The sequence below is a fragment of the Tetrao urogallus genome (genome assembly GCF_951394365.1).
Source record: "Tetrao urogallus genome assembly, chromosome: 1".
In the NCBI taxonomy this organism is placed as follows: Eukaryota; Metazoa; Chordata; class Aves; order Galliformes; family Phasianidae; genus Tetrao; species Tetrao urogallus.
In genome coordinates, this window is record NC_136813.1 from 85,576,172 (window position 1) to 85,702,547 (window position 126,376).

The 126,376-nt window shown below is 45.0% G+C and overlaps 2 protein-coding genes across 4 annotated transcripts; one reads left to right on the forward strand and one right to left on the reverse strand.

Annotated features, from left to right (window-relative positions):
• Positions 1-80,919: 80,919 nt before the first annotated feature.
• Positions 80,920-83,065, reverse strand: CRYAA (crystallin alpha A; the record flags this gene model as incomplete). Its single annotated transcript, XM_079534276.1, has 3 exons — positions 80,920-81,129; positions 81,809-81,931; positions 82,877-83,065. 3 exons carry the CDS (start codon positions 83,063-83,065, stop codon positions 80,920-80,922), a joined length of 522 nt encoding a protein of 173 aa, XP_079390402.1.
• Positions 83,066-100,920: 17,855 nt separating this feature from the next.
• On the forward strand, positions 100,921-113,979 carry U2AF1 (U2 small nuclear RNA auxiliary factor 1; the record flags this gene model as incomplete). Of its 3 annotated transcripts, XM_079535376.1 has the most annotated exons (9): positions 102,458-102,537; positions 102,754-102,810; positions 104,590-104,620; positions 105,221-105,287; positions 109,454-109,503; positions 110,110-110,208; positions 111,372-111,505; positions 111,833-111,925; positions 113,841-113,979. In XM_079535376.1, the coding sequence occupies 9 exons, from the start codon at positions 102,491-102,493 to the stop codon at positions 113,977-113,979; spliced, it is 717 nt and encodes a 238-aa protein (XP_079391502.1). The 3 variants fall into 3 exon arrangements, with proteins under 3 accessions (XP_079391501.1, XP_079391500.1, XP_079391502.1); XM_079535375.1 differs by lacking the exons at positions 102,754-102,810; positions 104,590-104,620 and adding an exon at positions 100,921-100,964 and having other exon boundaries at positions 102,450-102,537; XM_079535374.1 differs by lacking the exons at positions 102,754-102,810; positions 104,590-104,620; positions 105,221-105,287 and adding exons at positions 100,921-100,964; positions 106,083-106,149 and having other exon boundaries at positions 102,450-102,537.
• Between the last annotated feature and the right edge of the window lie 12,397 nt (positions 113,980-126,376).

The window sequence follows — 126,376 nt, forward strand, 5'->3', positions numbered from 1 at the left end:
AATGTCAGCACATGAAGGACCGAGGAGGGCAAAGGATGTTTAGAGGGTCTGAGGGTGGCTGTGTGCTTTCAGTATGATACTGCTCCAGGTGAGATCAAGGCTTTGTCATACCAGGCTATGTGCACATCCAATGTAAGGGGCAGATTTAAGTCCATGGGCATCCATCAAGAGGAGCTTCCCCATCTACAGTCACACTGGTGACACAATCTGCCAACCAGCTCTGTCTCAGCACCCATTGCTTTAGCTGCAAAGCCATCCCCTTCTTTGTCTTCTCCTTATTTTATGAATCAGTTCTCTCTGAACCAATCAGCATGGCTCAGCACATTTCTTCATCAGAAATGAGTTCTTCATCTGCTAGTCTTCTGAGACTACCTTTGCAGAGCATAGAGAAAATGTTAGAAACTCCTGTGAATGGCTGAGCCCCTTGGTGAAATGGGTTATTACTCTTTTTTTGTTGCTAGCAAGATTTGGGCTTGAAAGACAGAAAGATACTGCTTGACACCAGCAAGAAACTCATCCTGCTGGCTTCATTGTCTGCATTCAGGCACCTTGCATGAAACAGGAATTATCAAGGGGAAGGCAACCCTTCCTTCAGTTCCTACAGGACTGCTGAGCCAACAGCTGTGGCTTCCTACCAAGCGTTTTACCTACGTGGCTTTAGATTTCAACTGTCTCTCTCTTCTGACATTTCAAAAATGTCCAGCCTGGTTAAAATTTGTGCTGTGGTTTTAAAATGGCTGCCTTCACAATCCAGATTTCTTTCTCAAGGATACAAGCTGACCAGAAATAAATCTTTCTTAAATCTGTTCCATGCAGATATATACTTTTCACTTGCAAATGCAGATTTGGGTAGTTTCATGCACAAAGGGCACTGTGTTATTGGTATCTTTTGTCTGCTGGTATGAATGACACTGTTCACTACTGGTATACATAAGATGGCAAGTACTTGAGCTTGAGCTTTGGACCCATGTCAGAAGAGAAATCATAGAATCTTCAAATCATTAAGGCTGGAAGAGACCTCTAAGATCCCCTAGTTCAAGCATCAGCTCATCCCCACCATCCCCACTGACCTCAGAGTCACATCCCCACCTTGCCAAATCCCACCTTACCTCAACCTCCTTTCAGGTGGTTGTAGAGAGTGATGAGGTCTCATCTAAGCCTCCTCTTCTCCAGACTGGACAATCCCAGTTCCCTTAGCGCTCCCCATACAACTTGTGCTCCAGACACTTCACCAGCTATTTGTGTCTATTTGCATCAATAAAAGCAGGCCTTGTACTACTGAATATGGAGCTTAACAGTTTGTTGTTGCTGCAGCCTAAGTCAGATCTGTGCACAAAACTCATGCAGGTGGATACATGGGAAAGCTGAGGAGCAGAGCACCTATCCATCAGGCTTCACAGCACTATGACCTTCAGCGCTGCTGTGCCTGTGAGCTTGCCACCTCCTCTGTGAGCACATCATCTCCCTCCCCATAACAATCAGGTTGCAGCCTCTGGTGTTCCCTGGGTTTCTGTCACAGATTCCATCTCAGTTGCATCATGACTTTACCTCAAGTAAATGGTTTTTACTGAAATTGTCCATGCTGGACACAAAAAGTAAACCTTCAGGGTTTGAGTAAAAAAATATCTCCAGAGTTTTCAAGTTTGAGATGAAGAGGAAAAGCATCCATTTTCTCCAGCCTCTCCTGGCTTACAGTGCTCTCTCTGTGTTTGGCAGAGCTGAGCTTCTTCATGGAGCTAGAGCCTGGAATTTGGAAGTGTCCTCAGCGCCAGGAATGTACCTCTTACTTTCTGCTTAAAAGCACATCCCCGGCCAACATCTTAAGAGTCCTGCGGTCCACATGCACCCCATCTACATGCCAGCTGGGTCTCTGGTATCTCTCTGTTTCTGCATTTGCTAAACATGCTCCACTACACCGCTCCCTAAGGTTCCCCAAAACAACTCACGTGGGCTTTCCCACCCATCTGAGCTTGCCCCAGTCCAAGTTTGACTAGGATTTTCCTAACCAAATCTTGGGCAAGAATAGTGCCCAGACACTGAGAAGGAATGTGAAGGCATGGAGGGAAAGAAGGTTGCAAGAAGCAAGGGAGGCACAAGTGCTATGACAAAAGACAAAATTTATGGGGCACAGCACTATAAACTCATCACACAATAATCTAAGTAGACAGGATGTGAAAGAGGGGCAAGAAGAGAAAGGAAATAGTAAAATATAAGTATGGCTTGCACACAGCCAAGATGTCTTATCCAGGAAGGAGGCTGAAATAAGTGCCTACAGCTTTTTTTCCCTGTAGAGCACAAAGGAAAAGAGGCTAGTACTGTAATTGTAATCCAACTGACCCCAAACAACCAAAATCTGAAAAGAAAAAAAAAAAAAAAGAAGAGAAATTGTGTGTATACAATTTTTTTTTGCTCTTGCCATTTCAAGCAGCTGACAAAAACCTAATGAAAAAGCTGTACATCTATTCTAGGCTGAAATGCCAGTACAGGGGATTGCTATGATAAGCAGTTCCCAACTGAACTGAAAGTGAGGACACAATAGCAAAGACAAAGCAATAAAATGTGCAGGTTTTAGTTAAGCATTTCATTCCTGCAATCCCTCTCACCTGTTCTCTTTCAACTCTCCATTTTATATTTTACCTGGGCAATTGTGCACACACATAAATGGCAAATAGACAAGCCTAACCTAGTTTTGCATCAGAATCTGCTATCCCCAACTTCCCTTGCTGTGTCATCCTCCAATATCACCCCCCATTGTGTGCCACGTAAACCCTTTCTCTTTGCAGACCCCTTGGCACAGTATCATCACAGGGGATCATAAGGCAGGTGTCCCCATTTCCAGCACAGCTGGCTGCACAGGCAGGGAGCAGCACGGCTGCAGAAAGCGATAAGCTGTTCGGCTGCGCAGTGTTTATCTCCCTGCTGGGTGACAACGGTTTCTCCTTGACCTGGGGCATGCCAGGCAGACTGCAGCCAGAGCAGGGGACTGCCATCTCAGGCAGCAGCTCACACAGCAGCTAACTGAGCATCCTCCTCACCTAGAGGATGATGGAGTTTTGAAGTGGTGACAGAAAGGTGGCATCCACCCCTCTGGGTCAGATGGTGGGGTGATGCAACCTTGTGTCCCCTGTGTGAGGCTGGGGGGTTCAGGCTGCCTAAGAAGGGAGGTGATGTAAATGGCAGTGCTGGGCTGCTGGAGCTAGGAGAAAATGGAGGGAGTCATTGCATGAACCCTTCCCTTCCCTTCCCTTCCCTTCCCTTCCCTTCCCTTCCCTTCCCTTCCCTTCCCTTCCCTTCCCTTCCCTTCCCTTCCCTTCCCTTCCCTTCCCTTCCCTTCTCTTCCCTTCCCATATTCATCTGCTTTCTTGAAAAAAATAGAAGAGTTTTAACTGTGTGAGTTACCAGCTATAGGGCAGGCCACTGTGAACAATAGGCTTAGGTTGCAATTATTCTGGGTATGTTTCTTTATGCAGCTCATTTTGAAGCCTTGGTCCTCCCTGGTATGTTCAGCTAAAGGAGCAGAGTTAATTGGAGGAGTCTGTCTCAAATACTAAAGGTTACTTGAAAGCTGCAATTTTAGATTATAGAAATCTATGGAAGAACTCAAATGAACAACAGATCCTAAAGGATTCCTTTGGTGCAACTTCTGTTGGCTTGCAGTATACCATAGCCTGGAAAAATGCTTGCAATGAATATTGGTTGTAGAAAAAGCTAAACTGTCAGGTAAAAGAAGCCTGACTCAATGAGTGGCCCTATTGGCAATGACACAGCCTTGACTTCCTTGCTGAAGCAACTGGGCTCTGCTTTACAACAACTGTGGAAAGAATTTGCAGCAGAAGGAATTACTTGTAACGTCTTCATGATAACCCTTCCCAAGGAACACTCTGTCCCCATGAATTTCACATCTTCTCCCAGCCCTCATTCCAGACATAGAATAGAATCATAGAATCATTAAGGTTGGAAAAGACCTCTAAGATCACCCAGTCAAACCACCAGCCCATCCCCACCATGCACACCAATCATGGCCCTCAGTGCCACATTCACACAGTTCTTGAGCACTTCCAGGGATGGTAACTCCACCACCTCCCTGGGCAGCCTGTGCCACTGCTTCACCTCTCTTTCTGAGAAGAATTATTTCCTCGTATCCAACCTGAACTTCGCCTGGTGCAACTTGGGGCCATTCCCTCTCATCCTATCCCCACTACCTGGAAGAATAGACCAAACCCCACCTAGCTACAATCTCCTTTCAGGTAGTTGTAGAGAGCGATAAAGTTTTGTGCTTCATCCTTCTCCTGCCTCAAGTCCATCTCCTGTAGATCATTGCTTTTATGCATTCCCACAGGCTCCGCCATCAAGTGACACACATGGCTGTGTCAGTTTTCAGGAATCGTTGCAGAATCACCAGTGCATCTCTTTTTGACCCCTTATTGCTGCTGAACCTGCCTATGTTGTACACAGAGGTGAAAGAGTTATATTGCTTGCTTGTTCAACAAGATGAGGGGCATCTGGGAGGGACAAGGAGAAAAAAGGACAAGAAAGGCAATTTGCTTAAAACAAGTTATCATGTTGGGGGGAAAAAGAGGAAACTGGCAAGTTGGTGTGTGATTACTCTTGACCCAACACTTGGTCATGTCCCAGTGTGGGAATGATGCCTTTTCTGTGGGAGAGGACAAGGGCATGCGCCCAGTCTTTGTGGGCTAACAGGCCACAAACTCAAAAGAGACTGTTGTCCTTTTGTCTGGCATCTGTGTTTTGTATACACTACTTTTTGTGGTTAAAGGACCAGAAGAGACCTTGTTAAATACAGGGTCTGCTCGGCATGTTCACCTCATATTCTTGGGATGCTGAGGTGGCCAGGCAGCTCTGAGTTGAAGAAGTGAAGCTGCTCTTGGTTGTAGACTGGAGCTTGTCAGTAAAATAAAGATGAATGTCCTCACAATTAAAAATGATAGCACCCTCAGATATGTTGTGTCCTGTAGTTGCATTCTCCTTATGCTTCACCAGTCTCAGTTTCATTGCTAAGAAAGCTTTCCCCAGGACAGATTTTGCCTCCTGACCCAGAACTGCAAGAACCAACTCAGACCAGACCAGTGGCCCCTTTTAGTCTCTTCTCCTGGATCTGACAACGATTACTGTGTACTTAGAGAAAGGATATGAGGCTAGAAAAATCTCATTGTCATCCACTGCGGCCTACTGTAGGGAACCTGCTGTAGCAGGGAGGTTTTTCAAGGAAAGGAAGGAAGGAAGGAAGGAAGGAAGGAAGGAAGGAAGGAAGGAAGGAAGGAAGGAAGGAAGGAAGGAAGGAAGGAAGGAAGGAAGGAAGGAAGGAAGGAAGGAAGGAAGGAAGGAAGGAAGGAAGGAAGGAAGGAAGGAAGGAAGGAAGGAAGGAAGGAAGGAAGGAAGGGAGAGAGGGAGGGAGGGAGAGAGAGAGGGAGGGAGGGAGGGAGGGAGGGAGGGGGGAAGGGGGGGAGGGGGGGAGGGGGGGGTAAGGGGGGGGGAGGGAGGGAGGAAATATTCACAGCTGTCTCTCCGTAAGACCCTGTAAACTATGATAGTTTTGATCAGAGTTTCTCTGAATTAGGGAAGAAAGTCTCGTTTTTTTTCTGATACTTTTAGTGTATTGCTCTTTAGGAAATTTCAGTCAGCTGTATCGTTTTGCCTTTTATCCCATAACTCTGCTGCTTTGACATTCGGGTTATGGACCAGGAACACACTGGCACCAGTGACAGCCATTGTTTTCATTACAATGCTTGGGTTGCAAGCTAGTCCAGGAAAATTGGCATTCAATTCATGGCAACTGTTGCAAAATCCCAAACATTGAAAAGCAGATGCCCTGTATTCCTTCTGGTTTCTTGTTTCCCAGAGACTGTCTGGTACTTTGAGCTGTTTGCTGCGAGCCAACAAATGACCCAAATTTTATTTTACTTTACTTTTTGAATGAATAGTGGCTTTGTGCAACAATGTCAACATTAAGGTGAAAACTACTGGAGAGGAAAGAGGCATAGTGAGATTATAAAGGAGAAGGAAGAATGGAAGGAATTGAGAGTGGGGGAAAAAGAAGTAGGTTACCAAGAAGAAATGCTAAAGGCAGCAACAGAAGTGGGAGGGAGGAAAGTGCAAGCCAAGAACCTCAGTCCACACCAGGAAGCAATGAGACTGCTCCTTAACTTTGATGATCCCCAGAGGTCCCTTCCAACTCCTACAATTCTATGATTCTGTGAACCCTCACATTGGGGAGAGGAGGGTGTGCAGCCACTTGCAACATGGCTGACTGAATAATCAATGAGATTGATAGCATAAATAGTCTTTACTGTAAATGCAAGCTGGAAACCTTTCCTTGCTCTGAGACCATCCAGCCCTCTGAGACCTTCCAACCCGAAACCCATTTATTTTTCTCTCGAGCACAGTTGTATTAATAGAAGCAGCTCAGGAAGCCCTCAGCACAGTTTCAACACTTTATACAGCAGGGGTTCTTAATAGGATCTCCTCTATCCAGGGTGCCATTAGCTTCCTCTCTGTCTCTCCATTTTCCTTTCTAATAAAATGTTAGTCTAAACACACACTGGGGTGTTAAGAGGAATGATTTCTACACTGGATGTGTGTGTGTGTGTATGTGTGTGTGTGTGAAGGAGTTCTGACTTGTTCAAGCCTCTAGCTTTGAATGTTTTGTACCCATGCAAAATAAAATAAAATAAAATAAAATAAAATAAAATAAAATAAAATAAAAAATAGCACTCTATTGAATATGAGTGATCCAGGTGCAGGTTTTCTCATCTCTGCATCACATGCTTTGTTTCCCTAACTCCATCATGCAGCATAGGCTTCTCCTTATTCAGTGAGCACTTGCCTCCTGCCCTTGGCTTTCTGCCCAGTAGTGCAGGAAGTATTATTCCCATCACAGAGATACTGATGTTTGTAAAGCCACTTTTCTGAGCAGTACTACATTAGTACAAAACATGACAAGGATTTTTCCCTTCTTCCTTGGCCTTCTTGTTGCCTCACTTCTTATACTAGCTGTCGTATCTCACCATTCACAAAAGAATGTGGTACACTGACCTTTTGGACTTTGTGCCAGGTTCCTCCTCTTCTTTCCCAGAAATCACAGACAGTGTTCTGCACAAGTACAGCCAAACATCACACAGGTTCCCCTCAGGAGACCATGCTTTCTGGAAAAAACTTGCAGTCAATTGTGTATTTTCAGACAATTTGGGCATCAGAAGGTTGCACTCTTCAAGTACGTCTTGACATAAAGCACCTCCTTGGTGAGGAGAGAATGATGCACTAGAAGCATTAGGGCAAATGTTTCATAGAATCATAGAATCATAGAATCACCAAGGTTGGAAAAGACCTAAAAGATCATCCAGTCCAACCGTTCACCTATTCCCAATAGCTCCCACTAAACCATGTCCCTCAACACAACATCCAGCCTTTCCTTGAACACCCCCAGGCTCGGTGACTCCACCACCTCCCTGGGCAGTCCATTCCAGTGCCTGACCACCCTTTCTGAAAAGCAATACTTCCTCATGTCCAGCCTGAATCTCCCCTGCCGTAGCTTGAAACCATTCCCTCTGGTCCTAATGGTTTCCCATCCCCTGAGGTCTTTGCACTTCCAGCTATCTAAAACCACTTTTTTTTTTCCCTAGTCAGAGCACTGCAACACGTGAGCAGAGTCCTCCAGCAACTATGGCTGTTGTCAGAGGGTGCCTTGTAGCGCAAGCCTGCTGCTGGGAGAGGAGGTTGATTCAGGCAGAACAGGTGTGAGTGATGCCATCCTATTGACTTCTGTCCTTTCCCTCTCTTTTGTTCCTCCTCATTTGTATTTTGTCAGCAAAGCAAGCAAATGCATAGCTTGCTTGTTACTGTCACACACTTGGGTCACTCCAGGGAGTCACGACGCAGATTTTCCATTAGCGTCAAACATACATGGATTTATGAACTCCCATAACCTGGAGCAGATGAGAGCAGATTAGGGAACAACTGTTTTTAGATAACTTGCATACCTAAGAAATCAGCTATTATAGAGCTGCCTGCTGACAGGTCACTTATTTCCCAAGGAGCGTGAGAGAATATTACAGTGCCCTCCTCTTGGTATATTGTCACTTTATTATACACATGCACATTTACATTGAGGGTTTGGTATTCTTGTCTCTCCTTCCTCACATGGAGCTAATCCTCCATGCCTTATGCAGCACGTCCTGTACTGGGTCTTCTCCTTGGGTTCAAGACCTTTACACTGTGCCTGCACCATGCTGAAACATGAGGCCAGTGACAGACCTGTTTAGTTTCAGTGTTAACAGCTGTGCCACTGCATCACAAACATGCCACATAAATGTGGCCATTTCCTCCAGATGCATTCACTCTGCAAGTGCTGCATGAGTCTTGTACTGAATAATATTGCTATAGGTTACCATGGTAAAGACTGTATCTTGCAGTTTCAACATAGCCCTTTCGCAAGAATGCTGACAACACAAAAAAAAGAGCCAGGACAGAGAAACTTTGCCTTTCTCCAGCATCTTTCATCAATATTCAAGGTGTTGGTGTATCCTGCCCTGCTAGGCAGGAAGGACTGTCCCGTGTTTACATATCCCACAGCAAATCACATCACTCACCATAGGGTCTGAGGCTTTCAGACGAGTGCCTTATCCCTACTCACGCAAGAATTCCCCTTGCAAAAAGAAAATCCCCAAATCGTGTGCTTCTGACACAGGATCATCACCCTGTCCATAGCAAATATAGTTTGTTTGTTTACTTGTTTTTAAGAATAGTTAAGTTTAAAGCTGTGTGTTCTTTCCAGGACTGTGCCTGTTATAAGTTCTGGTTACAAGGACAGGGAGACAATGAATGGCTGCAGGTTGAGCCAGGCACTGGGGTTCAGCCTTGTTGTGGAAGCATTATAAAGAACACACCAAAAGCAAAGTGAGGTGGGAAAACTAACCCAGCCAAATGTTAAAATTTGGAAATAGCCAATTAATTTACCCGAACTATTGTGGTTCTCAGCTTTTAGTTATTGTAGGCTTGCGTCTTCCCTTCCCTTCCCTCCTTTGTAACACTTTGCTTTTGGATTAAGGTCAACTGCTGCATTCACTACTGGAGGAGGGAAGGCTTGAAAGCAGCATTTATCTAGTGAATGAATGGAAATCCCAAGTGGTAGCCTGGTTTTTGGATGGACCCAAATGCTAGGACAAGATGGATAGATAAGAAATTATTGTCATTGGGTACTGGACATCCCTCATCCCAAACACCTGGTCAGCCTTGCTCAGTGTGAGGTGAGATGTGGAATGGTGTAGAGTATCTGGTCTCATGGGCTCTTGCTACCCTTAGTCAAGGCAAGTGGCAAGAGTTCTCCTCAGTCTTGTTGCTTTACCAGACGGAAGGCTTGTAAAGCATTAGATCTGACAGGAATTAGATTGATTTTTCTGCATGAAACACTTCTGTAAGGTTTTTTCTGCTCTAGCAACCTCCCAGCATTCCCCCATGACACTCAAAACATCCCAGCAGTGAAAAGAAGCACACAGCTGCTCACTGCCAAGGTCAGCACTGCTTGGCTGGGAGCAAACCTCCTGAGATTCCACAACAGCCTTGTTCAGCTCAGATGCCCCTGCATGCTTTGCATTTCTCAGTCAAGGCCATAGCCCTTGATCAAATATTTCCTAGTGGAGAAGGCATTCATGTAAAGCCACCAATGTCAGCATCAAGGGTCCAGAGTGTTCAGAGAGAAGAGGGAAAAACCAGGCTGAAATGTTGATGTAGTTCACCATACCCTCAAGCAAAATATTTCAACCCTAAGAAAAACCTTTTGGAAGTACCTAAAGAGCATCATCCATCATCTATAAATATTTAAAGACAATCAAGGTCAGGCTGGACCAGGCTCTGAGCAACCTCAGAGCCTGTGATGCCCCTGTTCATTGAAGGGGAGTTGGACTGTATGACCTTTAAGAATTCCTTCCAACTCAAACAATTCTATAGTTCTATGGTTCTATTATACGGTTCTATGATTCTATGATAAATGCTTCTTCTACCCAGCTGACTAGAAATGGAAAGGAGATGGCAGCCTGCACCTGGCTGAGGTCCTGGACTCACTCTGCTGAATTTCTGAGAACCATCACAAGTAACCTGGAAGGGGAAACTCAATGAGGACATATCTACCACGTGACTCAGTGATCACAGACGTTCTTGTTAGCTCCAGTCTAAAGCAGGGATCCTTGCTGACCACAGCTGTGTGAAATGATGGTGGAGAGCAGCCTTTCTCTCTCTCAGCAGAAAAAACAGGACAGAGGCATGATTCTCCAGCAGATGGCTGCTTCATGGAAACCAATGCTGTCTTAATGAATTGTGATCCACATGCCTCACAAATGGAAGTAGCAGCAAACTAAGGGTTTCAAAACTTACCACTTCAGGCCAGGATCAGAGCTGCTTAGAAAACAAATGATGTTGGAATGGCCAACACAACAAAAGGGCAGTCCAAAATGTCTTTATATTCTCTGCTTTACGTGCTTTGCTCCATTTTAGAGGAAGTAAACTAGAGAAGAAGAGGAAGCACAGTCATGTAGCTGATATAGCACCACGAAGGTCCCCCAAACAGTGACCAGCACAGTCCACCAGGGTGAAACAGGGCTTGGATTTGGGAGATGTTGGTGTTCCTTGTTTCCTGACAGCCGTGGGATGCCATGTACTCCTGTCCCTTTGGTTGCCCTGCACATCTCAGACTTAGAAATTCATTCTGACCTGGAGAGAAAGGGTCAAGCCTTATAAAATCCTGGTAGCATTACTCTTTCTTTCCTCAGTTTTCACCTCTTTTTTTTTTTTTTAACCCTGAAGTTTGGAAAAGGCAGTTGCAATTGTGGCTTGAGCAGCATGAATCAATAAACCATTAGTCTTTTCCTGCTCTAGTTAAAGGCTTCTCAATCTTAGTCTAGATGAATGATTTTTTGTTTTGGTTTTGGGTGGGTTTTTTTTTGTTTTTTTTTTTTGAGGTTTTTGATGTTTAGCTTGGCTTTTGTGTGCATGAAATGTAGTGGAATGGATTACGGATGTGTGCAAGGATCTGTAAATAGCTGCTCTTGCTTACAGCTGTGACAGTGTATGGTTTATCATGCTGGATGCATTTGTTATTTCATACAGATTATTTTAAAAATGAGAAAAAAATCAAGCACGGTAGTGGTTGATGTTTTCTTTTTAAGACCTATTACTAAATAGTCAGGCATAAGCCAAGGCCCATGGACAGTCTTTCATCCCCTAGAAACAGTACGATACGCCTGGTTACAAAAAAAACAAACCATGTAAAGAACTTACTTTTAAGAGCATGCTCTCTATCTATTTTATACTACCGAACCATTTTTACCTTTCATGTGCCCCATCTCTATTGAACACATAGAAATCCTAGGAAATTGTTTTCACCCAGAAGAAAATAGTAATGAACCACCCAACACAGAATCATAGAATATCCCAAGTTGGAAGGAATCCATAAGGATCATTGAGTCTAACTCCTAACATATGGGTTACTCCTTGAAAAATGAAGCATTTTGAGGAAAACGAGCAGTGAGTAGATGAAACAAGTTGATTCCTCTTTAAGAAGAAGAAGAAAAATGCTTGCTATTGTGGGGGAGTTGCTTTTGTTGAATTGATATATTTGACTTCAGTTGTTTGTTTTAAACTTTAATTGTTTCTGTAAGATATTAATGACAGGAGTTTGGAATCGCTTGTCCTGGTATGTCATGCCTCCTTACTCACCACAGAACAAATGCAATTTTAAAATGACCTAGAATGAAATCCAATTTTTAAATGACAATTTTAAAAATGGCTTGTGTTTTACCTTTAGATGTAGCACAAATGCTGCGTAAAATATTCTAGAGGTGCTAGATCTTCTTTGGGCTTACATCCTTAAGGTTGGCAATCATGTTCCCCAGTGCCTGTGCTGTACCTCTTCCTCTTGAAGCAGGGCACTTGGAGGAAGGCCCACCCATTGCTGCCAGCCTTGTTCCAGTGCTGAGGATCAGCAACAATTGCCCTTTGCTGTCTGCAGTTTCAGCACAAGGCACTCGCCTACCATGCCCATCTAGGCAGGAATCCAGTTGCTAACAAACTTCAGGGTCCAGCACGCATATATGGAGTCCATACAGCAATCTGTGGGTTCACTACAAGTCTGTAGCATCTCTCACACCAGGTTTGCACTCAGCAAGTCCAACAGAGCCTTAAGAAAGAGGTGGCAGCTTTATCAACCTCCAGCCAAGCTTTGTCAGTGCTTTGCTTGTAGAAGCCTTATCTAGACTATCCCAACTGCATGCAAATGTTTATGCTTCTCTACACCCAGTGTGCAAAAAGCCAAGTGGTGAGATCCTCAGGGCCATCTTTTGGGCACTGACTTTGATTGCTGAGGCTGGTAAAACACACAGCACCCATTTGTCTCAATGCCAGACTCAGGGCTCCATACCACTGCCAATGGCACAAATGTCCCCACGAGTGACCTCAGCATCAGGAAATCAGATCCGTGCTTCAGGGCATCCCGTGCTTCAGACTTCCAGCAGAGCGGAGCATGCCTGGCTGAACGCAGATGAGATGTACTCATCTGCATGCAAAAATGGTGATGGTTTTGCATAGGAATGAATACAGATGACACCTTGTGCTGGACATCAGCAGCTGCAGCCAGATCTCAGATGCTATGGAGCCAGGTGCTCATCAAACGCATCCCTTCTGCATTCTGGCTGAGTTTTGCAGGCATTGTGTTCTTTGGATGCGAGAACTCCTGTTGCCAACACCAATTATCCTTCTGCATATGTACCTTCTACTGCCACTATATGAAGCTGCCCTACTACAACTCCCTATTGGAAGAGCCATTGCTATCTTTTGGCAACTGTGGGACAGCCGCTGGCATGGGGGGATGACCTGTCACTGTCGATGTGGGTCCAAATGAGCTGCATGTTTGGGATGTGCTCACAGGTGCCCAGTGAGGCAGCACACAGGTGTGCTTGGGTGCGCCCTTTCACAGGTATTTCATAAACACAGCGTGCCACCACATTTGCAGTAAACATGTATTATGAAGCAGATAATTATGTGTACCAAACAGAGATCTGCAGTATTCAGATGGCAAGGGAAGGCTTTTCTCAGCACATCTAACAGAAGACCTTTCCTTTTTCCCGGTGTGGAGAATAATCACAGAATCCTGTTGGATTTTTTTTTCCAACCAAATTAAGGTTGGAAAGTCTACTGACATCACCTAGTCCAACCATCAGTCCATCCCCACCATGCCCACCGACCATGGCCCTCAGTGCCACATCCACACAGTTCTTGAACACCTCCAGGGATGGTGACTCCACCAGTGCTTGCACCTAGATCTGTTCTGAAGAGCTGCCTGCTCTGTGTAGCTTTGCAAGAAAGAACCAAGGGATGGAACTCCCTGCTCTTCAATTATTTACAAGGAGACTAATGGTCATTGTGCCCTGCACAGTGGGGGCTTGTTGCTGGTAAGAATTCTGTTGTGTATCTGGACAGTCCGTGTGGGAAGAAATGAAAGACATGTGAATGTGTCTGGTGAAAATGGAGATGACCGGCATCAAAACACGTGAGCAAAGAAGAATGTAGTCTATTTAACAAGTGTCTGCCTTCCTATGGTTGTGGTTTCCAAAGAGTTTAATTAGCAGTAGGTTGAGTCGTAACTCAGTGACTACACTGCGGTTTTCGTTCTGCAATAAAATCACTGTGAAAGTGTCTCCATGCTGCTAATGAAAAGTCATGCTTCTCTTTCTCTACCTCTTCTTCCTCCTTCCTCTTTTTTTAAATTATTTTTTAATTTTTTTTTTTTTTTTTTTTTTTTTGGAATTGTGAGTAGGGATGTCTGGGAATCTGAAACTGGGCTGTTTTTGTGCTATCAGGACGTGTTCACAAAGGCATCTCTGATGTATGCGAAGCATTTCATAGCCACGCTGAGCTTCAGTTGAAGGGACTTGAAAACAACTTCACAGAGATCATGAACCAAGATTTAGTGCTGAGAGGGGCCAGCTCCCAGGCAGCATGGTTGTGCTGCCAGGTTTGACATGTCGTTGCGTCAGAGACAAATCTGCATGCAGAACGTTCTCTCTCTCCACGCAGGCATGACTCACGGGAGACCCTTCAGTCTTGTCTTGGCACACAGGCTGCATATCAGCTCAGGACACAAAGTTATCAAGCTGCTGCCACCTTTTTCTGCTTGAGAACTGCCCTATCAATGTACTGTATACTGACAGAACGTAGCTGAATTCAGATGCGGTTGCTCTGGGCTGCCCACTTTCACTAATAACTGCACTGCAAATCCCTTGTTGTGGAAGAAGAGGTTGATTTTAAGATTACTGAAGTGTGCGTGGTATCAGCTAAAGGTGTACTGCAGCAGGGTGCCCTTGCTATGAGCAGGCTGAAATGGCACTGCAGAGCCAGAGTGAGCATTGGGGTTGACCTGGTCAGCTTTAGCATCCACGAAGAAAACAGATGCTTCAGAAGAGACAGAAGGTATGCTAAAATGCCCTCTGGAGGTGCCTTCTTCCATTGCTGATGTTAGAGCAAGGGCATCTTGCCCCCAGTTACCCTCTCAGCCTCCTCCTCTTGCGTTAACTCTAGCACTGACCCGATCCCTTGCAAAGCCTGTTCCCGGCTCACTAAACCAGGAGCACATGTTCTCTTCTGGGTTCATTTCCAGCCATTTTCATGAACTGGGGAAAGGACACAGCAGGGAGCTGGCCCATCCGTCTCTCTGCAGTGAGTCACTGTCTTGGCCTTGGCCCTATCAGAAACCTTCACACTTTGGATTCATTAAATGGGCATCTCTGCCCACTGACCTAGCTTCGCTAGGAGCTTGAGCCAGGTCCTGACCATATAGAAAGGGTTGGCATGAATGAAAGGTCATGTCTTTTGCCTCTATTTACAGTAGAGGACAGAGCTCAGATATGACTCATATATAAGAACTACAGGTGACATTTAATAACTGGCTATTCTTTGCTCTTTTGAATGCACTTAATGATTTATTTTCCATCATTTTCTACTTTCCATGATTTTTTTTTTTTTAATTATATGGGATGTGTCCTCCTCTCTATCCCCTTTCTTCTCCTGGCAAGCTACCTCACATTCTTGTGCCTGATTGATTGTGAAATCGGAGTAACAATGCTGCGTACGTAAGAGAAACACTGAACGTATTAACCTTTAGAATAGATGAACTTATTGTCCCAGCTAAAACATACTGAACGGGAAGAACTTTCAGCAGGGAAAGAGGAGAACGAGGCCACAGCCATGGACACTGAACTCTCCAGCTGTGTAAGGGATTAAAATAATAGGCATAAATGCTGCTGTAGTCACTTGTTTTTTATCTGAAAAACGTAGCATGAAACCTCCCAAATATGTCTTTGAGCACACTGAGATTTCTACCAACATTAATGATCAGAAATTTGGTTTGTTCTTGCAATTAATAAAATAATTAACACCAGCCATGTAAAACAAGAGATTAATATGCTAATTCATTCTGACTAACAAAAGAAGATCAGAAAAAACCTAACCCATGAAGCTGGATCATGAAGGCTATGTAGCTCCCTCCCCTACCCACTTTACTAAGGGGCAGTGGAAGAGCATCCAAATCTCCTGCTGCTGACCCGCCTGCCTTCACAGCCAATGCAGCCATCCAGTCTGTACGATTATTATCTGGAAGTGAGAAACCTAACAAAACAGAGTGTTAAAAAAAACAATCCAGAGAGCATTTGCACACAGATCAGGCGCCTATGGAGACTTGGAAAAAAAGCAGTGCTGAAGCTTTCTTCTTGGCAGCAGAAGTGGGCCTTATGATCCCTATTAGCAGGCTGTAGCTGGGGGACAGAACATTTAAATGCTCATCAGTGGGGAAGAATATAGCATTCTGTTGGTTTCGTAACTGGAACAGAAGAGCCTCCAGATATCCATTCATTCGTTTATTTATTTCTAATGACTTAACTGGGAAGTTGGAGAAATAAGCACAGAATGCACAAAGACTGATCTTCCCTCCAACCTGTGTTTCTCTCCTGGGGAGAGGGCTGTGATGTCCCATTGTATGGGGATATTCTGGAGTCTGCAGACCAAGGCCAGATCCTCTGCCCATGATTGCAACTTGCCATTGAGGCCAGCAGCCTTAAGCCTGTCCATGCAGCATCCCCATTTCCATTGCTGGACTAAAGAGCAGCTCTGTCCCCTTTTCTGACAACTAGTTCCTTGCCTTTCCCACTCATAAGTCTTTGGCAAGCCTAAGATGAAAACCAGCCTAGCAACCTGCTTTGGACAAACAGCACAGAAAGCATTGGTCTTCCATGGGATCAGAGGCCTGAAAACAAGGCAGTGTTTTTCAACATTTCAAATTTAAATCAACTCACCTGGGTCTTGAAACTATACCTTTTATCTTTTCTTTCTTTTCTCTCTCTGTGTTTCAGAGATGGTAGAACTCTCCTCCCTTCTTCCAAAAATCTCATTAAGGCCATAAGGAGGAGAGGTGATAGCACGAAGGCAGGTACCAGGCAGGACCTCATAGAATCACAGAATGACAGAATCATTAAGGTTGGAAAAACCAGTAAGATAATCTAGTCCAACTAGCCCATGCCTGTGACTGCTCTAAACCACATCCCTCAGTGCCATATCTACACTTTTCTCATACACCTCCAGGCACAGTGACTCCACCACTCCCTGGGAAGCCTGTGCCACTGCCTCACTGCTCTTTCAGAGAAAAAATGTTTGCTAATATCCAACCTGAACCTCTCCAGCACAACTTAAGGCCATGGGGTGCAGCATCATGGTGCCCTTGTACATTATTTGGGCATGTCATATCCCACATTCTTAAAAGGTTTTTCAGCACAAATCTGACCCAATATTGTAAAAGTCATAAGGTATGAGAACTGTGAGTCACTGACAAGTTACGCTCTTCTAAAAGTGCATATTTCTGAGTTGATTTCATTTGCCTTTAGATGTTACAACACTGGCATTGTCGGGACTTTCTCTGCCATCAGAAGGCCTCGAAACATTATTTCCTTCCAAAACCTTTATTGTTATTATTTCTTTTATATATATAATTTGACCAGCGAAAGTTGAGATTCATATATAACAAAACAACCAGCAGAGTCTGTAGGAGGTCAGCAGACACATGGCCGAGTGGTTGCACTGCTCTGTGCTGCACGCAGGATGGATGGGGAGGAGCTGGCAGGAGGGAGCTGGGCAGGCAACTCACAGTCCTTTTTGTAGGCACATGGAGGATCACTCGCCTCTTGTACTGGCAAGGAAAGGTGCTTAAAACTTGGAAGCTTGTGTGTTTGTGCCAGAAGTGTTAGGTTTTATAGGAGATTAGACGCTGCTTGACACAGCAGGTCCTCTTGCCAGATCCCTGGCGCAAAGACAATTAAATGAGCCAAATAACCACATCCATCTCAGCATGTCCATGCATGCACAAACAATTACTCTGTGGGACTGTTATTAAAGAAAATTAAATTTTAGGTCTGCACCCGGCCAGGAAATCTTAAGGGAGCCTAATTTTCTAGGAACCATCAAGTGGGCTCAGCTTGGGTAGCCCAGGAAAGGTTTGTAAATCTGCTTCAGGAATCTGTAATCCTGCTTATTTGCTACTGTACTTCTTTTAAAAACCCAACACTTCTGAGAAATTGAAGAATTCAAGGCCCCAGGAAGTCCTGCAAGTCCTCTGGACTTGTAAGAGCTGTGGCATCAGTTTCCAGTCAGAGGCATTTTTGGTTGCTTAGGACTGTGTCAGTAGTTTCCTTGTCATATGAAGTCAGATAAGTTTCTTGCACTCCCTCAGCAGCAAACTCAGTTTTTGCCTTTCTACCTTGTCTCAGGAGATGAAGACTGGCAAAACCTCATAAAGACACATATTCTTTCACTTCCAAAACAAACTGGCGGGATTTTGGTAAAGGTGATGGGACTATGAATGAACATTTATGGGTGGGAGATGTAGAAGTAGTGGCAGCCTTAGAGCATTTGGGAGAGCAAAAACAACAGCAGCTCTTGTGACAGGGATGCTGCACGTGTGGATGTCTCTGTGGGGAACAGTGCATGAGGAGAAAGAACAGGGACAGATGGCTGAGGAGAGAGTCACAGAATCATAGAATCATTTGAGTTGGAAAGGACATTTAAAGGTCATCTGGTCCAAACCCTGCAGTGAACAGGGACACCTACAGCTACATCAGGTTGCTCAGAGCCCTGTCCAGCCTGACCTTGAATGTTTTCAGGGATGGGGCATCCACCAACTCTCTGGGTAACCTGTGCCAGTGCCTCACCACCCTTATTGTAAAAAATGTCTTCCTTATGTCCAATCTGAATCTCCCCTCTTTTAGTTTGAAACTATTTCCCCTGGTCCTGTCACAACAGACCTTCAAGGAGTCTGTCCACTTATTTTTTGTATCCCTCCCCCTTAGATACTGCAAGGTTGCTCTCAGGCCTTCCCAGAGCCTTCTCTTCTACAGGCTGAATAGCCTGATCTCCATATCTCTGGATGCTGGAGAGGTCTTTGCAGCCCTGGTAGTCCAACAGATTCATCTAAAGGACACTAGCTTTCCAGCCTGCACAGTCTCCACTTGAACATCCTTGAGAAAAAATGCCATGGAATGGGAGAAATAAATGCAAATATGCTTATGTCTTTATATAGGTATTGTGACTCAACAGACGCCTTGGGGTGATGGAGGATGTTGTCGGGCAGAAGAGGGGGCTGGAGTGTCTGAATCCCAACTCCTCCAGTCGGACCACAAGCGACTTCCAGCAAGCCTCAGCAAGCCCCTTCTGAGCTTGCTATCTCCACTTCTCCGTGCAGAACAATAAAACTCACCTCCTTGCTGCAGGCCTTTTGAGATCTGCTACTGCAATGAGCCACACAAGTGCAGGGTACCTTTTTATCTGTATGTGATGAATGTTCCTTTAAAGTCTCCTCGGGCTGCTCAGATGATTCTCACTCCTAATGGGGACAGCTGGCTCATTGATGTAAGAGGCCATCCATCAGGCTGACCCACTGAAAGGCTTCTACTGTGGCTCTGGTTGTAGCTGCCAAAAGAAGCACTCCAGAATTGCCTTTGAAATATTGTATTTTAAAGTGGATAAGGAGGGATTGGAATGTCCTCATCCAGCCTTTGTTATTTGGCTGCTTTTGAATGATCCTTTTCAAGAAGAGGTCGAGCATATATGAGTAAAAAAAGGAAAGAGAATAACAAGGCTTAATGCTCCTTTATACATTTTATAAATTTGATGTAAAAATAGTTATAACAAAAACACAAATCCCACGGTCTGCCTTCCTATTTGCAAAGGCTGTAATGAGCTGACATTTGAATGAGTCTGGAAAATTGTCTTTAATAACTCCTCAGAGGCCTCAGAGTGGGAAAACCTATTATCGCTGCCTGATTTGGAAGTTACTGTTTTAAGAACCTTTTTGGAGATGCAAACCTCTTTCAGGTTGCAATTTTGCATCTTCTGAGCAAGCAAGTCTCACGATGCGCTGTCTCACATTGTGAAGCTTCTGCAGGTTGTAAAGGATGGGGAACTGCTCCAAGAAGTTTGCTTCATGTTTGTCTCCAGAAAAAGGGGGAGGGGTGAAATCCATTGACCTCTAATTCCTGCTCACTTCATAAACTGCTGTCTTATGCGATGGGCCAGGATACACTTATACCAAACCTTAAGTAGGGAAATTGTTAGGAGAGTTCCTCCTGTTCTGAACAGCACATCCATGTTTACCTGCTTGCCATTTTCTTATTAAAAATGAGTCTATAGTCCTTCTCAAGGTCTCAGGGGATGGTTATGGGAGCTCTCAGAGTGGTTTTGCTGATGTTGGTGTCATTTGGTGCCCAAACCAGACCACTCCTTGCACATGTTGCTCACAGGTGGTACCAGCAGTAGGAGAGCAAGATACACTGAGGAAAGGGCAGAAGTTGAGATAGGGGACAGTGCTAAAGATGAACTGTGATTATTTTGGTAGGATGCACGAGACTGTGTAACAAAATGCACAAGAAGCCAGCCTTCATTAACTTCATTGCCTAAATAAATTATCTGAATTTGGAGGTACATCCAACAGCTTCAATATAAGTTCTCCAAGACTGAAATATGGTCAAAAACAGATTATTTATTTTAAGATAGAATCATAGAATTGTTAAGGTTGGAAAACACCACTAAGATCACCTAGCCTAATTGTCAACCCATCCGTACCTTGCCCACTGCCCGTGTCCCTCAGTGCCACATCCGCACGGCTCTTGAATATCTCCAGGAATGGTGACTTCACCCTGGGCAGCCTGTGCCACTGCCTCATTGCTCTTCCTGAGAGTTTTTTCATGATGTCCAACCTGAACATATCCCGGTGCAACTTGAGGACCTCTCATTCCCTCTCATCCTATCACTGGTACCTGGGAGAAGAGGTCAACCCCCACCTTAAAAACCTCCATTCAGGTGGTTGTAGAGAACAATAAAATCTCCCCTGAGCAGCTTCTTCTCCAGACTGAACAATCCCAGTTCCCTCAGCTGCTCCCCATCAGACTTGTGCTCCAGATCCCTCAGTGCTTCATTGCCCTTCTCTGGACACACTGCAGGGCCTCTACGTCATTCTTGTAGTGAGGGGCTCAAAACTGAACGCAGTATTTGAGGTGCAGCCTCACCAGTGCTGAGCAAAAGATGTTCCCAGATCTGGTTTTAATGTCCAAGTTTTAAGTATCTACACATGAAAAAAAATGTTTTCAAGGATGAAAGTAGAAGAAGCAATCAATTCATATAAAAAAATCAGAACTTACGCAAAATAAGAAACACCTATAGAGCTGGTTCTTTATTAACAGAGAGCACCTACACATATATGGCTTTTGGTGAGAAGCCTCACAGAGAGCTAGGGAGCCCTGTTGCTGTGTGATGCAGCGCTGACTTGTTTCATTCCCTGGGTCTGCCAGTCACATCTGGAGTGTGGACACCCCATGATGGCCCAAAGCGACAACTCACAGTGCTGACTAACACATATGTGTGCGTATTTGTGGTGAGTGTCAGTGCTCACGGATGACAAAGAGGTGGAATGTATCTGCGAACATTCATTACGTACATATGCGCTGAGTACCGAGGGATTAAAATTTCATTAGCTGTTGCAGAGTTCCTGGGTGATAATTCTAGGATAACAAGCACAGAGTTCTGCAAATAAGGTCCTGTAAAGGGATTTGTTTGTTCAAAGTGGAGACTAGTTTGTGTGATAAAGAAAATGTCAAGGAGCTAACGCACTCATTAAAAACTTTCATCTACGAATAAAATCACAATGTCATTAAGCCTGGAAAACCGCTAAGATCACCAAGTCCAACCATCAGCCCACCCTCACTATGCCTACCAGCCGTGTCTCTGAGTGCCACATCCACAGGGATCTTGAACGTCTCCCAACAAACTTCCTCCCAAATGTCCACATAGGAAACTATTTTGAAAAACATATTTTGTAGTAAATGTCTGAATAAGCTATCTCCTCTTCATGCATTTGCAGAAGTTCTGGGAGAAGCCCAGCATTGCTCTCAAACATCCAGATCCTTCCATTCCTGAGATGCAGCTCTTAACCTATCCAGCAGCCCCAGTGAGCTGTGAGAGCCAAAGTTTTTAAGTAAGGCATGGAAACTGGATAAATGTGTTAGGGGAAAGCTTGGTCGTGCCTCAGCCCTTCTAGCACAGAGCAAGGATAAGGATGGGCACTGAAGCTGCACTGTGGAGGAGCAAAGGAAGGTGCTACGAAGCTCTGTGGTGGCTTTGTGCTGCTTTGTAGAGCCTCAGGCTAGGGAGGTAAACGTTCTCTTTTATAAGACTTAATATGGAGCCAGACTTGCTCCACCCTTGAAAACACATTTGTAGATGCTGATGTGAGACAAATTTATGAAATCGAGATGGTCTGTTCTTTCCATCCTCCCTGAAATCTCCTAAATGCCTCTCTTTTTGCAGGGGTTGTGCATTATATATAATTATTTCTTTTCCTGTATACTGATCCCTGTCTCCTACTTCAGAATGCACTGTAATTGTATTTTCTCTTCACGAGTGTGATGCACTATCTGTTGCTATCACACAATGGGCTTTGCTCTGTCAAAATGGGAGAGAAAAGCCTCTGTTTGCAGGGTGGCTTCAGATGAGGCTCTGACAATTGCAGGTTCTGATTCAGACCTGTGCAACTGCTACTCTGTAATCAGACGACGATTAGTCACCGCCAGCCAATTAGCCCTCCCAGCTTCCTAAAGCAATTTGTCTACCTGCAACTTTATAAATTCTGATTAACTCACTGTGACAAAGCTTGCAAACCAGAGCCTCCTCCTCCTTCACACAGTTCAGGTCCCCAAAATTCAAGGAGGAGATGGACAAAACAGCAAGGATCTGAAGGTGGCCAGCAGGAGAAGATCCAAAGGAGGGCTACAAAGATGACCAAATGGCTGGATAATCATGGAGTCATACAATCATTAAGGCTAGAAAACAACTCTAAGATCAACTAGACCAACCACTGACCCATCCCCACTGTGCCCACTGCCCACGTCCCTCCATGCCACATCCACACGGCTCTTGAACACCTCCAGAGGTGGTGACTCCATCAGCTCCCTGGGCAGCCTGTACCACTGCCTCACCACTCTTTCTAAGAAATTTCTCCTAACGTCCAATCTGAACCTCCCCTGGTGCAACTTGAGGCCAAGGAGATGGACCTTCACATCCTGGAGGAGAGAAGGCTCAGGGGGAAACTCATAGCAGTAGCCCAGTGCTTACCAGCTGGCTACAAAGAAGAGGCTCTCTCTTTGCTAGAAGCCATGTGTAGAAAACAAGGGGTAACTGGTACAAGACACACTGGAAGAGGTTTCATTTTGTTTAAAAAAAAAGAAATTTTTTACAATGAGAAAATCAGGGACTGGATCAGCTTCCCCACGGATGCAGTAGAGTCTATATTTGTTGAGATTTTCAAAATGGCATTGGACAAGGTGCTAGATGATCTCATGTGCTCTCTCTTTTCCCACAGAAATTTTTGGACAGTGTGATCATTTAAGCTCCTTCCAGACTGATCTGTTCCAAGATTCTGTGTTTCCATATCCACAACCATAGTTTTATCAAATTTTAGGGCTTTGTTTCACCAGGGCAATGCTGAAGGCTTGTTGTGAGGGCAGGAGCTTGTGGTGCCATCACCACCACAGAAATGTGGGCACTCAAGTTGAAATGAGCTGCAGCTGATCTCAGGAGGTCTGAGCTGTGCAAGGTACTGCAACACTAGGAAGTGTTGCAAAGAGATCTGTGTTGAATTCATACAAGTCCTCCACTGCCTCTGTTTGCCCTAGGCCACCTCCTCCTGTTCCTCCCTGCCATCACTCCCACCAGTGAGCATCGCTGCCTGGAGAGCACAGGTGTATGAACAGGCAAGGACTGTGTGGGGCATTGGGGTGGTCCATGCTCTCCTGAGCTGCTTGGGAGGGATAGAGAAGGGAAAGGGAAAGGGAAAGGGAAAGGGAAAGGGAAAGGGAAAGGGAAAGGGAAAGGGAAAGGGAAAGGGAAAGGGAAAGGGAAGGGGAAGGGGAAGGGGAAGGGGAAGGGGAAGGGGAAGGGGAAGGGGAAGGGGAAGGGGAAGGGGAAGGAAGAAGTCCCAGGGCCACACACAAAGGGAAACCAAAATCCTTGTGCATGGTGCCAGGGTTTCTGGATGGTATATCCAGTTTCATTGCCTTAATCTGCCCCATCAGTATTCTCTCCTTACAGCCTTACATGAGTAAGATTTACATGAGTTTCCTCCATAATCATCAACTGTCATGCTTCCCATGCTACTGCCACACACACATCCATCTCTTGCCCATTTTGTTTTTTTTCTTTACTGACTCATTTTAATTACACGTTTTAAATTTAAGGAATTTATTTTCTCTTTGTGACAAGACATCCTGACTTATCTTGGAGAAAGGTTCCCCACACCCTTCTGGTTTCCATCTCGTGCCTGGTGCCAGCTGAATCAGATTGTCATGCTAAAGCAAGTTAGGAAAACAGGAAAGACACTAGGCAGCCTCATCCAAGTTCATTATAGCAAAGATCTGGGGGAAAAAAAAAAAAAGATAAAAGAAAATAGACGTTCTTAGTAAAACTGGGGGTCTTTTGCTTGTCTTCAAGCTTCAAGTCACAGTTCCTCTCCCTGGAGGGACAGAGCAGAGTTCCAGGCTTGCAGCTCACATGATCTTCTCACAGATGAGCAGCTCCCAGCACAGAGACACTTTAAACCAGCATGCCTGCAGGCACTGCTAAATCACTTCTTTGCTGCTGCGCTGCAGGTTGGCATCGAAGCCATCAAGGAACTCCCAGGTTCAATTTGTCCCGATGAAGCTGTTTGTCAGGATTTCCATTCTACTTCCATTTTTGCGGATGTGTTTTCATTTCTCTTCATCTATTTGCCTAGGGTCCATTGTGATTTGGAAATTGAACAAAAGAGCCCATTACATTAAGGTGGGTAGTGGCCATGACAGAGAAGGAAATGCATATGCTGGATGCTTCCTACCCCAGCAGAGCATAGATGCTATTGCTGGTGCCCTTGCTGTTCAGAGGCTGTGGCACAATTCTTGCACACGTACTGCACACTCCTCTCCCATACTGGAGGTCTAGAGGAAAACCTCCATCAGAGGGGCTGCCTGACCACCCAGCAGGGAGATGCCCACGGTTAACATATTGATGATTTTCCCTATTTCAACCTGTTATTTTCTTTCCCTTTGAAACAGCAAACAAGAATAGTAGCAGCTTATTTTCTCATGCCTTACATATTTTAACTGCCTCAGTCCCTGAGGTCCCCAGCCCCGAGGTATTTGCTGTTTCACTGCATTATTTGTTGCTGCATACTAATCCAATAAACCTGAACTGCCATAAATTACCATACCACATGGGGAAGGCTAAGTTTAGCACTTGCGTATTTTAGACATCTGTCAAGATAAACTTGGACTGGAAGGAGTCATTGGCAGGCTTGTCTACACTGCAAGTGGACAGTGGTAGAGGCATTTCCTCCCCTTACTCTGTTTCTAATGTTAAATCATTTTAATATTATTAAGTTCAAGTAAAGTCTCTTGGTGGAAGCTCCAGGGACCTGCTGGAGCCCATTGCCTGGTTGTAAATAAGCCTCGTGACCACAGTGATCCAAAGCAAGACCTACTGCGCCTTCTTTTCCTCTGCTAGCGTGGGCACTGGTTGTTTCACAGTAGGTGTTAGGGCCAAATTGTGTCAAATATGCACATCGTAACATCTACACCCTCCTCCCCAGGCCTTTGCTGAGCAGAACTGGGAATTATTTTGGGGCGTGAATGTAACGCACATGCTGGCAAATACCATTTGAGGGAATTTCTGTGTATCTCTTTCTGACGGAAAATACATGAGATGTCTTTCAAAGAGTTAAAAAGGTGACATCATTTCAAAAAAATGAAATGTCATATTTTGGATGCAGGGAGACATTTTGCAACAAGTCCAAATGAAATGGTTCTTTTTTTTTTCTTTTTTTTTTTTTTACATGTGACTGGAAAAGCAAATCCACTTTGACCTTGATCTTTCTCCTTTTCCTTTTCTTTATCTTAGTAAGCAGACTTAAAAAGTAACTAAACATTTCTTACTCCTCCCACAGCCATCCTTGGTCATCTTTTACCTTTCTTTATGTGCACTATTTCTTCCTTGGATTTCTTCATCATCTCTGCCAGTTTGAAATCTCTGTAAATATCAGCCTCTCTTTCTTCCCCCTCCCTGCTACGTTTTCTCCTAAAGCTGCCATTGCACAATTTTAACAAACACAGTCCATTACAAGAGGGGGCATACGCACCAGTAACAGAGAAGAAAAATCCCTGCTAAATGCCATAGAAGCGACGTCCTCAGACAGCTCCTGCATGATAGCACTTCTTCCCCTGTGTCAGTCTTCTCTGCCCTGCTGTGCTCTGCTCTGCTCTGTGGGGCACCATTGTGTGACTCCAACCGCTCCAGCTCCCTTCCCATTGTTACCAGGTCTTTCTTTCTGCTGGTGAATAATTTTTGAGAAGTTCTATGCCTCCTGGCTCGCTCCTTTTCAAAATGAAAATTATAGTATCTACCTGACTGAGGAAGACAGATTGTCGTGATTGATTAATATTTCAAAAGGCCTTCATAAATCTATAATCTCTCTACAGTATTACAATTCCCTCCTATTGCTCTGTTCCTCTGGTTGGTCTTCGGGTCCCCCATAGGCAGCTACCGGTCTCAGTTTACAATAGAGGTATATTGAAACGTACAATAGAAGAAACAGAAAAAGAACATCAAATGGCAGGGCTGTGGAGCTGAAATTTTGGTAGCCATTTCCTATTCCATCAATAAGCTTTTTATTTTCTTACAGGTCAAGCTTAGTCTCATGTATGTGGGATGCATTTGATACAGGTTTCTGGTTTAATGAGGCTGTGGCCAGGGGTTGCCAGGATCGCTACGACCAGGACAACAATTCCCACTGGGGCAGGCTGATGGAGAAGACGGAGCCGGGCTCTTTCTGAATGTTTGCAGCAGAGGGGGGCAACAGGCACAAGGTATAAGAGGTAGACTCCGGTTAGCTTTACATGAGTGGCTCAGCATTGGAAGAGACTGAGGTGGCTGGGGGAAACTCTTATCTTGAAGATCATCACAAGGCCCTTAGTGACATGACTTAAGCATGGAGATGACCCTGCTCTGAGCCAGATGAAGGACAGACAACCTTCAGAAATCCCTTCCAATTTAAATTATTCCTTGGTTCTTTGCTCAAAATAAACGAATTTTGACATTAATTATTCTGCCTTAGCTTTTTCCTATAACCAGCCTCTGATGTAATTTATTGCTCCATAGGTTTTGGGCAGTTTGGAAAAGCTCTCACTTCTGGAGCAGAAAATGGGGAGTAAACCAATGGGGACTTGGCAGGATGCTTGCACTTACACGACTTAAACACATGAAAGGAGAATTTTATCTGCCTTGACCCTTATTTAAACCCTCCCTAAACTCACACAATCTGAAGTTCACAACCTCTCTTTTTACTGCCACTGTGGAGTTACACCTCTTTCAGAACCAGAGCTGGCGTGACTCATCGTGGAGGGCAATGCTGTACACAGTCCTTTGCCTAAGCTACTGCTCTGCTACAAGAAATTTGCAGTAGGAGAAAACCAGGCACAAAGTGAATGTTAGTTTGGGTTGCCTGCTGCCATCTGGGAGCAGTAAGAATTAGGAATCTGCTTTCATTTATGTACTTTAAAGTGAAATGTACTGCCTGCCCAAGGAAGCGTAGGGTGCAACGGAGGAAGACTTTGCTTTTCAGCAAAAAATGTCATGGTGCAAAGTGCATCTTGGTGCAATGCGTGTGGATGACTTGGGAGATGCTTACTTCAAGTGCGAGCTCTTCAAAGTGGTGCCTGCCTTTTTTGGAGTGCCTTGCACAGACCTCTATTTCCTTTAAAGACCACAAAGCTGCAATGAAGTGCTGAACAGCTCTGATGTGTGAGTTAAGACTGCCATCCACTGCAAAGCAGGGCATCCTCAGGGTTTCTTCCTGCATTGGGCAGGTAAAATATTGTCTTTCTTGTTAGATATGGACATGGTGCACATGGCCGTGCACCCTGGAGATCAATTGCTCTCACCAACCCTGTCCTGGTGCTGCCTGCTGGGACAGGAAGTAGAATCTCACCAAAAGAAGAAAAAGGACAACTAGGCCACAGAGGAAAGGTGTTATATCCATTGGAAGGCTTGTCAATCCACCATACTATTACTTTCTCTGGTGTTAAAGAAAATGCCATGCTAAGTATCCCAGGCTGTGCTGGCTGCTCCATCAGTGCTTGCACTAGGGGCCTGAATGGGAAGATCTGCCCTACACCTGTGTTCTGTGCCTGAGTCTATTTCACAAAGAGCAGACTTGGAGCCCTCAGACATGGCATCTGTAATTACTTCTGGCAATTAACCTTGCACCTCTACACCCCAGCCACCCTCCTCTGGGACCATCAGAATGGCACTATCTCTTGCAGTATTACTTCACGAAATGCAGCCCTATCCACGGCTTAAGCCCTGGCCTCTTTAATTAACTGACAACTTTAATCCACGTGTTACACTCTACTTATCTGGAAACTGACTTTTACTCCTGATAAGCCGTGATCTAATTGCCCACCGTCCTGAGCAGAGGCACAGAGCTGAAGCACTGCTCAATGTAATGATAATCCCCAGCACTAAAACATTGTGCTGCATGCAGTGAGGGCAGCAAAGAAGCCCTCCCTTCCCATAAAAGTCACTGACATCAATACGGAAGAAACCAATTTAAGTTTGGCTAGTGTATTCTAAATTTATTTGCCTTTTAGCCTTACAGATTTAAAAAGCATGCAGGCAGCTGGCTGGCTGACTTGTTTGGTGAGCAAGTTTTTCAGGCATTTGCTCCTCTCCATAAATGAAGGTTTTCCAAAACAAACTCCAAATGCATTTTGGCTGCTTTTCTAAGAATTTCTCAAGGAGTTTTGATTGTGAAGTCATACGTAGACTTTATCAATCATCAGGTCCTGCCAGTTTTAGCCTGTCCAGCCAGCTTTCTGCTGCTGTACTGCTAAGGAGATGAGCACACCATTTGGGTTCATATCATGCTTACGTTCCCTTTCACTCCCCCAGTCCCAATGGGGAGGTTTCCCGGGCTTCTCCATTTCTCTAATTCCAGGGTAGTTTTTTTTTTCTCTTCTTTAGTCTTGTTTTAAACCCACGAGTTGAATAAGTAATGGGGAAGTAATTTTAATTAAGAAAATAATACATTAATTGCTGTGAAAGACTTGAAAATAGCCCCATCACACATACAGCCCAAGATTGTTATTGCTCAAGATTTTAGATCAAGTTGTTTTTCTTTGCATACAACTTTATTACTGATCCAAAAAGGAAGAAGTGTAAACTTGAGAGAAAACCTCAGTGATTTGCTAACAAAAAACAGGCAGCCAAGACAGCCCAACGTGGAAGAAAACACATCTCCTTTTATGAAAAGAACATCTCAAAAAAAAAACCCTGTTTTTGAGGCATTTGTGCATGAGACAGCCATTTGGCTCCTGGAGCTGGAGTATGGGCCAGAAGCAATCAGGAAGGGAGGGCAGAGGCAGCATACATAACGAGGGAGCCTGTATGTGGGTTCTTATCATTTGGAAGCTAATAGATGATGAAGGCAGCTTAATCCATGCAAATATAGAATAATGACAACCCTGACTTCGTGCGTCATAAAAATAGGGGGAATAGGGGGAGAAAAAAGTAAAAAGAGAAGTAAAAAGCAACAGCATTTGAATCGATGTGCGTCACTAATGGATGAGGCTGGAGAGGGAGAAATGATCAATCCTAAGGAGCAATGGCTGCTCTTCCATGCCCACAAAAATCCACTGGAAGGGAAAGAGGGGAGTGGACAGCAGAGCAAGCACAGAACCACTGACCGTGCTGGTGCCAGCCCAGTTCTGCTGAAGCCCAGTGTCTGCCTGCCAAGCTCTGTGCATTGCCAGACACCGCAGACATTTTTGGTGGTCTGCATGCCATGCTGGTCCAATGCCAGTGGCACAGCATGTGGTGGGACATCTCTTAGATGAACATAGTCATCTCCCACCAGCCAAAATGCCCGTTGTTGGTTGAGCAAAGGCTGCATTGTGCGGGCATCTGGTGAAAAGGCAGCGAGTGAAGTCCTGTCATGGTAACAGTGGGATTAATTAATAACCGTTGGAAGAACTTAAGAGGGGTTGTTGCAAACTTAGTCATTGCTAGAAAATTTTAATTAGCCATCGGATACTTTCTTCCTGGAGATATGTGCTATCTGCAGAACTGTACATCCAGTGGAGGTGGGACTGGAGGATGCCAGTGTGGCAAACTGGAGGGCACAGGAGACATGAGGGCACTCAGCTGGCCGCAACTGGGGCCACTGACCAGGTGAACTCAGAACATTAGATCTGGCTTACCCCACCCACTGAGATGTTTCTGTAAACACAAAGAAGTGAAGTTTTGAAGCCCAAAGTCACTGCTGCTAACAGAGAGAGCTTCAGTGCAACCTGGAGTCTTGGCCTACTTCTGGAGACCTTACACTTGGACTACTCCTTACCCTCTTAGTTCTTACTAACTCATTCTACTAACTCATTAGGAGAGGGGAGGTGGAAAATGTAGTATGCTTGGAGGCCAAAGAGATGAGATCTATGGCATTATCTTGTCTGGAATCTCAGCTATTTTTATCTTTAAACATTGAGTTAGGTCGGATTTATTTTTGGTAACCTCCCTGTTGCATTTTATACCACTTTCTATTAAACTTCATGTCTTTTATTGTTCCTTCCTTTAAAATTAGTCAAATGCCTGTCATATTTCTGGCGCTAAGCTCTCAGATCAATTATCACCTGGATTAATTCCATTAATTCTTCCCCTGCATAGGCTTACCAGTTACCCAACAGATAACATGAGGTATCCATTTTTCTAGTATTTAGGGGTAGAAATTATTGGCCAGCAGAATACAAGCATTTCACAGAATCATAGAATCATTAAGGATAGAAAAGATCACCAAGATCACCCAGTCCAACAACCAACCACCTCCACCGTGCCCACTGCCCACGTCCCTCAGTGCCACATCCACACAGCTCTTGAGCACCTCCAGGGACAGTGACTCCACCACCTCTCTGGGCAGCCTGTGCCACTGCATCACTGCTCTTTCTGAGAAGAACTATTTCCTAAAATCCAAACTTAACATCTTCTGGCACATCATTAAGGCCATTCCATCTAATTATTTCTCCTCGGTGCCAACTCTTGCAGTCCCATTACATTTCACATCTTTGCCACAAGTGCCACCACACCATCTGCACCTTGTCCATGTCATATATCTATACCTCACACCTTGCCAGTGCCTGGGCCTAACAAAATCTTCCTCCTGAGAACTCAGCCAGGGCATTTTACAGCTCAGCTTGGCACTGTTCCCTCCTTGCCTGCAGCCACTCTTTGTTCCTCTGGTCCAAATGGACTGAAGCTCCTCCAGGTAATGTGTGTTGAGCTGGTACACAGTGTTAATAATCATGTTGTTAATTGCTATCTCACCCAATGCTCCTGAGACTCTGAGAAAGTTCACCAGACTATGCAGTCACAATGGTGTCTTCAGGGCTGCATGCTATATACTTTTTTCCTTTTCAGTTTTCTGATAGAACAGCACACTTAAAAGGGAGATATTTTGTTGATGATGTTTCTGACCCCTTTGAAACACTTAAGGATGTATTTTTTTTTTTACAGGTGCAGTTTATAGAAGCATCATGGTATCCAGACCATGAAGGATACTTTTAAAAGTTTAGGTTCCCATAATTTGATATTCAATGCATTGGTTTGCATTTCTTTTCATACCTCAATACCAGGTGAAGCCTCTGCCTTTTTTATCCTTAAAATCTGGTGTGCAAATACCTATCCAAACATCTTTGCCAACAACCCCAAGAGATCCTTTTCTCTTGGCCTTTTAAATTGCTCTGCCAGCTCATTTGTAGACCAATAGTTCATCATCCTCCTGGCAAGCTTCATGCTTCCCTTCCGCCTGAAATGTTCTCATTTGCCTTAGTACCTTCAGCCTTTGCTTGCTGTGGCCACTTCTCAACATCACCATTTTTACATTGCATATCACTGACCTTGTATGCGTTCTTTTCCAGTGGCAGCAGCCACTGTGTCACTGGTTTCAGATGGCCAGGTTTTGGCTCAGACTTCTTTATGGCTCAACCAGGCTTCAGGAGATGCTGGTTATAAAAAATGGCCCACAATGAAAGCCAAGCCAAAATGAGTCCTGGTGGTATCCAGAGTGCATCTGGAGGCTGCAATGCCAGTCCTTCCCACTGGCCTTTGCTAACACAAAATACTGCATCACCTATCCCATCATGCTACCAGGCAATGGCAATTAAACTGGTGATAAAATCTGCTATACAAACCATCTGCATTTACTGCCTAGACCTTGTGCTATGCACACCTTCCTGTGATACTCCCTGGCATAGTCTCTGGTTTTCCAGCAGCCCGGATGCTCTTCTCAAGGACAGCCTGGATCCTGTGCTGCTGTCTATACTGGGGGGTCGCCCTTGTGATGTGGTAACATTGGTTCTGGATGCTGCTTCAGAGAGGAGAGACCTCTAGTAATCCAGCCATCCTATCTGTCTTGTCATAGGCAGCTCTGAGTGCTTTTGAACTGAGGAGTCCCGTGTGCCATACCAATCCTTGGTGATTCTATGACTCTATGATCCTCTTTTCCAAATACCCAACTAGGGCATGAGATGTAGCAAAAATCTCAGATTGTTTCCACTGAGTACTGTTGTTCAGGAAACTCTGTACCATTCATTTTGAACTCAAAATGCTGTCATCTCCCAAAATAAACACCTGGCTTCATTTCTCTGAATGTGGCTCCAGTATATGTACAATATGAGTTTCATAGAATTGTAGAATAGCTTACATTGAAATGGACCTTAAAGATCAACAAGCTCCAACTCCTGCCATGGGTAGGGTTATGTCCCACCAGATCATGCTGCTTTGATTTGATATGATGCTGAAGGAGAAACAGAACTATCTATCTTCTCTGCTCCCCTGTTTCTCTTACTCCTTTCCCTTCCTCTTCAGGGGATCACCAGGGGCATGGGAAGGCTGCTTTTGGGGTACAGGCAGCAGACTATATCATGGCTTGATCCTTCTGGGGGGAGCCAGAGAAACGGTCATCTCAACAGCAGGCCCCAGCAAATGTCTTTGCTCTTCCCTTCCATCACTGTTTGCAAAATGGGATAATAATTCTCAGACACCTTTATGGGACTCCTTTTCCACTCCCATCTGTGGCAAGCCAGAAGCTTTCCTTTTTTGCCTTGACATGATGATTTCACCCCATCTTCTGGAAAATAAAAATGAATTTCATGGCAAAGCTCTCTGCATCACTTAACTGCTCCTCACTCACATCTGCTTGTGGGATAAGTCCTGACAGCATCCATGAGCAGTGTGAGAGGAGACACATTCCAGGAGCCATCAAGAGGTGCAAGCTGAGCTGTGAAGCTAGCTGCTGGGCTCCCTTTCCACCATGCTGGGTCACACTGACCTTTGGTTTCTCTTCCCTGGCCCTGCAAGTAATATCACTTGTCCAACTTCCCATGCCAGCTTTGTCCTCTAATGTGAGCCCCCCATAAAATGTGGACTCCTCACCAGAAGCCAAACCTTCCAGTCTGGCTCTCCATAACGGAGCCTCTGAATATTCTGTCCAAGTTTTCACATCAGTCGCAGGTCACGCTCAACCCAAGCACTTGGAAATGGAAATTCACTTCACCAGACACGTCCATACAGGCTGAAGCATTCAGGACAACTGCCTGCCTTCATGCTCAGACCCCAGTGATGTCCCTTCCAAGCCTTTTGATGAGCTCAGCTGGGTCTCCTGTTTGCTTGCTCTGGACAACAGGAGTGGTAACACATATGGAGTATTTTTGATCCAAAATCTCATGAACTTGTCCTCGTGGGAGAAGTTTGCACATGGGACCAAATGCACTGTCTGTGCTCCTCTGAGGGAAAAGCTAAAGCCTGATAGAAAGAAAGAGAGAGAAAAAAATATCCTTATTATAGTTTTACAATTCTAATCTCAAAAGCAGAGTACGAACATTTTTAATGTTATAAGCGCCCACTTTTAACCTTATTTGGTGATACTGCCTTCTTCCACAATCAAATATTAAACCGTTTTGAGCTTTACACCTTATTACACAAAGCTTCTTAGAAACAGAAATAAAATAAATAATCCCACACAAGAATGCCGAACCAAAGGAGTTTCTGTGAACACATGCCTAATTCAAAGGCAAAGAGATGTCAAATGCAGGTTATGAAGCTATTACTCACCCTCCTCAGGAAATGTCCTTGGTTAAAATTTTAATCCAGCTGAAGTGGTTGCTCGAGGGGGGTTTCCCTGCAAGGTGAGAGAGAGAATTCTCATCTGGTTTCAGCCAGCCGAGGTTGGCATCCCCTCACTGCAAACAGTGGTGTTATATAATCATATCATAATTTTGTTCTTTGTCATTACGATGAGCATTTACCTTCTATTTTTCCCAGGCTTCTGATAAGAATTTTCTTTTTAGAAAGGCAATTAATCCGAAACAAATAACTGAATCCTCTTGTAAGCTCAAGAACAGATCAGACCACTTCTGCGTGCCACTCCAGAGGGGATAAGAGCTCTGGGAGCTTCTCTGTGAGTTATTTACTGGACATAATGAGACTCTTACCGGGCACCTGCCACCAGAGCTAAGAGTGTCTGCTCTCAAACATCTCTTGAAATCGTGCTTTTTTCCTCTAGTCAGTGGCTGATTACCTCTCGGAGAGATCACTCCTAATGGTTCTCTCTTGGAGACTCCCGCATGGAGATTTGTCTGTGGTTAGGCAGTGACATTTGACTGTGCATCTAGGAGACTTGAGTGGCCCAGGCTTAGCATAGTAGTACTTGTCGCTTTTCGCACTCCAGCAAGGATGACACTGGAAACAAACTCCTGAAGCCCACACTGCACGCCTCAACAGGAGCCAGACATGTGGACCAGCTCCAGGCCTAGGTTGTGCACTGCACAGTCAATGGAGAGTGCACAGGGCTTGTGTGTGAGAGCTCTGAAAAGACAAAGGATGCAGCCATGCAACTGGAAAGAGGCAATGGAGGTGAAGGAGATGCAGAGCACTTAGCAATAGCAGAAAGATGTTGCTGAAAGTTATCCTACATGGGAAAAGTGCAGGGATGCAAACACTGGGTGAATCAGCACTCTCGCCTTTGGAAAGGCACTGATTTCATTTGCCTTTCAGATGACATCTCGGGGTTTATGCACAACAGAAAATACCTTCTAGGCTCCAGGGAATGTCTGTGTGCTTGCCCAGTGCAGCAAAAATCACTAGGCAGCATGGTTATTGATGGATTATATCTATGCTATACACAGCAACTCATTGATGCAAATGAACTAGGACTAAGACAAGCAGCTAAAGAACACTGAGGCAAAAAAGTGCAACAGCAGCCTTTTTCAACTTGCCCGGGACAAATGAAGGGGATGCTGAAGTCAGACACTGATGGCTGCAAAGATGTAGCTGTGGCTTCACAGCACTTTGTTTGTTGTGTGCTGTCTGGGGAGCGCAGGCTGCATGGCAATAGGCAATACTTTTTCTGAGATAATCTTCTCAAACAGACAAATTTCCTTCCCAAAAGCAGGGCTTGGTCTCTGGGTTGATGTCAGGCTGCAGGCAGCATTGTTTCCAGTCCTCCTCCTCATTCTCCACTTTCCATTAAATCAGGACTGTCCATTGGGAATGATGCTACCTCTTCATCTCTTTGAAGAGATAAGAGTTCCCACACAGCCATCTACACCTGTATATTAGAATCATAGAATCATTGTATCATTAAGATTGGCAAAGACCTGTAAGATCACCTAGTCAAACCGTCATCCCCACCATGCTCACTACCCATGGCTCTCAGTGCCACATCCACACAGTTCTTGAACACCTCCAGGGACAGTGACTCCACCACCTCCCTGGGCAGCCTGTACAACTGCCTTACCCCCCTTCCTGAGAGTTTTTTCCTGATGTCCAACCTGAACCTCCCCTGGTGCAACTTGAGGCCATCACCTCTTGTCCTACCTCTGTTACATGGGAGAAGAGCTGACCCCCACCTCACCACAACCTCCATTCAGTTGGCTGTAGAGAGTGATAAATTTTCTCCTGAGCCTCCTCTTCTCCAAACAGACTTGTGCTCCAGACCCCTCACAGCTTTTTGCCCTTCCTTGGACACGCTCAGTTGGCCTACATTTGTATTTAGTAAAGTAGCCGAACAAGCTGCCCAGAAGAGACTCCTTGATGAATCTCCTCGGAGAGTCTCCTTGAAGGTTTAAAGACTCTGGTAACTGTGGCCACGCTGATTTTGTATTGATTGTAGTCCTACTTTCAGGGAGATTGGACTAGATGACCTCCAAGATCCCATCCTGTGACTCATTGTTGTTCCATGGCCTATCATCAGTCTCTGCTGTGTTCTTCATTGGCAGAAATGCTGTAGCCCAAAGGAACTGCTTTTGACAATATTCAAACAGGCAGCAGCTCTGCGTTTTTAAGAAAATAGATGGGGATACTAATATCAGAGACTTCCTTTTGTTGCTTTCTGTAGAGAAGTTGTCTGAAACTGCTGGCACCTCTTACGCAGGTCTGTATTAGGGAGCCACAAATCCCTGTTCTGCCTCCTGTAAAGCTCCTTGCATTACACACCTCCCTGTAATGGCAAATCAGGATGGGGATGCTTGTGAGGAGATAACAGGCGTACCACACACTCAGCTGATTGCAGTAAGATAACGAAGAGCCAGCGCACACGTGCTCTCTGCAAGAATCAGATTTCATCATGGAAACTTCTCAGTTGTTGTTTTTAAATAATCCCTATCTGGACCTGTCCTCCCTTTACTCCCCCATCTGTTTCATATATTTGGCAAAGAAACAAAAAAGTCAGTGGAGGAAGGTTCCTACCCCGTTCCTCATCGACAAGCCCACCAACTCCAAACCCTGGTCTCTGTCTTTGCTTCACCTTAACCATTAGGTGCTTTTCTTTAAATAAAAAAAAAAAACTTCCATGCAAACTCATTAACATCACTTTTCCCATGTGACCCACTTAGGGATCTGCGTCACTGCTGATGTTTCAGCACTGAGCAATCTTTCCTCTTTTTCTCCCCACTGCACTCCTCTGCATCTATCCCGGCCAGGGGGGAGGATGGGGGTGGGGATGATGGTGATGGAGCTCCTGGCTGCACGGTGCTGCCTGTGCGTGTATGGGGATCTATATTTATAGGTCCCACGTCTAAGCAAGAGTTGTCCAGGAAGAGCCGTGCCACATTTGTGTCAGCACCTAATGGAACCCTTTCCACCTCTGGAGCCTGATGTGGTGAGTGGATGCTGCCAGCTCAGCGCCTGCTCTGCACTGTCAAACAATGCTGCTTTTTTTAGACTGACAACCTATAATACCGCTGGTGCTGGAGAGAAGTGATAAAGGTAGCATTTCACATTGCCAGGCAGAAACTGCCTCTCCTAGGAAAACTTGGCAAAAAAAAAAAAAAAAAAAAAAAAAAAAAAAGGAGGGGAAAAAGCACAAAGCAGAGTGCGCAATTGTTAGCAGCGATGACGTCCGTGGTCACATAATCTCTCCTGAGCTATATTTCGAGCAGGATTGGGTGACAGTGTTCAAGGGAAAGTAAGAACCAGCCCCTGAAGGGTTGCTGGGTCCTGTTAACACAGCTCATCGTCCTCCAAGCCAGAATATTACTCTGCAAATTGCACATGAAGAGATAATTATTTCTAAAGCACCAGCTTGCTGTAAATGACCACCAAAAAATGCAGCGTTTGGGAGAAAAACAGTGCTTCCAGCGAGGGGAAAGGGCCCCAAAGCCATATTTCCCCAGCTATGAACCTGATTAGCTTACATGGGGGAGGCAGTGGGCAGAAGTAAGGGCTAAACTCCTGCTGCCAGCTCAGAAAACAACTCTAAGCTCCAATGAGTGACCAAGGATCTTTCGGTTTCCTACATTATCACCTGTAATGGAGGAGCAGCTGGCCATATTAGATCCTCTGGCTGTGGTATTGCAAGGCAAAGCACTGGGCAGTAAGAGTGCCAAGAGTAGGTTGGCTGGTCCTACCTCAATCTGCATCACTCATCCACATTCTGCAATGGGACACCAGCCCTCCATGAGTCAACTCAGAGGGAGTATGATACTTGCATTTCCAACCTTTTGGTTGGTTTCATTGGCTTTTTTAGTTGAATTGACTTCCTGGTGGTCTTTCTGGACCACTTTCTGTAGTCCTGGCATGAGCTGGGGATGGTATTTTGCAATGTGGAGATGCCTCTTGGAAGGGCTTTGCATGAGCATTATTTTTTTTTTTTTTATTTTGGCTGAAAATTTCATGTGACAGCCAGTGCAAGCAGCAGGACATCTTAGCTACAGTCTCACTTGTTCCTGTATCCAGATACAGCTGCAAGGACTCAGCACTTCTTCTCAATTCACGGCCTACCCAAGACTGGTGTGAAACCAGGACTGTGCCTTGAGAAACCTTGGGGTCTTGGCTCCCACATGAACCATAAGTGCTGCAGCCAAAATTATACACTCAGGAAGTCACCGACGTGTTTCAACTCATAGCCAGCTCTTCCTCAGCTATGAGATTCGGAGGTGACCGTCAGGCTTCTGCCTTCCTTCTCCAGGCCTGTAGCAACTCCACTTCTGGACTTCTGGGACTTCCACATGAGGCCATCACTTTCTCCTATAGGATATTTTCTGTAAGCTACACAAGCTGGGGCTCACTTAACATGCAGGTTTCAGGGTACATTTGTGATTTTTCCCATGGCTTACCCCAGCAAGCCACTTAAAATCATAAAATCACAGAGTCATTGAAGTTGAAAAAGGTCTCTAAGATTACCTAGTCCAACTGTCAGCCCAACACACCATGCCGGCTAACCATATCCCTCAGCGACATCCACATGGCTCTCGAATGCCTCCAGGGACAATGACTTAACCACCTCCCTTCACAGCTTGTTTCAATGCATTACCACTCTTCTGAAAAGAAATTTTTCCTAATATCCAACCTGAGCCTCCCCCAGAGCAACTAAACTTTACTCCAGCCCCATCAGATGCCCCTCACTCATGTACCTGGGCTATCCTCACCTGCCAGACCATGCCAGGTTCAACAACCCCTTTCCAAAACAGTGTCATTTTACTTGGAGCTCAAACAACTTTGGTTCAGAAGTTTCCCCCCAGTCACTGAGGGGAGGACTGCCATTCACACAGCACTGCTTTTGTGGGTAGCCCTCTCTCTTTGCCCAGATAGCTTTTATTCACACCAGAAATCTACTTATAGAAGAAAAAGCATTAGAAAAAGTCCATAAACCCATAGTCCTCTACATTATGAAATCAATTTTTGTTGCAACAACATGAACTGTGTATATGCTGCATCCTGCTGGAGAAACTACCTGCCAGAGAACAGCCTGGAGGATCAGAAAGTTCACTGCTCAGGGTGGGGGAAAGGACCCTTTGGTTGCTTTTCACTGGATATTTGGTTGTTGTTTGCTTTCTATTTATTTTGTTATTTGTTTATTTTTGTTAATTAGGTGGTTTCTCGTTGTTTTTAAATTTTTGTTTTTGTTTATTATCCCTGGATGCTGGACATCCTCTTGCCTCCTAGCTGCTATGACCTTCCTTTTCTTCTACTGCCGGACCCTTCAAAGCTTCAAGTCCCAGGAGAAGCACTGATCAGCTTGTTTGGGGCTCAGGTGTAGGAGCAAGGTTGCAGAGGGAGGCTGTAGGCTATTGATCCACTAAGATCTGAATGAACATGATCTTTGAGCTGTAACTATATAGCAGAAGAGCCTCTGCAGGGCAGGCAGAGTCAGCATTTTGAATCGGATGTAATGCACCTTCTTCCTGTTACTGTAAATTATCTGTAAGCGCACCTTCACTTCTCATTTTACAGTGTTCCCTATCAGACATCTCTGCCTTTACTTGAGCAGAAGAGTGGTACTGAGCACAAAGAAACTAAAAACAAGGAGGCAAACGCTGCATCTTCTTTGGTGCCCCTTTGCTGAAGTGGGCAGGTGGTTTAGAGACAACAAAGATGGGTAAGGCTGAGGTACTCATTGCCTTTTTTACTGCAGAATTTGTCATCAAGGTCTCCTAAGCCTCTGTGCTTAAAGACAAGTTGGAAAAGGAAGGAGAATGATCAGAGATGATGAGAATCGAGTCAGGGATAGCTTGAGAGACCTGAATCACACCTGGGATATGGTACACTGCGCCCAAGGGTGCCAAGAAAGATGGATGTTATCCTCGCAAGGCCGCTCTACATCATCTTTTAAAGGTTGTGGAGATTAGAGGAGATCGCCAAGGACTGAAGAAAGGCAAATGCTGTACTCATCATCAGAAAAGATTGAAAGAACCAGGAGACCACAGCCCAGTTAGTCTCACCTCAGCCTCTAGGAAAAGCATGGAACAAGTCCTCTTGGAGGATGTTGCTAGGCACAGGAAGAAGACAGTTGGAAACAGTCAGACCAAGGCTAGATCACACCAGATTGACCTGACTGCTCATGGTGTTAAAAACCCAGAGGGAGCTGTGAGAAAGGAGTTAGCTCCTCCATTACCTGGAGACTGAGCAGAACTGACACCCATGCTCAGCTCAGGTAATTTGAGGCATTATTGTCAGTTCATTCCCTGCAACAGGCCACTTTTTCCTGGAGATGCTGAAGTATGGTAGTGTAAGGTCCAGAGGGTGCTCCAATTTTCTTCATTTTAAGATAGTAGCCAACAAAACTGATATTGCTAAATCTTTGGTCTTCTCATTTGCTGTGGATGCACCTCTGCCTACTGGACGTGTTTCCCATCCTGGAGAACATGATGATTCAGTTGGGATGTGTCCAACTACTTTTGCTCTTCTTTCTTTCTCCTTCAGAGATGGTGGCAGATAAGGGTCCTGGTGAGCCATTTCATAAGAACTGTCCACAACTCGGTCCTGTAAATGTACATTTCCAAATGATTTGAGTTTTGCAGCACCTCAGGAGCAGTGGTGCTGTCAGATTTGGCCAGGAGGCTTAACAGGTGGCTAGCTTGTCAATGAGCAATAGCAACTCCGCCAGAAAATCTAGGGCAGCGTCTCACCTTACCAGGAACAAGTGCTCAGCTGGTCGTGGACACATGAGACTGCAGCTCTTGGACATTGTAGAAGGCCTGGGAGCTGGGATTTCAAAGGAGATATACAGCCCTATTGGTTTTCAGACCAAATTTTCCATGAAAAATAACTGTTCATCTAAAAACAAAAATTTCAGACATGCAAAACCAACAGATAATAATTTCATACGTCAGGGTTGGAAGCTTTGTACTTGCATGCCAGATATGCTCCCTGCAAATATTTCAAAGCTTAGCTTTCTCTTTTTTTTTTTTTTTATTATTTTTAGTAGAAAAAAAAGAAAACTGGGACCATTGCAGCCGGTTTCCCATGATGAGAAATATTTCTGTACAGTTGCAATTCTTTGTGCTGGCCATTATTTGCTATATACAAGTAGACAAAAGAAAGTCTTAATTTTCAAAGTATGAATATTGATGTTGTAAATTCAAACAGGGCTTTTGCATTTATTGCTATACACTATTTGCATAGTGTCTGTGGAGTCTTGTATCCTTGTGGTGAATATATATGTGAATAAATTAGCAAGCACTAATTGCTGAGGCTTAGTCTGTGGGCTCAGGATTACTGATGAAATTGTGAAGGCTGGGTACGGTCCAAGAAGATTTCTGAATTAGGCTGTAGTGAAAGAATGTTGAAACTAGCATAGTTTGGCACTGAAATGGATCATTAAATAGAGTTTTGCAAGGAGTTCTGACAGATTTCAGGGAACTTCCAAGGCTCAAAGCTTCCCTGCGTATCTCCAGTAGCAGGATCAGGGCAAAAAGCTGAAAGCATGGTACAGAAAAGCCAGCCTCTCTTTTCTGATAACATGACATTTAGTGTATCTAGCATTTGGCTGATGTAATTGATATGTTGGACATATTTACAAGAAGGATGCCCTTCGGATTATTTCTCCTGGCTCTGAACTTTGTCAGTAGAATGTCTCAATATCCCATAGGAATCTTGAGCACAAAACAAACAAACAAACAAACAAACAAATAAAATAAAATAAAATAAATTACCTATGCTGTATTATCCATGGATGTGTGAAGTTTTTCTCCTTGAGTAAACCACTGAAACTGCTTCCCTGACAGATTTACCGAAACCTCTACTTCAGGCGAAAATGGATCTCAGCAATCAGCCAGACCATTCCCGGTTATCAGGGTGAGAGATAAGGTCAGTGTGTCTGCATCACCCACTGCTCACAGCCTGAAGGATAGGTAGTGCTGGAGGATGAGTGTGCGCCATGTCCTGTGAACATAGCCAGGTTGGTTGCCTTGAGGAAGTACATTATAATGCGGATAATAAACCCATAAGCCCCTTCCCACTGTAGGGAACCTGCTTTAGCAGAGGGTTGGACTTGACAATCTCCAGAGGGCCCTTCCAATCCTTACAATTCTATGATTCCTGTCATCCCCTGTCTCTTTTGTCTAAGGAACAAGCCCCAGTGGTGGGAGTGGGGCTCTGAAATGCAACCATTGCACCTGCCAGCCCCAGTGCGTCCCCGATTGTTCATCATGTGCCCCAGGAGCAATGCACTACAGCTGGGAGCAAAGCAAACAAAATGCTGCTGTCCTGCTGCACAAACCGATGAGCAATTTGCATAACTGGGGCAATGCTGATGTAATGCTGAGCATCTCCTTTGGGTACGTGGCATGCTGTAGAGGATGTAGAGAGCTCCGTGGTTCTTTGGCAAGCATCTTTTCTACCTCATCTGCAATGATCCCTTTACTGAGGTTTTTCTTTGTGCTACAGTTCTCTCACCACTTGATTCCAAATGTTTGTACTGCATCTCATTACAGCTCGATTTGCTTTTTAGCTGTGGTGCACAAAAGCTGCGGTCTGCTCCTTGCTTTGCTGCAGTGAGTGCTATTGGGGAGGAAGGCAGTCCTAGCCCTAGGACAAAACCCAGATCCATCCAAAAAGACAGGACTACTTCTGAGAGCACGTATCCTCTCTGTAGCCATGTGGTATGCCTACCTCTGATGGCAGCACTGTGGTGGATTGAGTGAGCACGTGGGTTAGACAATACATGTCCTTCTCTTCTCCCATCCTTGAGGAGCTTACCCAGGATCTCTTCACTTTATGAACTGCTCCAGCCCTAATGCTTTACTTTTTATAAACTCGTTTGGAACATTTATGATGGTAGTTGTTCCATTTAAGGACCAGGATGCTTTATGAAGCTCTTAGCCTCTCCTCTGCATTCAGCAGTGACTCATCTGTTCTGCAGGCTGATTGGTAGCCTACTGCTGGCCTGAAGCATAGTCCATCAAGAGCTGCTTGAGAACTGGCATCCACGTATGAAAATGAGGCACAGAGGAGGAGGGAGGCTTCCAGCTCCTGTCATGTTGCATTGCCCCATTGCTTGGCCAGTTGTGACTGAGGACTCAGAAAGGCAGTGCCCAGCTGACTTTCAGCAAGCACTAGAGCACGGATGATGGCTGGAATAATGGTGCTTAGCCTGGTCCTATAGCAGTGTGCTGCCTGAGAGCTGGGCTGAGATAGTGAAAGGGGAACCTTAAGGCTGTGCTACTTGTTTTTCAGCCCTTTCCAGCAGGATTATAGCACGTGGCTACACTTGTTTGGCGTGTGATAGGATTTTCTTCCTGAATTTCATGCCGAGTTTGAGCTCACTAATCTTCCACTCAGAGCATGACAGACGACTTCCCACATCACTGACTCAAAACATTAATCCCACTTCTGGATGCAGCCACGCAGTGCCCACTCATGGTGCTCTTCCCACCATCCAGAGGCTCCCGAGGAACTTGTGCTCTGTCTCACTCACAGCCAGCCCCAGCATCCCCCTCCTCGCCCTCCCCTTGCTGTCCCAAAGCTCCTGACATCAGCAGACGTCGGCACAAAGCGGCTCAGGAGGCGGCGTGAAAGGATGAAGGCGCAAAGCCAAAAATTGAATTAGCGCTTATTAGGTGGGCAGCTGGTGACGCCAGGGAGCGGCCACGTGTGAAGCTCTGGGAGCCGCGTGTGCCACACTGGCTGCCACAGCACGTGTGGGGCAGCATTCCTGCATCCCAAACCTAGCTAGGGGATGAGACCATCCCTGACCTGAAGCCTCAAGGGATGCTCTTGGCATCACAGCGTGCGTCCCCACGCCTCCCCTGCTTGCAAGCAGTTGCTCACAGTGCTGTAAGCAGGTTTATTAGCCTCAGAGAGCGTGTGCTAATTGCATTACTGAGCATGGGCACAGCCAGACGTCGGGCACCAGAGGCGACAAAGCCCCATAGAGGGGTGAGATGAGTTTGCCCCATTCCGTCATTTTTAAATGTCTCCCACAGCCCCAGACAGACTGACATATTCTGTCGTGAGGTGGTTTGCCATCCACGCTTAATGAAAAATACCTGGCTGCTGTTGGTCCTCCTAATAACACTGGATCTACGGCTAGATGTAAGTACTGATTATTAATTCAAGAGGTTTCTTCTTCAAAGGGCATGGAGATCTCCTTTCTTGCTCATTGCCTGCTCATCCTCCTTGCAGGCAGTGTGCATGGTGAGCCAAAAGAGTGCTGTTTCACTGCTTCCCACATTTGTTGAAAATGCTGCTCATCCCAAATATGACATCCTAATATTGAATATTTCACAGTGCTGCATGGAAACGTGCTATCTCAAAGGCAATACAGTGCTAGATGCTTTGGTGTTGGATAATTGAGAGGACTGAAAATATGAGATCATGGCAGAAGGGGAAAACTGCTGGGAGCCAGAGATGGGAGCTGGCCCCAGACACACTTATTTCTGCCTTTCAGTCTCGTGGTGGTGATGGCAGGATCTCAGATGTAAGTTCTCCTGGAGCTCTCTCTCCCACCAAGACCTGCATGGTGTTAGCTGACGTTTGATGGAGCTGATGCAACATGGACCAGCTTGCTGGATTTGAAGGCTAACCATGCTGCAGGGCCTGCAGAATGCTAGCAAGGCTTCATGACTCCTCACTGGCTTGCAGAGTAAGCTGCTCTTATCCCCCATGCAACACCCATGCACCTCTCACTAATCCCTGGCTCTGTGCGCTTGATTTAAACCTCCAGCCTTGTCCTGCTGCTCATGAAAGAGGATCAGAGGCAGCAGCCTGCAAGGGATAGGGATAGGGCCACACAGGCAGGCCATACCTTTTCTGTTTGTGCTCCTGGCTGGGATCCGAGCAACCAGCTGCAAAAATGCTATACGGCTGGCCAGGGTGGATCCTCGGGTCTCCTCAGGCCACCAGTTCCGTTCAGTCATGGACTGTAGGGTTTCAGCACATATAAATTGTTTCTTGCTAGAAAACAAATGTGAAGAGCAACTGAGGGAACTGGGGCAGTTCAGTTTGAAGAAGAGGAGGATGAGAGGAGACCTTATGGCTGTCCACAACTACCTGAAAAGAGGCTGCAGCAAGGCGATGTCAGTCTCAGGGAAGAAAGGATCTTAAGTTCTATCAGGGGAAGTTTAAGACCCAGCGCCTGGAGGTGTGGGGAGACCTGTAGATATGGCACTGTGGGAACATAATTTAGGGGTCACTAAGTCAGGTCAACAATTGGATTTGATGGCCCCAAAGGACTTTTCCAGCCTGATTCGGTAACTCTAAAAGCACTGGCCAGTTTCATCTTTTGGGTTCACTTCCCAACACTTCACTGTGAGCACCACAGCCAGCAAGAGCTGCGAGAACTCAGCTGTATGGATATTAGCATTTGCTCAGCAATGATGCTCACAGCTGGAAGCAATGCAAGAATTTTTACTTTCTTTTATGTATTTATTTTCTTTTTTCTGCACCACCCAGCTTTCTGGCCCCAGTCATCTGAACACAGCTCTGCTACACAGGCAAGGAGCTTCTAGAGTCGCTTACCACCCTAAGTACACCCAGCCAGCCAATTATTTCACATTACAGTCAGATTTAATACCTGTCTCAAACAGTAGGAAGTAGATCAGCATCACACTGCACACAGCTGTTGATTAAGCAGGACTAACACCCCACCGCACTAATATCACGCATATCTGCCTTGTCATCATGCTTACTCCTTGTGAAAGGGAGGTTAAAGAGCAAATCTATGGGCAATTTGGAGGAATGCAGGACATTTATCTCTTGCAAAAACAGGAGACCAGCAAGTGACCCCGCACTCATCAACTGGGGATGAAGGACAGGCTTGGACAGCTGAGATGCTGGAGCTGAATGAAGAAAAATGTTCTCAAATGCTCCTGGTAAAGAAAATTTCTTTCACCTTTCCCTCACCAAAGCCATTTTCCATAAATAAAATAAACATAGCCACTAAAATAAATTTTAAAAAAAAGAAAAGAGAAAGAAAAAATATGTAAGTAAAAGGCTCCCATCTCATAATTCAGAAGCTGCTGCACAACCTGGGATGCCACACAGGGAGCAGGGAACTTAGCCCTGCAGGACCCATGCCTGCAAAGCATTAGGCTGGTAAGCTAAAAGCCTGGATAAAGCTCTGTCCCTTGCTTATGCCCAGACAAGTTGGGGAATCATGCTTTTATTTTCCAGAGGCAGTCCTACTGAAGATTCAGCTACAGCTATAGGCTGCAATTGGCTTCTTTGTTCCTTCTTTCACACAAATATAATCTATTGCCGATGCCACGCTTTCCCCTTTCCAGTACGTTACGGGGCTTTATCAGCTAAGCTTTTATTTCAGAAGCTTTATCAGCTAAGCTTTTATTTCAGCTCCCTGTGCAATGAGCTGGGGAATAAAGGTTAAAAAGACCAACTGCGACCGTATCTGTGAACGGAGCTTGCATAACCCAGGAGCGCTGACGTAATCAGCCGGGCAGAGGAGCACAGTGCCCGCTGAGGGCAACCCGTGGCTCACCCAGCTCCTGCGGGAGCTGCTGCCGAGGCTGCGGGCTGAAACGGACCCTGAGGGAAGTTCATTTGGAACAGCAAAAGCTTTTTTATTGGTTTTTATAAGGAGCGTTCTGCGCAGATCGCCTGTGGGGTCTTTGAGTGCCTCTGTGGAAATTAGGGAAATAAACAAGCCTGGAACTGACTGCTCGTGCTTGAAATCTCTTTGTCAGAATGTATCAGCTCTACGCAGGTCCACATGTGGGTCCTGAGGGCAGAGCAGAAACTGTCCCCTCACAGTGCACAGGAACTTGGGACAGGAGCTGTGGGTTCACTGGGGACACCAGCCATCGCCTGGCTGGAAGCCACCAGCTGGGGTCTTTAGGGAAAGGAAAGCCAGGGCAAAGCCCGGTGAAAGTCTCTTGAGCCCACTCAGGGCTAAAGGATCAGGGCTGTTGATTTAATCCCAAGATAATTCTCATCATGCTGTGGCTAGGTTGGGGTTGGTTCTTGGCCTTGAGTTTCTTACCAGAGGCAATGCACATCCCAGCCCTTTTCCATTGCAAGGCGTCATGCCAAGATATCACAATCACAACATGAATCTCAAGGCCAAATCAAACCCTTTCACTGTATGACTCCTGGGCTACTGATTAGCAGAGATGTTCTCTTGTCCAACGTTTGCGACACAGAGAATCCCTCCAGGCTGAGGTATATAGTAGACTAGACTGCATCTCATCCTCTGCCAAGGTGGAAGCTAGCTGCAGACACAGAGCAGAAGCCACTTGGTTTCCTCTGGAGAGGCACAAAGAGTTGGACATCATGGAGAGCAGAAAATCAGTACTGTCTGAGCTGGTCACTGTCACTGCCCTCTCACTGTTGGGAGAGGGCTGCTGGCTTGTCTGACCACTCCTGCTATTGTTCTTGGGGGCCAGGCTCTTATGATGGCTTTGCTGTCATCTCTCATCTCTGCAGGGTACTGGCTGCAACTAGTATTTGTCAGAGATATTTCTGAACAGAATCATAGAGTCAAAAACCACTAAGGCTGGAAAAGACCACTAAGATCACCTAGTCTAACTGTCAGCCCGCATCTACATGGCTATTGAACACCTCCAGAGATAAGAGGCAATGGACACAAGCTAGAACGCAGGAGGCACTGAACACCAAGCAGCACATCTGTGCCATACAAATGACAGAGCACTGTGACAGGCTGCCTAGAGGCTGCAGTCTCCTCCTTGGAGATCTAAAGCAGTCACCAGGACATGCACCTAGCCATGCTGATTTGAGTGTCCCTGCTGGAGCTGGGGTTGACCCAAAGCATTTTTTTAGCAGCTGATTGGCATTCCAGTTACCCAAACTTTTGCTCTTTACACATGCAGTCAGTACACACACAGCAAACTTCTTCAGGCTAAAGGAATATCGTATCACAGGAAAAATGGTGATTCAGGAGTGGCTTGGCTGGTGTTTTGTGGTAGTGAGCAACACAGCTTGTGCTGTGTTTTGTAGCAGGCTCAGGAAGGTGCAGTTGTCTGAAGGCAGCATGGGAAGTGCACATTGTGGTGCTATTCAGCATTTGAATTATGGTTTAATTGCTGAGAAAACTTTCTCAAGTGAAACTGAGGTAGGCACAACCAAAAACAGAAGCTGAGAGAAGCTGTCTCTCCCCTCTTTATGACTTAGTGCTACATTGCCTGGTGCCAGGAATGAGCAGAAAAGCAGGGAGGTGAAAAGCCTTCACAGAAGGGGACTCCACCCCAAAGGCACCAAATCTACCCAGGGTAAAATGGACAGCAGCTGATGGATTGTTATTACAATGCCCAGGCAAGGCTCAGGGTTGCTGGGGGACATAAGATTGCTGCAGACTTTGTGCCAGTCATGCATCTTCCCCTCTTCTGGAAGAGCAGCACCCAGCTCTCAGATCTGCTGGATACTGGCTCAGTAAAGTCTTTTAGGTGGTTTAAAAAGCTGCCTTGTTTTCATAGAGAGAAATCACTGGTAAAATGATTTCAAATCTCAGCACTCAGGCTGGCTGGAAATGATTGAGGACAAGAAAAATGGAGTGATGTGATGTGGGGCCCTTTAGGGCACAGGAATTGAGCAGGCTCAATGGAGGAGAGATTTGCTCAGTGAGTGAGTGCAGATGTACTTCCCCTGCACTGGAAAGGTCTGCAATTGTCTTCTAAAAACAAGTAGAAAGAGATTGCCATACTTCTACTGTATCTAACACTGTTCCTTACGTACCTCAGGGGTGTTTCCGTGCAAATTCTCATCCATTCTCAGACCATTGTGCATCAACATGATGTATGACCCATTCTGCACAGGAGATAGGGCACATCCTCATAAAAGCAAAAGATGTCACAAATGTGTTTCTTTTTTTGTTCGTTTGTTTTGTTTTCTTTCAATCTGACTCATCTTGAGGGCAAAGCAAAGGCACCCAAAATGATGAGGTTTTTTTAAGGGTTCACACTCCATCCATCCTTCTCTCAAGTAAGTAGCTTGAAAAAGCAGGAGATGAGTTTTCTTCAAGTGTCTGCATGTGTGGGGAATTTTATAGGGGCAGAACAAGCTCGAACACAACCTGTAGGACCTTCACGTACCCACTCCTGCCAGCACGAAGTCTTTTGCTGTGGAGTTGTGCACCATACTTTGCACAGTTTGTTGCTCCCAGGCTGTGAGCTGCCATCCTTTTGGAGACCGGGGGATGTGTCCAGCTTGCAGCTTGCAAAAGTCAATGTCTCTCAGCTTCCCACAGAGGAAAAACAGAGTGTGACTGGCTCTAAATAACTCCAGAATGAGCTCAGGAGGGCCAGAAGATAACTGAAGGGATGAGTTCACTTCCTAGCAATATCAGCCATCTGTTGCTTTTCCTCTGTGTCCCTGGCTTCTTTGAATCAATCTTTGAATCAAATACACAAGTGCACTTCGATGTAAAAAGGTTTTAGGACTCCGAAATCAGGAGAAGGAAGACAGATTTTTTTTCTCACTTTAGTTTTAAAACCACCTCCACTGTGCCAACCAAAGGATCTGCGAATGTGGGAGAAAATAAATGTAATATTGTAAAAACATCTGAACTGTAGGAATATTACGCCCATAAAAATACAGACCAAGCTTATAAAACTTTAACAGCAGCAGTATTAAACATGCAGAGAAGACCAATTGAGAGCAGAAGGGAGAGCAGTAAACAAAAGAAGAATGTGGCTGAAGGAAATATGCAACAAGCATGCGTCTTAGCACAGGTGATCTGGGCATCAACCCAACATGAACTAAATACTGCGAGGCCCCAATGTGAATTCAATCCTTTGTCTCATTTGTCAGTGGCAGCCATTGGGTTGGGCAGGGTGTAATAGGAAATGGACGCAAAGGCTGGAATTTATGACCTGGGAGAGTGCAGACATAAAGAAAGAGCGTGCTGAGTCAAGGAGAGAAGACAACTCCAAAGTGATGTGTTTCCACACACCAGGACCACTATTTGCAATTGTAAGGCTGGCTTCTTGAAGCCATCAGGCTGAAGGCTGTGGGTAGGACAAGAGCCAACATGGCAGCTGGAGTCAGGGAAGGAGCAGGGAGTGGAGACAGCAATGGGTCATCCAAGCACTGCTAAATACATGTGCCAACACATGCTAACTCCAAGGAAGGATGGAACAGGATTACTAGCTATAGTCTGCACCTGAATTGCTCGAGTCAGGGCACAGGGGACATGAAATCTGTCTGGTTCCTTGCTGCCAAGCAGGAATGTGCTCATTAAGATAAGGTGTTGTGGAAGAGATTTGGTCTGGGTCAGGAGCCAGACAGTGGGTAGAAAGCAGGATGTGCTTGGAAGAGGATTTAAGAGCTGGCAGTAGGTTCCCAGTGGAGTTCATCAAGGAGCTGTTTTGGATGCTATCTTAATTCGTGTTTTCTTTAAAAGACCGGAGCAGAGAGAGCAGGGATGACGTGAAGCTGGGAGTCACTGTGAGTACTGATAAGGGCTGGAATATGATGTAGGAGGAGCTGACTGCCCTTAAGGATGAGACTGAGACAAATGGGGTGTAATTTAGCAGGAAAAAATACGCTGCCATGTACTTGGACACTAGCATCAAGAATTTCTGCTAGATGTTGGCAGCTTATCCACAAAGCAGCAGAGATGGATCACTCAGGCATGAGATGGCTCAGAGCCACAAGCATCTTGTGGCTACAAAAAGGCAAATGCAAATGGAGGTGGCGTCAGCTAGGATATTTCCAGAAAGGCCTGGAGAGTCAGGCCAGGGGCTGTGGGCTCACGGAGACCTTGGCCATGCTTGGGTTCATGCCAGTGCTGCTGGGATCTCCTCCTGTGCCAGGCCTGCTCTCTGCCCTCACCTGATGGACTCCAGTATCTGCCCACAATCTCAGAGCTGTGTGGGACCATGCCTGCCCCCACAACTTCTCCATCATCTGATGTGTCCGCTAGGCAAGCAGAAGAGTTATTTAGGCTTGAGGACAAAGTTGGCCATTGAGCAAATGCCTCTAAACTATTCCTTGACTATGTTTAGATGAGAAACGACAGAATTAATGATTGCTGGAAGAATGTAATGCTGAAAAGACCTTCCTGCAGGAATCCTAGGGGCAAAGTGCTGCCCAGTTTTAGGCTGGAGCTTTGTGAAGTTATGAAAGAGATTGTGTACTATGACAGCGTGTGACAGAAGAAGACGTGACAGAGCAGCCCAGAAGATCCTGTCTAATCTTATGATTTTAAACACATTTGCTATAAGCAGAATCATCAAAATCGATAGAGCAGCACGCAAGGGCACACAGATAAGCACTGGTATTAAATGTGGACATAGAATGAATCATAGCCAGGATTTAGAGACAAATTAAAATGGTTTATTTCAGATTTGTCTTTTGAAAGCTCCTCCATGATCTTGAGGAGAATCCAAAATTTGGAATCTCCAGGACGAGTTAAGAAAAGGAAGCCAGAACAGACAAAGCCACTGCTTCAAAATGACTCCTTTGAAGGGCAGCGCAGGTCTCTACTGCACTGCTGCAAAGGCAGTGCTAATGTTAACACAGCTCCTGCCGGTGTCAGCTGTCCCACAGCCTTGAAGGGACCTCTGTTCCTGCCATGACTGCGTGGACTGGAAGGGCTCTTGACCTCTGGATACTCCAGTTCAACTTCTGGCCCCCTTGCGTCACACCATTTTGGAACACAAAGAACAGACCAGCTTCTTCTTCTGGTTCATTAGGCATACAAGTAGGTGACAAATCAAACAATTTCAGGAAGCCACATGAATGCTACCTTCCTCAGTGGTCTGCCCCCAGCACAAATAGAATTTTTATGGTGCTCATTTGGAGTCAACTCCAACTGGCATCAAAGTTCCAATCACACCCTTTTTGAACAAAACAGATGGTCACAACCAAAATGGCAGTTACAAGCTTTACTCCTCACATCCCCTGAGTGAGGCCAACATGTGTTGAGGTGAGCAACCTGAGAATGGTGACGACGGACCCATCTAAGTAGTAGTAGTGTCCCTCGTGAGACATTTTCATTAGTACATCTGCTGTCAGAGTGTGTTTTGAAAGAAGACCCTCTTCCCTCAGTTGCCTCCCACACCCTACTTCCTGAGGGTGCCCTGATGGTCAGCCTAACCTTGCCTTAGGGACAAATGTGAGGCTATGCTGGGGACTTGAGGAGGAGAAATTCTGGGATTAGTGATTGCACTGAAAATAGCAGTTGACTTTTCCTGTGCTGAAGAATGGTTTTCAGAAAGCCTTAGCTGTCCTTTTATAAATGTGTGATTTAGCTTTTTTTATTCCAACAGTGACAGGACTGTCAGAGAAGGAGGGGTAAATGGAGAGTAATTGCTATCTCATGCAGGAGATCACCTTTTGCCTTGGGGCTGCATTTTACTCCCCTCTCTACAGTTTTCTCTGGAGTTAATAGCAGAATGTCTTCGGTCTTAATGCTCCAGGATGCTAAGGCCCCTACTTTCCAGCAGCACCAAAGGTTGTACTTCTCTTTGTCTGCAAAAGTGTAGAAATTTGCCCCTCATCACACCCCCACTGACAAGCTGACAAAGCCACCAGCCCCACATGGCATTGAGGAGCTCAGCAGAGCAGACCTCCAGCTCTCCCAAGGCTGTCTTCCACATGGGAGTGAGATTGGTTAAATACCTACCTCACTGCTGCTTGCCCTCTCCTATCTTGCTGCTTGCCCTGGGGGTGCAGGGCAGTGGGAGTACAGAGTGAGGAATGAGACCTTCTCAGAGCTTCTGTCTAGTACTGACCCTGGTGCGCAGGTAATGAAAGATCAGGGGCTGAGCATCCAAGCTCAGACAGCATTCTGTCCTGTGGCAGCTGGAAATAAACAATGACCTTCAGGGAAAATACACAGACTAATTCCATTCTTTTTTACACTTTTAAAGGAGTTCGCTTTTTTCTCTAATGACTGGAAGGAATGGCTTAAAAGAGAGCATCCAACTCACTCTGGCCTCTAGATTACTTTTAAAGAATTGGTCCTATGAGAATCCTTCACCCACACCTGTCTTCTGCTCTGCCAGTGCAAGGCACAGTCTTCCTCTCCTCTCCCTCCTCCTGTCCTGCAGCAGACCCTGACCCTCCCTTGGGGAGCTGCCAGATCCCCAAAATGTAGTCTTAAGTACTGCATCCAGGCCTATGGGCCCCAGCACAAGAAGGATGCAGAGCTGTTGGAGAGGGTCCAGAGGAGGCCACAAAGGCTATCAGAGGGCTGGAGCACCTCTCCTGTGGAGAAAGGTTGAGGCTGCTGGGCTTGTTCATCCTGGAGAAGAGAGAGCTCTGGAAGACATCACTGCAGTCTTCCAGTATTTGAGGGGAGCTGATGAACAGAGGGGAAGGCAGATAGTGATCAGACAAGAGGAAATGGCTTTAAACTAAAATAAGAGAGATTTAGGTTAGATGTGAGGACAAAATTCTTTCCTTAGAGGGCAGTGAGGCGCTGGCACAGCTGCCCAGAGAAGCTGTGGTGCCCCATCCCTGGAGGCGCTCAAGGCCAGTTTGGATGGGGCCCTAGGCAGCTGAGCTGGTGGGGGGCAGCCCTGCCCACGGCAGCATGGGCTTTGAGGTCCCTTCCAGTGCAAACCATTCTGTGATTCTATGATTCCAAGTGATGGCATAAGGGAGACTAGCTGTTGGATCATGGGTGCTGGCATGCAGGTGACAAGGTAGGCTGCCCGCTCCTCTTCCTTTCCATGCTTGGTATGTATGCCTCCCAGCAACGAGCTGACAGGTAACACAGGAGAAATTCAATTTGCTCCCCTGGCCTGGGGGTGGCATGAAGGTGATAGGGGCTGAGATCCATCCCAGGGAAACAAGCCCTGGGCAGAAAACGTGCAGTGAGGCGTCAAAGTGGGCAGGTTCAGACCAAGAGAGTGTGTGTGCTCATGTTGTAAGGGTCATTAACCACCAAAAGTGCTTCCCGCAGCCCTTAGGTCAGGACAGGCTGCTTTTCCCCAAAATTTACTGGATCTCCAGAGGGAGTTTTGGGCTAGATGCGCAAATCACTGGCTGTGTTCTGCCAGGGGTCACACTAGCATAATGGCTCCTCCCAGCCGCCGAATTTACGGCTGGTGTCAGGGGGACAAATAACGCCTCCAGCAGGCACTGCATTCCAGAGGGGGAGCTCCTGGGGCACGGCACACTTGCCCGGTGCAAATTTCTACTCCCTGCGTGAGTGCTTGTTCCTTTTGTGCAGGGACTTCCAGTTTTCTCCCCGCGAAATGACAGCAGCAAAGGCTGTAAGGGGGAGGAGAGTGTCTTTGTAAAGTGTTAACCCCGGGGGTAAATCTTCAACAGGATGTGCACAGTTTTGGCTGTGCAATTGTCATTGACGTTAATAGGAGTCATGTGGCTAAATAACTGTACTGGAAGCACCCTGGTCTCCAGCTGCCTGAGCTAAAAAATAAAGATAATAAAAAATGCAGAGGGGAAGGAACAAAAAGGTTCTGTTCTCCCACTGCAGGAGGCCAAGAGACCTGTGGCAGAAGCAGAAATGTCACTCATTCCTTACCCATCACTGCACAGGGCAGCAGGGAATAAGCATTAGCGGTGCTGGGGGAAGGCCAGCAGGTCTCTGGGCATATGTTAGTGTAAATTTTAAATTAGAGCCTCCGAGGGGATGCAAAATGACAAACCCAGCCATCTGTGGGGGCGCTGGCTGCCAGCAGAGCAAAGTGTCGATTATTTCCCATCCTCAAAAGGATGTAGCTCTCTGCAGCCAGGCAGATGTGTGCATCTTTGTCCCTGACACACATGGGACCCAGGGCTGGAACAGGGCTGGGAGCACAGCCTCCAAGACCAGAGCACTGGTGGGTGCTGTTTGCAAACCTCCTTCAGTGGGGAACCAAGTCCTGAGCTGCCTCTTTTTTTCCCTCCTAATGGATGCAGCTCAGAAGCACCACACAGTTGAGGAGAAGATGGTATTTTACAGACTGAGCTGTTGGTGCAAGTGTGTATAAATAAAGCAGTTGGTGAGGGTGTTTACATTAGTACTCATGCTGGAAGTGCTCAGACTCTCTTCCTTTTCAGATAAATTAGGGACCAGTGGGGCTGGGAATATCACTTTAACAATTACTGTTCTCACTGCAGTTTGGAGGATTGTTCTCTTCTATGGAAAGCTTTATTCAGCAAAAGTTTCACTTGGCCCAACTGCATTTTCTATATTTGGGGTTCCTGCAAGTCTGGGCACGACATAAGCGCTGGTGGCTGCTTAATCAGAGAGCCCTGATGAGGCTCAGTCATCCTAAGCCCGTCATCAAGGCCATGAGTCATGTCACAGGTGGGCTCCAAAGTGATTCAAGGACAACATGCTCCATCCCAATGCATTCAGTGATCATATTAACAAGAAGAAAACACATTCCAAAGAACAGTTTCTAAGCCTTATATCCCACTCCTCCACTTGAGCCAGGGCAGTCATTTGGTTAGCTGCTTGGAGGAGCGGAAGATGCCTTTTTTTCCCCATGACTTCCACTTGAATTGTAGAATAAAAGAATATCCTAAGTTGGAAGGAACCCTAAAGGATCATCAAGACCAACCCCAGGACCACCCAAAATCCAAACCCCATGCCTGAGAGTGGTGACCAGACACTCCTTGAACACCAGCACTGGTGGCCGTGCCCACAGCCCTGTGCATCCCGTTCCCTGCCCACCGCCCTGTGGTGCAGCCCCTTTCCCTGACCCCCAGCTGCCCTCCCCTGACGCAGCTCCATGCCGTTCCCTCGGGCCCTGTCGCTGTCACACACAGCAGAGCTCAGCGCTGCCCCTCCGCTCCCTGTGAGGAGCTGCAGACGCCATCAGGCCTCCCCTCAGCTCCTCTGCTCTGCGCTGAGCGCAGCGAGGGGCCTCAGCCGCTCCTCACACACCTTGCCCTCAGACCCCTCCCCATTTTGCAGCCCTCCTTTGGATGCTCTCTAATAGTTTTATGTTATTTTTGTACTGTGGCACCCAAAACTTGACACAGTACTCTAGGTGAGGCCGCATCAGTGCAGTGCAGAGCAGGAGAGGTCAATTCCTCAACTGGCTAGCAATGCTGTGCTTGATGGCTGCCTGGGCACACTGTTGGCTCGTGTTCAGCTTGCTGTTGACCAAGACACCCAAATCTCTTTCTGCAGGGCTGCTCTCAGCATCTCATCCCCCAGACTGTACATATATCCAGGGTTGCCCCTTCCCAGGTGCAGAATACAGCATTTGCTCTTCTTAAACTTCATGCAGCTAGCAATTGCCCAGTTCTCTATTTTGTCTAGATGTCTCCGCAAGTCCTCTTTACCCTCAGTAGTTCCTCCCAGTTTACTATCATCAGCAAACTTGCTCAAAACACCTCCTAGTCATATATCCAAGTCATTTGTGAAAGTACTTAAGAGAACTGAACCTAAAAAGCAGCCTGGGGGAACAGCCTGATGGAACTCTGTTTACTATAACCCTTTGAGCCCAGCCCATCAGTCAACTGTTCACCCACTGCCTTATGTTTTTGTCTAGCCAGATGCTGGACATTTGGTTCCGAAGAACATTGTGAGAAGCAGTATCAAAAGCTTTACTGAAACAAAAAAAGGTAACATCAACCGGCTTCCCTTGGCCAACTGGATCTTGTCAATAAAGGAAATTAAGTCAGTTAAACAGGACCTCCCCACTGGCTTGCTATCTACCCAGGCTGGACACAAAAAAAGTCTTTCCCCTGTCTGTCTGGGACAGCCATACCCTCTGGGGAAAAAGGGTTTGGGACAACAACAGTGCTGCTTCTTTGATGGTAAGCCAAAGGAAAGGCACAAAACACATTTAAAACCGGCTGTGGAAGCAAGGATAGCCACATGTGATTGATGCTCAGCTGTTGATGTGGGTGGATCACTGGCTACAAGCAGCTGTTTGAGAACTGTGTGCACCCATTGTGCCCTGTAGCAGTGGCTAAAGGTCAGGAGGAGTTTCCATACTGGTGAATATTCATGTAAGGATGTCTCAGGAGCAGCAGCATTGCTGCTCAGTGACTGCACACCCTGGGTTTCTAAGAGCCACTTCTTGGGAGAATAACATGAAGACATATGTTTGTACATGCTGCAGGGAAGCAAAAATGCCCAGCTGTTCACTTTATGGTCACAGACCTGCTGTTCCTCTCTCCTTCTTTATCAGACTGAGAACAAAGGAAACATTTCCGCCTGCAACCTATTACTTGAAATAGTTGAACTAATTCTGGTGTCAGCATTTCAGTAGTGAGAGGTAAGGAACACCACAGCCCAACAAAACAAGCTGGAAACTGGAAACTGGTTCTCAGCTTGGAGGAAGCCTATTTTGCTACACAATAAACAGGCATGAAAGTAACTCTATTTTATGCTGCATGTATCCATATTAGGGCATGTTCTTATGCATATGCAAAAGGATGAGGCCAACAAGGCAAACAGAAGGGATAAATTAATCTCCTGGGTATAGTCTAGGTCTGCACTAAGATCTGTGCAGATTTTATCACCAGTTTCACTCCATGTGGGTGAAAGTAGAAGCTCTGATCTGAGAGCTTTGCACTGCTGAAAAGGGGAAAATCTCTAAGGATACAGCACTCACCTTTAGCCTCGGGAGGACTGAAGATGTCAGAGGCTGTCACAGAGTGCAATTTATTTTATAGCACTCGTGACAGACATCATCTCCCAAATGAGCCCTGCACATTTAGAGCCCAGGACAGCTAAGCCAACTGACATTGAAGGCAACGGGATATGAAAAATTATTCCATTAAAAAAAATAAATTGAAGTGTTAAAACTTCCCTAAGGATAGGCTTCAGCACACCACAGGCGACCTTCAGAGAAACATGGGAAGCTGCTCCCTCAAGTAAGGAGTAAGGGGCACTGATGCTTATCATGAGCTGCACAGTGCTGGTCCTGCTCTCTCACTTATACCTCTTCCACTGCTCTACGGCTGAGCCTATGGTTGGCACAGGAATGTTTTGGTCTGAGAAGATCAGGCATTTTACTTGGATGCTTAACATCTTCCACCCAAGATTTCAGTGTCATACTACTTTGTGTGGCACATGAGCCCACAGGCAGGGTACCAGTACAAGAGCTGTACTCCTCTCCACCTTCTCCATTCCTTCCCATCCCAGCTAGGGGTGGCAAGAGCTCAGGTTCCTCAAGCAGAGCACAGGTTGATCTGGATGAAACTGAACTCCTTCTGGGCTTTCACTTGAGGGTCTTTGTTCATAGAAACTCACTGAGAGCTCAGGAGGTGGCCTTTGGGTGGTCCTTGGCTCCTAATCTCTCTGTGTTGGAGACGGTCACCCAGCCACCTGGCCATCCCACAAAAGCTGTGCACAGCAAGAAGTACTGCCTTTGGGGCTCATGACTCCACTGGCACAAGGGAAAAAGTGTTTGTGCCATGTATCAAAGAGCCAGAATTTTCTTGACCTTCCCATTAATTTTCTTGAACTCTTTTCTTGGTCAAGACAAAGCAAGGTTTTTATTTGCATTTGACTCATTCAGTAGCAGTCTCACTAGCATAAGTTTCTTGTCTTGTAGATGAAAATGTTTGTTCTGTAAAACTTCGTGGAAGTGGCAGGCTCAGAAGAGTGAGCGACAGCTCTCCTGCCTCCTCACTCCTCTCTTGTCCCTTGTCAAATGTTGGTGGCACTGAACGGGCATATCCAAGCAGCTACTGGGTAGGGAGTAATATCCAAGGTGAAAGGTTCGGCTATTGACGGAGAAACCAATGGCAATCTTGAAACATTTGACTTTCCTCTGCTTTGTATTGACTTTCTCTGTCTTCTTACGATAACAGGTAAGAAATCATTGCCTGCATTTCCACTGAGACAGTTCTGCTGTCAGCAGATCCCAGTCCTTCTGGTTTCCTCCTCCCCTCCTTTTTCACAGATTAGCTTCTCACTGAAATGGAAAATTGTCTTCAGATGACGTTGGCAGAGGCAAAGCTGACAGGAAGACAAATCAGGCAGTGGGCACAAACCATAAGTATTGTTTAATACTTATTTCAGTTTGTGTTGCCTGACTTCTGGAAAAAATATATACAGCCTTAAAAAACATAGCTGCCAGTGAGCACATGTGATGGTCTGTCAAGGGTTGTGCTTATCTCTCTATACCAAAGCAATATGTAGGCATCCTCAGGAAATGCACAGAGAGGCACTGGAGCAATGTTTGCTGGGCCTTGCAACTAAACTCAAAAAAAAAAAAAAAAAAGACAGTTTTCAGTCTTTCAGAGAGGTCATAGGCCCTATGGAGGGGTATACAACTTTGGAAAAGTCACTAAGCAGACAAGTGTGAATAAAACTGCTTTTCTTCATCCTGTTTTCTGAGATTGCATGGACATCAAGGCCTCTTAACATCTAGCAAAAACCACCAATTTAGCTAGTTGAGGCTGAGAACTGACTGCAGCCCTGTTCATTGGAGGAAGTGAGACTCACCAGGTGAGGATAAGTAGAATGCCCTTCATCAAGGACTGGCCTCATATGGGTGTAGAGTAACTTGCATGGTGAAAACAAGGACAACAACAGGGAAATTACAGTGCATTGAACTGATCTCAGTCACTCACACTCCCTCAGAATAATTGTTTCAGTAAAGAATAATTCCAAGTGGGATCATAAAAGAGAAAGATATATAGGCTAGGTGAAAGTCTTACACGAGACCACGCTAACCTCTATCTTTGAACACATTAACTGATCTTAATACATTTTTAGGCCTATCCTAAAATGATGTTTTCACAATTGAAAAAAAAGAGAACAAACACTGTTGCACCAGTGAGTCTAGAAGAAATATACAATGCACACTGCTGGTCTTCCAGTGAAGTGACTTGACCTTAGGCAGGCACACAGTAGCATCTCATGGCATCCTTCTTACAGGATGTCTTAGTTTCACCTGGAATGGAGCAATTGCTTAATTGCTTGTGCATCACTTTTTATATGGATTATATATATACATATATTTACATATATATATAATCATGGCTATTATCTTTTTCCTTTTTTCTGTCTTAGTAAATATTTTTATCTCAATTTAAAAGTTCTACCTTTTTTGCCTTGATTCTCTCCCCTATCCCACTGGGAAGGGAGGGATTGAGCAAATGACTGTGGTGCTGAGCCCCCTGCCATGTTAAACCACAACAGTTATGAGACTTGTCACAGGATTGGAGTGACCACAGGACTGGTTGTGAGTGTTGTGGCATCTGCAAGGCCTACTGCAGGAGCTGGAGCAACCACAGGGCCTGCTGCAGAAGCTGGAGAGACTACAGGGCTCCGCCATAGTCTACCTCCCTCAGGGGGAATGCTTTTCTTCTTCTTGTTGAGATACATGGAGCAACCATAGGACCAATAGCAGGAACAATTGCAGGGCTCATTGTGAGGGCTGGAATGACAGCAGGGTCTGTCACCATGCTCAGAGAAGCCACAGGACCTGTTGCAGGAATTGGAGTTGCTGCAGAGTCTATCACAAGAGTTGGAGGATCTGCATTGTCATCAGATCCTGAAATTCTCTCTTCCCCTTGAGGATGCTGAATGGTGCTGAACAGAGCTCAGTCGGAATAGGCCAGGCTCCAGCATGCTGGGGAAGCTGAGCAGCCTGAGTTCATGCATTCCTTTACATTTTCAAACTGAAGCCAAGAAAAAGAGAACTCCTTACTTTTTAAACAGAACAAGTTAACATAATTAAGAATAAAGAAGTTAGTTTTAAAGCCTAGTGAGGCCCTGGAACATTCTCCAAACTGCAAGAGAAGCAGCCAGCCTCTCTTGTCAGTATTTATGTATAGGCTTATGGGACATGGTTGTCAGCCACAGCAGGGTCCTGAATTCAGTGACCCCGGAGTTCTTTTCACCTCTGTGTTTTGTATGTGCCTCTGCCATGCAAAATCATGGTGGCCCTCAGAGGCTGTAAAAATACTTCTCCTAATCCATTAATAAATTCTGTTCATTGCCTACAATGCAGGGTCTTAAATGCTCTGTGCTGCTGAGATTTTTACAAGGATGTTTTGCTCTGCATTCAATCAACAGAAGCCTGTAAGCATCAAAGGTCATTTATTTTCACAAGACCTTAGCATTTCTGGATTGACTAACAGGAAAGAGCTTCCATGATTCAGAGACACCATTATGAACAGAAACAGCCTTACCCGATGGTGTTACATTGTCTAAGAACTAGGTTTGCTTTCTTTGTGTGAGCTATCAAGTGCCATAAAGGTGTAGAGGAGAGGAAGGAACCAGGAAAATTATACAGCTTTTTAAAGTGAGACTGTAAGTGGGAAAGATGGATATCAGATACCTCATTGCTTAAAATGCCTATCTTTGAAACAAGAGAGCAATGAGAAAACTAGAGGTCAATAGCACCAAGAAGAGCCTCCCCAGAAAGCTGCTCAAACTCAAATCCATTGCTGTCCTAAGATAAGCCATGCAACAAATCCTATTTTGCTAGGGAGATTCAATATTAGAGAACTTATTTTTCTACAAAAGTCACGTTGGAATTAAAAAGCAGGTAAATAAACCATGTTTTTGAGGTTTGGTAAATGCACACTTTCCTGTGAAAAAAAACCCACTCTTTCACCTCTACTTATAGGCAGGCTTTTTCACCTTGGTAGCGGCCTTTGCTTATATGCACTTTTCTACTAACAGAGTAATCCATCTGTTTGCTTTGTTTCATTTTGCAAAGATAAAATGTATTCTTGATCCCTATATTTGAAGAGCCCTTAGGAAAACATGACTTGAAGAAGGAATAAAAAGTTGTGGCAAAGGACTCTGTTCTGAGGTAATTTCTTCTAAATCCTGCTCTCAGTTTATTACCCAGACAAAGAGTCTCTCGGTTGCAGAGCAGAGCCCGACCTCCCGCAGGGGATATACTGAGGATTATCTACCCTGAAATGAAAGTCTGTTGACCTAGGGAGAACAGTTCACTAAATAACAGCAGTTGTGAATTGAAGGGACCTGCGGGGTATTAGACACGGTATAAAAGCAATTTAAATGGGGTAAGGAAAATATGTGGAAATAGTTTCAGGCAGAAAAGCTAGATAAGGTATGTAAATGAATACATTTGTGGGATGGGTAGAAGTTCTGTAAAAGAAGAATGCACTCTCTTTCCCAAAAAGGTTCTGGTGACCTTTGAAATAGTAGCTGCAGAGGTTCTCAAGCCTGAGCAAAGCCCTATGGCCTCTGAAAGGTACTCTCATGCAGCCAGCAGTGACCTGGCCTCACCACATTTTCCCCATGCCAGAACTCACCCCTCATATCACGAGGGATCACTTTGCATTTGAGACTGTCCCCTTGTTCCTGCCTTCAGCAGGGCCTTCTGTGTTTTCAAGGAGATGATGAAGCTAGCAATGTTTGAGCTATACCAAGTTAAAATTAAGTTTATCAAGACCTATTGAATCAATATGAGGCTGGAGATGATAGTTTCCTGGATCACATAATTATCAGTGACAAGACATGTTGTCACCACTATAAGCCAGAGTCAAAATGGCAGTCCATGAAGTGGCAATATGTGAATTCCCCATTGAATAAAAAGTTTAAGATGCAGCCCTCAGCAGGTTAAGAAATGTGCACTGTCTTTTGGGGTAGGAAAGGGGTGATCCTTCTGGATTTCCTGGAACCTGAACTCTCACCACTACCTCACAACACCGACTAAGCTGAAATCTCAAACTTCCAGAGTCAGCTAGAGAAGAATTATAGAATCATAGAACCACATAATCACCCAGGTTGGAAAAGACCTCCAAGATCATCCAGTCTAACCATCCACCTACCACCAATATTTCCCCACTAAACCATGTCTCTCAATACAACATCTAAACAGTTCTTGGATACGAATGGTGTCCCAGCCAACTCCTTAGGCAGCCCGTTACAGCCCCTCGCCACTTCTTGTCATTTGCTGAACGTGGTTCAGGTGGACTCATTCACTAAAGAACAAAGTTCCTAAGTCCCTAGGAAATGGGTGCAGCAGACAATCTTTCTCTTGCAACACGATAATGCCAGGCCTCATACCAGTTTGAAGACCATAGAGCATACTGTCCTGGCACACTCACAGTATAGTCTGGATTTGGCACGTTCTGACTTCCAGCTGTTCAGGCTGATGAAAGCTGGACAACATTTTCCTTGCAACAACACCATCACAGCAGCTGTGAAACAGTGGGTCACCTCCATGGGTGCAGATTTTTATGAGTGCAGCATGCAGGCTCTTGTTCATTACTGGCAAAAATGTGTAGTGGTGGTGACTATGTTGACAAATAGTGTTGTGCAGCTGAGAATTTGCTCTATCCAGCAGTGTTATTGTGCTCTTTGTATCTGTTCTAGTTTCCATGGAAATAAATAGGAGACATTTCTTCCAGGGTGATCTTCATATATCTGGCAGAGAAAATTTGCTGTTGTTGAATAAGCTTCTGAGGAAAAGATGGAATAGCTATGGCTTAAGTCATGCAAAATGAGGGTGAAGAAAAACACCTTGTGTACATGCATCCACAAATCCAGAGCTCACCAGGGGCTCAGCTGTAACTGACAATTCAAGTTATAACAGTGGCAAGAGCTGTCAGAAGTATCTAGTGATGTTCAGATTCCTCAGAGTTTGGGGTATTTCCTCTTAAAATCCCTTTTATTGAAACTTCATTTTATTTTCCTAAACAACATTGAGTAGAACACGAAAGAAACAAACCCCTCTGTGTGTTAGATGTTGGCTACATCAGTAACCAACAGGCTGCAACAGGTTCAACAGTAATTGCCAAGACCAAAGCTGAGCTTCTCTTAAAATAAAAATAAGTAAATAAAAATAAGTAAATAAAAAGGAAAAAAAGTAAAAAGAGAAGGAAGATGCTGTAATGATGGTTACAGTGCTCTCAGACATACGGTCTGATTTTTGGATGGTCCAAGCAGTTGGACTTGATGATCCTTATGAGTCCCTTCCAGCTCAGGATATTCTATGGTCCTATGATCATATGATTCTGATTCTATGATTCTAGGATTCTAAGGCATGTCCAATCCAAGGACATACTTCTGACAACTCAGTTGTACATAGAAAAGTTTGCACGCCCATTGAATGCCCTGGATTAAAGGAACACCAGTTGACTTCTCTTGGAGAAGTGTGTCTTTTTGGCAAGGAGTTCAGCAGTGAGGTGCCTGCCCAAGGAGCTGGAAATGAGTAGGAAAATTAATTTCATCATTTTGGCCCAGTTGAAAATATTCTGTCCGCTGCTTTCTCTCTGCCTCCATCCTTCCATCCTGCTCTACACAGGTTTTTCTTTTTCTTTCTTTTTCTTTTTCTCTTTCTTTTTCTTTTTCTTTTTCTTTTTCTTTTTCTTTTTCTTTTTCTTTTTCTTTTTCTTTTTCTTTTTCTTTTTCTTTTTCTTTTTCTTTTTCTTTAAGAGAACTTTTAGCACATATTTAGGAAAGTAAATCATCCCCTGAGTTAAATTAGCACCTGATCAAATGTGCACAAAGTGCTAATTGCACTTTGCAGGCAAAGCCAACAGAAAACAAGCTGTTAGGGCCCTAGCACAACATGAAAATTGAAGCCATCCCAAAGAGAGGGGAGCGTTTTCAGACAATACTCCTCAGTGATAAAAGTCAAATTGTGACATACAAAACCAGGAAGTGAATGGGTGTTCTTTACTAAATGAATGCATCAGACAGCTCTTTTGGCCCATGCTCTCCACTTCCATATACGATGAAATGCTACCTGAAGGAAGAACACAACCCATGTGTTTGGCTCCAGGACTTGTACATGTATTTCCTATGGCCTGTGCAATCTCAGCGAGCACTTGTCTGAGGAGTGGCTCTGGTTGCTTCTTGCATGCCTGATCTCTCATTTTGTCCCATCGGGACACGTTGCCTCTCTAAGGCAAACAGCATAGTTGACTCTGCAGCACAGGCACATTTCTTGTCTATTTAAATTGTTCTGGTGCAAAGGGAGCTGCTGAGAGGGCACAGGGGAAGATAGTGCAGTATCACCCTGGCAGAAGCATACAGAAACACTCCTGGAAGACAATGGATGAAGGTGTTAGGATGCATCAGCACTCAGTTTCTAACAGAACTAAACATCTGCATTTGTTTGTAGAAGGTAAATAGATGGTTTTAAGATGCCTAGAAGTGGCTTTCTGAGAAGTTTATCAAAGCAGATTTTAAGCTTTCAAAGAAGAGACTCCTATGAAGATGCAGAACACAGGGAGAAGATAGTACTGTGCCTTTAGGGGCACATGGAAGCACAGGGGACAGCAGAGACCCTTTAGAGATGTGCAAGATGAAGGTTGCTGGTCCCCAGAGCCAATGGAGCTGTGCTTCACTATTTGGGAAACAGGGATGGTGCTCATGGCTTGTGTAGCACAAGCAAGGTAGAAATGAATGATGCAGTGGATATTGGGGGATTTAGCATAGGGAAAGTGGTGAAGTATTGGAACAGGCTGCCTGAGGAGGTGGTGCAGTCACCATCCCTGGAGGTGTTCGAGAACCGTGTGGATGTGGCACTGAGGGTCATGGGCAGTGGGCATGGTGGGGATGGGCTGATGGTTGGACTGGGTAGTCTTAGAGGTTCTTTCCAACCTTAATGATTTTAGGATTCCACGCAGGCTGAAGGCTGCCTGCACAGCCTCATGTATGTACACTTTAACTTCTAGGATTATTCCTGTGATTTTTCCCACAGTAGTTGACATCATTAGATGTTTAGGATACACACACACACCCAAAGGACTGAACTTTGTGGCCACTCAGTAACTATAGATTGGGTACATCAGTGTCACTAATGCTTCTGTCTTTCTATCAAAAAAGCTAGTACCTTGTGCCTCCATTCCCAACATGAACATCCCATGCCTCCCTTTTGCTAAAGTAGGCAGCCATCGTAATCCTGCTTGCCAGCAGGGAGGTAGGCAGCTCCATGCACCAAGCACCATGCACACAAACCACAGACACCCTTTGTGTTATCCTTACATCGTTTTTTTTTCCATATGATTGAATTGATGCTTATGCCCTTTTCTAGTCATCCTTTCACCTAATTTACTTACTTCAGTAATTAGTCAGATTATGTTAGTATTCTCTACATAATCTTCACCTTTGAGCAGGAAGCATGCTAATTTGCCAGAAAACTACACGGAATTTGCATGTTTTTTCCATATGATTTGGTAGCATCGATGCTTAAAGCAGGTGCAATGCTAATAAGGCAACCTGAGCAATCAGCCCAGGCAGAGATCTGCGGATTGCACAATAATTTGTTTGGAAAGTCTTTGCATGTCTGTGCTTAGCACTAATTTTAGGTGGGAGATGGGGCAGGGTGGGAAGCTGAACAAATAAACCTAGCCATGGCACTGGGTTTTCCTCAATGCCTGTGAATAGATGGTACCTGCAGCACAGCTGGGCAAGAACGCATCTTCTGGGGTCTTGCTGGGAAGCAGAGATGTGTAAAAGAACCATAGAATATCCTGAGCTGGAAGGGGCCCACAAAGAACATTGAATACAACTCCTGGCTCCACACAGCACCACTGAACACAACTTGTGTCTAAACCCTACTGCACTAGACTCGCTGAGCAGGGAAAGGAAGGAGCAGCTCCCATCCAGGCGATGCTCAGCCTGCAGGTGCTCCCACTGCTCCTGGCAGGTCCAGAGGTCAAATTGGACTTGACTTAAATTTCCTTCCACCACAAATGTTTCCTCAAGTTAATCATTTCTCAACAATAGATAATCACAATACTTGCCTGTATTTTATTTTAAAATAAAAGCAGATAGAAAACAGGGTGATTAGTGGCAGAAGTTGCTGGTTTTTTGTTGTTTTCTTTTTTTTTTTTTATAACCTTCAGCAGGTGGAAAAGCAATTAATTTTTTATCTGATTATGTTGTTTTGATTTATTCTTCACAGGAATCCTTACAAGGACTTTCAGCAAGTTGTGGCCTCATTTAAGAACACGGATGGAAAGGGGGCACAGGAGGGCCAGCACACTTCCCTGGGGAGAAGGAGAGAGGATGACATGTGTCAGCTCGCTGAGGTAAAGCAGGAATCCGTATTTGTTTCAAACACCTTCTTTAAACAATCAAGAAGATCCTGTGTGGGGACTCCCTCAAGGAAGCCAAATCCTGAGGACTTTGTGCTCTACCTTCACCAGGGCAAAACCACTCCCTGCCTTTTCTTAGGAGGTTTGCCATAGCAAAGGGCAGGCAGGAACTATGGAAGAGCTCTGAGGACAGGGCTCTGTACCTACTCCAGCAGCCTGCAGGCACCCTTGAGATATGTCCGAGAAGGAGATGTCCACTGGATTTGACTGGGAGCCACCAGCCTGATTCCGGCCATACTTCCAGCCACAGTGCTAATGCACTCAGGCTGGGCTGGGTTCCCAGCATTTCACTTGGGAAACCCTGGACATACATAGAACCACAAAATCATTTGAGCTGGAAAGGACCCTTAAAGGCCATTTGGTCCAACTACCTGCAGTGAATAAGGACACCTACATCTAGATCAGGGTGCTCAGAGCCCTGTCCAGCCTGATCTTGAATGTCTCCAGGGACAGAGTTTCAGAGTTTCACCTCACTGGGCAATATACTTTACTTGCTTTGATTTCAGTGGGAAATAAGGAGCCTGCATATTTTGTTGCCTGTGAGCACAGGTACTTTTAAACCGAAAGCACTTTTTTCCCTTTGCTTCTATGTGTATCTGCTTACCCTACATGGGAATGAGAGCACACAGAGAAAAGTGGCTGCCTTGCCTCTAAGAAAAACACCTTGCCACAACTTCTGTCCTTTCCCAGAGAGAAAACAAGCCCTGGTTTTACTGCAGTTAAACTCACTGACCTTAGCTGAGCCAGTCTTGCCTGTGACCTGGAACTGCAGGGATCTCCAAACGCTGCCATGTGATGGCTGCACTGAATGACCCACGTCAAACACTGAAGTATAACAGTGAGGTTGGCTCAGTGTCCACCTCAGCCACTTCCAACAGCCCTTCCCACACAAAGAGGTAACATTCAACAACCAGCCATCCTGGCAGTGCCCAGCAGTGCCAAGTGTGGGCAGACTGGGGCGGGGGTAGCCGGTGGGGTGGCCCTTGAGGACCCATGTCCTCACTGTACCAATGAACCAAGGAGCACTGGCTGCTCCCAGTTTCCTGATACAAGCTGGGAGGCTCATCACTGTTTTACTCTTCAAAAAAAGCACGCGCTTAGGCGACTTGTTACAGATTCACAGCACCATGAATTAGGGGCATTTTTCAGTGCAAACATGATGTTATATCATTACGTGTGCTCTCAGGGCACCACAGCATGAGGAAAGCAGGAAAACATCTCTCCCCTTAGAGCAGGACCATTTTCTAACTGGGACAAGAGAAGAGTTGTCCTGGGCGAGAGCCAGGCAGAATGGATTGCTGGCCAAGGGAGAAGCTTTAGTCCTCTAAAGTCCCTCCAAAATCCCATTGGCAAAACTGAGTTGCACCACTGAGAAATAAACATCCTCATTTTAAGAACTGCAGTGACAGAAACTGTACAAGACACAGGCAGTGGGCATTGGGACTTGGCACACATCCCTCACATTCCGCTTTGTCTCAGTCAGAAACATTAATGGACCTTTTGCCTGGCTTGACCCAAAGCAATAATGCCTTACTAAGAGGCAGAGAGGTTTCTTAAACTTGGCCCAGACTCATGTGATTCTCATCTGAGGCTTACCTATCCTTACTGAGCCAACACTTTGGTGAAGCTTAGCAACTCAAGGGCTTATAACTAGACCTGAAACAAGAGGACTCTTGCAGAGCATGGATCAAAACCAAGCCTTCAGCTGTCCAGTGGAGAACTCATATCATGGTATAAGGCTGTGCTGTGCACACACACTAAATAAAATCTTGCCAAGGACAAAGCTACGTTGCTGATAAATGACCTGCACTGCTTTGAAAAATGAATATATATTGTCCCTCTGGATTACAATACAGGAATATGTCTTTTCCCATCAATGAGGAACATCCTACTGTTTATTTGAGTTTGCAGACTTGCTGCCAGAAAGGAAATGAGAATATTATCTCTAATGAGTCTTCTCATAACGGTAATTTTCTGAAAGAGGTACCAATCCTAGATTTGTGTCAATAGTCCCTCATCTGCAAGCCATGGAATAAACCTCCCAAGCTTATTACTTCTCCACAGCCATTGTGATAATGTCTTGACAGAGCAGCAATTCAAATTTTAATAGCGACATACATTCTTCCCACATGTGTACAAACACATCTCAACCCAGACTGAGCCTCTGGCCTCTTCTGAATCATCTAGCCCACATTACTTTTTTCCATTTATCTGTTGATTCTTTGCCACATTCTGGCTGCTCATCATTCAAAACACCTCCCCAGGTATGACATCCTGCCTCATTTCTTTGGAGGTTCTTCATTTTAAATAATTTGAGCCATGTCTGTCAAAGTCATTTGAGGGAATGAAGGCAATGTCCAGGAGGTCCCTCTGGCATTCTTGGGAGGCCCAAAGCTCTCATGTTCCTCATCATATCTGCAAATGGGCCAGAGTTCACTTGCTGCCTTGGTCTCAGCACTGACTGAGTGAAAGAAGCCCTAATCAAAAAGGCTTTACAGAACAAAGGTCAAGCTACTTTTAAGTCTGTTTTCAAGAGCAACCAAGATGTGTCAGAAGTCTTTCATCCAATACATACCCTTGCACCATGTGGCAAGTGATGTGAATAGGCAAAAACAAGGTCTGCAAATTAATTCCACTACTTTGAGTACAAGTCGGTTTAAGAACTTTGCAAAGCCATCCTTCTGTCTGGCCTTTGCACAGAAAAGTTGCATTGAACCATGTCTAGCTGTTTTGTCTGGTCTAGATTTGATCATTCTGGGTCATAGAATCATAGAATCATAGAATTACTCAGGTTGGAAGGGACCTCAAGGATCATCAAGTCCAACCACAGCCTAACCTTAGTACCCTCACTCTAACAACTCTCTGCTAAATCATATTCCTCCTTTTAAGAGAAAGTGTGTTAAAAAAATAAAAAGTAATGCTTGAGGGCTATGCAGAATTGGAAGTCCCCATATGGAGAATGCTGTTTAAAATACAGTGACACGAAACAATGACAAAGGTGTGTAGCTGAATATGGCAGGATTTTAATGCACCATTAAAATAGAAACTTCAGCCATGGAGTATGTACTGAGTATACATGACACCAGCTTGTTTTTCCCAGCATGTAAAGACCCCAGTAACCTATCAAGCAGCCAAAAGCATCTGAAACCTTTGCAGGATGCCCTTCAGCAGGACTTTGAAAATGAGCACTCCTGGTCAAGGACATGCTGGCTGAGTATACCCACAGGGAGCAATTAATTTCTGTGGCCTGGTATTAACTGAAAACCCATGAGGTACCTGGAGTTGTCCTGTTGTGGCAGGATCTAGATCTCACTCCAAGAGCACAAACATTTCCCATCCTCCCCTGAATAATACTCTCCATGGACACAAGGTCCCTGTTGCGTGTTCAGCTGCATCAGCCTCAGCTTCCAATCTGCTGTTTACTTCCCCGAAGACTGCTGCATTCAGACAATGCAATTTCCTACAGTTTCCTCTTCTTCTCCACCTTAGGAAACCATGGGTTTGTGTCCAGGTCATCACTCAGAAAGTTTTGGATGGCCTCAGACCAAAGAAGGAAGGTGCCTTTCCTAGGGAAACCTGTATTTTAAATCTTCCAGGAAAAGGAGATTCAAGTAAATATTGGAAACCCACAGTCAGGATCTCCATAATGATAGGAATTACAGACAAGGGGACTGCAGAATGCTTCCACACCAGCACCGGTGTTTTGGATCCACATTTGCAAAGTTTGTGCTGTCATAAATGGCGGTGTGCATAAAAACGCAGCAGTGAATTGCTTGCACTTCCTCATAAGCTGATAAAGCGAGTGAGGCAAAATCAAAGTTGAGAGAGGTTCACAAATCTTTCAAGACCAAGCTTCAAGCAGACCTGAGCCAATGCCTTCTACTTGTAAACAAGATAACCTTAGGCTGTGATTAAAGTGAGCAATGTAGAAGGGTTATGGAAGCCAAATCCACTCCTTTCTTTGAGACCTTTTCAAGCCTAGAACAGTGTCCAACTCCATTTTCCAAGTTAAGTGAGCTGAATCCTATCCTTGCAAGGGACTGCAGAATGCTTGGGGCATGGGGCTTGCCATTCACAACCTGATGCCAAGCCCTTTCTCAGCTGTACATGGCACGTGGAGTTTGAGCTTCCCCACAGACGCTACAGACATCAAAATACTTTGATCAACTCAAGTGCTCAAATTTGATTTGTCCTCTGCAGACTCCTCCCCACGTGCTCTTCTCCTGCCAGCTGCTGGCATGCTGGCAAGGCTCTGGATCTCACCTGCTATCATCTTGTACTGTAGCAGAGTTTATGGCTTTTGATCTTTTGTCCTGTTGATGTAAATTGGGTCAAAGATGCTCAGGAAGTACTTGGTGGTCCAGAATGCAGTGAGGTGTGGGGAGAAAACCTTCTGTGAACCCCATTGGGCAGGATGGGCCTTGACAGGGGGACACCAGCCTTAGGTGTTTATAATGGCAGTGGGTCTACAGCTCCACAGCCTCCACTTTTCCTGCCCCATCTTCTGCAACTGGTTTGTGCCCTTTTCTTTGACATTTAAAGGACAAAAGCGAGAGAGCTTATGTTTCCGCCAGCCCTCTCCAAGCACAGGGCGTATTCCTGCTAAGCCAGAACAAGCTGCACAGAAAGTAAATGTACAACCAGGGTCCTACAGCAGTGCTGAATGCCAGCCAGATTCGGTGTCCAGTGATTTTGCGGACGTGGGAAGGACACTGCTTGGAGGTGTGACAGAAGACCTTGATGACTCCAGACATCCCTAGTGCATGCGCACAATGGTTACCTCAGTAACAGGTGTTAAAAGTCCCACCTCGCTCAGTAACAGGCATTGCCATCCTCCCTCTCCCCATAGGATCCTATTCTCAGCAGGCTGACAATGCCTAACCCACCCACCAAGCACTGTGGGCATGCCAAGTATTCAAGAGGGGCCATCCTTTGGAAAGGAGGGCCTATTTTCAGCTGGAGCCTTTTGCTGAAGCAGGGAAGCTCTGGCCAAAGGCCCTGGCATTTTGCAAGGCTTTGCTGGATTGCTGTGCCAGCTGGTTCCTCAGCATGGCAGTGTCACAGTATCCACACCAGCCGGAGTAAAACGATAGCTTGTTAATGTCAGCAGCTTGAGCTGGTGAAGGTGCACTCTTTGCTCCTTCTCAGCTGAAAAACAATACAGCTTTGCCTCTCCTCATCAGTCAGTGGGGACATGTCCTGAGAACTGGCTAAGCCTGGCCAGCTGGGGAATGGAAAGCAAGGGGGAAAACGGCTGCTTACTGCACTGAGAGGTGCTGGCTCTCAGATGCAAGGGGAAGGAAGAGACAGATGTCTTGCACGGCTAGTGCTCAATGGCAAGTACAGTTGCATTAAGACAGGCGCACCGAAATGTCACCATACTACTCTGCCATTGGTAGAAGGGACATGTTTCTTGGTTTCCAATTGCAAACTGGTCATATTTGAGAATAAAGGCTTTAATAAACATCATTGCCTGGAAGGTTATATTCCTCCTGTGATTCAGCTGGAATTAATACAAGGCCAGTCATTGTTCAGTCCCCTCCTCTTTCCTTTGGCCCCCGTATACCTCCAACCCATACATTTCTGGAGGTAAGGCTTTCTTCTTTCCAGACAGTACCTCACCATGTGACAGCATGCTGACAAGTTAAATTGTGTTTTCAGCACAGGTTCTATCATGTATCCATCATGGGTCCCATCATGTAGTCCCACAACAGGTCTCATCACAGGCTCTACCATGGGTGCAGCATTGACCTGCAGGGGATGAATAGGCAGCACTTGCAGACAGGGCTCTGTGTGAGCTCAGATGAGACAGACGTGCTCCCAAGATACAAACAAGGGTTGCAGGAGGACAGATCCATAGCTAAAGCAGCACCACAGTTTGGCATCACCCTCTCCCAGCAGAGCTGGGAGACCCTGAATAAATCTAAACCCATAGCAAGGAGACCCTGAATAGTTTGCAGTCAGCATGCATAAACACACTGCTTAAAAGCTGCAGCCATTCCCCTCTTCCTGCTGTCTCTGCAGGAATCCAGCTGGTGCCCAGGGGATTCCCCTAGGTAGCATCCCTGCAGCTCATCAGCATCAGCCCTGGCCCTGGGTGTTCAAGTGTTGGAACAGGCTGCCCAGGGAACTGGTGGAGTCACCATCCATGGAGGTGTTTGAGAAATGTGGAGATGTTGAACTAAGGGACAGGGGTTAGCAGGGAAATACTGGTAGTGTATGACAGTTGGACCTCATTTTAGAGGTCTTTTCCAACCTTGGTGATTCTATGATTCTAAACTAGGGGGGAGTTCCACCTAGGCAAAACTTTGTTTTCTGCCTTGAGACCTCTTCTTCATTGCCTCACACTAGGGAAAGTTTGCTTCCACTCAGACAGCAACCTCAGTACTTATGTATTGTACACCAACAGAACATTTCTTTAATTTAAAAGGGGGTAATGTCTAACCCACCATAACAAGCACAGTCAAGGCTCATCTCTCAAAGCCCTCAGTGACTCACAGGTTGGCTTTCGTGCCCAAAAACTCCTCTAATTTTTCCAACTCTGCCAGGGGGTATAAAGAAAAATATTACCTCTGTCTACAAACCTTTGACCTGGTGGTGTCCTGAGATATTGCAGCTACAGCAAAATACACTGGAGGCCTCCGAGCCTGGTCCTTTTCCAAGGTAAATTTTCCAAGCATTTGTCCTCAGATGCTTAAGAAATGCGAGTTTACATCTGATTCACGGGAAGACTTTACTCTGCAGTGCAGACAGGCGCTGAGTAACTCCTCTGAGCTCCAAGCGCTGTGAGGGCACAAGGCAGAACCCTGTAGGAGAGGTTTACTCAACACAGTAACTGGTCACATCAGGCTGACGCCATCTCCCCAAGGCATCCATGCACGCAAGCCCATCCTGCAGCAGCTGGCAACGAAAGGCCTGTGCAAACAAAACCACAAATTCTATGGATATGCATTATTTCTTCCATTCACACCATCTGTTAACTGCAAAATTTATAGGTAAAACATTGTCAGGCTCAGATTTCTTGGTTTTGTTTGTTTGTTCGTTTGTTTTTTCAAACTTTTTTTAATCTTTTGGCTAAATCAGTGTACTTCCAGCTGCCACATTAACAACTCAAATGCCAGTCACACGGTTGGGCTGCTTTGCATAATGAACCAGGCATGAATCGGAATAAGAAACTGAAATTACACCGAAGCCCCCAACGCGGGCACACCCCCATGCTTCAGCTCCAGGCAACAGAACAGCACGGTCCAGCTGCAAAGCGTTCACACACTGAGTTCTGCCTCATGCTGGCAGGGAGCATTTACAATTATTCTGGATTTTAGGCCAGCTTCTGCACTTTATCCTATCAAACCATAAGAAAACACGTATAGCCTTTAGGTTTTGAAGTTTGTTAGTTCCGTTGTGATTTTTTGTTTGTTTGTGGGTTGTTGGGTTTTTGTTTGTTCATTTGTTTGTTTTTGCTTGGTTGTGTTGTTTTGTTGTTGTTGTTGTTGTTGTTTTTCCCTTTTAGTTTGTGTTACTGAACCAGAAATAAGTAGCTCTGTGGATATTATTTAGCTGGAGGCTTTGTCTCTGAGTTATCTGTCTGATCTCTGGGGGAGCACCAGTGGGCTGATCTTTCCTAGGAAGATAGGAGAGACATGGTCCTGTTAGAGCATGTTTGAAATGATCTGAGGGAGGAAACACCTTCCTTAGGAGAACAGGCATAGAGAACTGGGGCTGTTCAGCTTGGAGAAGAGAAGGCTCTGGGGAGACCTAAGTGTGGCCATTCAGTATGTAAAGAGGGCTGTAAAAAGTAGGGGACAGAGTCTTTAGCAGGGTCTGTTGTGATAGGATAAGAGGAACTGGTTTCAAGCTAAAAAAGGGGAAAATTAGGTTGGATATAAGGAAAAAGTTTTTTACAATAAGGGTGGTGAGGCACTGGCACAGGTTGCCCAGAGAGGTGGTGGATGCCCCATCCCTGGAGGCATCCAAGGTCAGGCAGGATGTGGCTCTGAGCAACCTGATGCCACTGTTCCCTGTTCACTACAGGGGAGTTGGACCAGGTGACCTTTAGGGTCCCTTCCAACTCAAACAATTGCATGATTCTATCATTCTCTAAGATAGAAATGAATATTATGGCAGCTTCACTGGTTCACCCATTGGTTCCACTGCTTGTTTGAGCCTTCAGTTCAGGCCAGTCTGTTTCTCTCACTCTATGCTCTCCTTCTTAATGAGTTGAAATGATAGGGGATTACTTGTTGCTGGAAGAGCAAAGCCAGCCCGTGGGGCTCACCCTAGGATGCCATCTCTGGTTTGTGTTGCTAGAGAAACTCCTGCCAAGCAAAAAAAATCTTCAACGATTGCTTTTCTTTACAAAATCCTTTCACTGACTCCACAGAATCACTCTGCCACTGCTAATGAAGTTCATTGTGTTCCATTTTCTCCACACTGATGTGACAGGGCATTCATTTTGTGCTACGTTCAGGTGAGACTTTCAGCTGCCACACCAAAAATCAATGGGACAAAAGGTGCACTCAAGAGAAGCCAAAATGCCAGAGAACTGAATGAGCCAGACGTGCTCCTGCTTTCTGTCATACAGAATCATGCGTTGCAGTGTTGTGAACCTCACAAGCAAAATGCTGACACATTCAGATTCTGAAGCCATGCTTCGTATAGCTTCCCTCACCCTGAAGCCCCGCTGAGAACATAAGTTTAAGCCAAGCGTTCTGCATTGCTGTTTTGTGAGCTGTTTGGAAGTGGTTCATAAATTGTGAGGAAAAAAAGGACAAGCTGTTAGTGAATGCTTTGGGAAGTCAGCATCATTGAGAAGGGTTGGACGTGCTTTGTTTATGGTGGGTTCGATATGCGCACGCTGTGAAATGCCCAAGGAGTCTTCCAGCAAAACCGGCCAAGATGAGGTGAGATGTCCTGAATACTTCTCCTTAAGTAAAAACAAACAGTGAAAAAAACAGGAAATTAAAGTCCAAGCCTTCCTTAGGCAGCACTGAAAACCATTGAGCAGGGTACTCACAGTGATCTCCACAGCTCAGCTCTGAGCACTGCCATAGGCTCAGGGTGGCTTATCTCAAGGAGTGGGTTATCTCCAGATAAGCTCCAGCAGAGCCAAATGTCGTTCCAGACCTCGGCTGGGCATCCCAGGCTTGGTCATGTGCTGTGTGTTGGGGAGCAGAGCACCCCTTCTTCTTATCACAGGGTGGGTGAGGTGGGAAAGCACCTCTGGGTCCCTGCGGCCCATTCCCTGCTCCAGCAGGGTGTTCAGGCCCATGTTCAGGTGACTTCTGAAGGGCAGGAGATGGACAGCTTGGGAGACATCTGTTCACTCCACCCCCTTGTTTCCTCCCTCCCTGTGAGGGTCTGAGTATGGAAAACAAGGGAGGTGGGAGAGGGGCTCCCAGCCACTTTTCCAGAGAAAATAACAGCATTATAGGCACGGGGACAGCACGTGGAGTCCTGCACCGAGGGACTGGCATCAGTCCAAGTGGGTGGAAAGAGGAGACAGCAGGGACAGTGGCACCGCACAGCTTCTTGTGAGGGAAGGAGAAAGAAAACTGAAGTAATTGCTGCTGGGAGGAGAAAAAGAAAAAAAAAAAAAAAAAAAAGGAGAAAAGAAGAAAAATAAAAACATTGCTAGAGGAATACGCAGGAGATACTCAGAAAAATACCAAACGTGACCTTTCTGTTTGGCATTTCCTTCGAAGCAGAGGGTTACGAAGTTCCAAAGACATGGGGCTGCTGCCATCTTTTGGCCACTCACGGGGCTCCCGGAGCTGCCTGATTTCAGAAACAGCTACCACTTTGTTCGGCTTTTTCTTTTCCAGAACAGATAGATACATGTATAAAAATCCTTTGGTATGGCATCTTTAAGCAGAGCATTGGGGATGCCAAGGAAACAAAATGGTCTGTGTGCAGACATTATGCCAGAGATGCAAAGCTTTGTACATGCTAGGCACACATGCTCAGTTAGCTGTCGCTTTATTACACAGATGCCCTTAGACAGAGCTTCATAGATGCCTTTTCCCTGACAGGAGGAGGCTAACAAAGTCTCCAAGACATCCACGATCCCAAGAGTTTGCACGATGAATCTATGCCATCTTATGATTTCCAGCCCCAAGTTCAACAACATAAAAAAACACTCTCTAACACAGAGAGCCATGCCTCCTTCCTTGCCTATTCCTTCTGAAGGAAAGCCTGTTTTTTTCTCCCTCCACCTTCATATTTAATTTAAAGCCCTCTCAATGAGTTCTGCCAGCTCATGGGCCAGGATTCATTTCTCCCTTTGAGACAGATTAGACCCATCAGCAGGCAGCAGGCCAGGCACCAAGCAAACTGCCACATGGTCAAAAAAGCCAAAATTTCTGTTATGACCCCAGCCACATATTTATGAGATGGGTTCTCCTGGTCCTCTCAGCATCCCTTGTTGCCACTTAGGGGATAGAGGAAAATACCATGGGAACTCCTGTTCCACCAATTAACAACTCCAGTGTCCTGAAGTCCCTTTTGATAGCCCTCAAGTTTCTCTCAGTGATTTCATTGCTGACAGCCTGAACTATCAGTAAAGGGTAATAATCAGAGGGTTGAACTAGACCAGGACATTTTTTAGTTAACGTCCTGGCCCCAGAGAGGCAACACACTTTCCTACAGGTAGGATCTGGCTGACATGTGGAGCCCTCTGTTCCCCTCAGAAGGGAGTTGTCTATGACAGTTATCCTTATTTCCTTCTTGGCGGAGGCAGTCTTGAGATGTGGAGTTGACCACCTTGCCCCAGACAACCTCATGGGCACTTACCTCTCCCTCAAGTTCCGGAGCTTCAAATTTATTATTACATAGAAACACCTGGGCAACCAAGGTAGGTAGGGTTGGGGAGTTGCCTGTGACACTGAGCGGAGACCTGTTTCCATTCTTTACCATCTTTTAGGGTCCATTCCCTCTTCCCAACAGTGGCAGGGCAGGGGGCCCACCACCATTTGGGGTGAATCACTCTGGTGCCTTTCTCGCAGGTATGACAGGGAGTTACTCCACCAATCTATCTCTTGCTCACACTCCTTGATCCTCTTTTACCTCTCCACTTCCTCCTTGAGCTCTGCCACCATGCTAAGCAGACCTTCCCTCGGCTCACACCTCACGCAGGTGGAATCCCTGCCGCCCTCCACTGGCAGCAGCAGGCTCAGGCATCCCTGCAGTCGGAGATCTGAACAGCTGCCTTCTTGAGCAGGCACTGCATTTGAGTCACCACATTATTTTTGGCCAGAGCTCTCTACCTAGTGGAGACCATGGCGGATTTGTTGTCTGGGAGGCAGCTGACGGGTGAACTGGACTCCAAAGTGGGGAGGGATAGTCTGCCCTCCTGCTCTCCCCGCTTCTGTGAATGCCCAGTGCAAACTGCCTGCACCGTGCCCTTCTGTCCAGCACTGCATGGCAACATCCTCTGAAAGCAATGAGTGAGTCAAGTAGGAGAGTCCCCAGCAGTGCTGTCTAGAGACCACAGACTAAGCTCAGCTGATGTCCCTTCAGGCCTTCTGATTCTGTCATGGTTTAGGTAAATCTTGCACTGCTGCAGTTTAGAGTGGGAATGGGTATGGCTCAAAGCACTGCTCATTTATGCCTGGGTCCAAAAGAATCATAGAATCATTAAGGCTGGAAAAAGACCGCTAAGATCACCTAGTCCAGCCATCAGCCCATCCCCACCATGCCCACCGACCATGCCCCTCAGTGCTACATCCACACAGCTCTTGAACACCTCCATGGACAGTGATTTCATCACCTCTCTGGGCAGCCTATTCCAATACATCACCACTCTCCCTGTGCTAAGTCCCCCAACATCCACTACATCATTAATTGCTACCCTGCTTGTGCTACACATGCCATGAACACCTGTGCCATGTCCCAATCTCATATTTTTCCACCAAAGTGCCAGTCAGTCTCAATCTAAGTGCTAATCTCCTAACCCACGCTAGGATGGGATATCCCCAGCTCCAGTCCTGCTGCATGGATTGTGCAGGGACTTTCCTATACCATCTCCAGAACTCGATGATCCTTGTGGTTCCCTTCCAACTTGGGATATTCTATGGTTCTGATTTTATAAACCTTGGTACAGTTACCATACACCACACTGTCTGGACACTGCCAGGTGCCATCGGCACCCTAAGGCAGGTTCCCCCCTGCCTTTCACTCCATGACAAAGCCATCATTGAGTTTCTAATAAAAAACTTTCCAAGAAATTTTGTTAATCCTTGAAGTGTGTTAGTAGCACCTTGTTAACAGGGGAATTTGTGCAGAAAAGCTTTGGTGAAGAGCTCTCTCTCGAAACTGTGATCACGGTTTGTAAAGACCTTTGTAAAAGAACATTAATCCTGGTGAAGGGAAGCAATGGTTTTTGCAGAGCCAAGTGCAACAAATAGAAGGGGTATCCCACAGCTGTGTAACTAGAAGAAGGGGTGCCTTATGCTTGAGGCCTCAGTTTGAGCTTTAAATCTCTGGGGACACATTCCACCCCTGCACAAAACACCAGTGTGTCTTCACACAAAAGCTTATAGCAGCCTCTCACATTTTTAATAGGATCATAGAATTTTTCATAGTATAACAGGATGACTTAGGGTTGGAAGGGACCTTAAACATCACCTAGTTTCAATCCCCTGTCATGTATTGCCATGAGGCTGGTTTGATTCTTTCCTCCCAGCTCTGTTGGGTTTGTATCAGGAAAGAGAGATGCCAGCACCCTGTAGGTGCCTTTAAGAGCAAAGGAGCAGTGGCCACTGGCCCTTTACAGCCAGGCAAGGCAGAAAGAGGCAGCTTTTTTTTACCATGACCTCTCCCTGCCTCCCAGCTCTGTAGTAGCTGCTCACTCCCAGTACGATGCCATCCTTTTCCCAAACATGATCATTCATGCATTTCCCCTAGAGATGGCACATTTTTCGGTTGAAAGCTTTGGAATTGCCTGATAATTAATCACAGTAAAAATAGGTTTAAAATATTATTAGAGTTCACACTAATGCCTTGCTCTCTAATTAACAACCATCTCCCTTCTCTGCTTAAGAAATGGCTCAGTGTTGGGTTGTTGAGATTATTTTTCTTTCTTTTTTAATCCCTTTGTTTGGCTTGTGTGAAGGATAAGAGGAAGATGAAAGGGCAAATACACAAAATAATTACAGAATGTGGTGGAAAGTGCATCCTCTGAGTGGTGCAAGGCACCACGTTCACTTTTCCACTTCAGAACCTTTGGAAAGGAAAAATCAAACCCCCAAAGCCAATTGCGTGTTTCCTATATCTCTTTATTGACTGCCAGGGACTGAGTTCTCGGGTTGAGTGCCAGATACCAGTGGGTCAGATGGAGCTACACTAGAATTACAGCGAGGGCAGGAGCAAGGGTGTGATACGCACAGGCTGGGGAGAGTTTGGTGCGGTCTGAAGCCTCTGCAGAGCGGTGAGCCCCCTCTCTCCCCACTGCTAAGACACTGGAAAGACGCACTTGTCCTTGTGTCAGATGTCCCTAAGGAAGTGACAGGCTGGTGGTGTGAACAGACACACTGAAACACTTTGCTGAGAAAAAATATATGCTGTGACCCTCAAACGTAACACATTATTATCTGTCCTGTGGTTGCAAGGAACCTGTGGTACATTTATCGCACATACGCAGTATCCCAGTGTGGGGCTTGGCTTGGCCAAGTTGCGCTTTTTGGAGTAACCAGTTAACTGTGTGGGACAGAAAAAGTCTCTGGGGCTTCTACCCCACTCCAAGTCCCACTACAAGCATTTGTGCACCAGGAGATGGTGTTACTCGTGCACTCCTTCCTTCCTGGTGGTGGTTGTGGACTACTGCACCAGAGGAAGACCCTTTCGGCAACTGCAATGGCATGGCAGTGTGTGAAATCCATGCCATCATGACAGCATGAATTGCAGGTTTAAGCCTCAAAGTCCACCAGCCGTTCACCCAGCACCTCATTCCATACAAGGGGAGAAAATAAACATATGGGGGAGAAAAAAAGAAGAAAAAGAAAAAACAAACAACAGAACAAACCCCTCTAGGTATTCACTGATATCTACGCAATGGCTCTAGGAGTGAGACCTGCAGCCGGTGGCAGCCTGCGTACCGCAGAGGGTTTAGGAGGAAGGTGCAGAGGTGGGCTTTTCCTCCCGGGACACAGGGATGGGCCTCTCGCTGTGGCTGGGGTCCATATTGGAGGGGACCTTTGGGCCCGAGAAGGTCAGCATGCCGTCACTGGACAGGGAACAGGTGATGGCAGACTGGTCCACATTGGCAGGCAGGCGGTACCGGCGGTGGAACTCACGGGAGATGTAGCCGTGATCATCCTGACATGCAGACAAGAGGAGAAAGCCCTGTTAGAAGCCCCTGGAGCCCACCCTTCCATGTTGTTGACCAGAAGTGGTCTGTATTGAACCTGGCTTGACCTGAGACCTTACTCAGGGCATCTCCGCTTTTTGTTTTATCTTTCAAGTTTGTAGGATCAGGTGTCCCCTCATGACACACTGCAGCCTCCAGAATGTTCAGGAGAAGAATTAACCCCCTCACTAGTATAACTCACTTTTCAACACCCACCAATATTTCCATAACATACATGTTAAAAGTACATTTCCAAGCCTGAGGCATTTGGTTGTTTTGTTTTGCTTTTCTCTTCCAGATCAGCATATGAATTCCCTGTTTCCCCTAATAATTCTGGCTTATAAAAACTCATCCATTATTCGGTGGCAACACCGAATAATACTCTTCTTCAGGCCTGGTGTTATTAGTGAACAATGCACATTGTCATCTGATGGTTATGGAAGATGAGGGCCAAACATAAACAAAGAAGAGCTGGATTATTTCATTACTGCCATCAGATCAGATCTGGGCTCCATCAGAGCTGGATATGCCAAGCATGACAATTTGTAACTCCTCTTTTTTTTCTTTCTTCCCTTGGGTAATGTTGGAAAGAAATAAAACAGAGCTTGATTCCCCAGTTGCTTAATCACCCTGCTTACTTCCACTTACCTGTCTTTCACTGTGCTTGCCGTGGATTTCCACAAAGTCATCAATAATCTTCACGCTCAGATCTTCAGGAGAGAAGTGTTTTACATCCAGCATGATTGTAAACTTGTCCCGGTCAGACCTCACCTGAAAGGAACATTGTTAGCAATTAAGACCCAGGCTTTACACACAAAGGCTGCATCAGCCTCAAAAGCCAACAGCTTTACGGTTCTCTCTAATGGGGCTACGGGCCAGGCTGTATCCACAGCCCGCCAGTCTCAGAAGGAGTCTTCCTTCCCAGGGCAGAGAATGAGGCATCAGGGACTATGGGAGTCTTTGCAGCACCCTTTCTTTTGCCATGGGCAAGAAAAGATGCATCTTTTCTTGCCACTATTCTTTTGTCAGGCACCCCTTTGATTGCACTTAGAAATTTGCCAGATGCACTGAGCATTTGTGCTCAGCAGCAAGAGGGGATTAAAATTAATGCTCCATGACAGCATGTGTTTTGTCCTTTCAGCAATTTAGAATGTCTTTGTGGTTTCAGCTCTGTAGCTAGTTTCTGGGAGGAAATCAGTGGGCTAGAGAAAGCCCCAGTCCCTGAGCTTCAGACTACAGCCTTCACTGCTCCTCATGCGCTTGGAGAACTGCTCCTAGGTCTTCCAGTGCATACTGGCAAAAACTGAGGAGCTGCCAAGGCAGAGAAGGGGGCTGGAGAAACTCCTGCTTGTGCTCGCCCATGTCCTCTCTAATGCGGAGCCCAGCTCATGGGTGCTTATTCCAGGAGAAGCTCGGTCCCTCCCTTACCAAAGAGCTGACAGCTGTGAGGGCAACACAGGCAGCCTGGTACGTGATGTGATGAACGGTAAGGAGTCAAACAACTTTCCATTGCTTGAAGGGCAGCCTTCTCCCAAGCCAGGGATCTGGGCTCCCAGAAGGGGCAGGAGGCTGGCTATGGCAGCCCAGGCTGAGTCTGACGTCCCGAGCACAGGGCTAAAGCTTCTGCCCCACTCCAGAAAACATTGGGCAGAGAGAAGCCAGCAGAGGTGTGGAGAAGGAGAGGAAGGCAAAGGAGGGGGCAGTAAGGAGCCTTACCTCTGAAATGCCTGACTCCAGCACGCTGCGGAACAGGGACTGCCGGTAGTAGGGGCTGATAGTGGAGGAGAACAAAGGCAGGAGATCGTACTCCAGGAGACCCTCTCCAAAAAACTGGTCGAACAAACGGCTTGGAATCAGGGGTCCCAGGGCGCGTTTGAACCAGGGGTGCTGGATGGTAATGTCCATATTTGCTGCTGCTATGTCTTGTTCTAAAAGGAGAGCGTGGGAGCCGTGCAACCGCTTGGAGGACAGCGATGCCTTTGCTGGCCTGCACAGTGCAGCCCGGGGAAGGCTGCCCCTATATATACCGATCTCGCAGAATGAAGGCATTAGTGGGATTTCTCTGGAAAGACATGATCTCACGACGAAGGCAACGTGGTCAGCAGAAATGCGGAGACTGACCTGGGGATGACAGTCTGGTGGGAACCAGCGCCAGATCTCCTGGAGGGATGCTGCCAGGCTGTGATGCATGAGATGGTTTCTGCCCAGAGGCATCGGCACGTCTTCTGGATGAACAAGAGCTGCCAGGCAGATTCTAAGGGATGGATGGGGAGGAGGCCCCTTCTGCGGGTCTTTGCCCCCATCCCTTGGCTTTGTGCCTATGTGCTTTTGTTTCTGTCATCTCTTGAAGCAGAGTCTGCTCAAAATACGAAATAATTTTCTTCCAAGAGAAGAAAAAAAGGTCTAACTTGAGTTTGTAAAAGGGACAATTTTTTGCAGTGTGCTATAAAGTGTGTCGGATAAATCTGGGCAGGGATCCTCCAGCAAGTTTCCCATGTGGAGCAAGGATGGGCTACTGGGAGCCCCCATGGGCTGTGCTTCGCTCAGCAATAACAACCAGCAGAAGGAGAACAGCCACTTACCTGCATACCAGCCACACAAGGAAGCTCAGCAATATCCAGCATCCACCCATGGCCGAGGATTGATCCAGAATCAGAGCATGTGTGTTCTCAGTGCACAGGTGGGAATGCACTGTTGAGAGAAAAAGAGAAAATCTCTCTTCACCTAAATTTCATCTAAAATGCAGTATATTAAGATGCAAATATTTGAATAATATTCATGGATTTATGTATTAAGTTTCACCTGGACATATATTTTCATGGATCTCCCTAGAACTGGTTATGTCTATTTTGTCTTTGATAGGCATTTTTCTTTTTTGTGGGCAAAACTGTTTTATTGCACTCTACAACTCCCTGAAAGGATGTTGTAGTGAGGTGGGACTCAGTCTCTTTTCCCAAGTAACAGTGATAGGACAAGAGGGAATGGCTTCAAGTTGCACTGGGGAGGTTCAGGCTGGATATTAGGAAAGATTTCTTCTTTGAAGGAGTAAGAAGGAATGCTCAGAGAGGTGGTGGTGTCACCATCCAGAGATGTTAAAAAAGCATGGAGGTGTGGCAGTGAGGGACACGGTTGGTGGGCATGGCGATGATGGGTTGACAGATGATCATAGCGGTCTTTTCCAACCTTAATGAATCTGTGATTCTGTGCAAATACTTCACTGAAGCATAAATGTCATTCTTTTTCCATTGTAGGCTTCCAACTGTCTCTCTGCCTTGAGGCAACAAGTGGTCTCATGAGACTCATCACATCTAACTTTCAGCAGGCTAAAACTTAGGCATCCAGTGTAAATGAGTTGTCTGGGCTCCCTGTTCAGTCAGTGAAGAGAGAGAGATGCCTCCAAATGTCTTGTGCTATACTGTGAATGGCTAGAAAAGGTGAAATGAGGCATCTTTCAGTGCTGCCCACATCTCCACTGAGTTAAAAAGTAATTCTAATTCCAACCTCTTTCTGGACAACCAGAGCTGGTGAGATTAATCCCATACAGTCTGACTTATACTTCTCAGAAGAAAACTATGTTTGGGAATACAAAGAGTGAAAGAAAGTCATAAACTCCATTGATGTTATATTAAATAGTTTGGAGAGAGGAGAAAGCAACGATTTTGCTCTTATTCAGGGGACCAGGATGCACAGTCTTTATGCATCATTATCACCTACTGAGCAAAAGCAGTGAGACTTGTTTGTGTTCCCATAAGAGGAACACACTGAAGCATACATTCAAGGGTGTGTACCCAAAAGCCACGCATCAAAGATGAGACTCTCTCAAAGCCCATTGCAAATTTCAAATGTAAGTACAACTCAAAAAGCCTCACTGTAGGATTTGCTGTCTAGCTTATTTTTAAAAGAATCCCTTCCTAAGCTATTATGAATAAATGACAGCACATGAGACACATACCGAAGGCCAAGACGTTGCCCAGGACAATTAGCAGAAATCCTAGATCAGGTTTCTGAGTAAAGCAGGCTCCAGTAACCAAGCACAGTACTTGCTTGTTTCCAGCTGCCTCTAGCTTGGATGCATGGCTGACCCTCACCTGTCAGTTTCTGGGTGAAACCAGCGCTACTGGTAAGCACAGTGCAAGCCCAGCACGAAAAGGAAAAGAACATTGAAGTGACCGGTCAAGCGTAACTGTGGAGGGTACATATGTGATTCTGAAGTACTAATATCACCTCGAGCACTGCTTTTGACTGCTGCATTGCAACCCCAGGAGAGCCCAGGAAGGCAATCTTTCTGCTCCGATCTGCCTGCCCTCTCAAGGCAAGCGGTCTCTTCTGACCTGCAGACCTGACCTTATTCTTCAGACAAATTTTGAAGAAGATGAGGATGAGTTCTGATGCTTTTATTTTCAAGACCACTCAACCTGAAAAGGTAGGACTGTATCCACTTAGATGGTCCTCTGCACTTAGGTGTAAGCTGCATAATAACAACATAGGGGACTGAATGATGTCTGCCCTTGTTTAAAGTTAAAATTGTTGAAGCATAATAATTAAGAGTTTTCCCCTTGGAGAAACATTTCTGTGAGTACAAAAAAGGGTTAATAACAGACCCACAGGTAATAACGTGAGTTCCTTGCAAGTTTTCTACTTAACAGTCTGGCTCCAGTAGAAAATACTATGAAATACCTGTGACAGAGCTGGTGAGCAGGGAAAAAAAAAACAACATGCTTTTCCTTGTCTTACACAGACCCAGCTTTGGAAAGGATGCAAGAAGCCCATTGAAGTCAATATACAAGCAGTAAAGCCAAGCAGGCAGACACACTAGGGAGACAATATTACCAGTTTTGGCTCATCCTTTGCCAAGCTGCTAAGCCACTTATTAGGTGCTTAGTCTAGAAGTGAACTCACAGTATTTAATTTTTTCTTCTTAAGGTAAGAGTCCTTTCACTAGAAAACTCTTTTTCTGTTCCTCAAATACACACATAACACACAGAGCAGTATCATAGAATCATAGAAGTTGGAAAAGACCTCTAAGATCATTAAGTCCAACCACCAGCCCACCCCCACCACACCCACTGCCCACGTCCCTCAGTGCCACATCCACACGGCTCCTGAACACCTCCAGGGATGGTGACTGCACCACTTCCCTGGGCAGCCTGTGCCACTGCATCACTACTCTTTCTGAGAAAAATTGCTCCTGATATCCAACCTGAAACCTGAATATCCAACCTATCGCATCTGCCCTGGCATGTTGATGGAGGAAAGAATGACTGAGCACAGCTGCAGATGGCCTCACTTTCCCCAGTGCCACTTAATACCATGAAAAGCACTAAAGTAACAATTTCTGCTGAGTTTTGGGTACTACTGATATCCAACTAAGTCCCTACTGATGGGAGGAAATGAGGCCTAATAATCAGTAAGATTTGCACACCTTGATTAACTATGGCTGGGGCTGCAGGGTTAACCCAACGGGAGGGCTGAAGTGAGAGGGGACATACTTTATCATTAGATGAACAAATGTTTCTTGTTAAAAGCAAAATGAACATCTGAAAACCCCCCTCTGAGGACAGCTCTTAGCAAAAAAGCAGATAGTGAGAGGGTTGTTGCCCACTGAGCATCTTTGAAAATCAGGCCCTGTATTAAGAAGTTTAAATACAGATCTAGGAACCTATCCATCAGCAAGTGTATTTAAAAAAAACAAACAAACAAAAAAAAACCAACACCTTGGGTTGTTTTTCTTTTAAAGAGATGTCAGCATGTTCCTGGGGAGCTCTGTTTTTGTTCCACAGGTACGGCACTTGTAAAGTTATCACTGGAGACAGGGAGAGGCAAAAATTTGTCCCCATAGAGGGGACAAATAGTGGAGATGACATTTCTAGTTTTCTTCATAAAAAGACATCTTTGTCTCACTGCTTTTAAGACACAGTCCTTTGCTTTACTGCTGGCCTTCGGGATTTCCATCCCCACAGATCCTTCCTTCCTATTTTAAAGAGATAGGGCTATTTTTATTTCCTGGCTTATACCGATCCACAGATTTACTGTTCAGCTGTATACTGGAAAAGTTAAATATCCACTCTCCTTATGCAAAGACTGATATTTATTTTATCTAAAGAATTTATATAACACCAACAGTCTGCCTTGGTACAGCCAAAGAGGCTTAAAAAATTACAAGCAATCCCTTTTTTCCACCTCAGAGCCCACATCCTAAACACTGAACAAATCCCATCAGTGTTTGGGGCACATAACATCATTGTTGTCAAATCAATGGTGAATTTACATGCTGTTAATCCTTGGCATTTATTCAAACAAGCTCAGCAAGTTTTAGAAGCACAATGCATTTTATGTTTTCATCAATGGATTTACATAGTGAATGAGAGATGCTCTCCCCTTCCCAGTCTGCAGCAGTACACCAGTGTGGGAGACATGAAGACAGCATCTAGCACAGAGAGCAGGAGAACTGGAAGAGAAGCAGGTCTGGAAATTTACAGCTGCTGAGTAAGGGTGCTTCTTCCCAGCTGTAGATCTCAGAGCGCTTTACAGAAGAGGTAAGTATCAGCATGGTGACTTGGAACAGTAAGTAAAATGAGTTCTCACTATGAAAGACAGGTGTAAAATCTAAGCCCTTTTCACTCCCCTCATCTTCTGCATGAATAAAACTGCCTCTCTTGCAACTTCCCAGAGCTTGCTGCTGAGAATCCCTCTGCCTTGCAACCAGGCTTCCTCTCCAAGAGCTTTCCACGGCCTCTGTTCTTACAGTATCAAATATTCCCTTTGCTGTGGGGATAATAACCATTCTTCTCAGACTACAGAACCTGAGACTGCAAGATTCTTTTGTGAGATGATGCTTACTGATCTAAAGAAAATAATGAAGTTAAGACATGTAAGAGTTTAAGGAATTAGATCCTTAATTGCTGTTCAGAAGGTTGGCAATGTAGAAGGCTTGGGAAGCAATCAAGACAAACGCTGTAGCCCCCTTGGTAATTCTACAGTGACCCACAAAGTCCTGGTTTGAGTCTACCTCACTCTGTCTGAGCAGGGCTTGGGAAGAAAACAATAGACATCAAGGGTAGATACTATTGAATGGGTAGATGTTACTTCCTGGGTGAAACCTCACAGGAAAGCTCAATAGACTGCCTGATCACAGGTGATGCTGCAGCAAAGTCCTCAAGAACAAGCCTGAGATCAACTGGATAATGCTGGCACTGGGAATTGAACTGGTTTTTGGTGCTAAGAAAAGCACGGAGATCAACTCACAGAGAAGACAGGTCTTGTCCAATCAAGACAAGAGGGCTGTGTCAGGTACAGAAAGGACACTGATGAAAGAGGTTTGGACAGATAAGCTGTGTTAATGATTCAGGTTAGAAAGTTAGACCTCTGAACCTGCTACTGTATGTACACGGGCTATCGGTGTAATTAAGCTATTTAAACTTACTTTAGACAACCTACTGCACCTGCACAATGCAAGCACATCCAGCATCTACTGTGGGGAGCACATCCTTCAGCAGGCAATCACAGGGTGCACCTCTGAACCTCTGCCAAGCACCTGGGCGGTGCTACAGGACCTGCAAACTTCCCTGTTGCTGTGTCCATCCAGCTAAATTGTGTGTAAAAAAGTCAGCTCTTGATGGGCTCATGATCCCTGGTCCCTCACGCATGGACGCCAGATGAGTCTGTTATGGTGGCAGCTGTCTGGTGACTTGGAGAATTTATTTTTACAGTAGATCAGTGATGGGAACCTTGGGAAAACATAACTTGGCAGAGAAAGACCCTACTGATCCATTTGTTTCAGCTGGTCCCAAATCCTCTTGCTGGTTTTACGTGCGCTCATGTGAGGATGAGCATTAGCATGGGAGTGGTGGAGGTTAGCAGCAAGAAGATTAGGGCGATAGGCTGGTGAACACCACGTTGAGACAGGCTCTGCATGCGTCACTGTGCACACACAGGAAAAATGCAAAGGCTTGCTCTCAGCCCTTCTTCTTACTCATTATGCACCACAGGTTTATGTCTGCTTTGCATCACCAGAGAAAGGAAACCAGTCGATGCAAGCCAGTGGTCTCCTTGATCAAGGTAAAAAGAGCACACAGGCCATGGGCTGGAGCATGCTTCTGGGGAGAGGACAGCAAAGTAGGGGATAATGAAGCTGATGAGCATCATGTTTCCCAGACTCTAACCCAGTGGAAAGTGCTACTCTCAGGAACAGCAGATGGGAAAAAACTTGAGACAGCTAATGTAACACCAATGACTAGGGCTCTGCTGTGTATAATCAAGGTTAAATGACAAAAACTGTCACAAGAGCTCTGGTCTAAGCCAATCTATCTTTTCTCTTTGTTGTTTTTTGTTTGTTTTTTTTTTCCCCATATGCTTTATGCTTTTCGTCAAAGGTCATAGCTGTGGGGACCAAACATGGTGAGAGAAAACAAGCAAATAGAGAAATCTCCTCTGCACCTGTTCAGTAAAAGAAAGGGAGGAAATTTGAATTTTACAACCCAGAGAAACGGTGTGGAGGAGGGGAGGTGCAGCTCTGAGTGCAATAAGAGGAAGAAATATTAGAACTGTAATTTTTAAACACAGGGTCCAAAATCTAAAGTCACAGCACGCAAGCACAGAAGTCCTTGCATAATGTTTTTCACTTACAAGAGTGACACAATGACCTATAGATCACAGAACAGCTTTTCAGTGACACAATTTTGATGCTCTTAGTTATAAAATTAATGCATTCGATTAGTGGATGTAGGTATAGGAGAGCAGTTCTGGAGGTTTCTGATAGCATTTTGGCAAATGAGCAAATAGAAATTTGTACTGGGTAGTGCTGCCCAATCCTTTTATGCTTCCTCTCCATCTACTGCATGACAAGACGGATACTGTGCAGTCTTGCTGAGCTACATGAAAAATGACCCTCTTCTAGTCCTACATACTGTTTTAGTATTGACTGAATGCATCCAACCTTCCATTCTTACTCCAAAGTAAGACTGCTTTTATGGCCTCCTTGCGCCATCTTCTTTTAGAGTCCTCACCTGTTCTGGAAGCTGGCTCCCACCCCAGGGATGACTTGGGAGCAAGACAGATGAGAAAAAGGGTAAAGAATAACTGACTTGTTGTAACCAAATGTGGTCTTCTAGTGTGCATCAGCTCTTTTCCTTTCTAAGACAAAGACTTCTTCCTGGCTGGGAAGGTCCTATCCACAAGATGTTCAGACACTGGTTTGAATTACCCTGAAATGAAAATGAGGAACAGGGCACAATCACATTGGCTGTAGTACTTTATTCAAAGAATCACAGAATTATTTGTGTTGGAAGGGACCTTAAAGACCACCTCAGTCCGAACTCCCCTGTGATGGGCAGGGACACATTCCAGTAGACTATATTGCTTAGGGCCCCATCCGGCCTTGCCTTGAACACCTCCAGGGATGGGACATCACTAGCTTCTCGGGGCAGCTTGTTCTATTGTCTCATCTCCTTCACAGTGAAGATTTCCTACTTAATATCTGATCTAAACCTACACTCATAGTTTGAAGCCATTACCCCTTGTCCTATCGCTACTGTCTTGATAAAGAGTCCCTCTTCTGCTTTTTCTTTTGTGTATTGGAGACCTATTACAAGGTTTCCCCAGAGCCTTCTCAACTCCAGGCTGAACAAGCCCAGCTCCCTCAGCATGTCTTCATAGGAGAGGTGCTCCAGCTCTGATCGTCTTCATGGCCTCCTCTGAACCTGATCCAACAGCTCCACATCTTTTTGTGCTGAGGGCCTCCAACTGGGACTCAGTACCCCAGACAGGACCTCACTGAGGGCAGAACGGAGGTGGGAAATTACCTCTCTCTCCCTGCTGGCCAACCCTCTTTTAATGCAACACAGTAGATAGTTGGCCTTGCTGCCTGCAAGTACACACTGCTGGCACATGCTGGCAAATTTCTCACCAGTCGACACCTCCAAGTCCTTCTCCCCAGTACTGCTCTAAATCCATTCTCCACCCAGACTGTATTTCTGCTTGGAATTGCTTTGATCCTTGTGCAGGACCTTGCATTTGGCCTTGTTGAACTTTATGAGTTTTGCATGAGACCAGAAGAGGAATAAAGGTGTTCAAAGAGGGAGGAAGACATGCTTCCTAATTGGAAAGGCATTCCCTAAAGCCCCACAACTTTGCCTGGAATCTAGTCAGAGTTGTCTTCCAACCTGTGCTGCTAATACCAACCATGCCCCATGTACATTGCTCCTCCTCTCCTGTACAATCTGCTTCTAGAATTCTGGAGTTTGTTTTTCTGAAAACCAGAGAGTCTTCTATACTTGCAAGAGACTGTTGGTGGCCACTCAGTCCTTCAGCTCCCATGCTTTGCAGCAGACATTCCACCTCATTTTGACTCCCTGCTCTGATCCAGGCAGCTGGGTTCTCTTGGCCTGCAGGGACACAGCTTGGTCAAGGAACTAAACAGCCATCAACAAGAATACCTGCAGTAATCAATAAAAGTATGAAAAGAGAATGGAATATGTCTTTGAGGAATTGAGAACAGCTTATCGAAAACAGCTCCCCTCCTTCTGGGATTTATAGAGCCCAAGAACTTCAGACCACATAAAAGAACTGTAGCTCCTGCAACATCACACAGTAAATTTCCTCACACAAAGCAGTAGATACACGACCTTCTGTGCTATTGCAAGGACTTTAACGTGGTTACTTGATGAGTTATATCATACTTGGCAAGTGCTATTCCATCTCTGTAAATCGTAGTGTAGACAGTTTTTCCAGTATGTTCACAGCATATCAGAAGCAATGTGCAGTCTTCGGTTGAAATGACAATATGCTCCACATCCATTTAGCATCTATTCCCATAGGCTACCACACTGCAAAGTGGCTTTTCCTTTACGAAGCACTCAGGCAAAACATGCTCTAGGGGGCTGAAAAACTTGAGCAGCTCTGGAAGGGGTTAGTGGGGTCTCTGTTACAGTTTCCAATCACATGTAAAATAATTTTTTGAACCTCTAAAAAGCAGCAACACACAAAGTGCCTGAAGATAACCTGAGTTAGCTTGTAAGGAATCTCATCCTTGCTATATCAACATTGTTCTCCACATGAGGAGAGATATGGGTTCTCACTTTCAAATGACCTTTGCTTTCATTTTCATCCTTAAACCAAGGTTTGGTTTTCTAAGTGCTCGTCTTCCAGCTCAATCAGGGCCACAGACAATGGATTTTCCCAAGCAGCCCCAAGTCAGTGTGACTATGGCACAGACAGATGAAAGAAGATGAGCTGAGTTATCATCTCAACAAAAGAAGTTGCAAAGGAAAGAGTTGAGGTTTCATGGATGCTGTTGCCTTGTTTCACACCTTTTTAGTTTTCTGTCTTCCAGACAGCAGCAGCTTTGGAGGTAAGAACTTGTTTTAAGTTGCTTGTGTGTTCTTACTTTCCAAGCTGAGTACATTTCCTTGGCCCCAAAAGCCCAAATGCTAAGGGAAGCTCATGTCCAGAGCAAAACCACCAGAAGTGGCCTTCTGTGACCTGATATACTCAAGTTCCTTACGGTGTACAAAATCCAGACATGAAATGCAGCGCTTGAGACCTAAGCTCTCTTAAGCACAGCTGCAGCCTCCATGGCCAACAAGGCCCCTTCATTCCTGCAGGTGACGGAACCTTTGCAGCAAGTCCATCACAAACCCAAAAGTGGCATGTGAACCTCACATTACATTCAGCACAGAACTCTTAGAGGTGGGAGGGGACCTCTCTGCAGCATCTCAGCTTTCCACCACTGCATGGACTTCTACAAGCTGTGGGCAAGCAGCATGTCTAGAGGCAGCATCTCTGGTACTCAGTGCTGGATGAGGGACTGACACACAGCCAGTCACAAAAGGATCAGGGTGAGTCAGTCAGGGTGAGACTGAGAACAAGGTATCTCCAGAAAAGATGAATCAAGCAGCAATTTGTGTAGCTTTTTTCCTCCAGTCTACAGCTGGACTTCATGAGTGCTCAGGAACGGACACACAAAATCTACCATATCAAAACAGAATAAAGAGTGACAGCTGTAAGATTTAACCTTGCTAATCCAGTTATTTATCAGAATGGGTAAATTGACAGCAGCTGTTAAGAAGCCTACATCAATATACCTGTTCAATAACTAAGCAATGCCAAACAGGGCATTTTTTCACAGCTGCGACTTTAAAAGCATTTCTGGTCTAGAAACAGTACAGCAAAATTCCCAGGGCATTCCAATGAAGACAACTGCTTAGGAAAGCAGTTTACATGGGGATAAAAAGAAGTAGACTCTTTTGTAGACACTGGCATACTGATTAAAGTGTCATGTATCTTGCCTTAGGGTGCTCATTGTATCTGCTTATTTATTGAAAGAGACAAAGGACAGAGAGAGCATGCGTGAAGAAGGACATAGAAAAGGGCTTGGATGGACATCTGCTGCTGCTCAGTCATTGCAAAGAAGTAGTGTGGTCTGTTGTAATGACTAATGCAAAGGGACACCAGCAGAGCCTCTTTGCCTTGTGAAGATGTCATCCCCAACAACATTTCAAGGTGGCGAAACACAAGCTCATTAAGATTGCAATGGCATGTGCATTGCATGGTCACTGCCATGTGCTTCCAGCCCATCCTTGCAGCCTCTCAGAGATCCGGACGGTTTCTGCAGGCTGTGAACTGGGGCACCATGCACGTGTGGCCAAGGCCAAGAGACCAGGACCCTGAGCCTGGCAAGCGTCATGGCTAAATGAGAGCTGTTCCAGGTGATAGAAAGTACAGGGATGAAAATCCTTCCAGTGTTTTAATCAGCCGGTAGTGAAGAAGTCTGTCACTACAGTTACTGCCCCAAAATGAAGTGCTACAAAGAGAAGAACTCACAAGAGGTGGCACAGCTCTTAGCTGCATGGACACCAAAAGCTTTGATGCTGGTGCTTTCACAGCACTAACTAAACAGATCGATTGGATCTGCATCAGCCATTCTGCAAGTCATAAATGGAAAGTAATGTCTGCACAGGATTAGAGTTTCTTGTTTTGGAAATAAGCAGCTTGGCTTTGGGTAACATTTCCCAAGGCACCTATGCAATAAAGCTGGGAAAGCAGAGCTTGTGCACCACAACTTCTCCAGGCCAGGCACACCATACAAGATTTTCTGCCATCAGATCCTAAGTGTCACATTCACACACACTCAGAGACTCCCTACAGCCATCTGGTTCCTCCAGGAGATTTCCTGGATATGTCACATCACCTGGTCTAATAACAATTCCCTGAGTGATCCCCTACAAGGTCAGGTAGCCTTTCCAAAGCTACTTCTCCTTCCTCCAAGGCAGATTCCCCATTCAAGTCTCCTCACAGGCACAGAATTATGGAATCATTAAGTTTGGAAAATACCATTAAGATCATCTAGTCCAAACTTCAACCCATCCCCACCATGCCCACTGACCATGTCCCTCAGTGCCACATCTGTACATTTCATGAACACCTCCAGGGATGGTGCCACCACCTCCCTGGGCAGCCTGTGCCACTGCCTCACTGCTTTTTCTGAGAAGAAATGTTTCCTAATATCTACCCTAAACCTTCCCTGGTGTAACTTGAAGTCATTACCTCTTTTCCTATCACTACTTACCTCTTTCTTTCTAGCAATAATCGCAAGATATGCAATTAAGGAAGAGCAGCCTAAATATGTTCTTAAATACAGCAAAATATTACAGAAAGCTGTCTGTTTTTCCTAGCCGACCACAAAAAACCAAATTAGTACATCAGTGAAAACGTTTTCTTCTATCTTTTTCTGACAACTAATCTAGCATGCACAAAGCCTGCTCATTATCTAACAATCATTGTACCGTAGATTTCAGCAACCAGAGGGACTCAGAGGCCCGGTTCGTGCCAATAATTGTACGGCCGCATCGGGTGAGCCCTTTTAGATGGCGGCCACAGGAGGGAGCTACAGGAAAGCAAATGAAAGCTCAAGGGAGCTCCTGCAGTCATCATTTCTCTAAATGCATCTCCTGGCCTTTTGGAGCCAAGGTATTATTTTGTACTGGTCGACGACAAATGGGAACAGTATGGACACCGTCTAATGTCCATCCATGCCTGTCAGCCTGTATGTTTACCAGATCTCAGGGCCTGGTGAACCAAAAGAGCTGCAGAGCACCCACACAGTTCTCATCTCGCAAAGGGAAGCAGACAGAGGTGCTTTTCCCTCCATGCAGACTGTTACATCTCGGCTCTTTTTCTAAGTAAAATACATCTTCTGAAGGTGTATTTCAGTATAAATCCAGCAAGCTACTTTCTTTGTGAGTGGTGAGCAGAGTTTAGCTGCAGACAGCCCTCGGAACAAGAAGCAGATTTCACCCTTGCCCCTAAGAACTTGCTTTGATACTCCTGCTCTACTTCAGTTGCAATAATACCTGCTATTTTTTAAGCCCAGAGCAGAAGAGCTGAGGGGAGGCCTGATGGCGGCTGCAGCTCCTCACAGGGAGCGGAGGGGCAGCGCTGAGCTCTGCTGTGTGTGACAGCGACAGGGCCCGAGGGAACGGCATGGAGCTGCGTCAGGGGAGGGCAGCTGGGGGTCAGGGAAAGGGGCTGCACCACAGGGCGGTGGATGTGGAACGGGCTGCACAGGGCTGTGGGCACGGCCACCAGTGACAAAGTTCTAGGAGAGTTTGGACTACTCTCTAAGACATAGGGTTTGGTGTTGGGTGGTCCTGTGTGGAGCCTGGAGTTGAACTGGATGATTTAATTTAGGGTAGTGAGGCCCTGGCACAGGCTGCCCAGAGAAGCTGTGGCTGCCTCAACTCAAGGTCAGGTTGGATGGGCCATGGGCATCCTAAGCTGGTGGGTGGCAACCCTGCTCACAATAGAGGGTTGGAGCTCAGTGATCTTTAAGGTCCTTTTCAAACTAAACTGGGAGTGATCCTGGAAAGATAGGGTGGTACACAAGAAACATGCAGCCATGGAAGAGCTTGTGCCGACCTGCATCCTTCCACCCTGATGTGAGGAGGATGTAAAGGTTTCATTGCTCCTGCTGGCCAGATCAGACCAATGTGGAAATCAGCTCCCCACCACACAGCACACCTGTGTGATGAACAGGGCTTCCTCCACATTTGCCAACATTTCTACCCAACCCTGCTGTTGCTGCTGAGCTGTCATCTCTGCTCTCTACCTGGCACAGAGCAACAAGCAAGGGGACAGCAAGCAACACCCCAAGAAGTTTTCCAAGAGTACTGAGAGGGGTGCAATGAGGTCAGCTTCTCCCATGAAACGATCCAAACTGTACAGGGTAGCACAGGGGGAGAAATTCTCTCAGAAGATCAGCTGGGTTGACTCTGGTTACATTCTAGTCAATCATTTTGGCCCCCAGGTAAGGCACAGTTCCTGTGTGTAGGGGCAGGAGTGCCACAGGTCAAGAGATAAGCCCTGGGGCAGCACATCACCAGGCTGGGAAAGGAGGGCTGAGAAAAAAGAATTACACTCTTAGGGACAGGCACTAAGAGTGGAAGAAAAAGTTTTGTCTATTTTTTTTTTCTTTTTTATTTTTCTCTAAAGAATAACAGGGATGCTGTTTTCTACCACACTACCCTCACACCACGGTGATGGCAATCAAGTTGCCCAAATCTGGGGAAAGCACCGGGGGTCAAGGACAGTCAGAGGACAAGGGATGAGGCTAAATTCTCATCTTCATGCTGAATATCTCCTGCTCAGTTTGTACCTCTTGTTTGCTCTCTTTAGGTTGCCTTTAGGAAAATCACTTGATTTCTATACCACTGCTGCAGAGGAGGAGGATGGGATTTGTAAGCTCCTCTGGGCAGGGAGAGAAAGCCACCTATGTAAAGGAATCAACATAATGAGACCTCTTAATACCAGACCTCACAGAAGTTTCCCATCCCAAACTGCTAAACAACATAAAATAATGTGCTTAATTTAAAAGTCCTACAGCTTTATTAATTTTCCTGTTCTTCAATTGTAAGGCACACTCTCATAGTAACAGCTAAATCAGCAGTGTTCCTAACCACGGCCAGTACTGCAAAAAATGCCCCAAGATAAAGTTTTCTTAACACACCCAGATCTCTCATCCATGCTCTGAAGTCTTAGGTCTAACACTATTCACTTAGTCTAACACTCAGCATTTCCTCTCCTCTTCCTTGCCATTCATCCTGCTCCACTGACTGCACCTCATGCCTGACTAATTACATTTACCCTAACAACGGCATCAAAGCAGGGCCCTGATGGTGATTAGTGCTGACCTCTGAGTGATGTAGAGGAGTGAATGCATGGAGAGGACCTTCTCCACGTGGCACAATGATCCTTCATTATTGTATACCATGCTCCTAATACATAAACACATTCCTCCCCAGGCCCGTATGGATAAAGAGATCCCACTTTTCTCTGTGTTATGTAGCATTTACTTGGGCTGCTATAATTAAGGATCTTTGATAAGATCTGCTTATATAACCGTGGTGATTAGTGAAGTATAGAAATGGAAGCAGATTAAATGAGATTACCAACTACAGCTGTATTACAGTGTACATAAGTTGCTTTCTCTAATTAATTTTTGATGCTGCATGTTAAATGGATTCTCTTTCCTCATGTTTGTGCCTTGTTCTCAGACGTGGCAAGTAGAGAGCTAGTAAAACTGTTCAAAGGCCTTGCTGTCTGTCAGCTAATTATCTCTACACACCCATTGTTAACAAAATCCTTCTAACTGGAGAAGCCAGGTGTGTACTGGCCTAGAGCTCCAGTTATCTCTTTAATACATAGTTCTGGGCTTGAGTGAAAAGTGCATGCCATTTTCTATTCAATGCATAATGTATACTATTGTTCTCTTTCGTTTCACAACCACTGTTTTCTTCTCCTTTCCTCCTTGTTCTGCCTCTCATAAAACTGTTTCCCTACCTCCTTTTTCTCTTCTTCTCTTTTCTCATCTCCCCAGCCCTGAAAACCAGGAAACCAAGTAGGTGTGTCACCATCTTCTCCTCATCAGGTAACTGTTATCTAGTATGGTGCTGAGTTTAAGGCAAACCCAAGCAGTGGAAGGTTTGTGGCAGCATTTAACCATGTAGATCTAAATGAGTTGGGGGTGGTGGTGTAATCCACTCTAAGTCACTAGCCTGTGGAGAGTATACTCATACAATCAGTTGTAATGTTGCTAACATCTCTAATGTAGATGTAATTCTGGCTCTTTGACACTGGATTAATTACAAGCCCATTGGCACCTCATGAAGTCACAAAAAAAAAAAAAAAAAAAAAAAAAAAAAAAAAAAAAAAGGCACCTGATTTCAATTCTTGATTCACGCATAGATACCTGTAGATGGAAGCAATACATAAAATGCAGAGCATAGAAATACCTTTCCCTACATGGAGGGTACCATGTAGGTGCAGACCTACTCTCAGGTGTGTTTCAGTGCTGGTGCTGTTTCAGGCACTGGCACATATACAGCCAGGATGAGCACAGGGGGGAGCAGGATGCAGGAAGAGGCAGAGGATTCCGAAACTCAAGTGTGGATGGGGTCCACTGTCACTAGTGTAAGGGGCTCCTGAGGTATGGAAGACTCCTATGGAAACAAAGAGCAATGTAGGAGTGGGTTTATTTTTCAGTAGAAAAGTGATTACTATTTTACAAGTCTGAAAAAAGACAATGATTATTCAAGTACCAGCAACCCATCAAAACACTACCAGTACAGTAACACGTGCGCCACAGAACTTTGCATTTTTCTTTAAACTTTTACAGTTAATGAGTAATTTTAGGCATGTACTCCTGCTGAAGACTTTGTAAGATCTCTGCTTGTCATGTTCAAAGGCACATTTCCAATATGGGAGCAGCTGTTTTGTTTTCTAATAGCACCTCCAGGTCTGTTGTCTGAGAAGCACACATCTCAGTAGCAGCAAGCTTCACAGGACTTATGGACTGTCTAAGTTAAAGCAGTGCTCTGGAGGACAGCTTCTGCTGACGGTGATATGCTGTGCTACACAAGATATCAAAAACATCAATCTGTGAACAAGGTAAAGAGTCAGAACCCACTGTACTTCCCACAGTAAAAACACCAGAGAAAACTAAATTAGTTCCCCAGAAAGAAACATGCATTTCAACACATCACCTGAAAGCTTTAACGCATTAAAGCAAAACAAACAAACAAACAGTTTTGTTCTGCTTATCATGTAAAGTGTGTACTCTGGGAACACATGTCACAAGCTGCTTTTAGTGCTGAATCCCAACCACCAGCAACTTCAGCTTTGTTGGAGCTCACTGTGGGCTGCTGTAGTTGCAGTTCCCCTGACAACTGAGGCTAGGTCAGGCCTCATAGCAGGTCCTCACCAGGGGACTGGGCTGATCTAGCAGCACACTATTACTGAAAGTGCTTGTCCCACTCCTTCATCTGCAAGTACAGCTGCTGAAATCCTGATCTTCCCTTCTGTTTGGCACTTATTTCACTACTCAGTGAGCCAGTTCAGCTTGCTACATGAGCAGGAAATCTCTCTACTATCTGCAAGTTTTTTTTTTTTCTACTTGTTTCCTAAGTTTATATACGGTAGGAGGCAGGTGTGCAGTGAGCAAATAGCAGTTGCAAAAAAAAAAAGAGCATCCTCTAATAAACAAACTTTTGGGGCTCATAGGTCACAATGCAAAGCTAAGCAGCAGTATCTGTTTCCGGAAATAAGATCTTCTCAGATTTTGCCTGTGATTTCTGCTTCTAGTATCTGAATCCTAATCATGAAAAGTGACTGAACTGCCTTCATTCTGTTAACTACTATCCAAGAAATGAATTGTTGCTGGAATTGCTGTTCCTTTTTTAAGGCAGCTGCATTTTAAACATCTTCTGGAGTCAGGAAGGGGTCAGGGCATGATGTAGTAAGCACTCATGTTTGTGAACAGTCCGATTGGCTACAATGACACTATGAACTTTATATGAAATAAAGGGTATTTGTAAATGCTTCAGAAAAATAAAATATGACATACATTTTACTTGCAGCAGACTGACTGCTCAGCCTGTTTTTTGTACAATTATTCTTCCTTTATAAGGAGTATTTCTAAGTACATTTATAAGGCCTAAGAGAAACTATTGTTATGACCATCAGTGTAAAATACTGTCAAACCACAAACAGCCATTGTGTTGCCAATCTACCAAAACCAACATCAGTGTAACGTCACTGTGGCATAAAATGAAAAGTAATTAGAAGGAAGAAGATAAAAAATGAGCAAGTTTTGCTTCCCTGCAGTGACTTTCCAGAACGCAGTGAACAAAAGGGTGGATACAAAGTGTGTGATGGCCAACACGACCCTCCTGACCTAAGCCAGGCTGGTTTTTGAGTGCACGGAGCAGGTTCTACATTGCCACACAAGCCAGAGACCCACAGTGATGAGCAGCACCACATCCCTGGAGGCCTCAAAGCCAGGCTGGATGAAACCCTGGGCAGCATGATCTACTGAGTGGCAGCCCTCTCCACAGTAGAGAGGTTGAAATTAGATGGTCTTTAGATCCTTGCTAATATAAGTCATTCTACGTCAGTCCCCTATCCGCAAACCCCTACACCTGGCGCCCGCTCTTCCACCCCGCCTCAGCTCCCAGCACCACACTGCACCGCGCATGCGCGGCAACGACCCCGCGTGGCGCTAGCATCAGCCGCGCGGCCGAAGGGGTTGGGGGAGACGGCCCGCACGGCTACACCAATCAGGAGGTAATCTCTTCGCGCGCATGCGCAGGGGGTGGTGGAGGCGGCGGCCTCCATCCCGCCTTTGCAGGGGCAGACGAGAAGCGTTTCCGGCGCCGCGGCTGTGACGTGTGCGGTCGGCGCCGGGCTGTCCGGCGGGCGGGCGGTGGGAGATGGCGGAGTATCTGGCCTCCATCTTCGGAACAGAGAAGGACAAGTGAGTGCCCCATCCCTCTTCTCGCGCCGCTCCCGCGCTTCGCGGGTGGGGGCTGGAGTGAGGCCGGCGGCGGTGGCGGGATCTGCTTTGCACCCGCGGTGCCCGTCGCTGCTTCCCTTCAGGGGCTGCGGCGCCCCCCCCCCCTTCCCCCCCCGCAGCCTGGGCCGCGCGCTGGAACGCGGCGCCCGCGGAGGGAAGCGAAGGGGAAAGAGGCGGCCGCGCTCCCTCCTCTCACCCTTCCCCTCCCCCCCCCCCCCCCTCCTTCGCGCTCCCCCCTCAGCCCGCGGCGCGGTGTCCTCCCCTCCCCCACCTCCGGGCTGGAGCGCGCGTGCGCGCGCCGCCTCCGAGAAAAGAGGGGGAGTGCGCGCCCCCGTGTGCGCGCGCCGGCCCCGCCCCGTGTCCGGGCTGGGCCCGCTCCGCTCTCTCTGGGGAGCGCCGCCGCCATGCGGGCGTGCCCGCGCCTCGTGGCGCGCCTCCGGCGCTCCGGCCCTCTTCCTCTTCCCCGCGGCGGCTGCGCCGTACGGCCGGGCCTCGCTTTCTCCTTTTGTTCAACACTCGGCACCCGCCGCACGGGGCGGCTGCGCTTCTCTGGAGCTGTGTGCTAACCCTACCGTCTCTCCTGGCGTAAGCACTGCGATCTCGCAGGGAGTCCAATCCCCGTGCTCGCACTGTTTGTCTGAGCGGCGAATGGAACACTCTGCGAAGTGTTAAAAGTTTGAAGGATTACTGCACGCTGTAGAGTTACGAACATGAGAATAATGATTTTTTTTTTTTCTTCCAGGAGAATTTTTATTTCCCTTTAGGCACATCTAGCCCATAATAGCTTTTATGCGTTCATAACTTTGCTTGCAGTTTTCCCGGTTGAGTTAACTGAGCTCTTTGTGCTGCCTCTTCAACCATTCTGCATCCACGACATTTCTACTGGCATACCCAAACCAGCTGTTGCTGGGTGGTAGTTGGAGCAAGAGAAGATATAATGAGCAGCAAACATAAATAAAGCTTGCTTTACAAAGAACTAGATCACAAAGATGGCTTGGCGAGGAAATATGCGCGCGCAAGACAAATCCTTCCTTTGTGTACACTTCTTTCCCTTATCTGAATTATTTCAGATAGCATCTTGGTAGTGCTTTTAGCTCCCATTGGAGTGTAACCTTAAACAGGTGGGTTTTTAAAACATTGCATAGGTGCAGCTGTATCAGTTTTAAAGCACATTATATTGCCTAGAGGAAGGGGTTGCATGGAGGACATAACTCTATAGCTTGTGGTGTAACTTTTCAGACAGTTCTTCACCTTACTTCCTATCCCTCCATACCCCAAAATTGACAGAAAGACAAATGAAGGGAGGGATTGGAAGGGTAGAACAGCAGTAATCGCTCATTTGCTTTTCCACATCAAAATAAAGGCATTTGGGGCACGTTTTATAGGAACTGTATACTAACTTCTTTGTATTCCAGTATGTGACTACTTTGGGTTTTATACTTGCAGAGTCAACTGTTCGTTTTATTTCAAAATCGGAGCTTGCCGTCATGGAGACAGATGTTCTCGGTTGCACAACAAACCAACATTTAGCCAGGTTTGTTTTCCTTTTGCTTTTTATTTGTTTGTTTTGAATTCGTAGAAGTATATTCTTTAAAACATAGATCCTCAGATAAAAGTGAATAATTACAGAGCTCCAGATTAAGTAGTTCACTTTTGGCCCCAGTTTATATGGGATTTTGCTTTTTTGGGGGTATTCCATTTACTTCTCCCAGCATTTCTAATCATCTCCTGTCACCCTTAATGGCTGCAGGAAGCGATGCTGTTGTAAGCTTGCCTGTAGTAGAGACCAACCAGTGCTAACTTTCAGGTGAGTGTGCCTTCTCAGTGATGTTAGGCACTTAAACCTTCCCAGATTTTTTTATTATCACAACTAATAGCAGCTTGTTCCACCTAGCCAAAAGGTGTGAACTTAAGTCTTTGCATATAAGAGAAAGAACAGCAACAACAACAAAAGCAAATAAGTGACTTTCCTGTCATTGTTTTTGCTCTCTGACCCAGGCTCTTAAGTTTCAAGTGTAACTTACTCGCTTCTTTTGAACGTGAACAAATTATTTCTTGAAAGCAACTTGCCTGGTTGCCGAGGGCGTATACATCAGTTAACTTGACAGATTACTTAGATTTTGGCTATCTAAACATTAGGGACAAGATGAGCGACAGCACGTCTGCTTAAAGAACTGGTGCAGAGGGTGATAGGGTTGTTTTTGTTATTATGAGCTCTACGGTTTTCAGAAAACTACTTTTACCTGGAGCATTATATGCTTTTCCTTTTTCTATCACTGCTGATTGTCAAGGTGTGCAGGTAAATAGATTTCTTTGGGAGAGCTGTGTATGATGTGCTCATGGAAACTGCTGTTTTAGGAGCAGTTTTATCTGCAGAGGTGAAATTTATGTAGCAATGGAGTCCTCTGGGCTGGTGTTGATTAAGGGGGAGTTCAGAAGGCAGGTAACAACCACAGGGCTGGAGGTTAGAGGTGGTGCTCCTGAAGTTAAACCTATTAAATACAAGTGGTCTGTGAGTGTGCTATGTAGGAGTGGTTTGAGGGATAGAAACTGTCAGGGTTGTGAGTGCTACTGCTGGTACTTCATCAACAGAGGGAGTTTTTCCATCTAAGGGAACTTAATAATTCTTAGTGTAGATACTGCTTATCAAACAGTACTGTCCATTTTTCTGACTGTTACCGATATACATGGACAGCATACTGAAATCATTAGGTAATGTAGAGGCTTGAGTTTAGGTTCTTGGCTACTAGAAGATAATTTGAAACTAGACAACTTCCACAGTGGTTGTTATAATCTTAAAACCATATGTGTATTTTTAAGAGAGCATTTATATGCAGCCCTTTGGCTGCAGCCTTCAGTTTTGCTGCCGAAGCTGCAGTTAGTACTGCTGGGTCAGCAGGGCATGCTGGAATCATCTGGCGACATCTGGGAGTGCTGCTCTTGGCTGACACGCTGTATTGGAACATCTGCAGCGTCTGGGATTCCTTACAGAAATCTTTATTTGTGTGCAGATTGGTAATCAGCTGTGATAGAAAATAGAGGAAGAAATATGCTATTAATGGGAAGCTGCTGCCTCAGTGTTTCTATCTTCCCCTGGTGCGGCCCTTATTGAAGGGCTGTGTAAGGAAAGGTTATGCAATCCAAAGCAATCAAATTACCACCAATTAGCAGAAACACTGTAACTGTGTTTCTGGCTCTCTCCAATTGTAGAGTAAAACAGTTATTTTAAACCTGGGCCACAGAAGCACAAAGCTTTGGTTGATAAGACTGTACCTGTTATAAAACAAGTGTGTGATTTAAATGTGATGCTACAGATTCTGTAATGTTAAGTGGTCAGCATATGTGGGTATGACATTGCTGGTCCTGTGACTTTTTTTTTTCATGATGTAACTAATGATAATGTATAAGCTAGGATAATTTGGGGACTGCGATTTGTACTAACGTTGAGCTTGTACTTTAAGTAAGTAATCACGTTTCAGTTTTTGAGCTGCTTACAGTGATATGGACATTTGGATTTTTTTTGGTTTTTTTTTTTTTTTTTTTGGTAATATTAGTTTACTAACTTAAACATGGTTTGTTTTTTCAGACAACTTGATTTTAAGAAGAACGGTACAAATGTAAGGTTTCAAGTCTGCCTGGGCTAATTCTTCAAGTAAAAAGCAGAAGGGCTAAAAGGATATTGTCCTTATTTGAAGGATCGGAAAACATGCGAACCTATGATGCTATTATATTATTTAAACAGAAATTCCACCAAGAAATTCCCGATACACAAAACGAGATGCAGCTCATGCCTAAAAACCTTATGGTGTGGTGTAACGTTCTAGGCTCTGTGGCATTATGTATTGTATGCTGTGCACATAACATAACACTTACTTTTTTTCCTAGACTCACAGTAATGAATCTGATCTTCAAAATAAGATGAAGCTAGGTGTATCCGTCCTATCACGTAGTTTGGTGTTTCAGGTTACTGTGCCTCACAACTCCCATTTTGAGGATAGCTGTTGAGACAAACGCAGCTCTTTCTTGGTGGTTAATTACAACTGTTTTCATAATATGATGGTCTGGATGCAATTGGAAGATTTTCTGCAAATGCGAAAAGGAAGTCTTAAGAACAAGCTATTACTTTTAGATGTTTGCAAACAAGTTGTCTCTTTGCAATTGTCTATTATATGCACAGCAGCCAGTAGAATTCCCCTTTTTATTTTTTTTCCCCGCAGACCATCTTGATTCAAAACATCTATCGTAACCCCCAAAACAGTGCACAGACGGCTGACGGCTCACACTGTAAGTCCCACAGTTGGAGAAATTTTTTTAAAGAATGGTGTTAAAGAGCCCACTCCTAATTATGAGAAAATCATGTTGGCTTCTGAGCTGCTGACATAAAGCTGTTGCAAACAGGACAAGTGATGGAACTCTTCTTGCGCATATATCAAGAACTTGTCAAATGTGTGCAATTCAGAATGCAGGACGTGATTTCATGAATTGGACTTGATGCAAATTGGATTGCTTAGTAACGCTGCATTCTTTTTAAAGGGTTAAACTGCAGGCATTTATCAAATTCTTGATCCAACAACAACAACAACAAAAAAAAAATAGGTCTATTTGTGATGTACGGTAAGTTTCCCAGACTGTGGTTCTTCTTTCGCCTTAACTTTTATAGGAAGATGGAGATCTCATGTCATGCTCCGATATTGTATTATCTCTGTTCCTGGGGCTTTGTTACTAAGAATCCATTCAGGAAGACCAAATTCATGCGAGTATGATTGTGGCCATAGTTTTGAATACTGCTTTTGGATACCGTTTATTACGTGTCTGCATGAAGTCATGCAAAACCCCTCCACAGGTTAATATTGGTTAATAAAATAAAAGTAAAATACAATAGTGGAGTATCATGAGATCTCTTATTTTACAGTGTTAGGATTATTCAGAAAGGTCACCAGCTAAGAGAAAGTTCTCCTTCTTGGGAGAAAATAACCACCTCTCTTTCAGCACAGACTCGGCTAGAGCGACCCTAAAGGAAACCAGTTTCTTGTTAAAATTATTTTCTATAATATAAAGTTGTTGCGTTTTGTATTTCAGACCATTGCCCTCTTGAACATTTACCGTAACCCTCAAAACTCTTCCCAGTCTGCTGACGGTTTGCGCTGTAAGTTCATACAAGTTCCTTCACTGGTTCCCTGGGCTTGATTGTCAGAGCTCAGTGTCGACTTAAGCTGGTCTACCATATTAGTTTAACAGATCAAACTGACCACGTTTAATGAAATGTGCCCCCAAAAATACCCAGAACTTTTTGTCCCGCTCACCTTCTCCCCTACTCTGAAAACTATGAGGGGAATCTGAATACCATCTATTAATTAAGTTGGAATTGTACTTTCCGTGTAAAAGCAGTCTTGATGCACTGCCTTCATCCGCCCCTCCTTTCTCCTTGCCAGCTGCTTGCTTCCAAGCAGTGCTTTTCTGTATGTCTTATGGTATCCATAAGATTCCACCGCCTAAAAGAGCAGGATAATGACACGTTGACTTCATCCAGAGTAAATTTCCTGCTGTCATTGTTAAGGGAAGTTGAATTTGAAACTCTTCAGACTTCAAGCAGAAATTTGTTCTAGGTTAATGATGTGGCTTCCATTTGTAGTCTGTAGTCTTTGGAAGAATGCACTGATAATAGCTTCCCTTTTGGCAGCTGTCCTTTTGGATAGGTGCATGGTTAAAATTCCTTCCATGCTTTGAAAATTCAAATTCCAAAACCAAGTTGCATATTCATGTAGGAAAATAAATCTTTAAAAGTACTTTTGAGGAGGGGCAGCCATTTGTGCATGGTCACAAATTAACTTGATGACTCCTCATGAGGTAGGAATGGACAAAAGAGGAAAACATCTACTCTAAGACTGGTAGAAATTAAATGACCAAGATTGTTGATCTGCAATTACTGACCTGTCATTGTGACTGAAACATCATATTAGAATAAGATTAAATTTAAAAACTAGAATCAAAAAGGATCTATATTATTTTCTAACTAATATTTCTTGTTGAAGTGAATATGACTGTGTGGTAATAAAGCTTTGTTTGGCTATTCCTTTTTTGGGCTGTCGGATTACAGACTAGTTCAGATTAGTTACCAGCATTCGTGAAATCAACCACTACCTTAAAAGTCAACACTGTGTCGTCTGCTTTAGAAGTAATAATGGCCCAGTTAAGCAACTCGAGCTTGTTTTACGTGAAGCGATCAAGCTAGATGCATAATGAGCTGTGTAAGTTTGTCTAGATGCTAAACACTTCTATTGGTTTGTAGGCCTCGCTGCAGATGCTTTGTAGTTAATGCTGTTTTGATAAAACAAAAACGTTCAGTTGGGTTTTTCCACTGTCCCTAAATTCTCAATGCGCTGGTAACTAATTTGCACGGTTACAGCAGTTTGGTCTGTGGAGCTATTTAGATTGTACAGCTGCGAGAGTCTTGACTTGAACAGACCCTCTAGTCTTCCAAAAGCTGGTATCCAACTTCAGTTTGCCTTGACGAGTGGGTAGTCATTTAACAGAGCCTGCCTGTACCTTGTGCGGTAGAGCTGGAGCTCTGTTATCAGTACGTTTGCTGAAACTCCCAGCTCCCCGTTTTTTCCATATTTTTGTCCCAACTTAAGTACTGCATGTATTTTAAATGGGTAACTCTGGTAGCTATTGAATGTGTTGTTTGTTGTTGCTTAACTGTCTTCCTTTCTATTGCCGTCGTAGAGGATTAACCTTAGTTTTGAACGATAATAGTTTTCCTGAGTATTTTAATTAGTAATTGGGCTTCTCAAGGTTCAGATACCGGTGGCCCTGGAACATGAATGTTTGTAAAGCCTGTGCATATGTGTGCTTCCCACTTAGAAGGACCTTCACGTAGTCATTAACTAACTGTTGCTTATGATCTCTTAATTTGACAGTGGAATCTCCTTAAAGTTTCTAGCACTCATCCATTTGGTTAAAATTAATTATTCCCTATGTGGCTCACGGAGCCCCCATCTGATATCTTAAAAATAAATAAATCCTTAGGTATCTATAAGCTGTTATGAGTGGTGACTGCACCACCTTGGGAATATAGTGAAGTATTGCCTGTCTAGAAGAACTGGTTGAACGTTTGGTATTTGCTTCGTTTGCTGTGTAACTGTGGGAAAGTAGTGAGGAAGGTGAAAGCTCTGAAAGCAAACATTTTTCAAATCAAGAAACGTGAACCTAAACTGCATGACAAGCCTCCCTTAGCCTTCTTCAGGAGGCAGCTGGCTGGGAGAAAAATAATTGCAGTTCCAGAGAATGTGGCTGGTTACTGTTAGAGACTTTGAAGAAAGATGCTGTGTTCTTCCAGATGGTACTGTTAGCCAAAAATGGCTGAGCCCAAGGCATCTGTTTTTTCATAGCAGCCCAAGCTGAATAAACTTAGCCTTGTTGGCTCTGTTTCTTTCGCATTCTGTGAACTAAAACAGCAGTGTTTGTAATTTAAAGGCTAAAATATTTTTCTAGCCTGAAATGCAGGGTTCATTTTAAAACTGCTCCACTCACTTGATCATAATAAACCACTTAACTGCTGAAGAGCTAATCCATTAGGCTTTAATGTATACAGCTTAATATACCTTAAAATACCATAGAGTAGTGGAAATAAATTAAACTTATTTTTATATTCTTAATGCTCTGTAAATCAGCCAAACTTATGTTGCTTTTTTAATGGCAGCAGGCAAGCAGCGTTCATTTGTGAAGTGCAGCTTGGAGCATGTAAAACAGTTTAACTTATGTGGCTGGCTTATCTTGCACTAAAATATTTTTTCAGGGCTATAAAAAAAACTAAGTGATACTTTAAAAAAAAAAAAAAACCAAACAGTGCTTTCTGTTGCAAGGCATTGTAGTACCCTTCTTTGGGAGCACTTAAGAAGCACCATTTTAATAACTCTGAGGAAATTGTTAAAAGAATTAAATAAAATTCTGAGCTGCGTTACTTGGTGAACTGTCACATTCTAATATCTATGTGCTGGAGATGGAGAGGTGGATTTGTTAAAAGGAAATTCTATGTTTAGGGAGAGAAGTGATAAACTGCAGTTGTACTTAGAAATATGCACCTGTGACAAAGCACTTGCCTTCTGTTTAGGTAACGTTGGTAGATAAAGGGTGGAATTGTGCATCAAACGTAAATCATACTTCAGAGCAATTCCGTTCCCTTTCCTCCCTTTAGATTTGTGGCATACAAGTTTGGTTCTGATTTAAAATTGGTTCTGATTTGATCATGTCAATAGAATGCCTTGACGTGTTATTTTGGACTTTAAATTGTTCGCATATACCGATTTTCTTTAATACTCCTGTTAGTTAGCTACATGATATATGGTGTCCTTTATGCTCCAGGTGGCACCTCTAGGTTACGTTTTGTAGTATAAGCATTTATTTCTTTCGTGACGGGCTCTAATCGGTATGACTCTTGACTTTTGCAGGTGCTGTGAGCGATGTTGAGATGCAGGAGCATTATGATGAATTCTTTGAGGTATGCAGAAAAAGCGAATGTTCAAAATGCATTGAAGTGTTCTCAGATTTACAGAAGCAAATGACTTAAGTGGGTTTTGGTGAATATCACAAGTAAATGGGTTCAGAGAAGACCATTTGTTTCCTCAGGTGTTTGTTTAAACTTCAGACTTTCAGTGCTAAGTATTTGCTGGTGTAACTTCAGTTTAGCTTTACTGTATATAACAGGCTTTGTTTTTTGTTTAAAAATCGTCAACCCATGCTGAGTGGCATTTGGATTCTGTAATCTCTTCTGTAAATTAAGAAAAACCCCAACACCTTAATCATTTGTATGCATATACATCTAAGGAACACTATAGCTGCAAGGCTTATGTGTGGTGTTTTTAGTGCTTCTTATGTGTTGACTAAATACTGTATGCTTAATGTTTTCCTTAGCTTTTTATTTTATCCTGTTAGCACTTGCTTAGAGGTGGACGCAGTACAGGCCAAGATTTTAAGATGGGAAATGTAAAGACTTCAAAGAGTGGTCTTCTTTTAGTTGTTACTTATAGTTAAGTGCATCCGTTCCACACTTTAACATGTCCCAACGTGTTAATTTTCTTTATTTTTTAAACCGGTTTGTGTTTAGGAGGTCTTCACAGAAATGGAAGAAAAATACGGTGAAGTTGAGGAGATGAATGTTTGTGATAACCTTGGAGATCATCTAGTTGGAAATGTATACGTAAAGGTAGGATAAAAAGAGAATTGTTAATTGAAATGAATAGAAGTAGTATGACAGATTCGTAAGTTTAAAAGCGCTGTACTCTTGTAGCTTCTGTGCAGGTTGCACTTTAAGATCCTAAATGCTCTCCGGCTTATCACTGTAAGTTAAAAAGAGTGGAAGTAGCAATGGAATTTGAAACAAATCTTTAGAAACAGTGAAAAAGCGTTTCTGATACTCAAAGTCTGTGTCAGTTTATTAAGACACGTGCAACCTTTTTTGCCTGGTTAATAAACAGTCTCTGCTGAAGGTCCGGTATGAATTCTGGATCTTTCTTCCTGTCATGCTGCATTCTAAGAACTTCACTAAGAGTAGAGGTTTATTTGCAGCAGGTGCTCATGTTCAGCAGATGCACTTAGTTCCTAACTTCCCAGTTAAACAAAACATCTTGTAACCAATGGTACTAGTTGGTTTAAGGTCCAAACTGAAGGGCTTAGGTCTAGCTGTTAAAAGCTGTCGATACCTGCTTTCAGTCATATGTACACAGTTACCCACTTGCAGAAATTTCATTGTGCATGCAAAGTGTCAGGAAGATGAACAAGAGCAGGTGAATATTTTTACTGTAATTTTCCTGAACTGGGAAATATTTGGGGGCCATGTGTGTATGACTGCATGTGTCTGTGTAGACAGTAATAATTGGAAAGAAAAGTTGCTTCTGAAAATTTATGTTGGGACTGTGGGGAAAAAAAAATGCTTTTCATCTTCTTTTTGAAAGAGGATGTAAGTTTCTGTAAGTGAACAAGGGCTTCGGTTCTCATGCTGATTTCTCTTAAACGCTTGAAGAAGTTCTGTTACATTTGGAGCATTAGTATTACATGATGTACGCTGTGTTTAAAGTTGTAGTGAGAAGGCAGCGTTCCCACAACTTACATTATAAGCTGCAAAACTGAAAAGACCAAGAGAATATAGCTGTGAAAAAAGTATCTGTTGTGATTAGCCCTGAATTCAAATCGGTTAAAAGTAAATTATTTATTTATACCCTGATGAGACTGTCTGTCTTAGGAGCTCTGAAGTAGTTCGTAGTTATATTAGTAGTCCTAAGCCACACATAACATAAACCTGTTTTGTCAGGAATCTTTGATCTACTTCTGTTGCTTCTCCACAGCATGAAAAAATATTTTTGCTTTTAGTTTCGCCGTGAAGAAGATGCGGAAAAGGCTGTGATTGACCTGAACAATCGCTGGTTTAATGGACAGCCTATTCATGCTGAGCTTTCACCTGTGACCGATTTCAGAGAGGCCTGTTGCCGTCAATACGAAATGGGGTAAAAAGCAACTTCCTGTTTGCCTATGGAAGTGTCTTTTGAAGTGTTTGCACAGACAAGATGGTTGCTTGGGTGTGGGTTTTATGTGTAATTCAGAGTAAAATGAAAAAGCACTTCAGGCAACGGTAATCTGGAGAATCTAGTCAGCTTCTTGACTTTTACATCTTTTGGATTTTGATCTAGGAGCAAGTCAGTTTCAGTAAATGTTCTTTACTGTTTCTAGTATTAGAGGTGATGAACTTGTGAATGGCTAGAGGCCTAGTAAGGGCTTAGGGCAAACAGATCCACTTTAGAGCTGAGAACTGTAACTCTGGATTTTCTTTTCAGAGAGTGTACACGAGGAGGTTTCTGCAACTTCATGCATTTGAAGCCCATTTCTCGGGAGTTAAGACGTGAGTTGTACGGGCGTCGTCGTAAAAAGTGAGTTTGCTTTTAAACAACTAAAACAGATACATTACGCATCAGTTGTGTAATGTTCAGAAGACAAACCTTTTAAACTTCAGTCTTCTCTTGCTTTTTCTGACGTGCACCTGTGAAAGGCATTGAGTACAGCTAGAAAGCAGACAGCTTAGAACCAAAGAGTGTGTTTTTCGTAAAAACAACCAGAAATATGATTCTGTCAAGATCTGTGGATCATTTCAGGACCTGATGAGTATTTACTATTTCTCTTTAGTTTGATTTAACAGTTAATGGCTAGCTTTTGTAGCCAGTATTTGTTCCTTAGCAACAGGAGGTTAATACTAGAGTATATATTTATTAAGATACTTTGTGGAAAAGCTTACACCACTGCTGTTAATGCAGCATGTTTTTGTGGATGGTCCACTTTGTGCTGGATTGAATCCCTTTGGTTTTAGGAACTTCTTATTTAGGTTAAGCATGTTTAATTGTTGGATTTGCTTTTGTATGGAGTGGTTTTATATGGCTCTTTCAATCACAGAGGGAGCCTGGGAATATGAAAATACTTTTCCTGTAAGTGTCTCTAATTGGCAGCATCTTAAAATCTGTGAGGATAAATTTAACTTTCAAAATGTGAATTAACATGTTTAACTTTCTTACAGTGTTCAAATTTCAGTGTAATTTCTTGGGGCGTTCAAACAATTTGTGAAAAAAGATTAAATATGCTCATCTTAGCCTTTTGGTCACACCTGAATCTTTCTGACTTAGGCACCAGTAAGTCATCTTTTATTGCAGTAAAGATCAGACTTGCATATCTGGCTGTGGAATATGATTGTTTTACCATGGCCTAATTTCAGTCTGGGGTCAAGCAAATAAAATAGTTGAGTCCTCAGAGTATTTTAGTCTTTATTTGCCCTCTTTAAATTCTTGGTGAAGCTAAAGCTGTCACATGCTAGCAGTAAGGCTGGATGTTAAAACATGCACTTCTTGCATCAATGGGGTTTTGCAGGTAGACTGCATAGATTAGAATGACCTGAAGATACGCCTACATAAAACGATGTACTTTGAAATTTCAAGTAGAAGAAAGAAGGGTATACCTGAACCTGTGAAAAATAAGCTAATTTAGTAATTCTGAAGCTCAGTGGTATGCAAGACCTGTATGCCTCCGTGTTTGCTCCCATCCTGAAGCACCTCGACATGGAACAATGTTTTGTAAAACCAGACTTGTAGCATTTGTTTCCATGGTCTTTTGAATTCTACTGTAATTTCTGCATGTATTTAAATGGTAGTGTTTACTTTCTTCCCCCGTTACTGAATTGTCTGAAATCTTAATAACCCTTCAGAATATTGTTTCCTTGACAAGTGCCATGTAAGATATAAATCCATAGTAGCTGTGTTAGCATTCTGTGTGGCTTTAGCATTCTTCTTGAAGTCATCAACACTAGAGGCAGGGAAGGATTATTTGCAAAGGTTGATGGCTTCTGGAAATGGAAGGCAGAGAAAAAGCAGAAATGCATAAAACTCAGATTTTTGAGCTGCTAGATAATGCTGTTGATTTAATGGGTTTGGACTTGTAAATGTTTAGCTGAAGGTTTTTCCTCTGTGTGCTTGAGAGCTGTTACCAGCTACGGAAGCAGTTGTCCCCTTTTCTTTTTGCTTCAATTAACAGCTGTATGAAAGTGCATTTGTTTCCTCTACGTGCCTGTCCTCAAGTTTTATGACTGGCAGTGAACAGCGGAATCTTTTTACGGTAGCTGACTCCTGAGTGTTAGGTTTGTTCAATACATAAGTGTGTGATTTCACAGCGTGAGTGCCAATTTACCAATACTTAGAATATTCCACGCTGTTTTTCTTCTGCCCCGTTACTTTCATCCTGCAATATTCCCCGGAATGCTACTGCAAGTGCTGAAATAATAAAGTGTTCAAACTTTCTTTGAAGGCATAGATCCAGGTCGAGGTCCCGTGAACGTCGGTCTAGATCCAGAGATCGTGGTCGTGGAGGTGGTGGTGGAGGAGGAGGAGGACGTGAACGTGATAGGAGGCGATCAAGAGATCGTGAAAGATCCGGTCGATTCTGAGCCATGCCATTTTTACTGTATGTCTGCTAGAAAGTGTTGTAGTTTGACCAAACAAGTTCATAATGAGATTTTTTTTAAAGATGGGCTTCTGAATAAAAATTTGTAGTGATACAGTATTCTTTGTGTAACTTGTTTCTTGTTGGGGGGGGGGGAGTCTTTTTAACTGTCATTCCTCTATCTTGACAAATACCTGGATTAATACTATGCCTGAGGGAAAGGTGGTAAATGTATTGGAGGAGGGCCAGTTTGGGGTTTTTTTATTTTTATTTTTTATTTGGACATGATTTGAACTGTTGATGAAAATGTGTGTGTATATAATATGAAATATTATATACATAGTAAAAAAAATAATATACTGCTTAAGAAACAGTTACTCAAATAAGTTTCCCTTTTCTGCTATGCTGTCTGCTTATTTAGGTTAGTTTAGGCACATTTAAAAGGAAGGCTGTGCGAAGTGCATTTATTTACCAAGTAGAAACGCTTAGTTACAAAATGTATGTTTGTTTGTTACCAGAAGTCTGTGCTCTGTCTATCAATGTGACTGTGGCATTTACAATAAATTCCAGTTTCTTGGTGTAAAATCTAAAGCCTTTTTTCTAAGCACTCCGGAGTAGTTGTGTTGCTACTCCTGGCAGTGCCAGAGTTCATAGCTGAGGGGTTTTTTTATTCTTGACTGATTTCCTCATCTTTGCTAGAAATGAAGTTACCTATTGCAGTGTGTGGGAGGGGTGGGAAACAGTATTTTTGTCTCAGTAGCAATGAGTTTCTTTTTTAAAAACTCATGCTCCATACAACAGGAAACACAGGATCTATTGACAGAAACTAAAGGTCCTAAATAGAAGGCCCACATTTCTTAACAGACTGAATTTTTTCACTGTGTTCTCCTAGCTGTTGCTTAATGAAGAGTGTTTCCCTAGCCTTCGAGATGACAGAGGACTAATTGGATACTGAGGAAAATATACTTTTTTCCACTTTTACTTACTTTTGAAGAGATGTAAAGTGTGATGGAGGCTGAAAAAAAGATGGCAGTTTCTTCACAAGACTTTTTCTGTCTTGGTCCAGTTGAATCGCACAACAGCTATGTATCCTAGGTTGTGCATCCCTTAAGGAGTTTAATTGAAATGTTGCTTGAGAGACTGTACAGTGTACTTGCAATTTCAATTTTATTCAGCTTGTGAGGTAGCATGAAGTTTTGGTCAGTGGTCATATTTATGTCTGTAAAACTACCTAATGCAATAATAATAGCTTTCTGATGTGACAGAACATTTACCAGCTCTTTAATTCTTAGAGTATGGTAACTTGATAAGTGATAGATCTGCTCCTTAATCATTTAAAGTAAATAAAAGGATAATAAAGGATATGGAAGTGTTGCATAGACAGATTAACAAACCAAAATAAAAAATCACTTTGCTCGCTGTAACTTGGAGATGGCGAAGAAAAATATATTAAAAAGTGTGCATTTCTAAATGAATATAAGTTGTCATTTAGAACTACATTCTTGTACCAACTTAAATTGAATTTATTACATTTGTTCTGACTGGTTTGACCAACCAGTTTGTGGAATTTTTTCTGCCATAACTTTTGAAAAGAAAGGCATCTCTACATGAAGACAGCTTCACTATTTATATTTTGTTGCAAATACATGAACTATGAACTCTTTTTTGGTGGAAGAAGTTGATCGGTGCCTAGAATAGATGGCTGAACTGAAACCTGTGATATGTCTCCTAGGTATGAGGAATTTAACATTGATAACTTAGTTCTGGTCTAAAGGGCATTAATCCAGTTCCATTTCCTGAATGAGATTTAGGATTATTAGTGAACTAATTTAAATCTCAAGCTCAAAAAGGTGAGAATAGCCACTAGTTTTTAATACGGTATCCAGTATAATGTGGTTACTAGTGGTTACTACTTAAAATGCTTAAGATCTTTTTTCACGTGGGTTATTGGCACAAGCTAGTTTGCTGTATAAACAAATTCATTTTAAACTAGTATAAATGTGTCTTTATAATGGCTTTCATCTGTTTATCTAAGCAGTGCTGAACAGCAAGTACATTTTTTTGCGTGAACAGATAGCAAACAGTTTTCCTCCTCCTCTTGTTACTGGAAGATGTCTTAAAGGGCACCGAAAGCAACGAGTTTTACTGGTGACGGCATTCAGCATGTAAACCAAGCTCATAATACAGCATCAGTGATGTTCACCCTTAAGGATGTATGCTACCAATAAAATTAATCCCATCTGAAATGTAAACTGCACAAATTTAGATAAACGTGGTAGTCCAAACCTGATTCATTTACCAATGCAAAGGTAGGGAATCCTACTCACCCATTCTATTCTTATATGTATAGAGTTGAATTTTTCCCTCCCTCCCTATAGGTCCTGTTTTTCACAGATACATTGTTGTTGGCTCTTAACAGTGGATCTGATCTTACGGAATTCCTATACCTCAAATAAGTGACAGCATACAGTATTTTCGGAAGTCTGAGTCAATTAGGTTGAAAATGTTAATCCCGAGTGGCTTCCTCTTATTTGTATTTGGCTCTTATTCTGTGGAAATGCTGCTTGTCCATGAATATGATGTATGTTGAGACTGTAAAACCAAATGGAGAAAATTTGTTCAAAAATAAAGCCTTTTTTTAATAAGAATCTGACAAAAATTATCCCTTTCCTTTAAATGGGATGCTGCTCTTTAAATGGCTGATGAGGACATAGACTACACGTTTTAAATTCTCAGCTTTTGGCTCAAGTCGCTTTCAAATGATCCTTTGACTTGTTTTTGTAGGGCTGGCGGAGCATGCCTTAAATACATAACAAACAAAACAATGATATTTACTTCATAAAGTTGAACTATCAAAAGAGTGTAACTTGGTGGGTTGGTTGCTGTTTATTTTCCTAACCTGATAAGGGCTCTGGTTAAGTAGTCCTGTAACTTTCTATTGTGGTGATCTATAGAGAACAAGAAAGCTCATTTTGACAGGAAAAAAAAAAAAAAAAAAAAAAAAAACTGCATTGAGGAAACAAGTGACTGAGAAGGGGGACAATTTTTTGGAGGCGATTCATTTTTTCCCCAGTGTTGCATGGATTGTACTGCAAAACTTTGGCGATGGACACAACTATTAATTCCCACAGTCTTACTTTTACAATTGCAGCTTGTACCAAGTATGCTGTCTTTAACGTAGCAGAACGTGAACTGCTTTTGTATCAGGTAGGGAAAGTATTAATCACTGGGTTCTCCAAGCACTAACTTAGGAGGGTTCTGAAAATCAGTCCTGTTTGAGGAAGTGTCAGAGCTGAAAAAAATGATACTGACTTGGTGTGTGCTCACATCAGCTGGTAAGGAAGTAATACCTAATAGGTAAGACTGTCATGGGAGAGAATACATATAGCTGTGCTAATTTACTACAAAGGTGAGCCTGAGGTATATGCTACTGAGTGTAGCTTTACACTGGAATGTGTGAATTTCCATTTTAAAAAACCAGAATTGCAGCCAGATGTCTATAGAACAAATCAGCCTGTCTTTGCATCGAAAAGATACATGATGCATCCTAAAACTAAGCACAAGTATTTCTGAATTTATCCAATTAGCCAATTTTATTTACCACATTATATTTACAAATGTCTCCTGGTTCTTTTTGCAGTTTTCAATATGTGTATATAGGAAATGGAGCATGTCTCTTGGACTGTGTGAATGATCCATGCTCCTCAGCAGTGTGCTCATCAGTCATAAACATCTGATCTTCTAGTGCTGAGTGTCATGCTTCATTTCCTATAAAGCTAACCTTTAGCAAGAAGAAAGAATAGCAAAGGACAACGCTATCCACAGCTGCACACAGTTTCAGCAGCTGCACCAGAGCTATTTTAGAAGATCCCATCTTGCAAAGATGAAAGTTCCTGCCAAAAAGGCATCAATTCAATTGCTCTGAAGTTTCAGCTGTAAATTGACTTTTGAAAACAATTTGAACAGTGAGAGCTACCAGACCGTATCTGCCAGCAGACCAGCTCTGGTAGCCAGCATCTTCATTTCTCCATATGTGAAGTGGGAGAGAGAAAGGTGATGGTTATCAGCTCTGTACGTTCTTCATTGCACTCTGATGGTTGCTAGTTCAGTACTTTTCTCATACTTTGAGTTTTGGTGGCTGCTTTCTGACTAGATTGTTTTGGCAGGACTAAAGGCAAATACAAGTTACATGCATCCTTACATCAGCAGAGCAGCACTGTGATAGCTTCTGATGAAATGGTGGCATTCAAGTGAGGCTTTGGGCAGTAGTTTCCCAGGTGAGCTGTGGCCCAGTTTGTGTGAGTACAGTTTTCCCTTTGATTGAAGTATCTTAAAAGTATTCAGAGTTCTGATGATTGTTCCCACTAGGGAGAAAACTTACAATCCATATTCCTTTGAGACAAACTCATTGGTTTCTGAAGAAGGCATGCAGAGTGCTGTTCTCCTGAGCAGTGCTAGAACACTGTAGGCCACTGACTTCAGTTGTCAGTTTCCAAAGCTGCTCTTTTGGTTAAGTCTGAAGGAATTAAATAAATTAAAGCGTTCCTGCCCTGCTTTTACTGGGCTATGAGACAAAGCGTGGATACAGGCTTCGCATAGCAAATGAGCCAGTCTCCCTGCCCCTCTGTTTTTCACTGAAAGCTCTACAGTCTGCCAGGTTTAGGCCTGCTGTGTTTTTGCTGGCAGCTGGCTCAATTTCAAGCATTGCCACCTATGCAACTGAATTTTGGCTGTATTTCCAGCCCATTTTCACTTGCTTCTTGGAGCTGCTTGGGATTCCAAATAGGAGAAAGAAAAGACGAAGCTGCTTCCATTGCAGCCAGGTGTAGCAGCAAACCTTCTGGGCCTGAGGAGCAACTCTGAGCCTGAAGAGCCAAAGGAGCACCTGCTCTCCTTTTCCTGCTATCTCATTTCCCCTTGAGAGCTAATATTTGTGTTTAAGAGAAAGTTGAGAAGGCTGCACAGCTCAGAACAGTCCCGGTCTTTTGTTACTGTCCCTCCTTTTTCGCTAGTGAACGTGGAAGTGACTTCATCCTTTCTTCCTCCTGTGCTGGTGGAGAAAAAAAAAATGTCCAACAGCTGCAAGAGAAAGGCTTGATAAAAGAACACTGAGGCAGTATGTGAAAAAGTGATTTCTGGACAAAGCGTAAGAATAAAGCGAGTAGACTGCCCTACTGGCTTTAAAGTTATTGTGTTGCTGGGCTAGGGATGGGCAAGGGAAATTCCAAAGCCGAAGGCCAAATTCTGACCGAGAAATAGCCTCATGAAGGTCCGGACCAGTTTTTTCATTCTGGAGGGCTTTGACTCATGGTTTTTGACTCTTTTACATGACCATGTTGACCACAACAGAGATGTTTAATTGCCCTTCTTTGCTTAGCCTCCGAGGAAGGAAGCCTTTGGTCTTTAGCCAGCTATATGAGTCTCAAACGCACACGGTAGCACTTTAACTCTGTTCAGAAAGACCATCTTCAGCAGAGGGAATAGATTTGTAGATGAAGGCAGACTAATGGATGATATCCTTCCTGTGGGACTGTAGATGACTTAAGCAGGGTTTCAGACAGCCTCTCACTCCATCCAAACTGTGTTCTCACAGTTTGAACGGGCAACTCACCAAAGAACTGGCTGGGTCATTGGGATAGAGGGCAGTTAATAATGGATCGTTCCCTACATGGAGACTAATTACAAGTGTAGTACCACAGGGGTCTGTCAGTCCTAGCAACTGTCCTGTTGTACCAATTTGCTTATCAGTGACTTTAAGGAGAAAATGAGTATTATCCTCACCAGGCTTGTGAGTGACACCAAATTAGGGTTGCACTCTTGACAAGTAGAGTGCAAAGCAGCCCTCTGTAGGCACCTGGATGGGCTTGAGGAATGGGCCAGCAGAAACCTCATGAAATTTGAACAAGAGCTTATGACAAGTCCTGCCCCTGGAATGAAGCAAGCCCCTGTCAGGCTGGGGAGCAGCCCTGTGTGAAAGGTCCTGGGGGTGCAGTGGGCAGCAAACAGGGCAGGAGGCCACACCTTGTCCTGGCAGCAGTGAGGACCAACCTGCATCCTGAATAGTGCGACTGAGACAGTCAGCAGCCTGAGGGAAGTGACTGTTCCCCTCTGCCTCGGTACTTGCTAGGTTGCATCTAGGTGCTGCTTACTGTTTTGGCTTCCAGTGTGGAAAAGTTATCAATAAATTGGAGTTGTTTGGGTTGGGGAAGGTCCAAGATAGCCAGGGGCTGGAGCAATGGCCGTGTGAGGAGTGGCTGGGGCCTGGCTCAGACGAGGGAAGGAGCAACTGTAGGGGAACCTAACAGCCACCTCCTATACCCACAGGGAGGTCAGCAAGAAAAGAAACCATGATCTTCACTGAGGTTGTCAAGTGAAAAGGGAAGTTCTAACTGGGTGCAGGGACAACATTTTCCCAATGAGAACGGTTAGACCCTGGGCTGGCTGTACAGGCTGTGTCCTTGGAGGCTTTCAAGACACAACAGTACATAGCCCAAGCAACCTATTCTGATCTCTGGGCTGACACTGCTTTGAGCAGTAGGCTGGACTTCAGGCCCCTTCCAGCCAGAGCAATTCTGTGCTCCTCGTGTTAAACCTAAATCCTTATTGTCGCAACTTTGACCTACTCCACTTCCTCCTGAAGGAACTTGAAAAATTGTATATCCCCTTTCCTTATTGCCCTGTAGCTAATTTGAGCCAGTTCTTCCCATCTTCTGTTTTCTGTTCTTTGGTGTTCCTCTCAGGTCACATTTCTCTCTACATGTTCTTGCTGCACACCTTGTTTCTATGTTGGCCATACCTCTTTTGGTCATACCTCTTTTGCAATGCTGCTCATCAGATTGGATATGGTCCCTCAACTAAGCGCACCAGTGCCGAGTGTCATGTCTCCTACAGTCTACATTCGTATTTGCGTAACCCTGTATGATGTTTGTTTTTTTCACAACAGTGAGGCATTGCTGACTTGCAACAAGCTTGTGTGGCACTATAATCATGCATTCTGCTCTACAAAATTACTGTCCAGATAGTGGTTACATGAGTGTTACACGAGTGGTCACATTGCTCCTGCCTGGCCATAAAAATTTGCATTTGTCCTTACTAGCCTTATCCTACCCTGCCATCTCATTTCTCCAGCTGTTAAAGATCATTTCAAACTATGATTCTGTCCTCGAAATTGTTTGCAGCCTCTCCCACTTGGTTAAAATAAAATCTGCTGTGGCTCCTCTTGGGCTGTTTTTACCTCCCTTCGTGTAATAGCTCTTCATGTTTTCATAGTTTCTGCGATAGCCATGAGCTCTCCCTTCCCAAACAGGCTCTGGGTACCACCAATGCACCATTAGTTCTTTGGATGACTTCACTGGCTCTCACAAAAAACTTCCTGTACCTGATGTTCTGAGTTCCTACACAATAGTGTTTGCCCTTTGGTCACTGACTGCAGATGTTCAAGGGGTCTCTCCTTTACCTTTCAGTCTTTGGTGAATCTGTTCAACTCTGACACAAGAAACAGCAATTTTTGCTTGCCATTCCTAAACAAGATGTTTATTTCTATATTAACATAGAAATACCTGTCATAAAGATCAAGCCATAATTCTGGTTGTACACTAGCCCTTCCTGCAATTCCTCTTGTTCCTTAGGAGAAAAGTAATGTGAAGTAATGGCAGATGTTCCTCAATCTCAGGAAATGGCTTATGTGCTCCATGACACTGGTAGCGGATTGCTGATTTATAGAAGTTACTTACAAGGTCAGGTTAAGGATTAATCCAAGTGTCCCACTGATTGGGCTCGGTTATGGTGGTCTAATTAGGGTGCAGTCACAAAAAACTTTGTATACTCATTTCCTGTCACCATGACTATTGCTACTAATGTCAATGGGAGAGTGTGTCTGTGTCACTACAGATAAGCTAAAAATCTTTTTTTTTTTTTAACACAAAACTCTCACTCCTTGTAAGTGTATACAGTTTACCTGAGAGATGAAATGCTGAGCGCAGAACTGTGGCGCAATTACAAATACCTCTAATTAGCCTCGCACATTATGTTCAGATAGTTTCCAGCACGCCTAGTGTTGTCACTTGGTCTTACAAGTTGCCTTTGAGGTGTCTGTTTCACAGTTTGAAAGATGAATCAAGTCCATCTGTGCCGCCAGCTTCATATCTCAGCACCCATCTGCCTGAGTTTGCAGTGGCTGCTGCAAGGTTGACGCTTCTGAAGCAGAACAGCCGACTCTGTGCCTCTTCCCTCAGTCTGAAAAGCATCAAAGATAAAAAGGTCTGGCTTAACCACCCCCCTCCATGGGCTCTGTAGATATGCTGTCAGTTTTCAAACACTTGCACGAGTTTTTTTGAAGTTATGACAGTGTTCCAGGCACAAATATTCATGGATTCTTGTTTTGCTGTGCTTTGCTCAGCTGTGCCATTCTGTAATCCAACAGTACCAAAAGTAAGCCAGGGTCTGTTTCCAAAAGCTCTTCCAGTGGTGCCAATGGTTACCCGTGCAAACCATGCATATTTCTGACATAACTAGTTAGGCAAGCTGTGATTTAAAATAAGTAACAGCTGTATTTTCTAGCAATTTGTTTGTTAGGAAAATGAGAATAACAATGTAGAATTAAAAGTAGATTTGCATCTATTTTGGTCCAATAAGAGACAGGGAAAAAGAAACATTTTTTTCTAAAGCATGGATTTTTCTTGCAACCTGAGTGTGGATTTTCAGCATATACAAGGGAACAGCTGCCTTAGTTTTGCTGTTTATTGAAGGCTGATATAAAATACCTGCCACTTCTCTTGTTTGTTCATTGGATCATGGAATGGCTTTGGTTGGAAATGATCTTAAATATCATGTAGTTCCAACCCCTGCTCTGGACAGGGCTGCCCCCCACCAGCTCAGGCTGCCCAGGGCCCCATCCAACCTGGCCTTGAGCGCCTCCAGGGATGGGGCACCACAGCTTCTCTGGGCAGCACATTCTTAGTTGTTCAGTAGCTTTCCAGCTTTGCTCTTGTTTATGTTTCAAAGATCTCAGCCCACATTTTATATTCATTTCCTTCCTCGAGAGCCTGCTCTGTGCCCCCAGGACCTGATGTTCAGCCTCAGACTGGCCACATCCAGTCATCAACTCCCTTCTGCCACTTTTACCACCCTGCTCCTTATTCCTTATTTTTATACAGCGTGCAATTATGATGTTATATGGCTATCAGTGGAATAGCTGTGTATACAGACAGAGGCGTATAATGCTGTCCCCACTCTTTCCATTACCTAAAACATGTGAACACTGAAGGGTGAGCCACGTTCAAAACCTCAAATTGCCTTTCCAACGTGCGTACTCCACAGACGCAGCAGGCCCTACTGTTGGGCTCTCGGCAGCACTATTGGTATCTCTTACGTTTGGTTCTGCATGAGCTGGGGCACCCCGTAGCGGACAAGCGTGATCCCATCGATTTACATCAAGCGCCCCACAACCCCCGTGCCCCACCACAGCTTTCTCCCCTCCTCCCTCTATACCTTCCCCCCCCCCCCCCCCCCCCCCCACGGCGGGGAGCGGCGCAGCGCCATCCATCCCCACGCGCCGCAGGGGGCGGACATTTTCCTCCTCCGCTCCGCACCCCGCGCCATCTTACGATTGGCTGCCACCATCTCGCCGACGCCCCCGTGCCGACCAATCGCCGAGCTTCTCGCCACCTCCTCCCCAATCGAGGGGGCGGTGCTAAGAGGAGGGGTGGAGCCGAGACGCGCCGGGCTCTTCTTAACGCGGTGGACGGGGCTACGCTCCTCGCCTGCAGCGGCGTCGTCGGAACGCCCGCCCCGCCGGTGAGGTGGCGGCTCTCGGGGGGGGAGGGGTCGGCGCCCGCCGTTGCATCAGCCCCTGGAGGGCCCGCGTGGGTGGAGGGAGGCGGGGAGCGCGGGTGGGCTTTTTGTTCGGTTATTAATCGGAATGGATGGGCTGGCGGGAGGTCGGGGGAGGCGGAGGCGGAGGACGGGGGATGCTCTCGGCAGCCAGGGCTCGGGGCGGAGGAAGGCTGCTCTCAGGATGGCTCCCAGTATGGCATGCTGCTCCTTGCTCTCGCACCGAGGCTTCTCCCTGCTACCGTCGGGGTCTCTTACGGGTCGGTGCTCTGTTGGGGTGAGCCAGGCTGAAAAGCTCGTTTTGTTGCCTCTTATTTCGTGTGTTCCCGCTCCCATGCTGGGCAAGTTCTAATGCTCACAGCAACGTTAACTATACCAATAGTGGTATGGCTGAGCCCGTGCTGCTTGGCAGGTCGGTGACCCTTGCCTGTCCTCGGGTGGCTGCTTTCTCGTTCACCTTCCTCACCCCAAAGCCTTTGACCATGGAAGTTTGGAAGCACGCTGGCCCTGTTCCGGCTGAGCAGCTCGGCATGTACGTATTTACTTTTTAAACAAGGCTGTTTGCTGAGTCCAGATACAAGCCCTGCCTTCCAATAAACTTCTTCTGATCAGAGGAGGGAACGCCTCGGCTGTGGAGATGAGCAAGCCTGGGCCAGAGGAGGAAGGGCCTCCTGTGAGACCCCAGAGCATGCTGTTTTGTGGCTGGGGTACATCTGCAGCGAGATGGCTGCTAACAGAGAAAGGCAGAGATGCTAGGTGAGGCCTAGCATTTCGGCATGCCCTCCTTTTTGGCAACTTTTCGCTACCCCATGGCATCCTCTGAGCTCAGTCAAACCTGCTTTCCACAAGCCAGAGCAGTCTGAAAAACTGTAGTGGTAACAAAGTCGCTGAGGCCCTGCTGCAGGCCTGCCAACTCAGGTACATGATTAATCTGCTGGCAGCTGGCTGCAGGGAGGGCCTGGGCCAGCCATAGTTGTTGGCAGCTGCCTGCTGCCCACCTTGAGAGGACGTGAAGTCTCCTTTTCTGGAGGTATTCAAAACCAACCTGGATGCTTTCCTGCGTAATCTACTGTAGAGAACCTGCTTTAGCAGGGATTTGGACCGGATGATCTCCAGAGGTCCCTTCCCTATGGTTCTGTGACTGAGGGAGCACCGTGCCTGCCAAAGGCCCTATTGATGTACCGAGTGTGAGTGGCTTCTGGGCATTGCCACGGGTGAGCCCCACAGGGACAAGCAGTGTCCCCTCAGGCTGGGTGTGGGCTGTGTGCTCTGGGCTGAGGGAACAAGAGATGGGAAGCAATGCTAAAACTTGTGGTTATAGCAGGTAAAAATCCAGATGAAACATTCTTCAGCCTTTTCTCTAGTGCTGTTTTGCTCCTCAGGTCTTTTAAATGAAGATTCATGTCTTACGGTGTGAATCCAGGCAGGTTGGAGTGAACTCAGGAAGTAGAGGCACACCTCTTCAGGGCTGCACACAGTGTTCCTCTGTGTGGAGAAGGAAGGCTGAACGCTTCATGTTTTCACTAGCTGATCTTATGCATGATAGTTGCCAGAGTGATGGGAGTTGCTTTGCTGTTGAAGTTCTGATATCCTAGAGAGGCAGGGGCATGGAAGGACCACAGCTTTCTTATCAGCAGGTTGAGTATGCCAGTCCAACCATGAAAAGAAGAGTCCTCACTGAGAGGATGTACAGAGATGAGGCTTCTGATTCTTGCAGCGTCTCTTCCTCATGGTAGCTTTCGTTCATATCCAGTTATTCCAAGTCCCTTAACAACTCCAGGCACAGGAGAGATGGCTGGCTGCTACTGAACAAGTAGCAAAGTGCCATAAGAAAAACTCAGCTGTCTGGTGGTCTCCTGAATCACAGAATTGTTAAGGTTGGGAAGACCACTAAGATCACCTAGTACAACCACCAACTCATCCCCACCACATCCACTAACCACATCCCTCAGTGCCACGTCCTTGAACACCTCCCTGGGCAGCCTGTGCCACTGCCTTACCAAAGTATAGCTGTGGTAAGGCAGCTTCCAAAGGCTGTGTATGTACTGCTACTTCTGGTAGCCTTTAGAGATCCTCCAGCTCTCTAAAGCCCTGTGGTACCACAGAGCAAGCAGAACAACTGGTTTTAGGTGGTTTACTCATTCGTATACCTGCTTAGCATCAAAGTTTCCCATTCTCATGCTACAGTGTGGTGGAATCGTGTATCTCATCTTTGGTTGAGCAGTCAGCCCTTAGGGCATCTCCCTCTGATCCATGTTGTACACCTGCCTTTAGACAGCTTAATTTTGGCTTCAGACACGACTGAAGTTAATTAGGTTCTCGCACATGTGATACTCTGTACATGTCTGTATTAGTGCTGACATGGTATACTGTAAACAGCTTCAGAAACTGTAGCTCCTAACATCTGTGGAACGAGTTCAACCCAGGTTGTTCAGGGATTAATTTCGTCCACTGGCCTTCAGTGCTTTTCCTTGTAATTTCCTTGTGTACGAATTGAGGAGTACTTCAGATCTTGGATTCCCTGTGCAGATTGATGCTGAGGTGTGGCCTTGTCCGTGAGGCTTTCTGGA